At 41.0% G+C, this 144179-nt stretch overlaps 1 protein-coding gene across 8 annotated transcripts; it reads right to left on the bottom strand.

Moving 5' to 3' along the window:
- Positions 1–35290: 35290 nt before the first annotated feature.
- On the bottom strand, positions 35291–127475 carry PCNX1 (pecanex 1). Of its 8 annotated transcripts, none has more exons than XM_056344971.1 (36): positions 127140–127475; positions 118879–119087; positions 113343–113448; positions 110356–110401; positions 109390–109479; positions 106056–107756; positions 94520–94652; positions 89678–89862; positions 82357–82447; positions 80595–80652; positions 78260–78477; positions 76865–77018; positions 76075–76107; positions 74899–75070; positions 71285–71395; positions 70703–70794; positions 69367–69476; positions 67536–67641; positions 65724–65816; positions 63422–63572; positions 61360–61501; positions 59755–59932; positions 59258–59366; positions 58517–58646; positions 57363–57421; positions 56436–56651; positions 55599–55852; positions 54383–54613; positions 52931–53031; positions 51465–51615; positions 49500–49730; positions 48843–49117; positions 46857–47098; positions 45344–45780; positions 43795–43935; positions 35291–40282 (listed from the first exon to the last, which is right to left on the bottom strand). In XM_056344971.1, exons 1-36 carry the CDS (start codon positions 127290–127292, stop codon positions 40142–40144), a joined length of 7050 nt encoding a protein of 2349 aa, XP_056200946.1. In that variant the 5' UTR covers positions 127293–127475; the 3' UTR covers positions 35291–40141. The 8 variants fall into 8 exon arrangements, with proteins under 8 accessions (XP_056200946.1, XP_056200948.1, XP_056200947.1 ...); XM_056344973.1 differs by having other exon boundaries at positions 78260–78462; XM_056344972.1 differs by having other exon boundaries at positions 94520–94649.
- Between the last annotated feature and the right edge of the window lie 16704 nt (positions 127476–144179).

Below are 144179 nucleotides of genomic sequence, written 5' to 3'. Positions count from 1 at the left end.
AGGTGGCTTCTTCAGGTCCAGCCAACATGGACGGGATACAGAAGGATCAAGAATTGGCCAAGCGCTTGCTCCTGTACAGCTCCCTTCACCTTCCACTGTTCCCCTTGCTGCCCAAAGAGATCCGTGCAGGTCATATTTACTAGTAGCTTACTCCTGGGCTGCTTTGGGAATTTCCCCTTTCGCAAAGGAATGATAGCAGGAGGCACATACATCCATTTTCTCTCTTTACCATCCCCTACAATGGGTAGGAACTGATCTTTGTAGTGGTTTATGGCTTTAAAAGCTATTGTGCTTTCAGTTAATTCCTTGATTTTAGCTGCCTGAGTCATTGATGACCTGACTGTTTTGACTTTTGGGGCTTTTATTTTGTATTCCTGGGAATGGCATTGCCCAGTTGTAGACAGCCTACCATCTAAATGGGCTGAATATAAAAGAATTGTTCTATCTTGCAGTCATGGTAGGGAAAGAAGATTTGTTTTATTTTGATGAGTAGTCTAAATATTTTCATATCAGATTTTGGCATTTCAAATGCAGAAAGGGCTGGCTTTGAACTCCACTTAGGTACTGAGACATGGCACTTCTGCTTTATGTCGCCAAGGCATCATCGTCTATAGATTTCTAATAAGGTTTGGATCTGACCTGCTGTGAAATCACAATGTCAGAGCAAGTTGACTGTTTTCAAGTATGTTTCTTATGTAAGTGCTCGCCTTGGTTTAAAAATAATAGCTAACCTGATATTCTAGTAATTTTACATTTCTCTTTGTTAATGAGCTTCTTGTGTTTATAAAAGTCAACTGTAATATAGTAATGGGAACACAATTATACAAAGCTGGTGTAACCAATTATTATTTTTTTAATAAATAAATAATTATACACATGTTCTATTTCTGGAAGCAGCCAAGAATAATAGAAGCTGAAAATTGTCAGCAACTTTAACAATAGAAATAAGAGACTTCAGGAGAGGCATGCAAATAATGAGACTTCTAAAACAAGAGGTTGCTCAGAAAAGAGCTTGATGCCAGTGCTCTTCTCCAGAGCACATGAAGGCTGACCCCACGGGCAGCTCAGGTCTCCTGACAGCCAGCAGCAATCCAGTTTCAAGGTAAGAGTCTTTCTCTTGCACTATGGTCCTTCAAATGGAATTGAGTTTCCTGTAAGCTTTATACTTGATGGAATGAAATAATGTCCTAATTGTTGAAAGATTGGCTATTGGCCACAGTAACTTTAAAAAAAAAAAATTTATATTTTTTATAATTTTTTTTTATTTATAATTTTATAAAATTTTATAATTTATAATTTTATAATCTGAATTATAAAACAAACAGAAAAGCTTATACTCAGGCTGGCTTTAATGCCACCAGACTTTGCGTTAGCTGTGGCTCTGCCTTTAAATATCAGATTGTATCCAGCACCAAAGAAACACCGCTATCAAAGAAACACCCCTCTCAGAGCACCCAGTTCTCCAGCAGGACCACTCTGCTGGGGGAGAAGCTGAAGACCAATGCTGAGGGAGAAACAAAAGGCCAAACTGCTGTGCCTGCACTGCTTCAAAAAGAGAAGTCCCTGCTGAAAGAACACAGGCTGCCTTGGACTGTTTGTACAGCCAATATTATACCAATGGTAGGAGGCAAAGACAAGGTGTAATTCTGCCATCAGCTACTCAGTGTAATAGTTTACAGTGGTGATCACATTACTAAAGAGCCATTTATGCTGTATTCTGGTTTTCCATCAGGATAAATACTTAATTTAGTTCATTTTTGAGAAAATAATTATGTTTATTTGTTAATTGGGTTAATAAATATATGTTGCATACCATGGGTATGCATACTGAATGTTTTATCTCATGAACTCATCGCAAGCCCTTTGAACGTACCCTTATCTCCTCATCCTTTGTGCACAATAAATCTTATGTCTAATGACCATCACTCTTCAGGCAGATGTTAAGTATCAAATGCCTTGGCCACAAGAAAAGGACACAGGCACCCTGAATCCTGCATTTATACCCAGAAAGTCCTGGCTTGTGAAGCCTCAGAAACCAGAGACAGGCTGTTGACAGCCCCTGGGAGATAGCTCACATCAGGCAGCAACTCTGCTTTGCCAGGCTGGCCCAGGATTATGGAGAACTTGGGATGCCCTACCCAGCAAGGCAGCAGCTCACACACACTCGCTCCACCCCTTTTCCAATTGCTGTGCAAATTATCCCACCTCACTGAGGTTTTTCGTGTGTTTTAACAAATGTCTCACAGCTTTGGTTGTCTTTGCACATTAAGAGAGAACTATCTTCACCTGGAAGCATCAAGCCTGGGACCCTAAGCTTTTGGATTTTCTTTCACATTTTCAGGTTCATTTTTCATAGGAAGAGTGAATGACCCCCACACTCACTTTCCCCTTGTTTTTCCCTCAGCTCAGGGTGCCCTTTGACTTGTCTAAGCTAGAAACCGAAACAGTAAACATGCGGGAGCAAGTTCCACCACCATTTCCTTAATCCAATCAAGCAGAGTTTAGTCCTGCTGAGGATTATTCTAGCCAAACTGCTCCAGACCTGTGCCAAAGGCACAGACCGCTCTCAGACAAAGCAGGAGGCCCTCAGTGTCGGCACTGATCGAGTACAATCTGCTGCAGATTTGCATCCTCTGTCTTTTAGCCTTCCCCACAATTTCCCCCATGTCCCATCCATGACCCTTCCTGGTTCTCTCCACACCCTCCCCCTCAGGCCTGCAAGGGCGAGTCTTGGACAGGGCAGGCTGGAGAGGGGTGGCCGTGCCGGTGGCCTTACTGGGAGCTGCTTCCATAGGGACTGGGGCTGAGTTATTGCTGCCCACCTGCCAGCAGCAGGCTCGCAAGCAGGTGTGCGTGTGTCTCTCGTCTACCCAAGTGCCAGTGTCATCAGTTATCCTGCACATCTCTGAGACCTCTGCTCCCTCTCAGATCTGTTTAAAATTAGCATATGGATGCAAAAGCTCTGAGTGCTTGCGTGTGAGGGGCAGGGAGGGTAGGGCTGCAGAGGCGTAGTTGTGTAAGCATAATTCACTTTGGAACATAGGCTAAAAATAATAAAGCTACATCATCACATTCTTTCACAATGCTTCAGAAGAACTGGAGTGGCGCTTACAGCTGCAATGAATCCCTATTACAACCGAGAGGAAGTAGGTGAGGACAGAAAAGCCACCGCTGTGTCCTGCCTGCTCTGCCAGGCAACACTTGACCAGGGTGCTGGGGCTCCTCGCCCCATCCCACTCCGCACAGCCCCACTTACTCACAGGCCGCAGCAAAGTCCTCACCGCTCTGCTCCAGGTGTGTCTCCATGCAGAGACCTCGTCAAGGCTTTGTCTCAGCTGAAGGGCTCCCTTGCCCCCTAAGGGATGAAGCCAGGTGTTGTGTGTTCCCCTGAGCACCCTGACTAACTACGTTCACAGGCTGATTCCCTGGGAGCTCTGATTGCATTTACATGAGGGAGAAGTATGACCATTTGGGAAAGGAAAGACTGTAGGAATAGTAGGACTGTTCAGATCAAAGCTTTGCTAAAGTAGCTGTATACAAAATGGTGTGCATATTCACTCCTGGTTCTGGCTTTTTTAAACATTGTGGCCCTGACCTTTCCCATTATCACTAACTTTTAGTATATTGTGGTTCAGCAGTCTTTGCAGATGGAGGTGGTTGGCAAGTACAAGGAAAGCTGCTGCAAACAGCTGGCACACTGAAGATAAGATAGGAAGAAAAGAAAGGTACAGATAAGAAAGAGACCACGATGAACTGCTGAGACTGTATGTGTCAGTACAGCAGGCAGTGGTCTCAGCACACCAGGAGCTGAATCACTGCAAAACACTGTGTAGTAGGCTGTAGGTATGGGCCGAGCAATGTCTCCTTCAGCAGACCCTGCAGAAAGAGAAGAGAGAGGCCACGGGGACCTGGTACAGCCTTATAGGAGAAAGCGCTTGGCTGAAAATAAACCTAGAGGGCAATGGTCAACAGCACTGCAGGCAGCTCAGGGGTAGGAGTCAGGCTTTCAGTGAGTGATGAGCAGGAAAGAAAGGCCACTTGTTTCTCTGCTCACATTTTCTGCCCCCTCCCCGTGTGTGGAACTGCCCTCAAGTGCCAAAGCGGACGGGAGCAGAGCTGTGTCTGAGCTGCTTCAGCACCAGCCATGGCACTTGTGCTTCGGGACTTTGTTTTCCCTGTTGAACATTTGCTGTACCTGAGATGGGTAGACGATTTTACAGTTAATTTCTTTTTTGAAGCCGTGTTCTTCTGTGGAGAGGCTCAGCTGGTCCCATCCCCTAAGCAGTAAGGGATACAGCTGTAGTGGGGGCACTTATGTCACTCATTTATGTCTCCTGGGGGTGTCTTTACAGCAGGTTGGTTGGTACAAAGGGATCGAGCACCGTGCTGCATGCCTGTGCTACACGGGCACCTGAAGGAGAACAGAGCAGATACTTCCTGGTGAAGAAAGGAATAAAAGGCTGACAATACTCATGGTGCAATGCTGTGAGGGCTGCAATAAAAAAGTAATCAACATTTCTTTTTGAGGAGCCATGTTCCAATGGCTGAGCAGGCTTTATAGTAATGAAAAAGCCACATTTATGCTGCCGTAGAAAATAGTGAGCGTACACTTCTATTATCTCATTAACACTCTCTTCCCTCCTCCCCAGGATCATTTGGCTACAAGTCTGGCAGCAGGGTACAATAATGTTCCCAGCAGAAACAGCTGGTATGGAGACGGGATATTGTTTGAAATGGCCTGAGAGACATCGTCACCAGGTGGCATTTATCAGCTGTATGCAAACGCGGCGCTTGAGTAAGGCAGTCTAAGAAAGGGTATATAGCCAGAAAAATAAAAGCAAAGTACAACTTACCGAAGAGAGGATTTGTAGCTGAAACCTCCTTTTCAGTACGGATGGAAGGGGAGGGAGCAATAAACAGCCCTGTTAAGCTAGTCTGTTGGCTTTAAACCAAGGTAATGAGGCATGCGGGTGCTTTGACAAGGAGCCAGGAACTGCATTTTGCCACCGATTTGACTTCTAACTTTTTTGTCTCTCTTAAGCTGACAGTAAATTCCTCACAGTCCACTGAGCATATCAAAATGGGGCTCAGGCTAGGTCTAATACCTTTTAAAGTACTACTAGGACAATAATTCACTTAATTAAATATTTCCAGTCATCAAAACCACCCTCTAGGCAAATTCTGCCACCTCTTACTCCTCTGCATGCACAAAATGTAGACCAAAATGGACATGCTCATTTTTTTTCCTGCACAGAGTATTTCCCCAACTCTTTCCTTCTCAGCTGTCGTTCCTGGGACTACTTTGACAGGACAGAAGATTACTCTGGTGATTGGGTCAGAGAAGTGGGAAGGTGAGCTCCTGGCTCTGCTGCCCACTTGTTTTGCAGCCCTGGACCAATACCTTAACCCTTCTTTGCAACAGCCTGGAGGCAGGCAGCGTCCTTCCACCCTGTCACTCCGCTGGCTGATAAAGTGTCCACAGAGTGGCTTAGGCTTCCTCCGGTGGACGTCAGACAGATGAGGATTGAGTTTGTTCAGGCCAGAGCCCTGCCAGTCTGTCCCTTGGGTAGGATATTGTCCAGCTCTCAGAACGCTGCCTTTGGGGAGCCATGAGCAGCAGGACCCAGCCCCTGACTGAAGGTGTGTGACCGCACCAGGGAGCCGCTGCTGGCCTGCTCAGCAGAGGCTGTGTCAGAAGGCAGGACACAGGAAACTAGACCCAGACATTTTGTACAAATCCGCCTGACACTTCAGACACTCTCAACATGAAAGAAAATTTGGGTTTTGTACAGAGACAAGCCTCCTGAAAGGAGAGCATCGATTCTTAAACTCTCTTGCAGGAGTATTTTTTTCTCCAGATGCAATACCAGCACAGCCAGACTGAAAATGTCACCGAGCTTCTGGATTCCTTTCATGAGATGAATGCAAAGTTTCTACTGGAGAACAAAGCATGTTAGTGATCTTTTAACAGCTACCTCTAACTAACTTGTGGTACTTGCTCTGCAGTACACAGGCTTCTTATATCCAAAAGGTGCCCTGCAGTGAAAAATGGAATCAAAACCTATCTGTGTCTTTGTGCACAGTGGCTGTTCAGTGCAAAACCCACACCAGATCCCCAAGCAGTTCCTAGTGGCTTTATTTTGTCCAAGGGAATGTCTATGCTACCACTGGTATCTGCTAATGTTTCTTTTTCATGACTGAAAAGATTTCCTCATCTCTGTGCATTTCGCCTGCCTCCTGCTAGGTACTGCCACAAATATTTACAGATGATGTCTTGTAAGTGAGGAAGGCACAGCAAGTCACATATTAGATTTGCTTGTACTGCTCGCAGACTTGTTAACTTGCTTTCCTCTGCAAAACCTTCAAAAGCTGGGAGATGCTACCTCCAGCATCCCCAATCACAGCAGTGCAGGAGGCGGGTAATGGCAGCCCAGCTTCCCAGCTTAGGCTTGGGACATAAAGTGCACAGCACTGCTCCAGGGGCTGCTATGCACATCAGGTTTGAAAGTAGCACCAAAAGCACTTTGGAGCATCCTGAATGGTCAAAGGATGATGTTCCTCAGCCGGCAGGAGATGCTTGCCTTGGAGCTTGCTTGCTCCTCACAGAGAGCTGGCCAGCTGCAACACAGAAACTGCATTTCTTACTGCTTCCTCAAAACCAAGGAAGAAAGGGATTTATTTTTTTTGGCCTGTAATGAAAACAAAGGGGAAGTGGGGAAGCCACATTTATGATCTGGGTAGAAATTTTACTACCCACTCCAACAGGAAGGGTGTTTTCTGACAGGCTCCTCAGGACACCTGCTTTTCACTGCAATGCACCTCCCAGCAGTGCTGGCTCTATTGCTTGCTGGTGTGTTTTGACAAGGAGCTGCATTCCTTCTGGCATTATAAACTCGGGAGAGGCCAGGGTAATCTCCTTGTCTGACCTCCCGCTTCATGCAGGCCACAGAAGTGCCCGAGTTCATTCGTATCTGAATTTATTCAACATGAAAATCAGTCTGGAATAACTACCGCAAAATTTATCTTTTACAGCCCTCAGAGATAAAAAAACCCTCAGAAAGACAATGTTCTGCTGCCTGAGTGTAGCAGTAATTGTTTGATTATATGGGACATTTTAGACCCTTTCATACGCAGCTGTTATGAGTCGTCCTAGCTGTGCCTGTTTCTGAGTGAGTTTTAAGTACATTAATTGATGCCACATGCTGCCTCCATAAGGAACATGTGAGTCATTTGGCAGATCATGTGAAGACCGTTGGTGGGTCTTAGCCCAGGCTGTAGCTGAGAGAAGTCAACATCACAGGGCATCGCCAAGTGTCCATCCCACAGCCTAAATGGCTGGGGACCCCCGACTTTGAAGAAGACCCTTGGTACAGAGGTTTATGTAACACCTGGATTGATGCCTCTGGTCTCTGGACCTGCCAGTGCAATACCTTTCCCTGGCAATGAGCTGGAGCTATTTTTAGGATTTAATGGGGAAACAAACCTTCCAGTGGTCTCATTGCTCTCTGTTGCCTTAAGTACAATGGCTGAAATGGGCTTTGGAGTGTTGCTTACAGAGCTCTGTAATGGTTTCCTGCTTTTTCTTTCTATTTGCAAGCTATTTTAAGTTGTTCTACCTTTCCTGGACCGCCCAAAAGGAGCTGTGTTGTGCACTTTCATCAGCTGATTCTGGGAAATGTCAGTTATGCTGTTCTTCTGTTAGTAATACATTTCTTGAATGATTTAAAAATAGCACAGTATGAAACATTTCCATCTTCTCTCTTCTGGAGGAGAGCTGAGGGGGCATTAACTCTTTTCTGCTTTGCTGGAGCAAGAAGTTGCACAGCGTTCAGGTGCTCTGGGGCTGGAACCGGCTGCTGGTGCCAGCAGAGGCGACATGACAAGGGCACCTGCTGGGAGCCTGAGCTGAAGGAGGCTGTTGCCACTGAGGGAGCTGCCGGCAGCCCTGGCACGCGTGGCAGCCATGTCAGTGCAGGACACAGCAGGTCTGGGCATCTGAATGCTGACCTGCCTCTCTGCTGCTTTTGCAGCCCGCTCAGAGGGCTTCCCAGCCAGCGCCTGTGCAAGCTCCTTCGTGAACTGCTCCAACACAGGCTAGCCCTAGAGTCTAAACCTAAGCTGCGAACTACATCTTCCAAACGTCCACGTCAGTCCTGTAGGACCATTCCATTTGGAGCACCTCATCACTGGCTGTTTGTTCTGTGTTCATTGGTGTCCCCTTCCTCAGCTGTTCAGCTTCTTGGTAACTTCCCCTCCCATTTTGACCTTCCAGCATCTTTTGCCTTTCTTTCTTGGTCCTCCCCCGTGCCCCACTCTGGCTCGTTCTGCTTTCCTTCTCCATCTCTGACAACTCTTCCAGGGGAACCTTCTACACTCCCCATCTGAAGCTTGAAAGAGAGTCATCTACAGTGCTGTCCCATGGAGCTGCTTAGCAGCAGCCTTCTGTGATAAACCTGTATCCACATATGTTAGAGGCAGAGGGAGTAGAAAGATCCTTTTATCACCCGAAGAGCAGAAGCATATATTCATCAGACACCTCTTCCCCTACCCTTTTGCACTTGCCATGCACTTTCCCTCTGGCCTGTGGGCCCTTTGGGACTACTCTGGTAACCACAGGGTTGGGAAATACTGTTCCAACCACAAAATGCAGCTTCCTCTTTCAGATAACAATTAACTTTTCCCTGGTGCCTGTGGACAGCCTAGAAGCATTTAAACAGTTGGTCTTACCCTGCTCGTGTGAGCACCTCCAACATACCCACATGGCGCCTCAGATTTTTTCCGTGGACATTGCCTCCTTCAAACCTCTCCTGCTGAGTGCAGCCCCTTCCAGCTTTCCCTCCCCTCCAGTGTGACCCAGGTTTTCTAGGGTTGCCCTCAGCCAGGGCAGCTGCACAAATGCAGACTGCCAACATCACCTGGAGCTGGAGGAACAGCCGAGGTCAGTAGGACTTTGCTGGCACATGGTGGTGATGGAGGGGTGAAGAGGAGAAACAGTGATGCAGTTAATTACAGGTGGTTTGTCCTGGTTCTGGCTGAGGTTTAGTGCCACCTTTGCCCTGTGACACAGAACAGGCTACAACAGAAGGGTGTTTGCTTTGGAGCCCACCTCGTTAGAACAGATACAAATATCCCCATCAGCCTTATGAGTCTGGGGCTCTGGGGCATCTCTTTTCAGGTAGGTATCTAGAGGCACGTCAGGGCTTCAAACTGCTTCCAGAATGGTGCACTCTCATTTTGTTTTCTTGCTTTTCTCATGGGCAAGTATTACTTGTGGTAGGTCACACTTGCTTTCTCTGCCTGCCTGTAACTGCTTTAAAGCACTGATTAGATGGTTATAAATCACAAGGGATCTATGGTATTTTGAATCACTCTGAACTTTGGCATTATAGCTGAGGTCTTGTATGCACTCTCCTGCAAATCCACTTGATATTGGTTTCTGTTTATTCAGCAGTGATGTCGTATCAAAACTTTCTGGAGCACTCTGATGGAGACTTAAGTTTATTAAAAGAAGGCTGGATAGCAGAGCCAAGTTTAGCTGCAGCCAAGTTATTCAGCAAGACAGCAAGTTGGGTAGCAAAGCAGAAGGATAACTCTCGGCTCTGTGCTGAAGTCTGGCTTGAGAGCCTGCATCTGCTCCATCTGCAAATACCGTGATGTGCAAAGGTCCATCCTGAACAGGAATTATCTGCACTCACAACAACCCAGGGTTTCAACCTTAGTTCTGTGAAGGAGACTCCTGTGTGCTGTATTTGTCTCCACTCGAAAATAACACTGGCCAAGATGCATTTTCCACCAAATAAAGGCCCTACAGACATGGGGAGAAACAGTAGTAAATTTTGCAAGAAAATGTTTTTCAGTGGGAAAATACTAAGTTGCTAATATCTCTCAGAAGCAACTTATTTCCCATCAATTTTCAAACAACATGAAGGAAAGCTTCCAGAGTTACTTGGCAAGAAGCATTGTGTCAGTACCACACATGGATTTTCCTGCAAGTTTTCTTGCTCCTCAGGAGCCCACCAACATTTGCCACATTTCCCCAGCCATTCCCAGAAAGAGATGCAACAGCTAGGAACACAGGGCTTTTACACTCCCTGATGAAAGTGTTTCCTGGGAGATACAGACCCGGGAAGCCCTTGACAACTGCTAACTAAAACTGGCATGGTCCTTGCCATCCCCACCACTCTTTACAGTTGAATATCTGCACTCAAACCTCTCCACTGTAAGGGCAGAGATTGTGTCACATCAAAGCAGCAGCTACCCCAGGTCTGTGAAGCGTATCTCACCAAAGGGCGGGGCGGGGGGGAAGTAGCTAAGTTTGCAATATGAATTTCCCATGATTTCAGTTTCCTGGGAAATTCTGAAAGGAGTAGTTTCATTTAAGCACTGGAACAAACCCAAGAGTGAGGACTTCATACAAACTAAACCCCAAGTTTTGAGCAGCCCTTCGCACGTGCATGTTCCTTGCCACACTTAATGCTCCCTGCACAGCCAGGCCAGGGGGTTTTCTCAACCCAGCTGAAACGCTAGCACTTCTTGAGGGGCGTGGGAGGTATACAGACAGGTAAAAGTGAAATATTGTCAATGGCTTCTTGTAACACACCTAAACCAAAGTTACCAGTACTAGCTGAAGCTACAGCTTTCTACGAGCACAGCTTTGTTTCCCCAGCAGCAGTGAGCTGTGCTGCTCTAGCAGGTTGAAGTATGTCTTAAAGTGCTTCATACTGCTCAACGTCCCCCGGGGAATGCTGCATGCTGGTGGCCTTTCCAAGGGGCCACGAGGGGACCCGTGGCTGCTGCAGGGCCAGGGCACAGCCCCTGTGCCAGGGCCCTTCCTTTGAGGGTTTGCTGCACAGCCCCAGCCAAAGCACTTTGTGCTCCCTGCCAGGCTCCCAGGCAGCATATTAGCAATAGCACAAGCTGCCTCACCCAGGGAAGTTGGGTGAAATCTATAAAGTCCAAGCAGAGCATCCCAGGGCAGTGTAAAATACTACCTTTTGTCCTTTGCTGGCACTCGCGGGAACAGTTACTGTTCAGTTTGGATAGAGCTGATGACTCTGCTGTTGTTCATCGTTTATCATCTCTAGATTATTCTGGTTGCAAATCATTTGGCTGATTTATCTTTTTTTCTGTTTCACAGATGGCAGCACCCGTGAAGCATGACACCCTTGCAGGCAGCCAACTTCTTGCGAGGCAGGAAGCTCGAGGACCTTTGGGGGTAAAATGACCCTCGATATTAATTGCCCTCTAATGCTCATGGAATGATGCACTGTGGTTTGCATGGTCCTCCCCGATACAAACTCCCTCTGCCTGAGTCACAGTGTGAAGACGGCGCTGCTTCCAAGGAGCCTGGGCTGGCAATGGGCTGGCACATATAAGAGTGTAATTTTATTGCTGGGCTGCTTCAGGTTTACGCTTCAGCTCCAGTTCAGCTTCTTCCAGGGTGGAGCTCTAAAGCACTTAAACTGTAGCTAGACTAAGGCAGTGAGGAATAGGCCCACCACTGCCATTTGGGGTGAAAGGAACACGCAGAAGCTGCACTTCCCCCTCTGATGCCCTGTTTTTTTGGGGTGGACAGCTAACAGAGCTGAGCAGCTCCTGCAGCGGCCAAGAGGGTGTTTCCAGCCCCAAGGCACACTGAATCAGTCCCTGTGACGGTTCTCCTCCGCTGCATTATTAGCAGTTAAAACCTAAGAAAACACAGTGTCTTCCCTAAACCTCTGCTTCATTTGCCTTCCTCTCAGCATAGCAACAGCCCCCACCACAGACCAGCCCTCATTACAGCAGCCGGGGGTGGGGGGGAGGGCGGGGGGGAAGCATAGGTCAAATTCTTCTTCCGCAACGAGCTGCAACCCTGTGATCTTTAATGGGATTATGCTGGGGGGAAAGGACAGGACCCAGCCTTGTGATTGCAGAGCAGCTTGTGATTCATGAACATCAGTGTGCTGTCTGGGGACATCCTGGACACCGCCTCCGCCTTCTCCTATTAGGATCTCTTTGTGCAGCAGCACGGCGTTTGTTCAGCTGTCCCCAACCTCTGCCCCTGACCCCACGCAGCCAGCACTGTCCAGCTGCCTGGGGCTGGGACATGTCCAGAGCGAGGACGGAGCAGCCCAGCGAGCAACAGAAGTGACCAGCCATGCTCTCTCTGGGTCTGTGCCTCGGGGTTAACTGGCTTTCTAACTGAATCATAATACAATTCACTCTTACCTCCTCCTACCCCTTATAAAGTACGGCCCTTAAAAAATAAAAAGAGGCTTACAGCTTTCCCCTTGGTGACAACGTGCAGGCTGGCATGTGCTGCAGTGCTGGTGGCTCTTCGAAGCAAACCTGGGAATGATGCCTCCTCTCTCCTGTGCACATTTTTTAGTGAAGCTTACCCTGTATTTTTGCTATTTTTGAGGCCCTCTTAGTCAAATCTGGTTGAAATTGGGTAACAGGCTCAAAGATAAGGGTGGCAAAATGGGTAATTCACGAGATCACATGAAACTTCCTTCCATAGGAAACATGTCTAAGCCCAGGTGAAAGAGTGTGATGTATTAGGAAGAGGGGCAGATTTACAGGACAGAGCCAGAGCATATGCAGAGGCGCATGCCCCTCTCCCAGGGGCATCCTTTCGGACCGCCCTCACAGCCAAACAGCCCATTTCCACCCTCAGTGGAAGCTCTTTCCTCTGCTTACGATGGGCCTGTACCGAAGGATAAAGACCCAGGCATTGCTGAATCACACATTCACCACCTCCCACCGTCACTAATGCACTGCACGCCACTCAGGAACGAGGGTTCATGGTTTCTAGAAATAGAGTGAAATAAAATATCATGTCATCTGCCTGAAGATTCACAGCCCACGTGTTCTCCCACACATGCTGCTGCAAAGGTACCGTGCTGGTGCTTTGGGCAGTCCTTGGGCTGGCCCTTCAGTAGCAGCTTAGATTCAAGCTCTGACTCCAGAGCAGGAGTGTGCTCCACAGACAAGCACCCACAGCAGCAGCATTTGCCAGGGGCAGCAGTCCTCTCTGCACCAGGGTGAGCTTTGCATGAGTTCAGGACAGAGGATTGTCACCAGTAATATCTGTACAGCCTTCGCTTTCCCTTTGCAGGAATGGGATGATCTTACTGTAACCAAGCCTGGATACAAGCCTCTGTCTTCACAATTTAGCCCACCCCTCCACTGCAAAATATAAAAATTGGTAAATAAAATCCCTGAGATATCCTAGTAGGGAGAAGAGTTTCTCCAGAAAGTGTCTATTTATATAATCTCTGCGGCACTCAGATACCATGGAAATCAGTAAAGCATAATATCTCGGCAAGGCTGTTGCATTGCAGCTTTATGCATCATTCACCATTTGTTACCAAGCTTAAACCTCTTTCAGGATTTCTGCCCCCAGGGTTGCCCAACTGAGTAGCCATATTTTGGGATCACATCGCATTTTCCACATATTTCACCATATTATTCCTAGCCATGTTTCCTTTCTCTAAGCCCACAGCTCCTCCCTGTCCATTACTCTCCAGGAACAGCAGCCAGAAAGCTCCTATTCCCTCATCTGGCTCCTGCATGGGGATATTTCTGAATACAGACTGCAGACTATTTAACAGTGTATATCTCAGCACCACCCCACGATTCTCTTGTGCTCTCTACTGATACCTTGCCACCAGCTATCCTTTATTAGCAGCACTTTGGGCAGTTTTAAAAATTGCCAAGTCTTTGTCAGAGCCAAGGTAATTTGAATAATTTTTGAGTAACTCTTTTTAAATGTTTTACTGAAACCCAAATATATTCTGCCTTATCACATGCCCCCTGAATCTATTAAGTCTGCAATTCTAGATGGTAGATTCATTTAAAATTCATTTTGCTGGTGCATATCTACATTTGTTAGACTGCTTATCCCATATTCTGAGGGAACTGCCTTTTAGGCATGCTTCTGTTGCTGGGAAGTCTAAAGACCAAAGTCCAAAAGGGTTTAGTTCACATCCAGCCTCAGCAGTGGTTGATCATTAAAAGAGATTTCATCTCTGTCTGCAAACTTCATGCTGCCTTCTGACGGGTCACAGGCTGGTTAAGAGACTCCAGTCTTCTGCTCATTTGATGTGATCGATCAGCTGCGATCACAAGCTCCAAACCCTGATCCTCCCCTTGCCAGGGTCCAGCAGGAGTATCTGATTCTCCCTGGCCCTGGTGACTGCTGTGGAGCTCATAGCAGCTCAAATCAGGCAGATGGGCAGCGTCCAGAGGACCCACGTTTGGGAATAAAGACTAGGCTACAGCTTTGCATGGATGGTTTACTAATATATTTATCTGATGCCAGAGAGGCCATGTATCCTTCTCTTTAAGCACATGGGACATTAGGAAAAAGCTTCAGACTGTCTGTAAATATGTACAAAATATGAATAATTCAGCATTGCTGAAGATAAGTCTGTTATGCAGGGAGCAGTCCAATTCAAAAAAAGTCTCCATATGTAAGCTATGAAAGAAATACCAGAATAGAGAGGAATAATGTGTGGCTTAGGCTATAAACAGTCACGTCACCAGAACACAAGGGGTCCTAGCCCTGGGCGTGCTAGCCTGCTGGCTGTGGGTACACGGGTGTCAAAGTGGCAGCTGCACACCCTGCAGGGTGAGAGGGATTTGTTTGCCTTGTGCTTCCCACACCTTACAGATTCCCAGGTGACACCACTGCGCTGATCCCAGACCCTTGCAACCTAATTCATGTGCCAGTATCCACATTTACAGATTTTCTTGAGGCAGGTGTCTTGGTACCCAGCAAGCTCATGGTTTGTCAGGCATGCAGGTGCCTTAGCTAGGAAGTGATAGAAAGACCTCTTGCAGAAGGATTGCAGAAGGGAGCACATCTTGTTGGTAGAGAAGAGCAGTTCGCAAAGTATTCAGATTCTGAACACTGTAAGACTGAGCAACTAGTGACAAAAGGAATCCACCACCATGCAGACAGTAATTTTGAGTACCACAATCAATCATGGAAGATTACCTTTTAAATACCCGAAGTCCCCTGTCTGTTCTTTCCCTACAGCAGTTTGGGGATTTCTGCTCAAATAAGCAATCTTGCAGGTGAAGACCAACCCTCCGCCGGTGACTTCAGCCAGCAGTTCATAGGAGAGCTCTGGGCTCTGCACCCCTGGCGCTTCATACCTGCCCCAAGGAGCAAGCCACACTCAGCACTGCAGGGACTTGTCCTTCAGCATATGCCAAATGTATCTCCTGGTGTCCTTCAACATATGCCAAATGTATCTCCTCGAAGTATTTAGAATGATCTATTGTGGCTCCTCAAACAATAAAAATGCAAAAGAAAGCTTTCATGCTGTAGGCAACTGTGAAGGCTGGATCATTTGGGCTATTAACCTTGTGAATACTGCAAACATTTAAAGATCTGCCTGGCTAAGCACCCTTTTCTTCACTCATGTAGCTGAAAGTTAGTGGAGATATATGAACCAACTAAACAGAACACAGTGAATGACTGCAAAGTAAATCTAGGTGGATTGCAAAAATCAAAGTAGCTTTATTTTGCGATTTCTAATAAAATCCTAGAAATTTATAGACACATTGATTAAATATATTATTCCTCTAAAGCAAGCAAATTGCTCTATTCATGCCAACATTATTTTTTCTCCTGGTTTTTCCTTTTTATTTTTTTTTTTATTTACCAGACAGCGAATCAAAGAATAACTTCTACCACACTGCCTGCAAGGCAGGTTTGACGATTTGCACTGTTGCCTCCCAAGCCAATGGCAACATTTAAATTTCTTGCAAACAGAAAAAGACCAAGGCTCAAAGAGTTAATACTTGTAGCACAGTCAAGTGATGACAGGAAAGACCAGAGAGGGTTTAAATACTGTAAAGAGAAGGAGCCAATTAGCAGAATGGACCAGGACAGAATTAGCATTCAAGGGTAAAGATAGGAAAGGAAAATGTAGACTATCAGGAAGGACTTCATGGTGGTGAGATATGCAAAATTATCTCTCAAGAGTAAAGTGTCAGAAGCTCTACTTCTTGGTACATTTAAAATTAAGTTGGACAAAGCGATAGTGGGTGAATGCAAGATTAACAGTTCTGCTTCAGCAGGAAGACAGGCTCAAGCTATTTTCATCTTCAACTCCTCAGAGCTGGCTTTTAGCATGATTGTTTCTGAGCAGGAAACTAAAAGTGTTCGCATGATGGCCAGCAGCAGAGAGCTATGCCTGCACCTACGACTAGCTCTGGCAATATTAAGACATTTTGCCAGACAGATCTATGAAGAACAGAGAAAAACCATGAGGGCTGAGACTGCTTTTGAACTCTCTGTGAGAGAAATTAAGAAGTAGATGGAAAAGGAAGCAATAGGATATAGATACACACATCTAGTGATAGAATTAGTTTACTGCATAACAGGCAGTCATTATAGTATCCAAACCAGAATTTACACCTCTGGACTATTGATGACATACCCCTAGTTTGCCTTGTAAAAGAGATGTGTCACCAGTATTCTCTGGTCCCAGACTACATCAGGCATTTTTTACAGGACATGTTGCAAAAAAGCCTCTTTCTTGTGGCGATGGAAGAGTCAGGGCTGGGCTGTGACGAGTTCTACCGCTGATTTCCTGCACGATCCATAATCACTTCCTCCACCTTCCCCAGGGTAGCCCTGTTAACATGATGGTGGCTGGAACCATTTGCCGAGTGTGCTTCATCTTGCATTTCTTGCTCAAATCCTTCTGAAGACAAAACTCTCCCAGCTGTGACTAAATATTAGTCATGCACAGAAGCAGGGACTTGAGAGGAGTGCAGCTAGCAAAGTGACAGCCTACTATGGTGAGAATTTAATATGAGTATTTAAACTCCCAGAGGTTAAAACAGTTCTCTTGCAAAGCAGCTGAGCCAGGTGCTGAGTTGCAGGCAGGCTTCGCACGGTGGGGAGCCCAGCTGGGTGGGAGGCAGGGGTCGAGGGCAGCTCTCTGCAGCCACCCGCTGCAGCCCCCGATTTGAGGCACGGTGTGATCTTAAGGCTGCGGATCTGGCTCTGCCTGTTCACAAGTTTGGTGAAGGGGCTCTAGGACCTCTGATCCAGCCTTGCAAAAGAGAGAACCAACCCTTAGGAAAAAAGGAAATTGTTGTGGAAAAAGCCTGCTTTACCTCACGAAGGCGGCAGCAGGCGGCTTTGACCTGGCACGGATCCTACATAATAAAAGTGACCTACTCGTTCAATGCATTTTCTTCAACAATAGCTGGGAACTATAAGGCCCAGCTGTGCAGTGCGACACAGCATTGTACACCCAAGTGGATACCTATAGATCTGACTTTAGCAAATTAAGCAATCCATTTACTGCCTATTTCTGCTACTACTGAGACTTGCACACGGGTAGTATATGATAAGAGAGAAAAGACGCAGAGAGTTAGATCTGTGCTGCTGCCAACATCTGTTACCACAGCAGAGAGAAGCATTGTTTATCTACGAGTCTAGGTCTTGAGATCTTGGCTAGAGTCATTTCAAGGCTGCAGGATAACTCCAATCAGCAGCAGCTCCCAGGGACCAGCTAGGCAGACAGCATCCCTGGCTTTACAGGGAATGGGCTGGCCAGATGAAATCAGGCTTCATATATTTTAGGCTTGGCAAACATCACTTATAGCAGTGATTGTGACCTTTTTTCCCCTCTCAACCCACACTTTTAAGTCTCAGGCTCACATTGCGATCTGGTTAATGCTCAGAAGGGAGAGCCAGGCATGCACACACACCCTCCTATGTATTTTTCTGGGAAAAGTCACAAGGTTATAACAGGGAAAATGGGACAAAACCAAAACATTTCTTGGCTACAAGCCCTGGCCAAGCAGGGAGAACTATTAAACTATGGGACAGTTTTCAGGCAGAAAGGACACTGCACAGTCTCATACTTCGTTCAAAACTAGGCTACCAAAGGCATTGGAGAGTACGCTGCAAGCGATGATCTTGCAGGGAGACCAGTGGACGAGCAAACAGAAATTAAAAAGTTGGCTGTAAAAACCCTCCTTTGTCAACTTCCTAAAGCTCCACAAAGCCATGCACAAGGAAAGCTGGCTTTCCTGGTAGAGACAATTTTGCCTGTAGCATATCTGTGCCTGTTGTCCTGGAAGACCAGCTGGAAAAAGCTGGTACTATGTACTCCACTGAGTTGCCATGGCTGAAAGGTTAGAAATACATAGTTGTCACATATATTGACATTCCTATTACCTCTGCCATTAATCTCGTTACCTCTCCTGGCTAAGCTATTGCTTTCTTAAGCAGTGGACGGTACCCAATTAAGGAGTAAGCTGTGCATATCAAGTCACATAGGTCAGACTTTGCTTCCTTCTCTCAGGAAAGGTGATTTTAAACAAAAGTTTCTATTAAATGAGGTTGGAAAGAAATTCATCCTGGCTTTTATCTTAATGGTCTTTTGAATGTCACCTTTCCATTTAGATTGTCTTGTGATAATCAGGGGCTTCCCACTGACACACAAAGGCTTTGGCAGCTCTTTTCATAATGCCTGTCCCTTCAGGCAGCGCTCTAATTCAGGGAGCTTGAGTGTCTACAGAAAGAAAAAGCGGTGCTTATTAAAAAGAGCACACAAACTTCATCCACCCTGAGCCGCATACATTATTCCCCAGTGAAAAGGATTTCCAGTTCCTCTTTATGGAAGTGGAGCCTCATGAATACAGAAAACCCAGTGGATCAGCCTGTTAGTCATGCCATGTCCCCCCAGCTTTCCTCTAGGATAATAGCAAGCCTCAATTAGGAGCAAAAAGAATTAGTAAAATACCTGCATAAATGATCATACATCAGATATCTATGTGAGAGCTGTTAATGAAACACAAAGAATTTTTTTCTCTCCAGAAGGGTGTATGTGTTACAGTTACACAGCATTGCCAGTCCTGTCTGAAATGCCCTCTGGACCTTTATAAACCCTGCACTTAAATCCCTCTTGAAAGTAATTTTCTTCCCATCCCTCCTACAATGAGAAGCCAGCAAGTACTGGGTTGGTTCGTCTAAAGTGTGTGTATTTTAATATGCCTGCTACAAGACCCATTAAAAACTGCACCCTTGCTGACAGTAACAGACTTCTTTCTTTGTCCTGTCCTGACACTCCTCTTTGCCATCACCTCCTCCTGTGACCTCTGACAGACAGCGCGTGAGCAATGGGAGGCAGGCAGCAAATCCTCTCACAGTGCCTGTCCAGCTTTCTGCCATCACAAAGATAAGCTTCCAGGGATGCTTGCTTACCCCAAAGAGTTCACTGGGGCAAAGGGAAAGGCACACATGTTACTCCTTCAAGCAATAATGTGATCATTATGGCTTCCCCCTATTTCTTCTCACAGCCTCACCTGAGAGTGATTGCTTTGATCATTGCTAGTGCTGTGGGCAATTAATCTAACAGTGGCTGCTTTTTGAAGCACTTTGAAGAACGCTGCATTTGCAAGGCCCTTCACCAGCCATAAACGATGTAGCTCAGTTGCAATGTGACAGTCTGGTCTAACACAAATAAAAAAGTAAGCATAGCTGCATGTTGAATGGAAAGATCAAGCTGAATTGCAATGTAATCCTCGTCTAATACTGACATGGAGGCACAGTCCCTGCCTAACAGGGTACAGATGACCAAGAGCACGGAGTTGCTGATTAAACAAAACAGCTCTGATGAGCAGAGAAATGCTGAATGCTTCCATCAGCAGTTCATTTAGGCAAACTCTCAGCTCACAAGTAAACAGATGCCAGATGCCCCCCAGAGCAATGCAATGATATAAAGAAAAAATCAGGTGATGGATGGATATCTAAAGCGTTAAAAAATCTATTCCTTTGCACTGCTTTAAAGCAATAAAGTATATCTGACACAAAAACTGGCCAGCAAGACTGGGAATGCTGCTTTCTTCCTGTTTCAGTTCATCAGCAAGACTTTCATGAAGGTCAACACATTTTAATGTCATCCTAGCCAGAGAACAAACAGCTTCCAATTTTGAGTAATTACTTTGGAAAAACTCAGGCTAGCATCCCTGTCCATTCACAAATTTGTCATTCTGTGGGAGGACCTTAAATGGGGTGGGAGGCTAGAGGATAAGCTTATGATAAAAACTCATTAGACTTGACCCTCAACAAGAACAGAGCATTTTCTGCCACTCCTGTACAAAATAACACATGGGGCGAAGCTGGCCCTGCAGCAGAGTGGCCGTATGCTGCTGTGCTCCCCTGGTGCCCCACAGCTCTTGGGGTGCCTCATTCCAGGCTGTGCTGGTGCAGCTCCGGCTCGTCTCTGCAACTCCAGCGGGCTGGCCACGTGGGGCAAGGAATACATAGGTTTCCGTCTTGCACTTCTCCCTGTACTTTGTGGCATGCATGTTACAACCCCTCTGTATCTACTGTGCCATGTCCTTCCCCAAAAGGTTTATTGCCAAAGGCTTTCCTTTTGATATTAACGTGCTACCAACATCAGTTTCTCAGAAACTGGCAGCAGCATTCAATCCAACCTCGAGCACACAGTTACCATCCTGCCCTTCATGGCAGTGCCCCCCTAAGAGACCTGGACTGAATATTCAGCCTGACAAGTTATTCTTTTGGGGATTTTAAAATATTTTTTTTATGATTCTAGATATAAAACCCACAGGTATGTATGGTTTCATCATTATCTCACCACAAGTGGCATAACTCCTTCAGGTACCAGCGAGAAAAAGCACAATGTCAGGTAGCAAACCCAGGAATTTCACCGGCTGAAATTAATCATTCCTTTTCAACCTCAGCTCTCAGGAGAGAACAGCTGTGAAATGCCACCCTCAGCATTTATCCCCATGGAAGACATTAGCCCAGCTTTCCAAACTAGCTGTCACCTTGGAACAAGGGAAGCAGAAAGCTCTCACACCCAGACGAACAGACATACAGACTTAATCATTAAAGGTATTGATACCTGACATGGCAAAACGGCCTCTGTTTTTCTTACTTGTTGACATTTTGTTTTATTACAAAGCATGACAACAAGGATAAAAGATGTTTATTTTCCCTTGTGCCTTGACCAAAGCCATTTGAATAGGCTTAAATCTCCATCAGGTGAAACAAATGCATGCTTGCCTAAGTCCCATTTACAGCCTAGTTTGAGAGAACAGGACTCCTTATTCTTTTGTTGTACATCTTGCATAATGCTTACACGATGTTTGAGTTAGCCTTAGAAAGCCTAATGATTTCAACTATAAGGTATTAGATACAGTATTTAGTTTAAATTGTTGACAAAATGCACATAAATTATTTACAAAACCCTAATACAACTGCACGATCAAACTCATGCAAATTTACTTTCTCCATTAGCAGAATGGTATGAGTATTCTCAAACACAGGAACAATATTGTTTCCAACCTGCCTTGCAATATAAGCACCTTATGCAATATGTATGCACATGCACCATGTTACGGCGTAGCTGATACAGGTTAGTTAGCAGAGGGTGCATGCATCTGCAAATTGCACAGGGACTAATTGAGTTTTCTGTATTGCCATAATTCTTTCTCCTAGCCTGCGTCTTGTGGACTCTTAATGAAGCAGAGATCTGATGGGGGGGGGGGGGGTGGGGGGAAAGAAGAGTCTCTAAGTGTGTCATTAGAAAGGTGATGTCTCAGTGCACACACAGCTTGCCGAATCCTTTCCTATCAGTTATTCAGCCTGGACTAACACCGTGTGCCTTGTAAGACCAGCTGTGTCACCCAACAGCTAAAAGTGGTTCTTCCTGAGACAAGGAGCTGTTGGAGGATGGTCATGGGAACCATCTTCATCCCTACCTGCCGATACTGGTGGCTGTTAGGATACAGGTGGGTCCCTCGAATTGGCTCGCAGGGGACTGCCGGGCAGGTCTCTGACTGATGAAGTTGCTCATCTTGACACACCTTCTGTTCAGCAACAAGCTTATGGTGGGTTGGGGTTTGAGCTACTGGTGTTCTGCTGGTCCAGGGAGAGGAGAAAGCTTTAACAACTGCATTAGGAAGCACCTGGTTTTCCCTGCCACATGTGCACTACTGGCTTTAGGGAGGATGTTTTCCTACCCCTAGGAAGCGTGTTTCGTTATTAGTTTTGTAGGACACCATCATTTTTCTAAGTTACAAAAAGAAAAGCAGGGGAAAAGTTAACAAATTCAGTCTATCAAAGCGGAGTTGCATGGGGCAGGTGAGGGCTTGTTCATTCTTCCGCAGCACAGCTGGGAGCTTCTCAAAGGGAAAAATCACAGGAAAGGTTTGTACCGAAAGTGAAGGCACCCTGAGCACAGAGGCTGCTATGAGGCTGAACAGCCATCCTCTTATATTCAGCTCTGCTAAAGCTTATTTACAAGTCATCAAATAAAAAAGTGAAAGTATTTTACATCACTACACTAAGGAAATATTTGGCATATTCCAGAAGTGCTAAAAGGTCATGGCAGTGAAGCACGAGGGGTTCAGCAGGTGCAGAGCCATCTAACCCGCTCCTGTGGGAAGGTAAAGAGGATGATGCCTGAGGGATGGGATGGCATCCAGAGGGATCTGGAAAACCTTGAGGAGTGGGCCCATGTGAACCTCATGAGGTTCAACGAGGCCAAGTGCCAGGTCCTGCACCCGGGTTGGGGCAACCCCTGGTATCAACACAGGCTGGGCGTGAAGGGGTTGAGAGCAGCCCTGTGGAGAAAGGCTTGGGCGAACTGGTGGATGAAAGCTGGACATGATGGACAATAGTGTGGCCATCAGGACAAGGGCAGTGATCATCCCCCTGTACATGGCACTGGTGAGGCTGCAGCACGAATACTGTGTTCAGTTTTGGGCCCCTTACTACAAGAAAGACATTGAGGTGCTGGAGCGTGTCCAGAGAAGGGCAACGGAGCTGGTGAAGGGTCTGGAGCACAAGTCTTGTGAGGAGCGGCTGAGGGAACTGGGGTTCTTTAGCCTGGAGAAAAGGAGACTGAGGGGAGGTTGTAGCAAGGTCGGGGTCAGTCTCTTCTCCCAAGTAACAAGCAATAGGACAAAACAGCATCAAGTTGTGCCAGGGAAGGTTTAGAATGGCTATTAGGAAAAATTCCTTCACTGAAAGAGTAGTCAAGCATTGGAACAGGCTGCTCAGGGGAGTGGTTGAGTCACCATCCCTGGAGGTATTTAAAAGACCTGTAGATGTTGCACTCAGGGACATGGTTTAGTGGCACTTGGCAATGCTAGGTTAATGGCTGGACTGGATGATCTTAAAGGTGTTTTCCAACCTACATGTTCTATGGTTCTATGAGCTAGTGATATGTGCTCGCAGCCCAGAAAGCTAACTGTATGCCTGGGCTGCACCAGAAGAAGCATGGCCAGCAGGTCAAGGGAGACGGTTCTTCCCCTCTACTCCACACTGGTGAGACCCCCACCTGGAGTACTGTTTCCAGGTCTGTGGTCCTCAGCACAGGAAAAATATGGGCCTGTTGGAGTGGGTCCAGGGCAGGGCCACAATAATGATCAGAGGGATGGAACAGCTCTCCTATGAGGAAAGCCTGGGAGAGCTGGGGTTGTTCAGCCTGGAGAAGGCTCCAGGGAGACCCAGCTGCAGCCTTTCAGTACTTAAAGGCAGCCTATAAGAAAGATGGAGAGAAACTTTACAGTAGGGCTTGCTGCAATAGGACAAGGGATAATGGTTTTAAACCAAAAGAAGGTAGATTTAGACTAGATATAAGGAATTTTTTACAATGAGGGCAGTGAAACACAGGAGCAGGATGCACAGAGATGTTGTGGATGCCACATCCCTGGAAACATTCAAGATCAGGTTAGACGGGGCTCTGAGGAGCCTGATCTAATTGAAGATGTCCCTGCTTATTGCAGGTGTGTTGGATTAGATGACTTCTAAAGGTCTCTTCCAACCCAAACCACTCTATGGTTCTACAATTCTATGATTTTGTGACTCTGCTCTGTTGTGTCCCTCTGCTGACTGTAGAGGGATTCTGCAGGACTACGGATCACTGCTCGCTGCAGCAATCTAGTGGGTCATGCTGAGTGCTGAGCCTCACTGGGTAACCAGATAACCAGCTACTGCTAACCCGAAAAAAGTTTGGTACCTGCAGTGTGCAGGGGAAGATGGGTTGTTGCATCCCTCTCGTGTGGCTGGGGGAAAGAGGCACAGCCTGCACCATTCAGCGCAGTCACAGGCTTTCCTCCAAAGGTTTGGAGTTTGAAAGCTTTCTGTAGCTGTCCCTTCCTGGTGGAGGGAGGGGGTGTTCAGTGAGAAACCACCCCCTGGTGAGCAGGTTTCTCTGCTCTTTGTCAGTGCCCAGTGTGTGTTCATCCCACTGCACCAGGGCTGTGCACGGAAATCCTGTGGGCGAATGGTTCTCTCATCTAGGATAGGATGTGGTAAGCAGGGAAGTTCATTTTGCAAGGACTCTGTTTTGTACAGCAGTGCATTTGTGTGTTGTACCTTGGGCAGTTATTAAGAACTTAGAGTAGTTTTCCTGGAGCAATGTGCTTGTTGGATAAAGACCTTCCTTAGAGAGGGTGGTTGGTATTATTTATGGCTTGATCTGATCTAACAGCTTGCTGCCAAGGAAAGGAAAAGTCCCACTTCTTTCTCGCTGCATTGACACCAGCCCTGGCAGCCCTCTGAGCTGGCTCTGCTCCCTGCGCTGGCAGAGACAACCTCTCTAAGTCCCAGGGGAACAGAAACCGGGAGCGGGAGGATCCCTTGCTTGGGAGCTCTGACGGAGGGAATGGAGCGGAGCGCTGCAAGGTGTAAATTCCTCTTCAGTGCTGAACAGAAGTGCAATGAAATCTGCTTGCTTGAAACACTTCGATCTGGCTTCTTGGCATATGCAAGTAACAGTAGAAGCTGATTATAGCATTATTTTCCCGCAGGACACCTGCCTCATTCACTAGGCAGGATGAGCTGTCCAGTACTCGCTTCATTCACTGCACAACATCCAGCATGTTACACAAGAAACATGTGCCAAAGACACATAACTAAGTAATGAAGCACCATTCTAACAAATAGGCACTGAATGGCAATGTTAAGGAGGAAAGCACAACTTTATTTGTGTAAACGCCTTGATTTGGAGTGCTTCCGTTGAGAAATATGTCCTTTTACACACAGCTCAGTAATTATTTATGATAAAGAAACTGTATCTAACAGAACAATTCACGAAACCAAAGTAATGCCCAGTTGTGCACAAGCTTATTTGAGAGTGCATCGCTGTGGCCCCCTCTGTGAAAGAAACAGTCGGGTCTTTTAGCTAATTGATCTCGTGCTGCTTGGAGCATTTTAGGGGGAAGGAGCACTGCCGGCATCTCCTGTAGCTCTGGTTAATGGGCCTGAACTTCTTTACATTCATCATCTCAGCATCTTGTCAAAGATCTCAAGGACTGAAACTTTGAACTGAAGCACCTGTAGTGACCAGGAGCATTTCCAGTCTAATCGTGGACCAGATTCCAGCTCCTGTAAGTGCTGAATTAACCTATTTCCACGACCTAGAAGAGAAGCTTTTTCTGCACACACAGCATTGCTGAGTCTCAAGGTTTATTGTGTCTCTGAATATTTGGTATTTTTCTTAAATCTCTTGCCTGTGAGGAATGTGAACATCTTAAATTCCATCAAAAATGAAAAAGTTTTGATTATTCTGGCAGTGAAGAAAAACTCATAGCCCAGGTGCAGTCTGTAGATGCAGCAGCAGAAGACAAACCTTGCCAGAGGGTGCTCGGCTGCAGGCGCCATTCCCAGTGCCTGCTCTACCTCTTCAGTCACTTGCCTCAATTCAAAATAACAAGATGTGGTTTTAACACTTCTGCACACCATTCAGGATTTCACAAGCAGGAGCTCGGATGACAACGTGAAGTACAGATTCACACAGACACACTGCAGCGTGATGGTGTCAGGCAGGAGGTGGGTAGGTGGGTGTTCAGAGGGAATGGCTAGCCAGCAAGCAGTCCAGTGACGTGAACGGGACCCAGAAAGGCACCTGTCCTACACCCACACCCTGAGGACCCGTCCTTCTGACAGGGCCCTGCTGCCCCACCAGCCAGGCGGGACCCCCAGGGGTCGGGTGCGGATGAGCCGGGCACCAAACAGCTGCTACAGGCCCCTGCTGGTGGCAGGGTTTGCCCTTGGGCTGATGCTCCCCACAGCTGCAGGGGGTCTGTAACTGGGGTAGGGTGCAGGGGGGTCTGGGGTGCACTAATGCACAGGCGCACGCCTTCGCCAGGGATGCTGCCGCAGTGGTTGCGAGCGCTGTGTTGGCTCCATCCCACCACCACACACCGCACTGCTGCTAGAAAGTTACTGTGAGTGTGACACTATATAAAAATCTTACAGACATCACCTATAATCTGATGTAGTTTCTATTTAGAAGAGCCGCATAACTGAGGAACAGCGGTTTTGCTTGGGATCCTGCTTTCTTGCTGCAGTGATGCTGTGATTTGGGCCTGGGGGCAGCAGTCAGAGACCCTCTGAGCGCGCTCTGCCTGCACTGCCCTTCTGCCTCTTCCCTGGCTGTGCTGGCTTCCAACCAGCAATGACAACGCACGTCACTAGTTTTTCACACAGATGGAGTATTTATAGTTTAGGGCTTTTGTACTCTCTTCCATAGCTTAATTAGAAATACAGTTTCCTGTAAATCTCCCTGCACTTGTGGGAATGGAGGAGAATGGCAATTACCGTGGAAAGCCAGGGGCAGCAGGGGGGAGAGGAAGACAGACACAGACGTACATACATACATACAGAGCCATTTCTCTGCAAGTGGTGTAACAAGAAGATGGCACTGAGCTAACGCCAGCGGAGGGGACTGTCTGCGACGGGTTTGTAAGGGAGCAATGTCTCATTTCATGTTTGACTTTGGGAAGATTCCCATATTACATAGGAAGAAAGCTCATACATACTGAAATAAACTGGCTTTAGTCTGCAATACCAGCACAGCCTGCATTACCAATACTTTCACATTTGAAGGAAAAGGTTCTAAACAGTATTATAACTGTGTCCAGGAAATCGGAACAACTGCCAATGTCCTAAAATAATCGTGTTATGATAAGTGGTCAAAGGCCATATTGTAGAAGCATAAAGTACCAGAACTGTGCACTGAATCTAACTTATGGCAAAGTACAATAAGGGATATGAAGGGATAAAATGAGAAGCAGTAATATGGGGAAGGAGGTTCTGAGAAAAGAGTTCCTGAGATGCACTGTTCCCATGGTGAAACCAGCCTAAGCATACCCCCTTCCCCTGGGCAGGTATTCCTCACAGAAAAACCTTTTCTAGCCTCCAGCCCTGTCATGGACAACTGGACTTACATTGGCACACAGCGTGTTTGTATCAATCCAGAGGCTTTTCTCCTGGTGCCCATGAAGTGCACTGGCTGCAGAGAAACCCCACCCCAGGAGCTGCGGCTCTGGCTGTGGCAGGGAAAGGGCTACCACGGCAAAATTCAAGGCTGTGAGTTGGGATCTCCAACACCCCTGAGCATGACAGCACTTATGGAGCTAGGCTGCTTTCTCAGCTGGCTTCTGGCTCTGTGTCAAGTGAGTTGATTCAGAAACCCTGCCTCCCCCCCAAAATGACAAAATCAGTGTTATGAAAGCCTTTATAGCATGACATATATATACAGAAATTGCTTCCCGCAACACTTCTCTCCCATGAGGTGGATAAAACTGTTTTCACCTATGAGAAGATAAGAAAAGGGAGGTGGAAAGAATTAAAATGATCCAAAAGTCACCATAGCAGCAGAGTTTTGACTGCAATCCAGGCCCCTGTGCCTGGCTGCTCAGCTTTGACCTCTGCACAGACACCTTCTCCTACAGCATCCTTGGCCCCTGCTACAGCAGCTGCCAGCTGAGTCAGAATCTGTATTTTAAGCAGTTCTCACTCAAGCAATTATGTATTTTACATGACTGGTTTGTAATTATGTGCACAATGGAGGCATAGTTCCTTTCACTGCCACCCTTCACGTCCTCGCAGGTGTCATTTAAAACCGGCAAGGAAAACACTTAGCAAAGAGTTAGGAAAGGTGAGCATCTGCATGTTTGTGAATGGAAGCGTGAGCTGGTAAAGCCATGCTTGTCCCCAGGCACTGTTTATAAATCCTTTGCAGGATGAAAATGGAAATGCAGTTGCGGCTGCAGATGCGAGCACCCCATAGCAAATCCCCGAGCTGGGCTCAGGCAGGAACGCTGAGCTACAGCTACGGTTTTGTCTGAACTTCCAGCTCACATGACTCACATGCTTTCTGCCTAAATCCTTGTGCGATTCTTGCTTTGCTGCAGACATCCCAGGACACGGCTCCGTAAGGCAGCCTTTAATTTCAGAAGCTAGTATGTGTGTGTATATATATATATACACATATATACAAACACACACAGAGAATAACATGTTCTGGGATCTCTTTAGCGAACCAGGGACTGCCCTTGCACTACTCTGAAAGGCCCAGAGATGAGCCACAAGGCGGAATGATTGCTCACACTGCCCCGAAAGCCTTCTATGGCCCGGTGAGCGAAGGCTCTCAGCCTGAACACGCTGCCCAGTTCATGCTTTGCGTAATGCCCGTAAACTCCCCCTCCTACTCCTCCGTCCCCCCACCCCTGACCCTGAAAACACCTTGGGCAGTGACATGCCAGAGCTAGAAGCAGCTTCCCAGGGTGCAGGTGGGGACCGACGCACCTCGGGCATTTGGGTGCATGGGCTCGTAGCTGGCACCTGGGCATCTTTGAGGGGCACTGGGGTGTCTTTAAGCGACAGCACTCAGGCTGCCAGTGCCTTCAGGGGGTGGCCGGGCTGTGAGCAGCCCACACACCTGGAGGAGGGCAGGGGGTGCTGGGGGCGAGCAGTGCGGAGGCGGGCCAGCATTTTCACCTTCCTTCAAGACACTCTTTATATAGCTGGTTACATAAAGCTGTACAATTTGGCTTCTGTTGGGAGAGAAACGCGGGCGTAGGAGTACTGGTACACCAAACCCGACTGTAAAAGTCATCTGTGCAGTTTGGGGTTTTTTTCTGTCGTTCACCACAAATCTCTAGAACAGTTGCTGCAAAATATTTAATAAAACAGAATAACTCAGCAGTAAGTCATGGCATACCTTGAAAACCCGAGCTGGCAGCTGGAGGATGGCCCCTGTACAGTTTTCCAGCTGTGACTGTGCCAAGGCATCCCAGGGCAGCACCGTAGTGTCCACCCCCTTCCCACAGCGGGGGGACCAAGGGCAGTCAGGGGTGAGGGGAGCTCGGGGATGCCCCTCGGGAGCTGCAGTGGCTAGGGGTGAGAGAGGCGAGGGGCTGCTCCTCTCCCGGCATCCCCCTGGTGCTGACAGCAACTTGGCCACCGGGGAGGGTAAGCACGTGTTCTTGGGCTTGGCACGGGAGTAGAAAAAGCACTGCTTCCCCCAGAATGACATTTACTTGTGTTTACGTGGTGCACTTGGTGCCCGAGATGAAGCCCAGCTGCACCGTGCCGCTGCGCAGCACTGCCAGCACTGCTGCCATCTCCTTCGGGGAACGCGTGTTCCGTAATGAAAACCAATTGTGGTGAAAATAGTTCAGGAGCCGTGCAGCGTGACACCATGTACAGATGAACTTGTAACTGCTCGCCATGCTTCCAGCCAATTACTCATTATGCAAGTCACTGCCATTCGTTATTGTCCACGAGGTGGGTTTTACAGCAGAAGGCGAGGGAGGGCAGTGCCTGGTTGCTCACAGCCACCCCCCAGCGCAGGGCAGGGCTCCAAAGGCCTCCAGCGTCTGCTGCAGCAGTGAAGCCAGAGCAGTGGCAAAGCCGAGGCAGAAATGTACGGGGCTTGCACCTAATCACCCCTCAGGGGGGTCCCACTTGGTGGTTTAACATCCATCTTAGTTGTTCAGAAGCTTTGCGGTGGGTAACGCTGTTTCTGCTGTCAGGAGCTCCCAACCTCTCATGCCCAGCAGGTACCTTCCCTTTCAGTATATAAAGGGGGCTTACAAGGAAGAGACGTTTTACCAGGCCCTGTAGTGACAAGAAAAGGGGCTATGGTTTTAAACTGAAAGACGGTGGGTTTAGATGGGACATAAGGAAAACATTTTTTACGATGTGAGCGGTGGTGAGGCACTGGCACAGGCTGCCCAGAGCAGCTGTGGATGCCCCATCCCTGGCGGTGTTCAAGGCCAGGCTGGATGGGGCTGTGAACAACCTGGTCTGGAGGAAGGTGTCCCTGCCTATGGTGGGGGGTGGGGGTGGAACTAGATGATCGTTAAAGTCTCTTCCAACCCAAACCATCCTATGATGCTACCCCATGCAGGTACTCACCCAGGCACAAACACCGAGGTGGCAGCTAATCCCTGCCTAGGCTTGGAGGGTCTGCACAGCAAAGATGACCTCAGGGTGCCCACCTGACTCAGATTCCAAGCAGCAGCAAGTACTTCCATATGATGTTAGGGCTGTCTTTTCTCACAGGTGCTGGCTTCCTCAGTCCTAATGCACTCTGCATCACACTGAACTGAAGGGGGAAAAAAAACAAGAAAAAAAAAAGGTGAAGAAAGCAAATCAGCTCTCAGACCTCAGCGGTGGTTCCCTGTGAGCTGGCAGCAGGCAGACAGGCTGGCAGGCACAGCGGTGGGGTCTGCTGGTGGGCAGCACGACAGAGGGGTCAGCGAGGGAGGCTGACGCAGCATGTGCAGCTGTGGGGTGCGATGGGGGAAGGCTCAGTGCAGACGCTGCCAGGGAATGCACTGGTGTTGCTGCCCTTACCGTGGTTGGGGTCACCCTCTGTGCCCAGCCAGCCCTGCGGCAGCGGCAGGCTGCTGCTCTTTGCCTTGGCAGCGCTCGGTGCCAGCGGGGTGCATTGGCAGAGCCTGGGGAGAGCCGGCTGCAGCTGCAAGGGCACATCCAGGCTCCCTGGGTGGCAGCAAGCAGCCCTGGCTGGCCAGGGGACCCTCACCTAGGTACTTCCCTGGCAGCAACAAGCTAACCTACTTTGAAGTATGAGGCATTTTTCAAAGGCAATTTTTTATTTTTAAATCAGGTAAGGCACCCGTAAAGCAAATCACCCAGGCTACAGCCAGGAGTCATTTTCAGGGATCATTCTCACAGATTCAGTGACAAAAGACAAGACTGCTGCAGGAAGCTACAGCCCAGAAGTTTCCAAGCCTTAGGCAAAAGTAAGTGAAGAGCATTAAAACCAGGGGGCAGGAAAAAGATCCTGAGAAAGCAAGAAATAGAATCTGCTGTCTCTGCCGTGGCCAGGCAAGAGAGCCGGGCAGGGGCCAGGCAACTGGTCGCTGCCAGCCTCGCTGGGCTGACTTCTTTGCAGTCCCAGGGGAGGGAACAGCCCCAGCCTCGCTGTAGATGTACACAATATACATTGATGGAAGAAAATGTTCCATAGCAAGCAACAAGAATGACAAGAAAGGGAGGAGCTGTCGTTTGTAATTGCTCCTGATATAGCAGAGCACTGCTTCTTCTGGAGAGCTGCCATCTTGTAACCTGTAACCTGCAGAAGGGCGAGCTGCTACCAGTTTTGCTTTCAATGCATTCAAGTGACAGGGCTTGCAATTCCACTGGCAAGGAGAGACACTGCTTCCTCTCAGGTGGCTTCCTCTCTCAGCGGGTATCAGGGAACCCTGAGGGCAAATCGCTCAAAGCGCTGGTAAATAGGAAGCGTGCAAGAGAAAAAGTTAGTGTACCACGGCAGTTACAGTGCAGGGGAGTGTGAGCTAGTGTGCTCCAAACCTCCGATGCTCCTACAGTGAGGAAACAGGAGAGCTGGAACGGTTCCTGTTGCTGGGGAACATCGCTACAGCCTCTCCGTCCCCGGCAGCCACTGCTGGGATGTGTAAAACACGCTCCACTGACAAGGTAGGAAATTGTTTTCTACAAAGACAGCATTGACTTACCGGCAACAATCTCCCGCCTGCGTTTTCTGGCACCCGCATCAGATGGAGCAGGTAGGGTTGCAGGAGAGATTCACAATGGCACACATGCCAAGGATTTCTTTCTACAGCAGGAGTGAAAAAGTTACAGAACTCTGTGCAGGTTCACAGCACGCCTCCCCGAGCCATCCTGTGAGACCTGCCATGCCAGCAGAAGGGATGCAGGGTCCAAACCAGCAGCAGGGGCCACCCACATCCACACCAGACTGCATTTTGAGCAACCGCAGTACAGATAGGTGTTTGGGTTGCAGGAGCTGGCCATGCGTTTCCAAGAACTGCTTGTGGAAACAACAGCCATCTTATTCCCAGCATTACAGAGGAGCAGGGGCACTGTGCTCTTAAACCAAGGTTTAATATGCAATTTTGCATGAGAATGATAATGCACCATAACATATACAAAACATCGCAGTGAAGAAAGTGGCCTATTATGACCTTTTTAGTAGTTTCCAAGACTGGTGTTTGCTAAATTAGAAACAAATTAAAAAATAATTTGTGCTTTGAGGAATTAACTTCTGGTTCACTTAAACACAGGGGAATTACTAGAAAGAGGCAGAGAAATTATATCGGAGCTGCCTACTTCATGTTTTCCAGCTTCCAGAAAGATGAAGGTGGTCTTTCTCTTTCCTCACATGTCCTTTCCCCAGTGTATTTGTCTTCCTTTTTCTTGCTGTTTGTTCCTCTCTTTTTCTTACTTCCCTGGCAGTGGGATCATGGAGAGTCAAATGAAATTATTGGTTGGGTGGGTCTTTTCCTTTCTTCTTGGCATACGAAAGGGCCTTACAAAGCAACACCAAAAAATCCAAAATCAAACTCATTCATCCCTGCCCTGGCCCACGGAGGGAAGGACCAGCCGGCAGCAGAGCCGACAGGGGCCAAGGGCTCCTGGAAACTACCTTGAGCTCACAGCAGGGCTGCAGCAGCGGTCGGGCAGACGGGGCTACTGCTCTGGCTGTGCCGGGCCAGCACCGGGCCAGCAGGGCCAGGGCCGGTAGGGCCAGCGCCAGCCGCCTGGGCACAGCGGTGTCGGGGGGCAGCGGCCTGGCGGGTAGGTGCTGCTCCGCTCCCGGCCCACGGAAAGGCAGCGGCTTGCTGGGTGCGGGAGGCTCATCCACATCAGCCGGGTCCCAGGTACCTCTTTCAGGCCGCGGGACCCCTAAACGCAGCGCTGCCCCTGCACCCGCTGTCGCTGTGCCCCTGTTCCCGTCCCCCTTGGCGCCTTGCCGTTGCGGAGCCGCGGGGCTGGGGCCGCGATCCCGCCCGCACGGAGGGGACAGTTTTACGTCCCGTTCACCCGTGCCGCAGAGGGGGCGGCAGCCCCAGCGCGGGGCGCGCAGCAGCGCGAGGCTGGACCCCCGGCCCCGCACGCGGCGTTAGCGGGGCAGCCCGGCACTGCGCCGCTCGGCTTAGCGGGAATAAGCAGCTGGATGCTGCGGGAGGGGCTGGAGCTTAGCACAGCATCCCTAGGGAAAAACCCAAAGCCCGCAGCCAAGCGCCACCGGCTCGCTAGAAGAGACGAGCAAGCAGAAAGGCGGGGGCGGGGTGGGGGGTGTTAAAGACCGGCTTCCCACACTCCGGGGCTTTGTGCCGCGCCGGGGCCGGCGGGCACCGAGAGGGCTGCCCCGGCGCCCCGCCCGCCCGCTCCCACCCGCGGAGCTCCCCCGCCGCCGGGGCAGCGGCGCCTGCCCGGGCTCCTGCCGCCCCCTGCCGGCCGCGGGCTCCCTCCCGCCGGGGCACAGCGCGGCTGCGCCCCCCGCTCCCCGCAGCGGAGCCGCACGGGAGGCCCGGCCCCCTCGGCACGGCCAGCGGGCGGGAGGCGCCCCCAGCCCCCCCGGGCTTCCCCCCAGCAGGGTCGCTGCCGCCGCGGCTCAGCGCCTCGGACGGCCCCGAACAGCCCCAGCGTCCCGTCGTCTGCAGCCCCCGCGGCGGTTGCGCAGCAAAGGGGAGAAGGGCTGAACCGCCAAGAAAAAGGGTCCCGCCGCGGCGGGAGAGGGAGCTCGGCCTCTGCCCCCGGGAACCCCAGCCTTCCTCGGAGGGCACAGCAAAACCCAGTTAACCTCATCGCGCCAAGAGGGAAAATACGCCTAAGAGACGCTCAGAAGTAAAGGTGGCAAGGCGCTGCTGGAACCCGTTACCATCTTTCCACACCGAAATTATTTTTCAGGGAAAAGCCGATTCACAGGATGGTGCTACAAGCACCTGGGGCATTCCGAGGGAGCCAGGTGAGAGGTGGTACGCTAGCACAGACCAGGCGCACTTGCTGAAGCAAAGGTCCTGCTCCCAGTTGCCAGACAGCGGCTGACATGGACACAGTCCTGGAGCAAGGGAACTGGGCTCCTCTCAGGCAACATAAACTGGTAAATAGACCTGAACCACGAACTGGGGGCTCTATACCCCCCCTTTTTACCGGCTGCAATCCTTGGGCTAACACTAACTGCAGTGCAAACCCCTTTTCTTGTTACCCCTGCATCATGCCTGAAGTGTTGCTTGTGGCCTTTTTTGACATTGTCACTATTAAATACAGCTGGAAGAGCAGCTGCTTCCTGTAACTACATCAGCCACAGACCTGCTGCTCTCTTGACAGAGAGGCAGTAGCTTTTTTAAGAAAAAGGACTTGTTTTTCCCTAAGAACACTTGTTATATATTCATAGCCTCCTCTATCATCCATAAAGGCAGGCCTGGAGCAGCTGTTGGGCAACTCACCACATCTAGTACAGGCAAACAGAATCAAGTTACCAGGACATGAAAAACACTGATTTTTTTTTTTTTTAAAAAAAGGAAAGATCCAATCTTTAATCTGAAATACCCAGAGCTGTCCAATGAATAAATCACCATCATTTTTGTAGTTGATGTTCTAACTCAGACAAGATGATGCTGTAATTCTCTGTACTAGCTGAAGAAACTTGAGACAGTATCTAGACAGCAGCTGAGTATTTTAAAATTAATATCAATAATCTTGTATCAATAAGTGCTTCATGTAAGCACAGCATCCATCAGGACTTTACACAGTGCTGCACTTGGCTACCAGATCACAGACAGCAGAAAGTTAAGATTTCTAACTTTTAATCACCAATTAAACCACACTAGGTAAAATATTTCCCTGGGAAGTATGAAGAATGGAAAATTACTGAGCATAAAAACAGTAAAGTAGTGGTCTGTGTTTTGAAAGAGATTCAGAAAGAAGGGAAATTATCATACATACCGAAAATGCTTTCACAGACAAGAGAAAAACAATTTAACGGTAGAAGAGGACACATGGCACTCTTATTTATGTAAGAGTGTGATAACAGGTATAATGCTGGCAGTAAAATAGGAATAACCAAGGCTCATCTTTCTACTACTACAGCTACATAAGAAATGATTTTAAAATAAAAGAATCCTTCATTAAAGGGCGATTTGAGTAAAAAAATAAGTCATTACAGGGAATCTGTGAGAATGACATCTTGAAAGAATACAATAGTGCAATAAATGACAAGTGAAAAAAGTTTTATTTCTCAGTGTTTGTCCACTGTCAATACTGTCCTTTTGCTGCAACATGTTGCAAAAAACCCTCTGCCTTTTCCAATTTAAACAGCTACAATATTTACAGGCTGTTTCCAATAACACACGCAGACACATACACACTCACAGACACGCAGGTACATATATCCCTATCCCTGGCAAGGTATCCATTTGCTGGTAGAGGCAATATATATTTCCATTGTCCATTAAAAACCAAAGCCATCCTCTTGTTTATGCTCTGTTCTCCCTCCATTTCCTAACCAGCAGCTTATTGTCCAGCTCTTGGGGTGTCTGTGTGATGAGTTAACATATCCAGCTACTTGATCGCCATCTTTCAGAATTGTGGACTAGGTGTACTGGGATTATCTATTCAAACTGTACATACCAGAAGTCATTGCTTATATTCAGATGTTTGTGACCGAGTGATGTATGTATATTACCAAAAATCTTTTGGAGCAGCCATCTTAACCACCTTTTTGGAAATATGCACATCATGCTGGGGTGAAACAAGCCACATGCTTTACTTTCCACCAAGGTGTTATGTACCCACATTTTTACTAAGGCACCAATAATTACCAGTATAATTTCTGAAAGACTCCAGCGCCACTGGATGTACTGCATTAGATTATCAAATAGCAAGCCAGACAAGAATAGATGCCTATATAATAGGTATAAAATTCCTTAATAAAATTAAGTACATGAAACCTGTGGTGGTATAACACCAAATCCAATGTAAATTGAGTAATATTTGAGTAGTACTGTCAATGGTAAAAAATGCAATCTACCCTCCTTCATTTTGCAAACGGAGAGTTCTGTAACTGGGAAAGGTCCTTAAAGCAGTGTCATTCTATCTGCACTCCCGGGTGGTGTGGTGGTCTGTGCGTTATCAGAGAAACAATCTAAAGCTGAATCCAATTGTAAGGAATCTCTTCTCCTCCCTCACCCAAGTCCAGACAAAGCTTAACGGCCACTTGCCAAACAGCCAAGGGCATGGACCTGTGCCACAAGTCTTCATCTTTCACCTCACCAGTCATCTAGGCTTCTTGAAGACTTCTTCAGCTCCTAAAGGAACTGTGAACATGGGGGTAAGGAGTGCCTGGTGATGAACTACACAGCTGACCAGAAAACAGAGATCACCACTCAGAAACATGCCAACATCCCAGGTAAAGTGGCTGTAGGACCATTCCACCAACCTGCATGGACTTACCTCTGAAAATCATCGTTACCTCCCCACTTGCTCCGCCAACTCTGAAATCATTTCACAAAAACTGAATCATGAGAGATCCCCAGCACTCATCACAGGTACCACACAGTGCAAGTGGCACAGAAGTCTAGGTGTCATCAGTGGTGTCACATAGATTTTCGGACTTGCTTTGTTTTAATCAGAACATTTTAAAAGATTTTACAGGGAGGTGAAATGGGAAGAGGTTTTAAAAAATAAAGTAGCAGCCATTTTCAGCAATGAACATAAACTGATTAGTGGAGTTTTCAACCATTTTTCTGTAGTAAGAGTATTTATTTCAGGGAGCAGTAAGTCCTTACGTATGTATGCGTAAATACCACCTTTAAAGAAATCTGAGAGAAACAAAATAGATCAGGGTCTATCTGGAAGCTAAAACAACAGGACTTAACTGGAATGTTCTTATGACAAAAGAGTATCACACAATGCAAGTGGACAGAGTTAAAGCACTCATCTATAATGGGTTTTCATGAAAGCTTAGAAAGATTTAAAAAAATCTGCTCTATGCTGAACTCAATCTGGACTGACAGGATTAATTTGAAAATACCCATCTTTTCCATACTCGCAGCAGGAGAAAAAAAAAATATTATGCACCAAGAAAAAGGCCAAAGAAAAGAAAAGATGAAATTATCTCCATTTAGAACAGATGTTTCCGTGGACAGATCCACCCTGTGTGGAGGTAGGAAAACACAAACACAGTTTTATCACTTGCACAGTGGAAACCACGACACAAACTTTGCACAAACTAACATACAATCATATATGAATCTTAAGAGTTCAGAACACAGGAAAACTTTAAACCAATTTTCCAAAGCCTTGTGGAAGAGTGAAATTTGAGCTAGGTGGCTTCTGTGGAGCAGATCTGGAATATATATGGGCACTACATGAATGGCTTCACAACAGGTGTTTGCTGAATATCTGAAAGAAGGTATCATTAACCTGCTAACTGGCCATACTGAAATCCATCTCCTGAAGGCAACCTACAAAAAGCCTTAAGATTAAAAACAAATAGAAAGATCCATCAGTCCTCTTTTCCCCTTAAAATAAGCCTTTCTTCCCCATCTGCTGTTTGTTGATCCAATTCCAGGCAGTAACATATTCTCTAGAATTTTTATGTTAACAAGCTATTAAATCCTATCATGTCTACTACCAGCAACGGACATAGTCATTATCTTGCCCTGAAGAGAGTGAAAGATTATTCAGAGCCAGTGTTACATACTGAAAAGTTGCTTCAGTCAGGTTTAAAAAAACACCCACAAACATAATTCAAAACCTATGTATTTTGTTTTTCAGTTGTTTACCTCAAGAAAAAAACAAACTTGTGTAATTAATATCAAATGGGGGCCTATTTTCAAATTCCTCTTCCTAAAATGAAGCAATATTCCTAGGGATAAAGGAAACCCTGTAATTACCTGAAGGGAAGGACAAAAAATAAAACCTTAACTAAAACATCTTCAATTCAAAACTTACACATTTTCTTTGTTCCCGACAGCAACATTACCAGACTGCTGAGGAAGGTTCGTCTACTGTACCACATTTTCAGATATGCAGGAGATGAATTGAGCTACGCTATTATGTGCGCACATGATAATTTTGCTGTGCCACATAGTTTATTTCAACAGTGGCAGATCCAGAACTGTGCATTTATACCAAGATTAAATGGGACTGCATATACATAAACCAAATAGCAATATGCAACTGTAAGATGCACAGTACTTCCAGTACAAGTTTGCATAGTACACGATGTAAGCAAGGTCCTGGTATAGTTCACCAGGAACGGTATCTAGAATTGACCAGCTACCAGGCACAGACTTACCCTTTCACGGCTAGATGCCATAGTGATTTGAGTCGGAATACCGTATTTCTTAGGTAGCTGTTTCTTCCTTTGTTTTTTTTCCTCATTCCATATAATTTCACTCTTACGCTAGGTACATAATGGACAAGGTTTCTCTGATGTCAGAGAAAAAAATTACAATAACCTCTGTGGTATATCAGAAGTCTCTTCTGGTTACGTTACACAAAGAAGCAGAGGTGACTGGGAAGAAGATGGCTGCTCCCAAAAGCTAGGACTGTGTGCAGTTTCCCCACAGAGTCCTATATAATTACAGGTCAGAAACAGGAAACAATCACAACAGGTACATTTTTTTTCTTACGGATTAAGAGAAGTGAGTCATAGGAACTGCAAGTCAAGAACAAACCAGTTTCCCTCTCACACTCCCATGATAGTTCTGAGTTACTTGTTTCCCTGAATACACACTTTAAAAAAAAATACAATAAAACCTAGGATATGTAACACATGAATAATTCAACTTCACAGTTATAAATACTCAAATTACACTTACATAGAATATATAATCACAGAAAATAAAATTCAAGTCATAGAAAAGAATGAAGACTAAAGGGAAAGAAAAGGCAAGGTGGTAAAGGTGATACAAGTTTAGGGCTGTGCCTTCTACAAAAGCTCTTTAAAAGCTGAAGTCAAGTTTTTGAGTTTTTTTTTGTTTTGTCTTTGGGGGTTTTGTTGTTGCTGTTTTTAGTTTATAAATTGATGGAATAAAAAAAAAACCAACTTGCAAGCATCTACAAAGTAATCATGGACCTGCATCTCCCCCTACAAAACTCAAACAACTGTCTCTGCCAGAGATGAGCCAAAGAAACAACATAGTAGCCAGCTCTGGGTGTAAAGAAGCAAAGTAGCTACCGCTAGCGAAGGGAGGACAGATGAAAGGTAGTAGTAGATCAGGGTCCACTTTAAAGCTAGATGTGTTGTACAGATTTGGGGTACCACTGCCACCACAATAGGCTGATGTAGCACAGGGATACTCAGGTGCTTTTCTATGTATTTGTTATTTTACCGTTTATTGTAAAGAGGATGCAGCAAATGCACTTGTACGAAATACAGAACATAGAACCAAACCCATGGCACAGCCCTTACCATCAACATGTATATGGAGAGGGAGGGGATTAATCCCAAAGGCAATTTAAATAATGGTATTTTATATACTTATATTTATATATATAAATAAATGTTCTCAGCAATCTCAGGGTTGTTTTAGTGCATTGCTGTAAAAAAATTAGTGCAGTTCTCATTAATGTTTAGCTCATTAAGGAATAAGAATCTATACATCTGTTCAGTCTCTTCTTGCCACATCGAAAACCCTTACACTGTTTCACCAAACTGAAGGTTTGTAGTCAATTTCTTTAAAATAAGGTGGATGAATTCCACACACTCTGTGACAAGACATGGTATTTTTTGGCAAAACAATTAGAAAAATATGAGGTGCTCTGATCTTAGAACTGAAAAGTTTGTGATTTAAAGCATTATGCAATGCATAAACAAAATTTATAAACAAAAAGATATGTCTCAACAAATCTATCCTTCATGCAAATGTTTCTTCAGCAGCTAACAACTTAAAAAAATTTCTTACACTTGCTTATTTGGGTAAAGGGACTTGGACAAATCTGTGTTTCAAGTCCTCTCCTGCAACTGGACTGAAGTTTCATGTCCTGGGAGCTGCTTCTTCTGGACCCTTCTCTCTTCTGAACCATTGGAGAAGGGGAAGTTTCAGTCTCAGAGATTTACACTTCAGCCCCAAGTTCAAGGACTCCAGTTTCAACAACAGCAACATATTTATCTTCAATTTGAACCAGCAGGATGGTTTTATCTATATGGGACCGACTACTTGGATCTCTGCTGCAAGGCACCCAGCGGTGAATCACCTGAGGGGAAAAAAAAAAACATTTATAATAAAATGTAAGTTCCATAGGGAAAGCTGCCATATCAAAGTTGTGGCTGATAATTCAAGACCCTTACAGGGCAAAAGGAGCAGTAACATAAGTGCCATACTGACTGAGCTGCTTGGTTTTCTGTGACAGCATACACACAGATCAACTACTCAGTCTTGCTGGAGATCTGCAGCTTACCTGAGAACAGCCAGCCTTTGATTTGATTTCAGCAGGAACAAGTAACTTGACCCAAATCAGAACCAAACAGTTCATGCAAAGTGAGTTAACAATTGAAAAAAGTGTGCATGTACAGATTTGGGATATTTTCATGCTCTAGCTGTAAAAGGCTAAAATACCCATTCTGTGTAACACATAATAGCAAAGAAACGTAGTTTATCAGAAGTTAGGTGTAAGCTGTCTCCAAGTCAAAACCCTTGTCCTATCATTGTTCGCTGCTTGCTGTAAATTCAAGGTTGATCTTTTAAATCAAATTATTCAAAGATAATTTTAAAAGATAAAATATTACAAAGAGGAAGGGTTTCTAGAAACTGCCAAACTACTGTCCCATATTAGTTTAGATCTACAGAATTCATGTACTTCGGTCTGCTGCTTCCAAGGATCCCACCTGATATTGACCATCAGACCTTTTCCCTAGGCCCTTATATGAGTTTGCATACGTCTGCGCAGCTGCCTCCATAAAAATACACCCTTCACTCCTGGGTGCCCCAAAGGAACACAAGGATGCTCTAGTAACATGGTTTTTAAGTATTGCTAGCTCCACAGAAATAGAATTACCTCAAATTTGCCAGTTGTGGGAAAAGAAACCGAAATTCAAGGCAAGGTAAAAAGCAAACAAAATTAATTTTACAAAGTCCAGGACAGTACAGTGTTCAAGAGTTCTAAAGATACAGGTAGGAAGAGAAGGACAGAAAACCACAAGTAATCTACATGTTCCAAAAACACATCCAAGAGACCCCCCTTAATTCTTACTATACCCAGCTGACAGCTGCCAATTTGTCTAACACTGGGTAAAGAAGATTCAGCTTTGCCCACTGCATGAGATCTGCACGGCATCCACGGGGAGAGCATTTCAGCCAGGGAAGCATGAAACCTTCAGTTCCCCTATTTGATACAACAGCACGGTATTTAAGCAGTCTGTTCATGTCATTAGTCTGTCCAAGTAAACTTTTGATGCTGTCAGGCTGGAGTCAGGCCCCAGACACATGAAACATTTCCCAGTAAAGTCCAAGTACTACATCTTGGCTGTCCAACTTCAAACCAGTGCCTTAGAGATAGCTAAAGGCTGACTCCAAAGGCATCAATGTTGTGGCCCCTTAAAAACTGTGTATAAGCAAAAGCTGTACATAGAGCATAACTCTCTGCAACCACCCCCCTCACACTCAAGTTCTACCATCTCTTCTATCATGATTGGCATTTTTTTGATGCCCATGACTAGTAACATGCAAAATTACATCACTAGATAGTCAAGAGGTGGTAAGAATCTCTTGAGGGGGAAAAAGGTTCTTCCGCATGCCAGTGTCAGGTATCACAGAAAGATAATAGAGAATATACCTTAATCTTAAAGTCTGGGAAAAAATGGCTACCATACAAAGAGGATTACTAAATTTCATCTCCGTGGAGAAACCCTATAATGCCTTTGTGTACTATATATACTGTACTGTATATTTAGCAAAATAAAAGTCAAAGTTAGGAAACATGCTTTTTTCTATGTAGTAGAAAAGTTTTAAACAACTGAGTGCTGAACCTCATACCGAGAGCACTGACATAAGGCTTTGGCTGGTAAACTGCTTGATGAGCCGCATCTCAGCGGGTAAGTATCATTTCTGCTTGTCTGCAGAAAGGACAGCAGCTGCAGGATCAGGAAGGGAAGACTAACAGCTTTACTGATACTAGTATATTTAAACCAAAGGCAGCTGAAGCAGGCAGTGGAAACTGTGTCAATTTAAATCCTTTCCTCCTAATCACACCAGATGATCTGGTGCTTTCCCCCTTTCTTCTTGGGTTAAGAGATGTTCTTCTAAGAAAACCTGCCAGTGTACCAAAAATAGATGAGAAGCATTCAGAACAGCAGCTTACTCTGACCTTCAAATCCTCTTGTTTTAATCTTTCTGCAACATCAATCACTGCATGTCAGCATGCTGCAACTTGCAAAACACACTCTCAAACTCCTGAAAAACACCTGTCCATTGATACCAGGCAACAGGACATGTTTTAATATAACCCTTTACTTTCACCATCTTTACAACATGTTTGAATTGCAATATTAACAATGAAATTCCAGATGTGTAACATCTAAACACAACATAACCATGAATGTTTACAACAGCATTCTACTCCTAGGTGTTACCTACAAGGTAACCCCGTTATCTTAAGAATAATATTGTGGGCCATCAACTGTTATATGATTATTTGTGCAAGAAATTTATTTCCAGGGCCCTTCCTTCACATGCATATAACATCAAGGCAGATTTGGCATATGCTGTCTTATCAGCATATTCCCATTTCTTACCTGAAGTTTGCACATACATCCACAGTAGTATGGACTTTCAGACAGCAAAATCCAGCCCCTGAGTCAGATTTATAAATAACACCTCCAATTGAAGTAAGCAGTTAATCAAAGCAAATTCTTATGAACTGTCAGAACTGACATATTCCAAGTGAAAATACAGCTGTATTTGATGAAGCAGTGCAGAGACAATGCCAGTGACTCTTCCTTTTACTATTTATCACCGAAAGAATACTCACTGGAGCATTTTCACAGAGACAAAGGTTTAAAAAACACAATAAAAAATAAAAATTAAAAAATGTATGGCTTGGTAAAAACCAAAAGGCCTCAAAGACACAGCTGGATTTTTTCCTCCTTTTAGAGAGCCTAGATTGGAAAATAAGTTTTCTAATGTAGTTAATTTTTATAAGATGCAGATATAAAGCCCCTGGGGAAAAGGGAGATGGAGTTTTAAGTCATAGGCTTCCACAAGTTTTAGTTAGAGAAGATTTCCTTCTTAAAGGAAACACTCATCACATGCCTGTTACATAACAAAGACGTCTAAAGACAATCTTACTTGGCTCTGTTTTCATCAGAATAATTTAAAAAAGTACTGTTAACCAGTCTATTAAGGACTCATTGGTAGACTGACCTTTCGCTTGTGCTCAAGGATTGACAGTTTAAGGAAAGGAAAATGAAGGCTGGATGAATGAGTGTAATGCCTGAGACCTCATGACAAGAGCTGGAAGAAGGCAAGGAAGGAGAGGTGGTTGACAACATTTGTATCATCTTCCTGCATCTTTTTTTGATTACTGCTTCAGAAATAGCCCTCTGCTTCAAATTAGGATTCCAGACCTAGTCTGCCAGCAACAGTGAATTTGAGGACAGTTGCTGATCCAACTTACTACTACATCTTTGGCCTTGACATCCAGGCAGACTGCCACAGAATCAAGACACTGTCTTTCTTAAAATTAGCTTGTCAACAACAAGCAAAACTTACATGGCCTTCCATGCCTTCCTGAGGACTCCAGTCTTTCCAGCTGTTTCTTCCAGCTTTTAGCCGTATCACCTCATCTGGCCACTGCAGCTCTTTCCTTTTTGACACGTTGATCCCTTCCAGTACTTGACTGGGATCCATTAACTATAAGTAGGAATTGAGTTTTGACTGTTAGTTCAGCCAAAGTTTAAAAGAAACAGATAAACTGTAACCTTTTGCATACTTCCAGAGAACTTAACCCATAGAAACAGATTTCTGACCAACTTCAATATTGGAAACTCAAGCGCCAAGCCAGCAAAAAGCCTGAGCAACACAGAATTTGGAAATTGGGCTGTGGTCTCAGGCACAGCTGGCAATATACCAGTTCACAGCTGTTTCAAGCAGCAGCTCTGGTTCCCTTTCCCACCCCTTCTTTCAGTCACACTGGCTCATGGCAGGGTCTGAGGAGCTGACAACATAAGCACAGGCAGCACCATGGTCCAGTAGCAGGGAAGAGTTAAGTGATAATGAGCTGTTAAAACCAGCTCATCATTTCTTACAAAACATCTGAAGAAACGTGGTCTTGGAGAATTTACTATTGGACTGAAGAACTATTTATCAGTAGATAACTAACGTAGTTAGTTGAGACCCACTTGTGTTTTTAAGTAAACTGGCGTTTCCACAGGGGCAGCAGGAGAAAACTCCTGAAAACTTCTTCCTATTTAAGGACAGAGAGAGCCACGTAATGTCCACTATCCAAGGGCACAGGCCAACTTCGCCTGTATCCTCCTCACACAGAGGAACTAAACAGTTTCATAAGAGGGCCCTTGCCTGCAGACAAAAGCTATTAAGCACAGAACTGCAAAATGGATTTGTTAACTCTTGCCCACTATGATGCAGTTTACTAAGGATTACTCTAAAATGACATATACCAGAAATGAAATCATGTTTGTTATGATCTATCCTATTACATAGATTTCTTGAAGTTTCCCACTAATATACTGCCAAACACATGTAGTGGGGCTAATAAAAGCTAGAAGAGCAAGAACACAAATTTCTGGATTTTGACAAAATGAGTAAGGCTGCCATGATTAAGTTAATCAATGCTGTACTGTTTGCTGCTCAGTAAACCCAGACTTGTGGCAATAACCAAAGAATACATTCATATGAAAATGGATAAATACATATAAAAATGAAAGTGAGTAATTTTTAAACTTACTTTTGTGGAAAGTCTACGTGGTTTAAAAGAAAAAAGCTAGCTGTTTTCTGGCCTGCAAATTAAGCTGTTTAGCTTCACGTGTTGCAATGAACAAAGGCAAAATTAAGTATGAAGTGGAAACGAGTTTAGCTGACATTCTCTAAGCTGCACTACAGCAAAACATAACTAATGTGAACAGGGACATTAAGCACGCAGAAAAGCTGGTTGTCCAGAAACCTTCTCCTCATATTAATTCCCCAAGTGTAACTGCACAATGGTTGTATACTGAGACACAGTGGTTTCAACAACATACAAGGCAACGCTAACAAAAGCATGTGGAAGCATAAGTTGAACTCGTTCTTCTGGACTATTCACCTGGATTCTGTAAATAACGTCATCCTTTTTGGCTTGCATTTGATTTGCAGGGCTTGCATTACCACCTGACTGAGTTTCAGTCGCATTACTCCCTCCTTCTGTCCCTAGAAAGCCCACAAGGGCATGCTGTTTACAGGCTGGGATGCTTTGGCTGGAGCTGCTAGAAGAGGGCAGTCCATGCTGCACGCTGACCCCAGTCTGGCCAGTAGGTTCCATTTGGTTCACCATAGATAGGCGGGATTGGATGGATGATGGGAGGTTACGAAGGGATATCTGACTGGTGGAAGAGCGCCGACAAGGCACAAAGCCTGTTGTGGATGTGCGAAGAGATGAATGACGACTGCCGTAGCAATAAGATGAATGGCTAGCTACTGAGGCACGGGCAGGGGAATGTCTGACAAGGCTTGACTGCACAGAGTGAGAGCTGTGACTTGTGCCTAAAAGTAAAAGATACACAATCAGGAGAGTTCGATAAAGCCTCCCACACACATTAAATTGCCGACACGCAACTGTTTTATCTCTTGGATACAAAACTGATAAGTCTAGTCAACAACATCTGAAACAGCTGTATTGCATAAGATCTGTTGCATTTCATATAGCAGAGCATTCAAAGACATTCCATTCATCTTATCTAGGAATTTCATATTTTGTTCAATCCACAATCCATGCAAGACAAGTAGCTTGAAAAATGCTGTAGCCTTGCTCTTCCCACATTAACAACTTGTCTCTTAATATTAATGCTTCAGTTTCCCATACAGGCATTAAAGCAGGTAGAGATGTCCATGTTCCAAAATGCTAAATATTCTTTCTTAATATACTTGACTGCATGTTCAAAGATTGAATCAGAAAGTTTCTTAGAACAAAAGCTGTTTTTAAACAAGTTCAGAAAAACTTAATAGAAAAACTAATTCCTGTTTTCCACTTTAAGAGTTTATGAGCACTTGTGTCATTGCTTTTCCTGTACTAAGTACTTGCAGGTACCTCTCCACAGCTGATAAACCTAATTATGTTGTGTAAAAAAAGTTCATTCAACTACATACAATTTTATATTCTTTGTGAGTAAAGGCAGTGTTTGGAAAGCTTTTTCTCAGCTTTACTGTTTATCACCTCCTAAGTACAGATCGCTACGGACTCTTGGATAGGATTCAGCCAAAGTACTACGGAAATAGAGAAGCTATTCCACTGTATAAATCTGAAATATCAAGACATTCACAAAAAATGACAAGTTTATCATTTGCAGACAATATGACAGAAACAAGAAGATCCAGTCTTGAGAGATGCATTATAAAAAGTTATTTAACCTATTTTGCCAGCACAACTATAACCTTATTGCTCAAATCCCTGCGAACCTTGCATTGCATAAAACAGCACTGTAGTTTAAGACAAATACAGTAGTTAACACTACATAATCAAGTCACTTTTGTTTGCTTTTCCTTTTAACTTAGGCCTGATCCAAAGTGGCTATAGGATTATACTTGTACAAAATTGTTGCTTTGTTGTATTTTAACTTTACCCAGAGTGGAGGGATGAGTTGGTGGATGAGCTGCAGGAAGAGCTGTCGGATGAGCTGCAACAGGAGGATGCTGTACTGCTCCAGGTCCCTGCCCTGTAGTTGCATTCCCTCCTCCTTGCGACACGCTGCTCTGCGACTCATTGATAGTTGCATTGTTACTTGTGCAAGAAGCTCCACCTCCAACATCTGAATCTTCAATATTTCCACCACTATTGCAGCCAGCTCCGCAGCCTTTCCTTAGTCTGATAACAAAATGCAATTGACACATGAAGTCAGGATTCTAAGAAATGCCTTATGATGACAGCAAAAGGCTTTACTCAGCCCAGTCCACAGCATTCCCTAAAATCAGATAAAACTTGACTTTATTTTCTCAGAATATGCTCTGCAAACACAAATGCTGTTTTCTAAGAGATTGCGCTTTTCTTCATGACACCTATTCAAGTAACATTTATGGTAAGTCAAATGCTCATATAAAACAGTTTTTGAAAAATTATGCCACCTCTAAGTACAATTAAAATGATAAAATTCTAAGTATAAAATGCTGGTAGAACATCCTGGTTATTTTGCAACAATTTAGTAAAATTTATACTCCTTAACACCCCAGTCAAGTGTATTCTTATGCTGCAGAATCTTTATCTATACAGATGACCAGCAAAAGGATGTTTGTTGGGGTTTTTTTGTTTGTTCAGTTTTGGTTTTTTTAATGTATTTTCTTGTTACCTTCAGTAATGTATTCACAGTTGTTTGAAGCACCTATTGCAATTATTTGAATCACATATTCTTGTGTGAATTTTGAATATTCAGACAGTAGGTTTGCCAATATTTTCCAGTGTATGTAACTACATACAGGCTTTTCACCACATTCTTTGCATTAATAAGCTTCAGATAGATACAAAACCCAGAACGCTACTCCTCCCTTCAACTCCGATTTTTTATTATTTTTTCCTTCTGTCACACTCAAATACACTGAGTATTCCTTTCTAATTTCATTTGCCCTCGAAATCCAGAATCCGGAAACATATACAGCTTGGATCCAAATACCGTTCTGTGTCACACCTTCGCCCTTCTTTCCACTTTCACTTCCTCTCCATGTGCTGGACAAGCACATGACAACAGAAGACCAACACCACAGACTACAGTAAGCGTGACATTCTGGGGTGAAGCAGCACTTTCTGCTTTGATGTGCTGTAGATGTCCAAGTGTAAACGTAACCATCAGAACAGCTACAGGACTGTTTCAACTACAGCACCAGCTCCTGTAACTGGCAAGAACTGGGATGCACTTTTTGAAATACCACATACAGCTGCCACTACCGCTTTTGGGGCCACAGTCATAAGGGGCCAGATGTGCAGCAAAAGTTCTCGTGGCCTATAAAATACAGCACAGCCAGAGTTTGTACTGGGTGACCAAGGGGTCACGTGGAAGAGGGAGGATTGTATTATTATTACTCCAGTTACTTGTTCTAGCTCTGACATACAGGGTATTTATAAACACTCACGAAATTCTGAACAGCTAAAGCCTGCGTTATGCTCTGTATGAGCATACCTTAACAACATTAATATCGACACTTGCATGCTAAATATTTGCCAGACAGAATTGCAACCAAATAATCCTGATTCTGTGAAGATGGTATTATAGACTGCAAAAAGTGATGGTACTGAAAAAAAATAATGAAAGACAAGGCAACTTTTGTATTATCAGACACAAAGTAAGAACTAAAGTCATAGTTCTTGCACCTAGACTTTGTTCTGTTTTTTCTGAGCTCTCATTTACATAGGTTTTAGCATATTACTTATATGCCTTGAAGATTAATCCTGTACCAAAGCAGTTGCCATATGCTACAGATGCACCTGAAATAACAATATATGAGCCGTGACTTTCATGTGACTGAATACTATAAATTATGCTGTGTTGGGTATGTATGAGACTAGTTAATGGAATCAGAGCATGAACGCACACTAACGAGAACTCATTTCCTCAGCTCACCTGTGCCATGTAGACACTATGAAGTTTCTGATGTTTCCTAAGCTGATAGCTCCCCCAAGAATCTCCTTCAGCTGTTCATGACTATCTGAGTAGGAAGTAGTCAAAGGTGAGACGTAGATTGGGTATCCAATTGGCTGGTCACAAGAGGAGTTGATCATGTTCCTCAGAGCTTGCTTTGCATTTTGGATACTTCCTCTTTCTGGATTACGATTACGCAGGAAGACAAGCTCTTGCTGTTGTCCTGCCCACAGGCCACGCACACACTCCTTATTCACCTGCAAAGGCCAAGTAGAAAGGCTGCGTCAAACAGTGAGTGTGTGATGACTGCTTTGCTATACCTGGGCCTTCACAAGTGTATGTAATAATTGCACTGCAGAACTGCAAGCATTCTTAGTCACTTCTTCTAAAGGCTGAACTTATGGACACAGGCTGCAACCGTGAGAATAAAGCAAATCTAAGAATGGAATGAGGAGTAAAGTATTTTAAGTAAGGAACCGATGGTCTGATTAAATACTTCCACTATATGAGAAGCAGCAGCCCTAGCAATAACAGATCAGTGACAAAAATATAGTGATTTGAGTTGAAGTAGCAGTTTGGTATAGTTATTAAAATAAACCACAACACACTATCACATTGTGAAATGTGCACAAAGCTTACCTTAATGACCCTGAAACTGAGATACCGCTTATTCAGCATAATGATTTTATATTCATTGGTGCCATCATCCATCACGTGACGCAGAGCAAGGAGGGAGGGAGAATTGGAAAGAACTGCACTCCGCCAAGCAGGGTCCCCTTCATGTGCTATAACTAGATTTTCTTCATGGGTTGTTATGGCTTCGTAAAGGACAGAAGGATCATCATATTCATCCGGAGAAGTGAAGTGATCCTGTGTCCAAGAACACATGGTTCAGTAAGATATGATTAACATTTCTGATTTTTACACACAGTTACGCCTAACATTTCACACTTCAAACTCCTGAAAGGCTCAGCACATTATGCAAAAACTAGACATAAAAAAATATTAGATACAGACTAAAGAATACTGTTAAAGATGACCTCTTTTCAAACAGAATAGTTCTGTTTGCTTGTGTTTGATGCTTCTTTTAACCTAAACAAAAGAATTGGAAAGACCTGCTTATTATTGAGTCAAGTAAATTTCTGGTTGAGTATTACACTAAACTTGTATTTATACTGCCTGCAGAAGCATCTTAGTTTTAGCTTCTTTGCTTATTCACAAGTCTCCAACTGTAGAAAGCACTTAAGTAAAGCACTGATTATTCACTGAGACTGCATCACATAACAAAGCGATAAGAAGAAAGCCAGTAAGGTTTATCTGTATTTCCTATTAAAAAGGTCACATTAATACTCGATAACAGACTATTTCAGCATCAGATAACTATCACACAGCTTACATTACTACCAGTCAAACACAAAATTTGCAAGTTCAATTCAGTATAAGGTCACACTACTTCCTGATTAAAAAAGGGATAGTGGTTAATAGCTAAATTTCTAATGCTGGCTGAAGCCTGGATATGCTACTGCACTGCAAGTGAATATAAATCACCTTTTATAGATTAATATAATCACATTCAGATTTTTTCTGTTGTTAGAGATATTTGTATTTTTCTCATTTTTCATTCTCTGACTTAATTCAAGCCCATTCTGCACAGTATACCCAAATATACTGAGAACACTTGAGAACTGCTGAAGTGGTACTTCTACTGGTTTCAACAATCACTTTGTAATTATTCTACTTCACTACATGTACTCCTAACATACACATTCTGCTAAATCCAGGGAGTTTGTGTTACACAAAAGAGCTGATTCAGTCACTGCTACCTTTGGGGGACTTCTAGATTCTGTAATGAAGGCAAAAAAAGAAACTATTATTAAAAAAGTACAACTAAAGATCTGCCTACTTAATATGATTTTCAAGCAATCTGTTTTTCTAGAGTTCCAACACTTTCCCGCCCTTCACAGAGTGCTTATCACTCAGCACATGCTTTTTCGTACTTGCTGAACTTAGTTAATAAGACACACCAGTCAGAATTTGAGATTGCTCATCTTTACCCTCAAGTTCACTATGAAGACCAACCCCAATTTTAGCTTCTAGAAAATCAACCTTCTCATTCTCACGTGAAACCTTACTGATGGGATCAATGAGCAATGCCAAAGTGTCTGTCATTACAACACTTCAAAGCTAAAACAACAAGAAAAACCGCTCCCATTGGAAAAGAGAGCTGTACAGCTTCAAATGGCATGATAACCTTTTAAGCCAATTACAAACATGTGAGGAGGGGAAAGGAAGGGAAAATATTAAGAGAGGCTGTTCATAAGGGAATTACTTCTAGATGGGTATGAAACAGGGTTCTCTGATCTACAATTGATGTAACTGTCAAGCTCTGAGCATAAACTGCATTCCCTTCTCCTCTACATAACTTTCCATGCAAGTTACAAGAAAATAAAGGATAATACAGGATATTCCCTCATTTTCAGCTGTCCACATCAATCACGTGCCGTTTTGTGCTCTTCCTTTTTCTTTCTCCCAGGCACTTATTTTTAAATAACAAATGCACAGAAATAAGGGGGACTGGACACATCTTCCTGTGTAATCTCGCACCTGATGAAGCTTAAGTGACATCCGTATTCCAGGAACCACTACTTTCCTCAGCAACTCCATGTCAGCAAAGATCCATTCATCTCTAATTGAAGATATACGGAAGTCACCCTTAAATAGGGCATGCAGGCCATACAGGAAGGATTCCAGATTACTGTTGATGGGGGAAAGGCGGGGGGCGGGCGGAGAGGGAAGAGAGAAAAAAAGGAGGGGGGGGGGGGGGGGAGAGCAGGAAAACAGCCCAAATATTAACAGAAATACAAACATATCCACAATTATCATCATCATTGGTATTTTCTGCTTGTCAAGTTGTAGAGAAAGTAACATAATTCTTCTCTATAAAGATAGCTTACAAGATAATACAGGGAGAAAAGAACATATGAGTAAGGACATGTGTGTCAGCAAAGCCTGGACACTAGATGTCTATGTGCACTGCACAGGTAATGAAGAAACCATATGTGCAGCAGACTATTTACACAGACTAAATTAACCAGGAGCATTGTGAGGAATGCCTGACTACATTCTGAAGTTTTTTTAAAGAGAAAATGTTTCAGGCAATGTAACAGCACAACGGACCAGTTAAGGAAGGTACGTAGCTTCAGTTGTGCGGAATAAAAAACTTGACAACTTCCTCATGCTTAAAAGGCATTGTTTCTTTTACTAAGCTAAGGTAAGAGTGAAAAATCAGATATGCTCTGATCACTCTTGCAACTGCACATCTGGCAAGACCTTAAGGGGGCAATTAGCTGGTACTTAGAAGAATTAGTCAGTTTCCCTGAAAGCCAAGTAGGACAGGTTTTACAGTCAGCACCCAGATGACCGATAGCTTCCACATCAAATTAGGCTTCTTTTTATTTATTTATTTTTTTAAAAACCATCACCTTGTGATTTCCTGAAAAAAACCCCAATATTTTACATTGGCTTTCTGAAGTAAGTTGAGGCTGTCAGCCTGCAAGAAAGAAGTTGCCATATGATGACAAGAGTTGAGCTGAAGAAGATCTGTACGCAACTGCTTGCCACAGACTCCATTAGACTGTGAAACCCATCACAGTGGTCTGGCCTAACTTCCATCAAGACGTGTGTGTTCTTCATTTTAAGAATCTGTCCTCTTCTTCCCCCTGTTTCCATATAGGACACATACTTGGAGCAGGAGATGAAGCTTACTTTTAGAACTAAACCAGTTCTTGGGTTTTTTGATCAGTTATAACTGGTCCTTACTCACACCAGAATTCTCACCTTGCATTAGTTCAATAAAACAAAATGCTCAGAATGAAGTTCTCCCTCATTTCCTGTTGTTTGGTTACATTTCCCTAGCTGTTATAATGAAGACAAGTTACATAGCATATCTACATTTAAGGAAAGATGACATTAAATATCTGTTTCTTTTATGAAGAGGCACTCATCTAACACCTAACCTAGGAACCCAGAGAGATTTTGAGGAAGGGAAGCTCATCACAACATCTCATTACCTAGACATATGATGTGAAGCTGTTCCCAACGCTCTCCGCCCCAGAACACACAGTCCGTAACACAATGTCACCAGGGGTGACTCTTTACTTGAATCCAGTGGCTTGTAATAACAAACAAACAAAAAAATAAAAGTCAGGTGAATGGAGCAAAGAAATTGCCACAGAAATCCCATTCTGCCAGAAGGAGTAACAAGACCCAAACATACAAAAGTATGTAAACTCAAGCATGTGTATGTATGTACCACACCAGTTACTTTTTCTCAGACTTTCCATAGGAATTATTTTTAAAAGTTTTGCAAGTACATAGAATACTTGTAGAGGCAGACACATGCATACTATACTTGAAGTAAGACAAACTGTAAGCTAAACAGATGTATGCGATGTTCCTCATCCATACTGTGTATCTTTCATTCAAACAGTTAATTAGCAAAATTATGAGGTTAAAACAAAAATATTTTCAGCAAACAAAGTGGATTCTCACTTCCTGGTTACGAGTATATAATTCTCAGTTAACTGAAAACTTCCCTGGACTATAGCTTTATTCGGGGGTAGGGGGAGGAAATCACCCTCTGCTCACAGCCAGTAGTAGCTGTACAGGATATACAATGCCCTAGATAACAGCATCATTCATTCAAGTGATTAAACCCAATTCTCAATATCTACACAAAATATTTCACAAGATTGTGACTTCGAGAGAAACAATTTTCTTTGGCTGTGTGTCACTTCACTGCAAAATACTTTACATCTTACTCCTGTTAAAATGGTCTTTTAATTGATCTATTACCTCCAAATTGAAACCGAATTCTGAAGTCTCAGAAACTTCATTAAAAACAAATTCCAATTACATTTCTGTCTCTCTGATAGACACATACAGGGCTTTTTTGTACACAGTAAGTCAAGGCTTTCCCCTACAAACATACTAATGTTTCTATTTAAAAAGGTAGAAGGCCTTGGAGAAGGGATGAATGTTTAAATATAGGATGATCTTTTTCCAAGCCAACAATTCCAGTGGTCCAAAGGAATAGAGTAGTATGACCACTAAGAAAGAAGTAGTCAAGGCTTAAAAGCCGACAACAGGTATTTGTTTTGGGTTTTTTTTTTTGATTAAGTTAGGGCTGATTTGTAAGCCCTGGCATCTAAGCACAAAACTTCAATTCTATAAACACACCCTTCTGTATGTAGATACGTATCTGACTAAGATTCTACTGATTCATTTAGGCCAGTAAATGAAAATTGATTACTAAACAGGTTAGATCATACACTACTTACAGAATTTGGTTAAATTCACATCTCAGGAGCAGAAGATCAAAAGCAGTAACTAAAAAATATTTCAGTTACAAATCTATTTTAGAAATCAGTATTAAACCAGCCTGTAAGGCAAACCAACAGGGAGAAAAAAAAAATGAGGCCATCCTAGAATGGTAAACTGCTTTCCTCACATGTCCTCCTTACCTTTTCTCTGCGAGAACAGCAATATTCTATCCAGTTCAAATAGATCATACAGAAACTCTCTCTTGAGATCCCTGCTAGACGATGGTCATAATCCTCATCGATATTGGGGTTAAATGTTGGGTCTACATCAACATAATTGCGGTCTGTGCACAACCGCAGTCCTTCCTGCATCGTCTCATTTGCCAACCATTCCTCTAGCTTGGGGGATGTTGTGACATAATAGATGATTCCCTGAAACAGCAGTAGTTAAAGGTATGAGTCAGTATTGCAACAAGTCAGCAATCTCACTTGTTTGTATTCATTTGCATTATTTTCCTGGTAATGTAGGAAACTGATATACAGTACCATTTATTTAGCTCACAGATGCAAAACATTTGCACAGAACACATACGTGGGTTTGTATACATGCATATTTTTCAAAAACTGTCAAGATTTCTGAAGTATGTACTGCAGGAATAAGGAAAAGAAAAAAGGATAAGACAGAGCTCACTAATTTTTCAAAACCCAAACAAATACATAGAAATTTTTATCTAGTTAACATGGAGGCTTAGATATTGAGTTTCTAAAGAATTAAAATGCTAGATAAAAGACAAGACAGTTTAACACCCCTGTGTTCGGGGGAGCACAACAACTTGCACATGTGTGTGAATAAGTATCTTGAAAGTATTTCAACCTGGAAGTTTTCAGCTGTCTAAAAGAGGGTTATGAAACTTACGAAGCTTATGAAAGATCCCAATTACGAAACTGATGTATCTGAAGGGTTCCAAGGCCTAGAGTCCTCTTACAACTACAGGGGAGGGTTTGAAGGCTTTTTTCTTTATTATTTTATTTAAAAACAAAGATAGGTTTGGACAGCTTTTAAAAGACTGAAGCAGCTTGGCTTTCTCCTAAAGAAACACAGTTTATTTAACTTTTCATTTACAACACAGCTATTGCATCTGGGTAAAAGCTTCCAAACTTCTACTCCAGCTTCAGCAGGAAGGTGTCCCCTCTCTGTTCTCAACTACAGGGTCATTGTCCTGCTCATGCACCAGAGTATCAAGTATCCATCAGTACAGCAAACTGCCCTTTGTTGACAAGGGTGTTCATACATCTATAGTATATACCACATTCTATGATCCTTGCATGAAAGACATTAGAAGTTCAAGGCATTAAGCAGTTCCCAGATGTAATCCAGCCTACCTCCCCCCAAGGACTGTACTGATCTGAATCATACCTTCACATAGTAAGTGGTGAGAATTTTACGGAGATCAAAGACTTGAAGCATGGAAGCTGCACTGTTGTCAGTGATGCTGTAACCCTCCAGAACATACTTTGTCACAAGCACTTCCCAAGCCAGCCAACGCTGCCCAAAGGCAGCATTAAAGGAAAGCATGTGAGGAAGGTGGCCTGGTTCACAGCAACAAAAACCTTCATCTTCCTCTACACCTTCAGTGATGGCCTCTACTTCTCGTTGCTGGCAATAAGTTCCTTAGTAGAAAACGGAGGAAAGAGTTGGACACTTTTTACAATTGCTTTAACGTTATCTTATGTTTAAGTGTTTAGAACCCAACCCATCTTCAATTACATTTCTGTAACACCAAGTGAACAATCTGCCAATGAACACAGAAGATTTGGATAACTTAATTCAGCGGTCCTCAAACTACGGCCCGCGGGCTGGATACAGCCCCCCAGCGTCCTCAATCCGGCCCCTGGTATTTACAGAACCCCCCTGCCGGGGGCTGGGGGGGAAACCAAGCAGCCACAGATGGCTGCCTGCCACTGCATCCACGCGCCGGCCCCCTGGCTTAATTTATTATTGAAGATCACGTTTTAGTTACGTGTCTCTTAAGAATCAATTATGGTAGCCATGTTGCACTAAAATGGGAAGAAAGACTTGGCATGAACCCTGCTAGAGCAAGCTAGTTTTCCTCACAAGTGACATGGGCATAAAGAGGCCCTGTGGCCCATTTTCAAAGCAATTTTCAGGATGGAACTGAAAAAAACCTTAAAAGTTTCTAAAGCAGAAGTCCACTTTTTAGTAGAGACAGTTAAGGAAGTATAACATACTCACCTCTGAATTCAAGCCCTCTCAGCTGGAAGGTGACCAAGCCATTTCCTATCTCTATAAGGTGTACTAGTGCATTGAGGTAGTCAGAGGCTAGGATGAAGCAGTCCCCAGTACTATAGTTTCCCCACCGACCCAAAAGCAAGTCACCACACAGGCTGTGCTGAAGGGAACGGGTTAAATGTTCATAGAAGATTGAATTCAGGTTGTTATCATCTGAACCTGCAGAAGATTGGATTTGGATTATTATCTGAACCCACAGAAAATCATCAAGCTTGAATGTCAATTATCATTTCACATTAAATCCTACAATTTTTTTTAACAGCAACATTGTTTCAAGGTCATGCTCCATGCCCCACACCCTCTTTTTTTTTAAGGGACAACTATTCCAAATGAGTGGTAAGTGACATTTAGTATTTTCAACCAGTTTTTTTTTTCCTTCTTAGTCACTCCTTCATTTTCCAAAATATTCCCTCAGTTCCACTCACACATCTCCAATGAATGTATTCCACGTAATGACGCACAAAACCAAATGAGCACAGAAGCATCTCAGTAATGACTGTTGTACTGATCTCATCACCATGACATTGAGACACCTTCAAAGAGCATTTGGCTTTTTTCAATTACTTAAGAGTAAGAAGCAAAACAGCTTTATGCATACTCTAATTATAAAGTAGTAAAGCAGGCACACACAAAGGTAAGGGGGAAAACAAAAAAGCTTATAGGAGAGACTAAAGAATAAAGCAGGAGATTATGGAGGAGAAAACACTAGACAGAACAACAGGAAGGCCGGAGAAGATCAGAGGGCAAACTGATCATAAATTCTACAAAAATCCTGTGAAAGCCATTTACATTTGAAAAAGAAAGCACTATCTATCCAAACTCTTCCCCTCCAAAAAAAGAAACCATTAAAATCAGACTAAGGAAAGCTACCTGGATTTCGATCCAGCTGCGAAGCCAGTCTTGTATTTGAATGATCCACACGCTTTGTGCTGAAAATAAAATAAAGCATACTTCATACAATGTATTACTGTAAGAAAATTGAAGGGAAGGAACTACTAACAGAATAAACATTGTAAAAAAAAATAATCACAGTGAAATAGTTTCATAAAGTTACTTTAAACTTATTTTATATGCAAATGTGCTGTTCTTCTCATACATAAAAGTATTTCCTGTCTGTAACAGCACTATAATCCAATATCTAATAAAGTTTGTCCATAGAATGACCTTTACCTTTAGATGTAAGCATATACATTTTTGATAGATACCATAAAACTTTGTCACAAGTAAACTTAAAACCAATTACATCAGCACAGCTAACGTTCCAGTAGACTTTACTGAAAGGGCAATTTTCAGAAAAGTATTATTTCATTGGCTAAAGTTACAACTTTAACTCTTTAATGTAAGATTTGGAACATTGTATTTAAACTGTCCAAGTGTTAGAAGGAAAAAACAGCAATCAAGTAGTGAAATGAAAAATTAATTCTCCAGAAATACCAGAACTATCTGTGCTGTTTATCTAACATTTTACTGGTCTGATACTCCATCAGCAACAGCAGACTTCAGACAAATAAATGACAGAAAGGTAGTAAAAGATTTTTCATGTTGGATTATACCGGTCCCACCCTGATAAAAAAAGATTTACTTTAAATATTTTTGTATTGAGGTTAGCCAGTTTTAACTGTGACAGGATATGGAGCAATAATGAACACCGGTCAAATATAGTTATAAACTGCCCCCTCAAAACCTTTCTGTGTATCAATTCACTTTCTGATTAAAATTGCACATTACAATATCATAATTTTTATATTCAAAACAATTACCAGAATGGCATAGCTCTAAGTAGAAATTACTTACAAAGATAAAGCAAATGTTGCTAGTTTAAAAACCAGCTGCTACAGTATTTCAGAAACAAGTTCACTGAAAACTTGCAGTGCTAGTTTTCTCTGGGGAAAAAAATAGCAGCACTTGCAGAAAAAAAAAAACCCAACAACTAAACATACAACAAAAAAACCAAACCAGCACATCTAGCCATAGCTACATTATTAAAAACAAAGGACAAACTTTCAAGGTCTTATTTCACCTACTTGTAATCTCTTTCCCAGAATTTGACAGGCCTGGCATACGAAGTGATGAATATTGCACTTCCCAGAAAAGGATTCAGTGGAGTAGAGAAGAAAGCTGACACAGCTGCTTGGACAAACAACATTGCAGAATCTGTATGATAACTGCATTAAGGAAAACAAAGAAACAACTGCTTTTTCTTCAAGCTTCTGTGATAGTACCCAAAATAGACAGCAACACCAGTTAAGAGCAAAACAAGAGCTCAAAGAATTTTTATGCAAAGTATCTTTACAGTTACCTCCAGCAATAAGGAGATTATTTTTGTTTTTAAAAACAGAAGTGAGTGAAAATTTGGCACTAGACATGGTGGTCATTCGCTTTCTCAAATTTCTACAGAGAATACTAACTCAATGGTCCATTCAAACTAGCCTACAGAAGCTTAAAATGCAAAAACTCAAGAACTAAAATCACAGTGACAGTTGAAAAAAAGGGAATGACTGTCAGAAGAAAAGCTGTGTCATTTTCAGAATTAAGTAACTCCTGCTCTATGATTCTTATGTCAGGATTCTATTCTTACCCTATCTGATACTGTACAATTAATAGCACTGTAGCAAGGCAGAGAGTGTGCAGTTTTTCATAAATACTCACTAGACAAACCTGTTTGTTCAGTAGATTCAGCCCATAATACATAATCCATTATAATGCAACATTCAGAAGTTATAAATACATGACTTCAGGAAAAAGTCTGCATTTTCAAAGGATACGTGGCACAGCAAAGGGCTGGGCAAAAGCATGGAAGGCAGATCCCCATGTGATCTGCCAAGGAGCAATGTAGGTATACACAAACCTCAATTTATAAAAGAGTTCCCAAAGCTACAGGAAGAAAAAGAAGAAAAATTTAGTGATTTGTCAGAATCAACATGTTTTGCAGTACACAAATATCCCGAGGGATTTACTGGTCACCAGAGTTCTTACTGGTCTAACAGAAGCCTTGAGACTTACAAAAAGGATGCAACAATGAAGCAAGTAACATAATATGCATTTCCTTGCTCTGCTAACAGAAACTCAAGATGCTTAGCAAGTTACGTGTGCTTTCTCAAGCAAACATAACTGCTTCGGGAAGGATAAGTCTTAGCTGTCTTATAGCTTATTGATTACAGTACCAATAGGATCGATGATCTGCAAGATTACCTATCAGTCTAGGACTATCTGTTTTCCTTTTTGGATGACCTGAAATACTTAGAAATAGAGTTAAAGTTACCTTGCTGAAGAGTATGGACATGAAGAAGAGATCTAGCAGCATGGTCTCAGTAAAACTTTTGTAATCAAAAGTAAAGAAGAGCACTGTGAAAATAACAGTGACATACTGGCACGTTGGGCTACTGAATGATGAACGCAGTAACTTCAAGCCAGCTATGGTGATCATTAAAGCACCCAACCTGTACAAGAAATTCACACAAAACAGTTACTTATCTGCTGTCCAAAAGGGGTTTAAAGATCACCTAAATTGTTGCTGTCATGCAATGCCAATCTCTTCAAATGTAGGGTTTAGATTTGGATTTGTTTTTAGAGTTGGGCAGGGTGTGTATGTGTTTTTGTTTGGTGGTGGTTATTTTTTTTGTTTGTTTGTTTTTTAAAGACTACTTCAGATTTCAAATTTTTTTAAAGGTTACTATCCAGGTCTTTCCATCAGTATTCTCAAGCCAATCAGTGTTCAAGAATTAGCACTATTTGCAAGAGTCTTGCTAACAAAAATTAAAAAAAATATGAAATATCCTTGTACTCTGAACAGAAGAAACCTGGTTTTTAATTTAGGTTACGAACACTGAGATGCTAGAAGTGCTCTGGATTCATCAGCAAGAGGATGTTAATAAACGTTGCATTATCATTATTTCCTGCATGACTATACTGCTCTAGCTTATACTGGGGGAACCACAACTTCATGATAAACTTACAGTGATATTCTTTTTCAGAAATAATAAGTGACAGATTAAAGGGTTGTAAAAATAACATTAAAGTAGTGTAACAGCAATATTCCTCCCAAAGGTCTTGTAATGACAAGCATAATAAACCCAAAAGCAAGAACTTACTAGATCCAGGGATTATTAAACTTCAAAAAAACCAAACCCATAGCCCAAAAAATCCAAACCACACCCCCAAATAAATATTGAAACAAAATGAAATATGTATTTTCTCTACAGCCCTTCTGCTCTAAATCAACAGAACTTCAAATCACAGAAAGCCACCTAGTCGCTGTTCTTGAAGGCAAAAAATGAAGGGCCTATTGCTGAACTCATTTGCTGAGACAGATACACCGCTCAAAGGATTATAACTAAGGCTGAATTTAAGAGGCAATGTGCAATTCCATCTGGATACAGATTATACTTGGGGGCGGGAAAGCCTAGGGAATTCCTTAATGAGAGCAGAAAGCTGCAGAGGGGTTGCAAGCTGGCACACCAACTCAGGGCATATTACACAAGACTTAAATTTACACCTGACAAAATACCAGAACATACTGTCACTATTTTGACCTTGCAGGCCAGATAATCACATTATAGGCTCTGAAGATCAACAAGGAAATTCTGGTATCACATTACTAGATAATTCTGCAAACTGCAGTCTTTATAATATATGCTATGAATTGAATGATTTATCTCCACGGGGGTTCCTAGTTAACACTGCAATACTCATTCAGTTTAAGTCAAAATGACTTTGTTCTGTAAGAGCTTTCAAATAAGGAAAAAACTTTATTCCTCGCCTTAGTTTTAAGGCAATGGCAATAACTGTCTTCCCAACAAGGCCAGAACTATTTAATTTCCCACTACAGCAGATATACTCGGATTACTTGATAGACTTTTCTACTTACTCAGTATCCAGTTTCTTTGGACTAGCAATATTCTTAGCGCTGCTACTAAGCTCATTGAGGACTATCAGTGGATAGATAACATTCTTCTCTACAAAAAGGAGCCAAATGTGAAGTTTCTCAAACCACATAACATGTGCAGCATCTATCAAGATATGATAAGAAGAAATAATCAGATTGCACTGTCACATCAAATGCAGTTAACAGAATAAGTCTTGATCAAAGTAATGTGTGGAGCCAAATACTAACTGTACTCTCATAATAGACTTTCATGGTTTTATTTAACTGAAATAAAGAGAAGCTCTTTCTAAGCAACTGTTGGTAGCCCCAATAGTTTTTGCACTGATACACATCTATATAAAACATATTACAATACGACAGTTTGCAAGCCATTTGCTTACTGCATGTAGCAGGAAACAAATTGGCTTGCCACCTCATCAGTAATTTCAGCACCGATACTGATGAAGCTGTTTGACATAACACGTTTTACCTCATGCAAAATAATGTTTTCCAACTATATTCAAACTGAAAGATTTCTGGTTTATGACTCTACAATACAGAACAGCATACATAGCCTGTCAACATAAACGTCTGAGACTTAAGAACTTTTCACACTTCTACAATGACGACAAAATACATAATAGGATTGAAGTTTCAAAATAATACAAATGAGAATAATGAGAAAATTTTACAAGGCAGCACAGATACAGCTGGAAGAACCTATCTCAAAGGTTATGTTAAACGTTGCTGCATACATAATGGGTTAGAGGAATATTTGAAAGAGCCTAGAAAAAGGCCCACACCTCTTCATTGCTATGACTGACTGAATGAGCCCCAGCAAAATCTGGAGTTCCTTTTCTACAACAAAAGCCATAAGGACTCTTAGTCATTGACACGGCATGAATTCTCCTTAAGAAGTTACAAGGACCAAACTAGGAGAAACTACAAACTTACATTTAACATTACTGGGTATGACTTTCATCTTTCCTGATAATATTCCTACACATGGAAATGCTGAAGTCGGTAACCACAAAAGGTCACTGACTGTAGCTTCTCTAGTTATGCAGATTAAAAAAAAAAAAAAATCTAAGGCATACAATTGCATTTTTCACTTCTTTCTCCAAATAGTGTTTGGCATCATATTGGAATTACTCATATTTATCCATCAGTATACCCAAACACTGAAAAAAAGCCCACAATGTAGACATCAGTGAAAACACCACACTGCATAACCACTACAAAGGTAGCAAGTTTGCAAATCAATTCTGATAGTTCTATGCTCCTGAAAGCAGCAGAATGCTCACTTCCTTTCCGTTACCGTCTTACCTTGAAAACTGAAGAGACAAAACAAAATAGCTTCAGTTGTTTCCAAGACATTTTTGATAGAAATTTCTTAAGCTTGCTGTTAACAATAAAAATGTTACAATAGTGGAGACCCCACAATCTACTGCTGTATTTATTCATACTGGAAAACTGATCAGCAGTATAACTAACCACATATTTTCTGCAGCCTCCAGGGAAAGATTTCATGGAAATTTAGACTTCAACACAAAGTGCAAGTGAACGTCTATGCAGATCAATTAGCAAAACTGGTTCCTTAGTGTGTTTTTCCATCAGCAGGCTGCTTGCACTGCCTTCTGTTGTTGAAACATGTCAACACTACCATTAAGACTCAAATCCATGCCAAGATGGAATCTCTGACAGTATTCAACATACCTAATCCTCTAATACATTTGAAAACTCCTATCTTGAAGAAATAGCTAGTGAAACACACTCTACCTTCATAAAAAAATTATGATGGCAATCATTTGCAACTTAAGATTTTGAAGACTGTTTTAACGGAACTGCTCTGAGAGAATGTTACCATCACTAGTTAAGAGATACATAACATGTCGTGGAATCAAAGCATGAGGAACCAAAAAACTAAGACTCTTCTAAATTAGATGTCATTAAATACTCCATTTAATAATGAATAATACAGAAAAGAGGTTAAGCATATCAATGGGTAACACAAGTTGGTCAGCAACTACAGCAAATTGAAGAAAGTGCCATGAATTATACTTACTTCGGACTTCAAACTGATAATATTCCTTGGTTTTCAGCAGCGGGTGAGAAAAGCAATGCCAAGGAAGTTGCTTTCGGAGTTGAGGCAGAACATAATGGGTCACAAAGCCTACCGTACCCACCAATGCATAGAGAACATAACTTAAAATAGGCTAAAAAGAAGAGTTGAAGAAATTAAGGTTTGTGTTTTATAAACAAAATAATCACTAATAATGCAATGCCTTTTCCATAATTTAGGCAAGTACTCCTGTAATAGTAAGCTGTCAATTTTTTCACGAGAAGCTTTACTACCAACTTTAAGATCAAACAAGAAATGCCTGTGAGAGAATAAATCATCTATTTCTAATAATTTTTCACTAAGTTGAAAAGTATTTTAAAGTAGAAATAGTACACCAATCTTTCTTCGTAGTCCATTGCTTCTGACCCACCTGTATTTTATAAATTATGAAACTATTATCCTCTAAAGGCCGAGTCTAATTTAGATTTTCATCCCCTGGATAAAAGGGGGTATAAGCATAAGGAAAAACTAATCATTAATCTTATATTCTGTTGAGAAGTAGGTGGATCAGAAGCCTACCACCAAGACCAAGCTCACAGAAGCCACAAAATACTACTAAATTAACATGCCATGAAGACTGGATTTCACAGTAAGACTTTTATACATTGAAAATTTCTCAAAAATTTCTAGGTATGTCATAGCAAAATTAGGATTGTATTACATTGTTATAAGCTCTTGATTCAGAAATTCTGTGAAGCCTAAGCCCATTGAACTATACAGCTGGTGAAGAGCATACTGCCAAGCTTCTCAAACTTGGGAGAAAGCAACATTCGAAAGCAGTGTTGAAGTCCAGCCATACAACAGAAGAGATGTTTTCCTTACGGAAAAAACCCTAGTACATCTGCTTATGTACTGCGCCTGAAAACCTGAAGCTACCTAAATACATAATGCTTTTGAAAATTAGTTTCTTACTTAAACTTCAGGCAGCAGCAGAAAAGCAAAATCCTTCTCAAACACGTGCAAGAAACTTTCATTTGCCTGACATATGGCTATTCACAAGCTAAACAATGGTTCCATTACAGGAATGCAAAACCAAGAAATTCAGTAACTCCAGCTCTTCAGGCAAATGACTTAGATAAATTTAAGCACAGGATCTGGTCCCATGTCATCATCATCAAGCAGGAGCCCTATAAACACATTAAAAGTGTCCAAAGCAGTAATATTAGCTAGACTAGCAATTCAAATAGTGTTTGAGTTTCAAGTGTTTTAAGTCTTGTAATTAACCATTCCAGTAAAGGAGTACTCCTGTATGCTACAGTCTACAGCCACACTAGCATGCAACTGCTGAGTCAAAGACTGAGGGGCTGAACCTTAAGAATCAAACCTGCTTAATTTAAATTTTGTTTCATTTTTTCCTTACTCCCAAATGATCCTAGTTTTGCCTGGGACAAAGTCAGTTTTCTTCTCAGTAGCTGGTACAACGCTGTGTTTTGGAATTAGTATGAGAATGATGCTAATAGCACATGGATGTGTTTACTTGTTGCTAAGTAATGTTTGTACAAAGTCGAGGACTCTCCAGTTGTTTAGGCCCTGCCAGCAGGAAGGCTGCAGGGGCACAAAAAACTGCAGGGGCACACAGCTAGGACAGCTGACACATACCAGCCAAAAGGATATTCCATATCATAGAACATCATGCTGAGTATATAAACTGGGGTGATTGGCCAGGGTCAGGCAATCCCTGCTCAGGGACTGGCTGGGCACTGGTCAGCAGTTGGTGAGCAGCTGTATTGTGCATCACTTGTTTGTATTTTTTCCCCCTTGGGGATTTTATTCCTCTCTCCTTTTCATTACAATTGTTATTATATTTTCCCTTATTTTATTTATTAAGTTGTTCTTATCTCAACCCCAACTGTAACCTTTTTCCCTGTTCTCCACCCCATCCCACTGCAGGGGCACGGCAGGGAAGTAAGCGAATGCTAGTGTGGTGCTTAGCTGCTGGCTGGGGTTAAACCATGACATCCTGACACTATTTAACTGAGATAAATAAAGCAAAAGAGGGTATTTTGTGTCAGAGACCAAACAAGTCCAGAATGTAAGAAGAAACTGGGAAAGAGCAGGGCAAGAAGAGCTTTTGAGCACATAAAACCGGAATATGAAGATACTTGGTCACGTACTTGCCACACTATATATTTAAAAGACCATCTAAAAGTAGTCAGGAGACCCGGTGCACTACCAGAGTAAGCCTTATATAACATTAGAGTATTTGTATATAGAAGACAAATGGGAAACATGATGGAACGCTTACCTGTAAAACTGTAAATACTGTACTGACGTGAATTGCAAAATAGAGTATACCAATGACTATACACACAATCAGGTCAGATTGCAATCGTTCACTCTGGGGAGTCAAAACAAAATAATTTTAGAAAATACCAGATTTTGTTGTCCTCTTCAGATTCTTAATTCCCATCAGCAGTAACACTGAGACTGAGCAAAGATTTTCAAGTTATGCCAGTATTAATTACTTCCATTGAAGCTATCAATTTCAGAAGACAAATCTTACGGCTAAGAGCATTATTTCAAATGAGTTAAGTGCAAAGACACATACCCAAAGTAGGGTAGGAGAAATTAATCTACACAATGTATTCACTCTCTCATTCTGGACTGTGAGTGTTTATAAGGACCCCCGTACAGCACTGATGAAAGAGCATGAAGGGCTAACCAAATTTCCCCTTTAGGATCTAAGAATTGCTTAGACTATGGAGCAATTAATAGAGCTCTGGAAAACAGCTGTCTAGACAGAGCTAACAACCAGGTGGAACAACTAGTCTCTAACCATTTTCCCACCTCCTTTACAGAAGGGTAAAGGATAGCTTTGGAATGACCATGAAGAACAAGTCTGAATTTTCCATTACTCCTAAAAAAAATGAAGCCAAGCTGTCAATAATGGGCAAAAAAATGAAATGAGTAATGCCTGATGTAGTCACAAGGGGGCAATACGTACTTAGGGTCACTACAACTTGGAGTCTCCCAAGTTTACACCTGTTCCCACTCTGTAAATACAGCATTAATATTTTCAACTCTGAAAATCAAAAGATCTTATCCACTCCAAAATCTGCCAAATAATTACACACAGCAGCTATTGCTGCAAGGTCTTTACTTCTTGAGATACAGCTTTTTTAAAAAAAAAAAATAATCAGTAAGTCCTGATTTAAAAAACAGTAAAAGAAAGACTGTATCATAACCCTTAGCTCCCCTCTCCCTTTGGTGACTAACACCACAGTTTGAGAGCTAAAGAGGAACTTGCAGCTCCTACAGTCATTCTCTCCTGTTAAGTGGTAAAAGAACTGCAGTCTCTGCACTAAATATTTACTTGCAGTTTCCATACACTGCACCCTGTTAACACTTGTGGCTGATGTACTAGGAGAAATCCATCTATACTGTTAGTCTCCTACAGCCAAGCCCTACACAAGGTTCAACCTTCTTTTGTACAAGTTAAATATCCTAAGCTGCGTAGTCTTTACTTACTGCTCCACCATGTGAAAAATGTTTAAATATTACTATTTGCATAAATACTTAAGAGTGAATTTGTACTAAAAATTCAAAGTATGTGCTAAAATAAATGGAACCAGTTACATCTGCTCTTTAAAGAAAAAACACCAGACAAACCACAAAAAACCCACAATGCTTTCCACCAGTTTTATCTTCTGCTTCTGAACAGCACGCACAAATCTCTTGCTCACAATTATAGAAATAGAGTTAATCTAATTTTGGTACCATTAACTCTTTCCCACTAACTTTAGTACAAAAGCAAGTATCATATTATCAACAAGCTAAAAGAAAATCCTCCATGATACTTCACTGAATTCACACTTGGGAATTCTAATTCTCACACATGCCTCCTTTTAAATAACTTAAATTGCAATATAAGCATTATACTCAATATAGTACATTGGTTCATCTCCACATTTAAAGGAAACACTCCAGTATCCATTCTAATCAACACCATGATAATCAACAAGTGTTGTGAGTTAAGTAAGATCCAAACTGATGCTATACAAACTAACATAAAGTAAATGCTTAGATTTCATTAAAAAAAATTTAAAAGCCTACTTACCACAGAATTTCTAAGCTTTTCGGGTAAAGGATCTTTTACTTCAGAAAGAGGATCCTCGGGGTTTTTGTCTTCAGAATTAGGAAAAAATTTTGATTGCACTAAAGAGCTTAAAGACAAAAAGGAACCCACTGAAAAGCATGTATTGTTCGATGTGGTTTTAGAAGAATAACAAAATCAAAAGTTCTATTACAAGTTGATTAGAAGAAAAAGTAATCCTGGCTTATCAGTGTTTTCACATGGCTGAGCAAATTTACAAAGATGAGATCTCAACTTTATACAAGAATTAGTTCTCTGGTTGCAGACAATGACCACCTTATTAAAAGGTGAGCAGTCAGATGTTCAAATAGCAGTTTCTCCAGTACCAAGACAAGTAACTGAAAAAAACGTTAATTCAAAGTGGAGTTCTTAGTACCCACGAAACAAAACTTTAGTTCATAAGCAACAGAAATGTAACTTGGTGCAAAGTTTAGTTGTCTATTTGTCAACACCAACTAGAACACCAAGAACTCCTTGGTTTAGTTCAAACCTCAACAGTAACAGAAAAAAAAATCCCAACAAAACCAAAACCAACTACACTACCCTGATTAATTCATGATTTAGTTGTGCTAACCAAACTACTAAAGTCTTAGCAGATCTTTCTGGTACTAAAGGCCAAAAAACTTACACCTAAGCTTTTAGAAGACCATATGCAGCAGTCCTAGCAAAGAGTGTCCTGCAAGCCCTCAATGTGATTTTTCTTACAATACCTTATGTGGTACAGAAATATGTATTATTTGATTTTATCAACAGGAAGCTCGCTACAGAATGAGCCCTAGATCTTCAAAGACAATTACATACTGCAATGCTTAACTGCGCCACATCCGTCTAAATAGGTGAACCTGCACATCAAATATAAGCATCCAGGCTATAGTACTTGGAAAGAACAAAAGAATAGGTATCTAGGGACAAGGACCTCACACTAACTGAGTAAAGTCACCTGAACTAAGAGAAACAGAACAAGGTTTGGTTGTCAACCCAAAGGTAAAAATCTTCCTTCAGTGCGAACAGTCAGGAATCATTAATCTCCCCTGTGGACAGAATAGGCCCCTCATTATCTACCCCACGCTACCACTTATCAAATTCATCCAAAATTATGGTTAGATTTATATTGAGCTTCAAGCTCTAACTCAGGTATATGACTGAGCCTCTATTGGCTACTTTGTGGGAGGTGTTTACCATACTGGAACTATTTTGTTCTACACACATAACTATTAACTGCATCAGAAATACTCTCATCATCAGATCAATACTCCAACTCAGAACAGCAACACGAATACATTTCCCCACACTACACGGGAACACTCACCACCAAAACAGATCCTTATTGTCTTGCATCTGAGATCAAATAATTTGAACAAGTACTTTGAGCATACATTCAAGATAAGAACACAGTAATGAATTAAGTGAGCAGAGCAGTTCAAAAAATCCACACGTGGGCTTCAGCTTAAACTGTGCTTTGAGCACCTCTTTAAATACAGAATGGGTACAGGCTGTTCAGCACAAATGCACCAGCAGAAAGATGGCACCCGAGTGGCATTTTAGAGAACATTGGCAGTTAAATCAATTTCAGCACATAAGAGATTGGTCAGAAGTCACAAAGAAAGGCTGCTGTTAGAGGGGGAACTAGATGCAAAACTTAAGAATTTCTCTTTAAACTACTGAACACATATCATACTATTTTTGATAATGCTGGTGACTACCAGTTGAAACAGTACTAGTGTATAACATTATAAACAATGTTCCCTTGTGACTTGCTTCCTCCTAGGGGAAAGAACACAAATGAATCACTTACAAAAGTACAGAAGGGTCACTACTTTGTCTGCTGAGATGATACGAAATTGCCACTAACAAACCACAAAATATGGAGAAGAGAACTGGAATATGCTGCCCATCCCAAGAATCCTGGAGACAGAAATGAAGCGTTAATAAAAAGGACACAAAGTACGTAACACTTATCTGACGTAAGAATTATGTATACCATAGTAAGAGAATGGAAAAATTAAGATAGAATTCCACATCAAAGAGGACTTTCAGTACAAAAATATTGATCAATTTTACACATCTAACCAGAAATTGGAAACTAACACAGTGTACATCCCTTAAGCCTACAGCATTAATCATTGCAGTCATCAGTTTTCATAACTTATGAATAATCTCCTGCATTCCTTGAGACCACAGGTTCTTGGAGCTGCAATTAGTAACTTCTTAATTTTGAAAGTTACGTATGTTTTTACTATTTTTTTTCCCTCATGTGCTGAATTCCAATTAAAACAGTAGTCCTCTTTCTTTTCATGATCTGTACAGGATCTACAAAGATGCGACACTGATGCTTTGCTAAAGCTTGTTTATCTTGAACAGATGTGTTTACAAAAGGCTAATTAGACAAACATACAAATTCACAGAAAGCTAATTATGTTCTGCAGTCAATGGCATCATAGGAGTATTTCCTCTAGCAACTTTTTACTGTCTGTGGAAGAGTGGAAAAAAGTCAACTCCAAGTTGGAAGGTGCACATGCTACAATTAATGGTGAACTGACAGCATTTGATTATTGACAAACACCTGAAACCAACAAAACCAACCACACTATTTTCAAAGAGAAGGGTGTTTCAAGCAAGAAAAAACTGTTCGTTTGGGGGTTTTTCCCCCTCCCTTTGCCAGCTAACTCCACTTTTTAGATAGGCACACATCTTTACTTTGTCATTATAAACTATTTCCTGGTTTCTTTTCAAATTAGATCTTTATTTGAAAAGACTTTCTGGTTTGCAGCACTGGAAAACACACTCACATGAGCCATTTTGAGAGATTAACAAACCAATACATGAAGACTGTGCTAGAAACAAGCCACATGTAGAATGGAACTGATGGTAAACATCATGTGGTTTTGGCCAATAAAAATTGCCTGTTAGTGGAGGCACAGTGATAAACCTCTTAAATCAAAAAAATTTGCTTTGTTCCTGCACTGCATCTCCGTTACTGACATCATAGCTGAGCATGCATAAAACCCTACCAAACCAGACTAATATTCCATTCTTAATTCACTTTCTGCATATTTAAGTATCTAAGATACAAGGAAGCAGAGAACAAACCCCAAAACATTAATATATGCTGTGTCTAAGATTTTGCTCACCTTCAGGGCACCATAGCACAGTCCATACAACAACGCTACTGCCACAATACTACAGATAAAACTGTAAAGTGCTGCAAGCAGGCTTGTGGTAGCTGAATATCATAGAAAAGAAAGAAGCATTTAGTAGTGTTATATAATTAGGTTAGAATACAATATACTGCAGATTAATAAAGATAATAGCCCCCTAGTTGCAACACTTGATATTAAAAATAATCCAAACCACAGCAACTACCTGTACTTTCCCCTACAAATGATTTTTTTTTAAAAAAAACAATTTCTGTGGCTTTATTTACCTGCTCATTTATTCAACAGCATTACCATGGGAATAGTTAACAACTGCAACACAAACCAGTCAAGGAAGAAAGTATACTTTTTGACAGAGTTACTAGAACAGTAATTCTACTTCTCAATAATCAATCAGAAGACCCTTAGCCTTTCTGAAAATACAGTTAGTATTCTATGCTTATAGGGTAGGAATATAAATAAATAGTAAAATCATTAGATTTTTTTTTTAACTAGCCTACTAATCTGATGGCTGGTCCTAACCATGTTTTTGCCACTGACATAAAAAACACCACTCACCATTGCCACCAAAGACATGAATATCCAGCTGTTCACAGAGATACATCACAAATGTATTCACCTGAGGCAGGAGACCAATGAAGAATACTATAGGGAAACATAGTGTAAACACTACGGAGGAAAAAAAAAAAACAACAGTTGAAAGTGGTGAATATGAAAAACATAGCATGTTAACATACTATTCAGTTTAAGTTCTAGGGTGTCACCCATACCATTTAACTCAACATCTATGAAGTACTTCTACTTTCAATTCTAAGGAAAATAGTCATTATGTAAATCTCTACTTCAGTGATTCAGAACTGACTGAATATACAGGTTACATAGACCAACAGTCAGAAAATATCTTGTACTTCCATTTTAATCGATGTAGAAACGGACACAGGCCAATTCAGGCTTTCCATTTTTATTTAGAAAGATCAGCCAAGAACGTTTACAGACTAGAAGATTTTTAAGTTTCCACTCATTGTAAATGAGGCTTATCTGAACCTAACTGCCTGCCTGGAGTTACAGGAGCAAGCTAACACCAGCCACACTGATGTAAGAGAAGCCAAGCATTTCACCTCCAGGTTTTTTGCCACTAGTAACATCTGACACTTTCACTCATTTTCCTACACCACTCCTGAAGAGTTCTGATCTTAAATGACTTTTTTTTTTATGTGAAAACAGGTAACTGTATGAACCATTAAAACCTCTGCAAATTACACTACTTAGGATGCAAAGATAAACAAATGCCACTTAATTTTAATACAAAGAATGTCCCAACCTGTACCTATCACTTTCCATCTTAAGGAGTAAAAGGTGCAGAAATAACAGCTATTTACACAGCTGCTAAATAGTTCAGATGTAATTTACAAGCAGCAGCATATGACAAGTTCTAGGTTCTGAGTGACAGAAGAATCAAACCATGAAAATAACCCTAGCAGACAAGATCCAGCAGTTTAGGGAGGATTTCCTATAACCTCATTGACTTGTAGCTTCAGGTAGCAAAAGAAGAAACCAATTTTAAAGTATCCTGTACAGTCACAACTCTCAGTTTTATGTTTCTAACTATATCCACAGAATGGTTGAATACTAAAGGGTATCACATCAGAAATGTCTACATGAGATAGCAACTAAGAATCTAGGGTTTTTTCCTACTCCTTGGTAAAGTTAAATAACTAAGTGCTGTTTAAACACATGTAGGTTCAGGGCTGGGGAAAAACAATAAGGTCTGCATCTTTTTACTGATATGAATTCAGAAATACGAGACTAGGAAGCAGCTATTTTTCAGAATTCTCAAGTAAAAACTTCATCTCAAATCATTACTCAAGGAAGCCTACATAGGAGGCTAATGAAGCTGTTTCATGAAGGCTTAGAAGTTGAACTATCTTGGGTCCACTGAAAACAAAATTATAAAATAAATCTGGGTCTACACAAATTATAAAGGGTAGTCCAGCAAAAAGTCAACGTTTCTGATTGCTTTTGACATCTATAACAGAATTGGCCTCTAATGGGGACCACCTAGGCAAAACCAGAAAGCAACTGTTATAAATATGGAGCAGACTGAAAGCAATTGATGAAGTCCAACATGTGGGAGACAAAATAAATACATAAATAAATTTATACCAGTCCTCACTTGTTTGTTGGCAAGGGCACAGCGATTAAGCGATTATGTTATCTAAGCACAAAGTTTGCCTTGCCCTGCACCTGTGTTGCTCTAGTAGCTATGCCCGGGAATGGGAAAAAAGGCAGCTGAGATTTTTACTTTGTGCTAATGAAGTATGTTTGCTAGCAGCCAGCTTGCTTTGCAATACACAGAAAGCTTTTTGAAATAGTGCTTCATCAACATTAAGGGGGGGAGGTTATTTTGGTTTGTTTTTTTTTAAGCAGTGAGAACTGTTCTGGCAATCTGATTTTTTTGTTGATAGAACTGTTAAGAAATATAAACCACATAAGGTGGTGCAAAATACCCAAGAAGAACAGTAAAACACAAGGATCAAAAAGCATTCAGAACTCTTCAACTGAGACATTTCAAAACCTAATTCCAGAATGGACATGGTCTGGTGAAGAAGCCAGCATGTCTTTAAAACTGGAAAACACTCTTAAGAACTTTTTTTTAAAAGTAGGTCACTTTCCCCATGCAACACACCACTTTTATATATATCTATGTACTACCTTATGGGTATACATTATGGCAATGACTCTAGGTGATAGGAATGGGAAGAAAAGACTTTTGAAATTGACAGAGGAAAAGAAGCAAGATGTATGTCTTGAATAAGTCAAAACCGTCTGCTGTCTTAGCTTCTTTTTCCATCACAGATACAGAATGAAGTAGTCCAGTGCATAAACAGATCATAGAATCTGCAGAAAAGCACCTTTGTAAATTCCTGGACAACCCTCTGTTCATAAATAAGCGGCTTTGACCTTTTCCCTCTGGATATTTAAATACAGACTTAGCAGCAGAAAGTTGAAGGGGGAAATAGTACTAGGTATGAAATTCAGGATATTCCCAAAATAAACAAAAACTAAAATACCTGACTAATTTTTATTAATAAAGTAAACAAAAAAATACAAATTAAGACTCAAGTTTTCATTTTACTTAGAAGACTGTCCAAAAACTGGAGGCATGTAGTCGTAACACTTAACTGCTGCAGTCTTTCATGCACAGATATTTTGGTACAACTGAAGAGAAAGTGTGTTCAATTTAGATGAATCCTTACAGATTTTCTTCCCCCTCCAAAGAGGTAATCCAGAGAGTATCACCCAAATAGCTCTGCTCCATTTAAGAATATGCACAAAGTTTCTATGATCAGATGGTCTTCAGATGTTTACGTTCTCTCTCCTTTCTATAGGCTTTGCCTGAGATTACACAGCTGTTACTACTTTCTATAATTTTTTTAAGTAAAAGAAAGTTTTGTTGGGTTTTTGTGTATGTGGGTTTTGGCTTTTTTTTTTTTTTTTTTTTTGAGGTGGTGGGTTTAGGTTGGTTTTTTTGGGGGTGGAGTGAGTGTTAAAATATAAGAACTATTGTGAACACACTGTGCTGCTCAGAATACAATGGAAGTATCTCATACAGCCCAAAATTACATTTTTGGTATTGCGGATAGGTCTGTTATGAGAAGAGACACACTAAATAAGATTTAATCTGTCTACAGTGTTTTTAAAAATTGTGTCTCTATTGTTCAACCTGATCACTAAACACAAACAACGTGATTTAAGAGAACTCCTACTCATTTGCCACAAGCCCCTCTAGAGAGTACAAGAGCGTCTGAATCAAAACGTTTAACTCCTGAGCAGCTAGGTCCAAGCCAGGGTGGCATATCCGGGTCCAAGTTAAGAAGAAAGAACAGAAGGTCCAGGGATGAGGACTAAGATACTAGATAATTAAAAAGCTAAAAGTATTTTCTTTCTACAACACCGTATTAGTTTATTATCTGCAGTTTGTTACAGCAGAGCGATAGGAGGGAGAAATTTTACCCATAGACTTCAAAGCTAAAACTACTCTTTCCAAAGGAAACTAAGCGAACTCCATTTAGAAGGTGATGATGCAAACAGTGTCATAAAAAGATGTGGGGGCAGGCATGGGGAAATTTCTCCTGTGGTGAAACAAACAAATCCATGAAGAAGCCACTCACCTATAACTAAGTCCCTGGCTGACAGCAGCAGCAATGGGTTGGTGAAAGCCATTCCATACAACCTGAATCTTGTTGTAGATATGTTTCTGCTGCCATAATCCAACAGCCAAATAAGACCACAACATAAACAGAAATACACAGGCCTACTATAGGCTATGATACGATTATGACCCTGTTTAAAAAACAACACAGAAAAAGTAATTGTTACTTTTCTGTTACAGATAATTTCAGAACCAACATTAATCACTAGTCATCAAATAATGTAATCATCTTAGCACATTTTTTTTTCATAAACCCCTTAATGCATCACCTTGCATTAAGTAAGTCTTTTTTGTGTGTGTGGCTTTGATATGATGAGGACACAACAGATTAAGTTAGACTAAGATACAGTTACCCTTATTCTCCACTAAGTTTTCAAGTATGGCCCTTACAATACTAAATGCCAGAGAAACTGACTAGGCTTCATAAGCAAGATAGAGTATCCTTATTATGAAAAAGAAGCAATTAAAGTTGTTTAAAATGACTCGGATACTGCTCCTGCTGGGGAAAAAAAAAAAGGAAGTATCTGTATTTGTGTGTTCGTTAAAACACACAACTTATTACCTGAAGTAATACGAATTACTTGCTGCAGAGGAATAATGCTTTTTCATACCTTATTTAGGACATAAATATTTTGTCTTGGCAATCTAGCAGATGCACACATTGTGCAACACTAGCACATTAACATTTCCATGCTCAAATGTTAATGCTCACTAGAGCACTGCATACTCAGAGTGAAAAAATAAGACTGTGTGCATGCTAGGACAACTGAATGACCTACAAGACCAGAATAGAAGATCAAAGCCGTGTCGGTTCATACCAGTATAGCAAGTTACAACATTAAGAATACTTCTCAGTATAATTGCTTGAATATTAAAGTTTCATACAAAAACCTATCAGGATATGGCTCTAAAGCAAAAGGCCATAGAGGCTTAAAGCAAGGCGGACAGGATTTACTAAATACAAAGTAGGGGAGATAATGTCAGTTCCCTTCTCACACACTGACGACAACCTAAGCCTATCCTGCCTTATGAAGGCAAATAAGAGAAACGCTAAAAGATCCAACTAAACAGATCAGTTCTCTGTGGAAGTTCTACAAGCCCAAGCTTAGTATACTGGCACATGCTCATGACTTACATGTCGAGGGGAAGAAGAATCTGGCTGAACACTCTGAAACCGAAACAGAAAGAGCAGAGTTACCCAATCTACAGGTAAGTGTGTTTACCTCCTCCTACACACACCCCCCTTCTTGATTGAAGTTCTTTTCATAATATCTACAATTAATTCTACAGTTGTCAAGCCACTCTATATCCTTTAAATAACACAAAGTATTAAACTATAAAATATGTTCAGAGAGTATGTCTATAGCCAAGGTTTTCTAAAAATTACTGTTTTCAAACTTTTACCTTTAACACAAATTGTGTTATGCACTTCAATTTTAAATCTGATTTCCAACCCGACAGTCTAATCCTAAGGAAATAAACAATTATTCTTAAATGACAAAAACAGCATTAACAGCTGTCTGATAAAATCTAGGATTCTGTATGCTTAGATATAATTGCTTAATATGAATGCATTGAGGTGTATCCACCTTAAAAATGAAAATAACCCCCCCAAAACTCCAGCCAAACAATAAAACTCCAGGTTTAGTTTGTTGGCTGTTTTCAGCCAGTAAGAATGTGCTTTTTTGGGAAAACAAGAAGTGTGTGAGAACAACAAATAAAAGGTTGTTTAACAAACATACACAGAACCATTCTAGTGAAGTGACCTTGTATGACCATCTATGAAACTTTCCACGAAGCTGAAGTTCACTCCTTTCTTCGTAAATGATAATATGCGTGTTTTTCCTTAAAGTTTAACCAACCTGCAACGCCCAACTAAAGTTATTTCTATTTTTTACAAAAAGGAAAGATAAAAATTAAAATACCTTCAACAGCGAGTACTGACAGCTGGCTATTACCAGGCAGAACTGGAAGACCCAAATATCCTTGAAAAAGCCCTCTATAAGAAGTACAGAGCCCAGAAACGCAACTAGAATAGCTAGGATGACAGCTAACACGTTTTCAAGGATCTCACGATTCCTGTAGTAGAAGAGGGGGGAAAAAAAAAAAAAAAGGACAGAATTAAAAGCTAACTATGTCTAGAAAAAGCTGCAAGGGAACAGTTATGGTCAGAAGTTAACAAGAGTTGTAGCAAAGTAGTTAAAAATAGATTTGAACTTGCACTGACTATACTAGCACACTGTCTTTTAGCAAAGCTAGGAGCTAGCAGGATTTCAGTAATAGCTCAATAGCTATTAGTATCTTATGGAATTTTACTTTAAACAGCAGAAGATAACTTCAGAAATAATTCAAATGCTCATCCAAAAGCATGATCCATAATATAAATCTATACCAAGACCCACACATGATGGTTACAAGCCTGTGAGGAAATATATGCATGAAGCTTATCAGTATATAATCTGTCATTGATGATTTTGTATTGAAGAAACTAAACATACTCTCACTTGGCTAAGACATGCCAAGTGGAATAAAGAGAGTTCCATGTGATACGGGCAGTGCTTAGGAACAGAATTAATAGTATTTTCGCCTGGACAGAATCACTAGTATATTGTTTATCTCAAGGAAGTTCACTACTAAAATTTAAATAACTCCAAAAGCTGGTAACCATGGAGTCACCTTAGTTATATTCCACTAGGTAAATGCAGCAGCGACAACAGGTTACAGCAGGGGTCCTCAAACTACGGCCCGCGGGCTGGATACGGCCCCCCAGGGTCCTCAATCCGGCCCCCGGTATTTACAGAACCCCACACACACCCCCCCGGGGGGTTGGGGGGGAACCAAGCAGCCGCAGATGACTGCCTGCCACTTCATCCGCGCACCGGCCCCCTGCTTAAAAAGTTTGAGGATCCCTGGTTACAGTATTAGATGACCCTCTGGAACAATGCTTTGAAACAGCTGGTAAATTCTCTCGATTTGCTGAAATAATGTATGCACCAGGTTCTAAACCCTTTCAGTTTTTTGGAGAAGGTTATTGTCTAACTTTAAATACTGGCAACAAATTTCTCTTGACTAAATACACTGTCATGCCACTCATGAAGAGTGAAGGTAGGGTTGTTTGGGTTTTTTCCTTTTTGGCACTGCCAGAGAAAAAGGGAAAGTAGCCTTTATTATTTTAGAAAAAACTGTTTTGTATTACCCTTTCATCTTTCAGAGTATAAATAAGTACAATTCTGTAAGGATAAGTATCTCTATTACTCACAGTTTAGTTACCATTTTTTAAATCTTTACTTTCTGATGTTTGTCATGTATGAGGATCTCACCTATCAAATAAAGCCAGGAGAGTTAATCTATCAAAATTGATGCTAATCCAAAGCTTAGGCAGGATCCAAAAGCGATAGTACTGCTTGACTTTTTGAGCTGCTTCCTCTTGAGGTTGCATGTGGTCCTGAAGGTCAGGGCTCAGGTCAATATCTTGCTGCTCCAGCAGATCTGTATCCATGGTTAGCAGCCTGTTCAACCTGATCTGAGGAAGAGAAAGCTAAAAGAAAGTCAGTATTAACAGAAGCTCATTTTTATTATAACACCATATTCCACTGAAAAGTGCTTTGGAGAAAACTGCTAGAATTACTCTGTTTCACTTTACAGAGGTTAAATGTTAAACACTGTCAGTTCTCAGGCTTCTGCTTACTCTTCCTGTCCTTAGCATGGCAAATGAATATCACCAGCTGCAAGAATAGCTTGCATACAACACAACCGTTTGGCATTTTAGCATATGTCTTATTTCAAATGAATTATGAATGTGTCTTCCAAGCACATTATCCCATTTACTCTGAAAACTTCAAATTTGAAGACAAGTAAACTGATGTGTGAACAGAAATAACATACACTACAAGAATAATCCAATTCTGAGTTTTAAGAAATGTGTTGTCATTTGTTTAAAGTTAGCTAATCTGCATGCATACCCATGCTGAATGATTGGTTTTGCATGACAAAGCAACATACACATGCATCAGTGGTCAAATTCAAACTCACTGGATTCAGAATATACTCAAATTTAAAAAAACTCTGCCCTAACTAGTCAAGTACTATTTATGACTGACTGTATTTCTCACTTATTTTATAGCTTGCTACTCCAGCATTCTCTTGAAATCACACTAATACCAACGACCATGAAGGAGGGTACTCACAAGGTTGACAAATTACTACAGTATGTGTCATCTAATCCACTTTATAGATTTCATTAACAGGCCAAGAAACATCTTAATGCACTGCCCTTCAGTCTTAAAAAGTATTACCATTAAATGACCATTTAATGAAAGATCTTCGCAATCTTTATAAGGCAAAGATTAAAATTTAAATACGTATGTCACCTTTAGGTGTCAAAATTATAGGGTTTTCACAATTACCTTAAACATTTAGTTTTTTGGTTTTGATTTTTTTTTCCTGACTCCTTAAAGCATCAGTGTACTGTAACTATGTTCAGTCATCTTTTCCTTCCTAGAAAAATACTAATAAAAACAAGCAAAACCACTCCCTTTCTAAAGGCATTTCAAAAATATAAAACATACTTAGACAAGCTGTGTCAGAATAGGTGCTTTTTTGACAGTTTAAAAAGCTTTGTGTCTTAAAAGGCACAATAACATTCATTGCACTAATAATAAATTTCAGTGGAAGTTTCTATGTAGCCACATGGGCTAAGTTTTTTATAAATATGAGTTTGCCTTAAACAGAATCACTTCCTCCAGTGGTACCACACTGACAAACCAACCGCACATAACGGGTAATGCAGCCTCTTTTCTGAAGGCTATGTTTTTGAGGGGGGTGGTGGAAAGGAAATTAAGTTCCTCTAGCAGATGCTGGGTTTGAAAAGCACATTCTTGATCAAAACCGTGGTCAGGCAAATTGAGGTCTGCTCCTCTGCCAAATGCTGAATCCGTGTTTCATTTTCCCCCTTGATTAGGTCATTAGGTACTTTATTAAGCTAGGAAATCAAAGCATATTGATCACGACCATTTGCACTGTTTTCATGACACAGCAGCATAAGACTTCAGAATTAAGAGTACAGGTACGTCTGGACTTGACAACAATATAAAAAGGTTTGAGATCACAAAGCTAAGGAATTCTAAAGCTATTTACAGCACAACACATTGCAAGCCTCTGCCTTCCCCCCCCCCCCCCCCCGGTTGTTCCTTGTGTATGAATTAAAATTTTGTACAGCATATTCCAATGATAGATTGTTAAATTCCTTTCAGGGAAATTACTGAAGTTTCTCTTGGTCAGAACACAGAATTTATTCTTTGCTGCCTGCTAATCTTAGTAACGTACAGAAGGAAAACTGTCCAAGTTGTCCAGTCATCTCTGGAAAGCCATTACAAGGTATCTCAGAACATCCAATTTCCATGTGATACAGGAAATCACTATGCTTTAGATCAGAGAAAACCATTTACATTTAAAGCGCTATGCAGAAAGATGAGCTTTTATGCATATATGAAGACATTGCAACAATAAATAAATACTTTATCTTCATTTAAACCCGGGCAAAAAAGCCTTCTTAAAAACAAAGAACTAACACATAGGATGATTAATCAGCACTATACAATTGGAAAGTCTTCTGATTTTTTTTGCATGCTTTAAAAATAAGCAAGAAGGACTTACTAGATCATGTGGATAAAAGCGAACTGAGGTAGAACTCGATACGTGAGAGTCCGTGTCACTACAAGAACAGGGGAAAGACTTCAGATTATAAAACTACATTTTATTTCAACAGGCCACTCTTAGTTTTCTAGTGTCCCAAATTAACTCTTGACTCCTCGCAAATTTTGTCCAAAAATCCTTCTGTAAGTTTTTCCTTCAATCACATATTTTAAACACAAGTATCCACTTAGTCTTGTGTTTTGCAATAAATTCTGTAGCTATAGTAAATCAGGACACTCTTTACCCTTACTCTTCGTATAACTTCTCAACACTTAGTCCTTAAGATGTCTAACACCAATCATCACAATAGCAATTATTTCACTTCCAAAAAAAAAAATGTTTATAATCTGAGGTGTAAACACGCATTGCATCTCTAGATGAGTGCAGAGTCTGCTATGTTTTCACATATAGTTCTATACTGTTTTTGCCAAGGTCCCAAAACTGCCAAAAATAACACATACTTTAACACAAGCATACTGAGTTACTTAATCTTAAATTGCTTTTGAAAAATTTAAATAAAATTAAACTTCTGGTAAGAAAAGCAAAATTACTTTGCAATTTCCATTCATTAGAGATGAGGAGAAATTTCTCTTACTGTATGAGAGTCCATATCCAACCATTGCTTTTTTCCCCAAATTTTGGATAGCTTTTGATGTTTGTTTTCCATGTAAATCACATGGCTGTAAGACTTGTACCAAATTTATGCAACTTTCCTTCAGTTCCTTGCCTTAAGATAAAAACATTCTTTGTTATCAATTTTACTTCACTGAAACTCCAGCATTCCCTGAAGCTAAGATCTGATTATTTGGGCATGGCCAGTTTGTTCCTTCCATTAGCACATATAACTTCATAATAGCAGCCATCAGCAAAGCCACTGCATCTTGAACATGCAAGCAGTACAGGCAGGCATTGGCAGCTTTGTGCAAGGAATGCAGAACTTTTTGCCAAAGTTCAACTCTACAAAAGGCACTTGCACACTATCACAAGAAAGATTTTAATATGGGAGCCTTTATATTCCTTACTCCATAATTCCAACAGCTATTCCACTCACACTGGGAATTTCGTAACATTCAGCATGACGCAATAGCTCCAGAGCAGCTCTATGTGGTGAAGTGGACTGGGGTGAGGGGAGGGAAGGATGTTTTGGGATGTTTTTCTTTCTTCTGCCTCCTGTCCCTTCAGAGAAAGAGCGGGCATCTTTCCAGCAGCAGATGAATTTTCTAGTACGTAGCTGGCTATTTCAATGGTAAGTTAAATTGTAACCTCAGGCATGTTAACACTTCCATGTATTGTTTCATGCCATCTATGAACTTGAGAACGAATTTATCAGTTTACATTTGCTTCACAATTGGAAGTTCATTTGTAAGTAAGTTAATAGTCATTATGGTCAACAGCCACCTACTTTCCCAGAAACCAGGTTAAATCCTTTAAGAAAGGCTTTCTATAAGCCAATCAAAAAAAAAAGCATTTGTCAAGTTCTCAGTTTAGACGTTCACTGCTCAAGCTAACAGTAGTCTCCATTTTCTGGATTTATTTAAGCCAAGAAGATTATTTATGCTGTTAGTGTCATCTTCTAGTACAAATCACTTAGGTTTCAAAAGTATAGAGTAATATTTTATGTTCATTTTCTATAGTCCATACTAAATAACCTTTTAAAATGAAAATCAAAGATCTGGTTGTAGTAAGACAAGAATCATCACTTTTGACTGGCCTTCACACACACCAGATGTTGGATGCTCTTCTTGCAGCTGGCTCAAAGTTCACAAGCGACATGTCGCAGCCCCCTGTCTCGTAGAGCGTAGAACTGAACTTACCTATTAAAGAAAAAGGTCAAGAGCAGGTCAAAATCTAATGTTTCATCCCACTGGTACTAGTTTCTATTTATTAACTTACTACTGAGATCAATACAAACCGCTAGATTTACATCAGTGTCAGAATACAGAATGTGATTATGCATTAATGTGTCAGCAACGTAGACAAGACATTAGCTATTCAGTCCTCTTTCATACCTTTTTACATGACATGTACAGTAAACTGCAATACTGAATTTTAAGGTTTTTTACAAGATGTCACCATTAACACACAGAAGCAAAATGTGAACCTCTTTGTCCCTCACTTAGAAAATAACCTGGTGAACAACTTGCAATGACCTGTTTTTCAGTTCCTCCCCACCCCCAGTAGAACAATCAGTACATCATGCACTATCAGTATTTTAAAACCATGGCATTTAGCCAAGGCAGATTCGAGTGTCCTGAATAAATTTATTTTGGAGGCAAGAAACACAAAGAGTAAAAGAAGTGGCCAGAGTAAGTTGTACTTCTAGAAAAACTGAAAAAGGAATGGCAGGCAGAGATCTATTCTACAAGCCAGCACCAAACAGTTCAGTGTAAGAACAGAAGACTGCAAACTAACATCTCAGATAAACCATTTGGAGTTCCTGGAACTCCATTAACCATCATTTCCTAAAGTTGTTATTAAAAACTTTTTGAATAAACACTATCAAGGTATCTCTAAATATATAATTAACAAAAAAGTGCCCAGAGATTATAACTCAAAAGATAAATTACCTTACTCACAATATGATGTTTTTACAGTGCCCTTCTTCCACAATAGTCTAATCAGAGACATAGGCATTGTAATTTCCCCTGAAGGCCAGGTTCAATATATTTCAGCTCTGAATGCAGGAAGCAGATTTTGAAATTGATCTCATATGAAGCATTCTGCCAACTACTCCATCTCTTCTAGCTCAAACCCCTTCTTAAGCCATGCATGCTTTGCATCAATATTTTAAGATCTGCTTATACAAAACAAGAAAATCCCACTATAGAGCATGTGAAGCAAAAACTCCATGCACCTCTCAGCTGCATGACTAGCAGCTTGCTCGTCTGTTGATACAGGCTAACAAGCAGTCCCAGGAGAAACACCTAACGGGATCAGATTCTGTGAGAACACAGCCTGCTTCTAACAGAATGGAGTTTGCTTTTTTTTTTTTATACCCCCCCCCCCCCCCATGGACTCTCCAACTTCTCTTCAGACCCACAGACAAAGTTCAATGTAAAAAAGTCTGAAAGAGGTTAAAACACCTCCAAATGGATTATTAAAATTGCAACGAAGGAAAAATACTGATATATTGAAAATACTTCATAAAGCTTCTACTCTCAGAGGAGGCACTTCAGATCAACTAGACACATACCACAGCTGTGCCAAGCCCAACCATTCTGACAGGACAGTCAGCTACTTGGCTCAGGATTCAAACACAGCATGCATCAGAGCTTGGTAATGCAACAGCACTCTCAATTACTTACATCAGCTATAAGAATTTGTAAGGAAATATAAATAGCAAGTTCACTTGCCACGATATCTTCCCAAATAGTCAAGATTTTAATCAAGCACTTCAGTCAAGTATCCTTTGGTTTTTAAAGCACAGTGTAGTGAACAGTGGTTACTCAAGTTTAAATTTTCAACTAGTGCAAGGCATTAGGCATCTTCCTCCCTACAGCTAATAAATAGCCTTAGCTACACAGGCCTGTTTATTAACTGCATGAGTTAAATTTCAGCAGCAAATATCAAGATATTGGATAATACACTCCAGGTTCTTGTCATGACAAAATTATGCTTAACTTAGCACAGAAAAATCTTCTGAGCAACCAGTCCTTAAATGAGACAGGGAAGTTTGGGTTAAATTATTCATGTTTTTGCACTACTGAATTGAGAGCCTGGAAATTGTACTTTCTGATTTTTACATTGATGAAATTCTAGTCACAGAAATTAGAACATACTACTTACAAGAAACAACTTCCCATTCTTCTCCTGGGCTCAGATAATACATCAGTATCTGTTACACAAGAAGTTTACTGAACTGTTGTTACATTCATGTGAAAAGTCTGAAAAGGGCCTCAAACTGGAAAAAATTTAGCATAAAACCACTTCACCTTAGAAAATATCTACAGTTCCCACACACTTAACTCATCTTGGAATCTATCACAAAGTACTGCATTTGTACTGCTGCCGTAAGTACTGCGTGGCTGCGGTGAGATAAAATAGATCTCGTTACTAGAAAGATAGCACACAGAACACTTAATTCCAGTTGTTTACACACAAACTACAAAACAGACTCAGGTTTTGCCATACTTGCAATTATCCCTCTACTTATATAGACTTCATATTTAAAGTTGGCTCTCTGTCAAGAAAAGAATGGCTTGTCAATAAAACAAAGCTGTCTGCCCCTTTTTTTGTTTTTCTTTTGGATTTCCTTTTGTTGGGGGCTTTTTTGTTTGTTTTAAATCAAAAGGCTCTCCAGAAAAGCCTCAACTCAAAGTAAAAAAGATGACAGGACTTTTCACTGCTGTTGAGGACACAAACCCTAAGGTCTGACTGGAGATCCTACAGCTGAGCTTCAAAATCCTGTGAATTAAGTGATTTTTAAACTGTGTGAGAACAGCAGCTTCCTCACAGCACACTCAAACTCTAATGAAGGATCCCAACGCTCACAAGATTCAATACGCATGGATATACCTAGCATTTTTAGTTACTCAAATTTTTCTCTCTCCCATTCCTAGCTCTCCCACAGCATTCTCTGAAATACTTGTAATAGCATCACATCTTTAAGGACTGTAATTTAGTAAGTGTCAACAAATGGCACTCACAAATTTGTTTTACAAATCAAGAAATACAGCCAGTAGCATGTTTGTCAACTAAACAGAAATACTTGTAACTTCTCCCTTTCCTACCACAAAGGGAGGGCTGTGAGTTCTTCGCAAACTAGTCACCCAAACAATATTCTATTTGGATCAGGTCACAAAAAATAACAACGCCAAGTCACTGATACTCAGGCACACAAAATCAAAATACATCTTTGTGGACATGAAGAGAGGAAAAGATGAATGTACTTCTTTTGAAACAAGTTTCCTTGTTTAAAAAGACAAAAGTATCTCATGACCAAACCCAGAAACAACCACGTAACAATTCACAGCATACAAAATGGTGTTCCCACAGTTATAGGAATGAATGAAAGCAACAAGCTGATGAGCTTACACAGATGAAACCTGGAAGACTTAATTGGCTCAAGATCCAACTAAAATGGTGCTCTGATGGTTTCTTCAGCCAAATTATTTTCAGCACATTCCTCAGTTCTCCATCTAATAAATACTACTGTTTCAGACCTCTCAAACTATTTCTGAATGTTGTTAGCACTTTTTGGCATGTTGAAGTCTACATCATCATTGGATCCAGATATATTAATCTACTACTTGTGACTGTATTTTTAAATCCTAGTCAGCCAAACCAAAGTAATCAGATTTTGACTACTGTAGCGTGCAGGGAGCTATTGTTTCCAAAGGTTAAAATATTTCTTTCAGCTGCAGTATGAAGACTTCTTCATTTAGAATACTTCAAAGCAGTTATTTTTTTATTTCCATATGAAGTTTGTCAAAAGAGTAATTTGCCCATTATGTAGAATTCCAAAGACTACAAAATAGGAACAACGGAAAGTAAATATTTATTTCCTACCTGTACTTTTGAAAAATACCCCCCCATCTATCCCCCAAAAAATTACGCCTACTTAATAAAAAGATAGTAAGGAACTGATTCTGAATTCTTTTTAATCAATTAAGTAATCAGTGCATATGTTTATCTTTAGAGAAAGTTTTGATCTTCAAGGCCATCAAACTACCTTCACAAATTAAAATACTTCAATAAAACTGAAAGCTTATCATTTGCATATAGGCAATAAACTGTAAATCCAACATAGCAATGTAATTGTATTGTAAAGCTCCAGATGACCGGTTTTCTTTAGTCACAAAAGTGATATTCCTAAATTTAAAAAAAATAACAAAAAAATTATCTAGCCAAGGATAAGGGGCTGTAATTTCACCCTACTTTTAGAAACTGGGCATCTTTTCTAGTAACTCAGTACTTGGATCCCTAACTACTTCACAAATAGTAACACCTACAACCTTTGCTGCAAGGACTGAAAAATCCCAATCATCACCTACATGTCTCCAGAATCAGGTATTAGCAAGAATAAAAGGCATTAGTACTGCTACACTGTGCTCTGAAGGACTGTCATTCACTTAAGTCATGGTATGTGTTTTGTTGCTGTCTGCACTCATAATACATTAATCCTTCCCATAATCATGGCATTTGGTCTCCCACCTTTCCTTTCTGTCCTACATTCCCCTTACCATTGACTTCATGCTTACTGTTCCACATCAAGCTCCTTTTCCAGCCCTTCTAGTTTCTTCCCTATCATGAAACAACATAATTGACAAAAATCCTTCTACTTTGAACTGGGTAATTCCTCAAGTATCTCTTGCCTCACTAGTAGGACAATACCCGGTTAAAGATGCCTGTATCACCAGACTGGATGTAGGCTAGGTATAATAGAATAAGGTTCATCCTTCATAAAATAAGCCAGAGTTAACAGACATGATTTTTTACAGCAAACAAAAAAAAATTCAACCGTGTGTCTTGTTTAGAGCTACAGCTTGACATCAACACCTAAACAGAAAAAAATGTAGAAGCAGATACTGTACTAGTGCACAAACACAGGAGTCTTAAATATGGGGCTTTTAACGTTAACACATGCCCTGTTTTGTCTTCCAGATGAGCTGGAATATGCTAGTAGAATTTCAGTAAGAACATTAACTCTTATATGCACTGCACAGAGATATATAACCCCATCTACTATATGTCACTTATATTTCCAGTTGCTGTAAATCAGCTTTTGTTTCTTCATCTTTCTCCCAGCCTCTATTTTCAGCAGTTTTTCTGCCCTGGGCAGACACAGGGACTTCCACAACAACAAAGAATTGGTCATATCGCCTGCATTGCTTTTATCAGCATCAGAATAAAAGTTAAAGAAAAACACCAAAATACTACCCCCACACCCGTACACAATCTGAAGTAAAATGGTCACCTTCCACTGTAAGGTATCTTGGGACAAGAAAGCAAAAGCAACAGCCTTAGACTTAACGGGAACAGAGCAGTGGTGTTACTTCATCCCTAACTGGGGACTAAAACCAAAACAGAACCAAAAAAACCACCAAATAAACCATATACCAGGTACAAGGAAAGATACTCTCCCTTCTTGTCAGGCCTGATAAAGGAATCATGCATGCAAAAGCCTGTGCCATTTTGCCAACTATATTACTTTCACAGAAGACAGTACCTGTCACACAAAGCCAGTTACACAAACTAGAAAATTTGTTTTTCCTAAAATAACGAAAACAGATCTTGCCTACAATAGCTGCTTTTGCTCATGAAGGTTTCTAGAGAGCTTCAAACATGGAATAAATCCCTACTATACATTAGATTTTTAACTGAGCAGATCCTGGAAGTTTTGTGCCTCGCAAAGGCAATGTGCTGCCCATGAAACTGTAAGCACAGTACAGACAAAATTTCAGAAGAATAAAGCTGTATAAATATCTGAAGACTAATACACACCAAGACAATGAATATGCCTTTTTAAGAGAGCCTGAACACAACACTGAGTTTCTTAAATGATCCCCTTGGATTTCTACAACATAGTAACACAAGTTCCTAAGTAACTCGGACTTACCTAGGCTGCATATTACATCTTGAATTCTATAAAACTCAATTGTATTATTTTGAGTAAGATTAACCAAATCCTTCAAATACAGTAATGGCAGCTTAAAGAATAAATCCCAACATTAACCTTGGACAAGTATAACCAGTGTCCCTGAATTTCAGTGGTATATTCCAATACTTTTTCAAATGAGAAATGAGTAAATAAAAATTCAGTAAATCTGTAGCTTTACGTGATACGCTCTCATCGTTCAGAGACACATACAAGTGTTGAAATAGTAGTTTTGATTTTTCTATCTAGAACCTAGTAGAGCCACAAAATCTTAACGAAAAATTATCAGGCAAGTAGATTGTGTGTATTTAGCACATCTGTAGTCAAATTTTATAGAGCATCTCAGAGAACATCAGGATTGTTTTCAGGTTTGCTTATATACAGTTTTTCATTATATTGCAGCTAGATGACGCAAAAGAATGACAATTTGTTAGCCAAACTGGTATTTAAAGGGATACCACTGCCTAGCAACTCTTGACATCTTCTCTACTAGTGAAGTAAGATGACAACTCACTTATCTTTTAGTACTGAGTTACAGTAAGGTCTGAAACAAGTGCTTTGTCCATGTTTTGGGCTAACCTGTACTTTTGGGTTATTACAGCTGACAGCTGCTCAAAATACGGTCGCTACTATTTGTCAGTTCTAAAGATGCCCACTTTAATAATTAGAGGGAAAATTCCACATTAATACTAAAGTCCTAAAGTAATTCAGGCCACGTACAGATAGCTGCCAAGATCCCTGCCAGGAATTTTTCTGTATCTGCCCTGCAATACTGTGTTGCAGGAAATGAGTCACTTATTATGACCATCTTAACTTCCTTCTTCCTGGCAATTTTATTAGCTGCATAGCTATTAATAAATAGTTAAGAACTCTTCATGGTTCATTTTATGTAGTACTAAGGGGCACTGTAAGGCTCCATGAAATGATGACATTTGATAAAAGAGTCCAGATTTTCTTCCCAACTCAAGCTCCTAAATCAAGGTGTACATGAAAAGCACTCTAATTTACATGAGTATATCTTTTCTGAACAGCAGCTAAGCAAGACTCATCTAATAAAAGATGAAGAACTCCTAAGGACCATAACAAGTATTCTTTGAAAGAACCAGAAGATCCTCAAAGTTGGTCTCAATCTCTGCTTAGCTACCTGTGACAATGCAAGAGAACTGGTGCATTACACATCATGTTGCTCAAGTCATGAAAGCTCTCACACCACCACTACTTGTATCTATGCATCCTCAGAGTGTTTCTCATCCTGCATTTGTTACAGAAAGTGCCTGGAAAGACGATTGTGAAAGGCAAGGAATTTATGAGCAATATGGCCTTCTAAGAAACGCACCTACAAGATTCAGAAATAAAACTAAGGTTAGCTGATTTTCACCGCATTATTACCCATACATCTGCTGTATTAAAAGTTCCATGTCACCAAGGTTACATAAGGCCTGCATACCAAGTTCATCGTGCAAACTGCTACCGCCTACAGCAGATGCAGTGGCATGTGATGCTTCTAAGTGGACACTCCCGTTTCTCACCAGCAAGGAGGCGCTAGCGCCGAGCACAGCGGCCTGGGAAGGGGGGCGGGACTGCACTTTGACCTGGGAGGAGAACTGCTGGCCTTGCTGACCATCTTGAAGGCTACGAGAAAACATGGATTGGGGACACATTACCAGGAAGAAAAGAAAAATAGCTAGAAGTGAAGCAAAACAAGAATTTTGAGTTTAAAGAGGAAAACTTAACAAGTATAGCATTGCAACGGCACTTACTAGGGTTAACATAACCCATAGTTCCATGTAACAGAACACCTGGACACCAGTTACATCAGTAGTCTAGAAATACAGTTCCTGTTCTACTTTTTGAAGTAGTATTGCTTTCTAACATCTCCCCAAGTCCCCCTCAGGTAGATCCTTGTAAGTCTTTAATTTGTGGGCGCAAAAGCAAATCACTGGTGATTAGTCTAATTGTAGACCAACTCGAAGTATCACCTACATACAGTACTGACTATTCCAGTCTTCTCATGATAGTTAGGGTCCTTTCTGCTCATTGAGGTATGACTTTATCAACTGTTTAGTTGGCCATTTGGGGTATTAACATCACCTTTCTTGCTATTGATCTGCACTGTAACAAGAACACATCTTTAAGCTTTGTTAATAGCCATACACTACCACAGACCTTGCAGATAATTGTAGTTAAACATTTGGATTCAGATTTTTTTGAACATATTAAGAATGCTTAAAACTTTTCCCAGTTAATAGTTTGTTATAAATCCATTTTAAAGTTATTCCGACAGTAGAGCAAAAACTTTATATTACTCAGTATTACTACTGCGAAGAAGTTCTTCTATACCCAGACACATACTTGCACCAAAAATCAGCTTTGAAAAGTCAACTTAGGCTTTGAAGAAACTTCTAAGTTTACAGTCATATGAGTAGACAATGTTTGAAAACATTCACTCTCCTCTCCACAGCTTTCTCATTGCAAAACTATTTCACGAAGTTTATAAAGTTTATTAAAGTTAAATATTTAATACTTGTTTACTATTAAACTTGGCAAAATGTCAGTATACATGATGTTTACACTTCTATATCACATTCACGTTGCAAGATTAGTGCTTTCATTATCGTTTATTTTGTGCGTTTAAAGAAGTTACATGTCACAGTCATTAGCTGTGGGACATGATGAAATTACAAATTTTTCACACCAGTAAAATAATTTGTATTTTAATGACCATAGAAAATATCTTAAACACTCTTTGAAAAACAATCACCTGTTGCTTTTAACATTTCACTGTTTACAGTGTGATGCTACAGTGGGCAATTGAGGCAACTGAAAAAGCAAGATCTTACTAAGAGTTGAGGGGTTACAGCTGATGTACTTGCTTTTAACAGTATTTTCTAGAACACTTATTTTCAGTTCTTTTGTTAGAGCACCACTGGAAAACAAAATATGGATATAAGAATAGGTGTCAAGAAAAGCTCATGCAAAATAAAGCAGACATGCATACAGCTCATGAGTTTAAAAAATTGCAACTCACAATTTACTGTACTCTTAATACAATCTGAAACGTAAATTTGGTTTTGCTGCTGTATACCAGGCTTTCAGTGAGCTACATGGCAACAAAGGCTCTAAGGAAGCTCACAGATGTGCCAGCCTTCACTGTCTCCCTTAAGTATTATCAGCAACACCAAAACAATGCTAAACAACACTCCTTTCTCCCTTAATTAGTAGCTATGTATCAAGAGACATATATAAAATTGCCCTTTCAGTGGTTACCCAGATCTGTCACAATAAAAAAAACCTCAAGACATTGACATTAACAGATTGCACAGATACGCAAGAGATGCATTTATTCTCTGCCTAATTATAAAAATAAAATTCTGCTTCACACAGCCACTTATGTTCTCATATCAGACACACATGCACACACCACTGACTACATAGGATGTCAACTGATACTTATGCTTTAAAGTGCCCAAAACACTGTTAACATTTGTTAGGGCAAAAGCAAGAGTGGGTGGTTGTTTTATGAGGAGTTTTGGGCTTTGTTTTTCATGTTACCAGGCAAAGTACTCTTGTGTTTAAATTAGCATCAAACCAGCAGCATTTACTAGACCAGGTTTTCTTAAGCATCTACCATTGCCAAACACACACATATACAACACTATTGTCTTTTACTGAACATTCCACAGAGGAAAATTGCAGTAACAGATAGGATATTAAAAAAAATAAATCACATTGAACTCAACAAGTTCTAAAGGGAACATGCCCACAACATCCAATTTTATGCCAGAGTTAGAAGATTAGGAGATTAAAGTTGTGCTGGCAAGAGTAAGAAAGAATTAACATCAGGGCAACTAAAGATTAGTAAACCTAACACTGTTAGAAGTTTAAAATCTGAAGTCATATGGATTAGCAGTATCAGGAACTAGACAGGCAGCTCACCACTAGCATAGACAAGTAACACCAGTATGATTGCAGTGGTATTTTGAAGCAATATTGTCAGTAACTGGCTAAAAAAATAAATATATATATATGTATTTCTTCACATTTCTTCCTTACACATGTTGTTTGGGGTTTTTTTATCTTTCTTAAAGGTTTCTTATTCCAGCAGCGCATAGCATTTACACTAAAATTAAGCTACCCCTATAAAGGAAAGTTTTTTCATAATATTAATCTAGACATCAGGACGGTAATAAATACAGTTTTTCACATACATCCCACAGTTGGTAGTTCAAATGGAATGTATGTCAAAACAAATCTGAAAGCACTGTGGTGTTTGGTTGGATGAAGGCAATTAACTACACTCCAAGGGACCGTCACTTAGCATCACAAACAATGCTTTGAGCAAAAGTAACTTCAACAAGTATTTAATTCTAAAGATATGCTCTTCAAAAATACTTTTATTATAATGCATGTAATGTCAGAGAAAGTACAGTTTTGGTTACTTTTTTTTTATTTAGAAAGGCACAAATTTAGATAACCTGAAGATGCACAGCAGAAATAGAAAGCTAGAATATTTGGTCTACTTTTTCATCCTTGAACATCTTGTCTGATTAACAAGTTACTTCCACCAACTTTAGTTTTCTCATGATCTCTCACTGAAGTCCAGCTTAAGCCATGAGAACCTTAATCACTGCAGTAGCATGTGAAAATGAGGCAGATGTCAGACTGTTTAAACAGAGCCCTTTATTTGCCATACTTTCTACCTGTCTTAAGACAAAGAAACCTCTGCTTTTTGACTAATGCCCAGTTAAGGAGCTCTGTTTTGTATAGCCTCTTATGAAATGATACACAAAACTATACTACCTTCCTTTAAAAAAAGCAAAAAAAAGGAGAAGCACAAAAGTATCAGAAGCAAGTGAATGCAATGGAGAATAGAATAGAAACGATTTAAGAAAATGCAAAGTTTTAGCATCCCTCACTAGGAAGTAAGTCACTAAGCTAAAGTTGAACAAGCAACATTTAGGAAGACCAGAAGCTTAACACAAAAAACCCCACACCTATCTGAAATGATGTGATTACTGCTACACACTGCAGTAGCCACTAAAAACTCATCTGGCTAGTTTCAATCTTTGATGCGGCATCAATCCTTCATTTGTTAATTTCAGTTACCATTCTTGCAATCCTCCTGCCTGAGGAGAATGTACAAATTTGGTCCTTGATTATTTCAGTGGTGCCACAAAGATGGCAAGATTCCTCCCGCATCCTCTATTGTTAAGTATTTTTTTTTATTTGCTCAGTTTCTACAGCTTTTTCCAGTTAAAAAAGTTATACGAGTATTCCTGAAACACAAAAGCAGATTGCTCCTATTATTAAAAGATAGCTTAGCATGTGAAGGAAGATCATTAAGAATACACAACATATACAATTATTCCTGCATATTTATAATGTAACTGGAAGAAGAATTACTTCAATATGTATGAGGGAGCATTTCTTCCTCTACAGATAATGTTCTGCTCAACAGATTCTCCAACACCACAGGCAATCACAGGACCGAATATTTAAAAGGCAAGTCTAAAAACTTAATGTGGTTGCTGCTTCTATTGTTCAAGCTGACAGACTAAACAGAGTCGGTGTATGTAATGTAGCATTAGGCTCAGTATTGTTAACAAACAGGACAGTGAAGGTTGGGGACTCCTAGGATACGTGGATATAGTACATTTTAAACACCACCAAGGCATGCAAAGTGCCACGTGATCAGATTTAACACTGAGCAATACTGCGCATTCAAAGGCATCACTATTATTTCATTATTTCTCTTTTGCTGTAAAAGGCTGCAGCGTGTTCATGCCTGTATTTCAGATTTGGAACCCGTGCACGTACAATTTAGCTTTTTATAACATTCTGCTGTTTTGTTGTCATACCTATCTCTCACTATCTAGACCCAAAAAGTGCTTCTTTACTAGTCCCTAATGCTTACTTTCTTGAAGGAAAGAAAACTAAGATAAGGAGTGGTGAATAGTTATTTTCTTGGGTTTCTCTCCTTGCTTGAAAGTGAAAGTTCCTAAAGCTTTTGATAAGAAACACTGACTCTTCTGTTAGCATTAGTTCTTTTTGTTATCGATGTGAAATCAGCTATAACATGTTATAGAGACTGGCTATCCTGATCATTTTGAAAATAGTGCCACATACACATGCACAATTCAACAAGCCCACAGTGACATGCAGTGACAGCTCAAGGAGGTTATGGTGGGGAAGGAAGTAAAAAGTGCTTTTCTGGCAACACTGGTGGGTGTGGGGAAGAAGTGGTCTGCTGCATGCATGCTAAATACGGTGGAACATTTAGATACCCTACCTGAGGGGTGATCCGATGAGCAATGTAGGAGGGGTAGGGTTACTCCCTGCATTGTGCCGGCGTCGTACTGCCTGACGCCTAAATGTGCTGCGTTCACGACGAAATGTGACAGTCTCCTCGCTGGCTTGTGCTGCTGCATCAAGACAGACTTTAGGTCAAAGAAGAACCCATCCTAGTTACGTACAAAGTAACTTAAGACTCCTTTCTTCCCCCTGACCCTCCCCAAGTTAATGAACTTGACTTGCAACAACAACAGCAGCTTATGCACTGACTGTTCAAATAATCTGTCTCAAGACAGGATAGGATCACAACACAATTATTAGTAAAAATTTGGGGGTTTGGGGGCTGGGGTACACGTGTTGTTGAATATACAGGTTTGGGGTTTTTTTACCCCCAGATCCAAATAAACAGGTTGCAAAGAACGTTGGCTATCCAAAATCTCTTCCATTTACATGGGGCAGGAAGAAACAAAACTGATCTCACGCTTTGTCTCATTTAATAGACAATTAAAGGAGAAGCCTAAAGGACAACCTAGGAAGGTTGTCTACCACTCCTCACTACAATACTCTCTTCTCAATTTTATAATTTCTGCTGAACGGGTAGGGTTGATGTTAACACCTCACCTCCTCAAGGGACAAAACTGAGGTGCTTTTCTTCTTCTTCCTCATAAGCACCAAAGCACCAAGGTATACATGTTGCTTGTTTTAGACTATTAACACTATGATTTAGAGAAGCAGGGGGTTGACATTAAATGAGGGAATAACTTCTTTGTAAGGACTGGTGGTTTTGTTATTTCAACTCCCCAAACAAAAAACAAACAACAAAGGTTCAGTCCACTTACAGAGCACAACTGTAAAAAACAGGTTTTATGTACTCAAGGGAGTCTAAGATTTTTTCCACACATTGGCCCCCAGAAGCCACCTGTGCTCCCTAAGCTTCACAGTCTGAACAACTTTGGATTTGGACCGCTTCATAGTGTGTCCACAATCTCAAGAGTCCTCCTCCTGAACCAACGAAGCTAACAGCCAGTTTGAACGCAGAACACTAGAGAGCTCAAATGAATGGGTCACTGAGAAAATAGGTTTTGGCAGGCAAGTGAAGGAGAAGGAAGAAAAAAAAAAAACCCAACAGAACTTGACATTAAGTCAATGCAAGAGGAGAATCACAATCTTGAAGAGAAAAATCACAACTTGGTAGCCAAGAAGCCTGTTACTAGAGTGAGAAAACAAAGGAATGTCAAGCCAAAATAAAATTTAAAAAACCCAAAACACTAAGGGAGCAATGTTTTTTTTTATGCCAGAAAGATCACAGGCAGAGTAATCCATGTTCACTTTAGCACATTTCAAGTTAGAACATTCCTGTCATTAAGCTTTCAAAACTTACCAGCAAAGGCACTAACGCTGGTCTACAGGCAATAGCAACCTACTACTGCTGCTGTGTATTACTGCCAGAGCTCAAGCAATAAAGGCTGCAAGGAACAGGAGACTAATTCCACCCATGAACCACAGGTTATCAAGTGAGTAATGTATGTGAAACTTTAATCTGTAGTTTACTTTAAAAGCTAAGAAGCTACATGAAGAGATATACTTTAAGAACAACACTAAAGTTACAAGCATTTCATTACCAAAATATCAGGAGATCCTTAATTAAGTCCTTTCCTGTATTTTCAGGAAAACTGTGGGATTGCTCACTTTCTCCACACTCCTCCACAACCATTTTTGTTACTGTAAGCATGAATAGATGATACTTCCTTTTCCTTGTATTTCAGCAATAATTCAATACATTTTTCTTGTGGTTTAATAGGCAGTTATGCTTTGTTATAATACACAGCCTAATTTCTTCAAGGATTTATTTATAGCTCTCAATATCTGAATTACTGGGAAAGTGAAACACACTAAACAAGATAGTATGAATCCTGACTTTTTTCTGGTGGATTAAGTTCACATACAAGAGGTCAAAACTGTCCACTTATTTTGGGTGCCAATTTGTAAAACTATTTTTCTAGTGTATACATCAGCATATAAAAACCTCATATTCAATACAGCTTCCAGTAACTTCAGATGCAAAAGCAATTCCATACATTTCTGCTAATCAGGCCATAGTTAAGCACCATGGAAGAAAGAACAGTGACTAGTCTTAGCTGAAATGTAAACATCTTAATTACCATTAAGATGGTAAACATCAGCATTACATCTTAATTACCATTTGTAACTACTCAGCAAAAGCAGCATTCAGTACAATTCTTTAAGACAGCACACTTAACACTAACAATATCCATTTTTCTTTTCATAACCTTCAGTCAGTAAACATCACCTTCTGCAATAACTGAAGCCCAAATAATAGAGACACTAGAGGCCCTTCCTACACAGCTTCAGTTTATCACTAAAGCAAGCTTACCTCAATTGCTGACTGAGGCAGCATCCTGTGAAGAAAACTGATATAAATATGTTTGAAGATTAAAAATTTAAAATCAAAACTCATATGTGCTTGGGGATTAAATTCAAAGCTGCACAGGCAAATAGTTCTGCCATTTTCTAACTTTTTATTATTTCACTTAAACCTTTAAAAATCCAAAGTAGATTTTGGTGTAGCTTTCTACCTAGTCTACAAAGGGATTTTTGATTCATCTTGGAAGTTCTGTTCAGTGCACATCTTCTATATACTTCTATATTCTTCCTGATTGCAGATGGTGACACCAAGGATCACTAAGGAGTTTGTGAGTTCTTTTGAAAAGACTGCAACGCATTTCAGCCCAGCAAGCTCTGAGTCTGCTAATATTATGCAACATCTCAAGAAGCTACATGTTGAAACCATGATTAAGTTAAAAAAACCAAACTAGTTGAGCAGATTATGGTTTGTTTGAAGTATGGGAAGCCATACTGAGCAAAATTTGGTTTTGTCTCTGGTTGGGGTTCTTTATTTAACAAAACCAAGCATGTAGTCATGTTAAAGAGCACAAAGGATTAAAAATATATATATACACACCAGTATGGAAAGCTAGTTACATTAATACATATTACTGTGTTTTTATTATTATAAAGACACTTGTCTTTAATAAGGAGCAGTACAGCCAGCTGCTCCTGAGTTCACCAATGGGATGTAATATAAAGCTCCTAAATTACCCTGTCATGCTCAGAGCGGTTTAATAAGGAGGTAAATGGTTTAAACATAAGTAAGTTTCCCTTAATATTTACAAAGTAACATCATGTTTTGAAGTTTAAAACCAAAACACACACACACAAGTATCCCTGTAGGAAAGTTTTTTTAAAAAAAAAAATAAAAAATTCAGACCATTGCTTGTGCTTCTCCAATACTGCTACTTACAGCCATTTACTCTAGACTCCAGAAAGTTAAGGTCCAACATCTACACTCACACACGAAATCTAGAGCTAACAGGGAGAGATAACATAGGTTAGACTCTGACAGTTTCTGCTTACTTGAAGTAAATCCATAAAGGAACAAGCCTTTCAGTTTACGATGTTTGTTGTTGAAGTCTGTTCTATTTTTGTTTTATTCTAAACTTTAATGAAGTGTATTGTTTCAACATAGATGTCAAGAAATTCAAATATAGATTTCTTCTGCATGTTGTCACATTAATTTGAGCCCCCAACCTTACTGGTTCTCAAAAACTAAAAACCCAACCACATCAGGTCTGAAGTTAAAGGTGCACAAGTTAAAAATACACACCTACACCTCAGAAACCAAAAAAAAAAAAAAAAAAGGTGGAGACCTAATGAAAACTTTGTAGCAATCTTAACCCCCAAACACCTATTCCCAACTATAATACATCTAATTTCAAAGAGAAAATAATTTGGCTTTTGTATTGGTTACTGCAGCTAGTCATACAAACACATACTTAATTTTTTTCTTTCATTACACTAACTGGAAAAAAAGCCAAATTAGGCCACACTTCAGGTCACAAGGGTATCATTTCATCATTACACATTTGGAGTGACACCTTCCCCAATGTAAGTACTGAAATTTATCGTAGAGAATATTCCTGAGTAACCAATAATTCACAATTTGCCAAACACCTGGGAATATGTGAACATAGCTTGAACTATCCTGCCTGAGGGTTATTCCTTTCCAAAATTTCTTTCTAGAATACACAAGTGTTTTTTGATGTAAACCCCTGTAGTCCTCAAATTTTTAAACAGAACTGAAGACTCACAAGTTTTACACTAAAACTATACAGTAGTTGCAAAATAAAACTAGCTTTACCAAACATAAAATGCAAATATTTTCTTTCTAACAGGAATATTTACACAAACCAGCCAAAACATTTACAACATCACCCTGCACATATGCACCACTGCTTCTAATCCAAACATAGGAGACTGAAACTGAAGAAGCGTAAGATAAAAAAGCAGAATTTCCAAATTTTATTGCATCCACAAGTCTTATTTTATTTTTGCTAGGCAAAAATGCTAAACACAGTGCCTAATATTCTGAAATATGGGTAAATTCTTCCTGAGTAAGAAGATTCCTGGAAGGGTAAGGTACTGAGGTAATACAGGGTAAACTATCCATGTGAAAAATGAGAGTTCACGGGATAAAAATTGCAAACTTCAGTCTGACGGGAAAAAAAACCAACCAACTCAAAACCACAACACACAGTGTCCCTCACTCTTCTCAGGAAAGAAAACCACATCCACTACCACCCCCAAACAAAAACACCCCTCACCCCAAATGTAATGCAGTTTGTTGAAGTCTAGATGGTTTTGAAAATTACTCAGGTTAAATATGCGCATGGAATCTGAGTGATGCTCGGACATGCAATTTCTCTCCCCATCAAGTGGAAAATTGTGACCTACCTATTTTCAACCACTTGTAATGACTAGCCCCTACAAATTCTCAGCAAGAGCTTAAATAAATAGTTTATGGCTCATGCATTCACGTAAAGCAATGAAATCTAACACTAACAGTACTAATAATAACCAAATAGCTGAAAGTTTGCTCTTCTGTATCAAGCATCTGTATCTCATTTGTGTTCAAAACCCAAGAAAAGCCATACTTCACATGCATTTATGAGTTATCACCACCACTCTCCTCATAGTCAAGGCATTTGTAGTTTGTTCTCATGTGCCCTAACACCATTTTCAAAACCATACTTTTAAGACTCCCAGGTACAAAGGAACACATTCAGTCCACATCTACACTATACAGCTATTAATTACCATGAATTGTGCATTATTGGAAGATCTACAGTGGCAGGGATTTCTTTTTATACTTCTCTGATGAAAAAGCAAAATATTGGCTTATAGAATGTCCACAGTAAGCTATAATACAACTAAAAAAAATCATTAATGCCAATTTTTTAAGAATAGATGTGTGGACAGCAAAGAAGAAAATGAACAGAGGGGCATCTCAAAAATACAAAACTTTTGCTAGAAAATAGGGCAGAAGAAAATGCTACACCACTTCAGAAGGAAAGACAGTCACAAAAGAAAAAAGAGACAATTGAAAGAAAGAAGGGAAGCAAAGCCCAAGGCATCAGTGTTGTTAGTTGAAGATACAAAAAACGAAGTTTTGAGCTGGTGTCACAGACAAATTTCTGTATTAACACCAAAGATAACACCAAGAGTCTCAGTTATTGTACTTCACTGTACTTCCCACTTGAATTATTCCACTTTTAAAAACATGCAGTGTTACTCACACAGGACTTCTTTAATATAAATGTTGATGGACTTGGGGTCAAAGAGCTACAGCTATGACCTAAAGCTGATCCCCTGCCCAATATAGTCACTATATCCAGGGATTTCTGTATCAATACCCAATAGTATGTTCATGATCTACATTAATCTTCATGAAACTTGATTCTGGTTTTGTATTTGGATTTTTTCACCTTAAGGAAAAGATGCTTTGAATCTTTATAACACACAGCCTTTCCAGCATAAGTGGTATCCTATCTTAGTGTATCATACACAGAAAGCCATGTTTACTTCGATAATTTGGTTTCTGTTAACTAACACCAGATGTTAATTAGTAGCCAACTTTGACATATTGTGGAATTACATCTCATAGCTACATTTGGCAGCCATGGGAACAATTCCATTACAGTTCAGAGAGCTCCCAGAGCTTTCTCAGCTGTATATGTAACAATAAATCCAGGTACAACTACAGAGAAGCATAAAAAGAAAGTGGCTTATAAACTTGTTAGTAGATGCAGCTTCATTTATACTGTGTCAAAAGTTCTTATTCAACTCCTGTTTAAATTAATACTTGGCAAAGTTATGAACATGCTACCTGTCAACAAAAATCAAATGATTCTTTCCAAATCAAGTAAAAATTACTGCAATAAGTAGCTGCAGAAACTACCAAATTAAGACATATAAAGAACTCGTTCCCACAACAATACAATGTTTTAGAAGAACTACTACTTCTAGTTTTGAGAGAATTTAACCAGGGTCGAATTTTATAAGTAATATTCCTAGAGGAAAAAAAAAAAGAAACAAGAAATTGCATGAAGTGTATTTGGCTTTATTTTTAACTTTTGGTATATGCTGTGGCATGCATTTCTCATCAAGTATCCTGAATTTCCCTTATGCAGCTCTGCAGAACTTTTAGGTAGAGTACCTAGTGCTCTGTAGTTGACACACTAAAGGAGCATGTTTCTAGCAAGTGACAGGAACTCCCTTACCAGTAGTACTCAAGGCTTTTACCAAGCAATTACACACATTCCTGGCTCTCAATGGCCACCACTGAGTTGGACAAAACCTGAGATTTTGGTTCTTTGTTCCCCATCACCGCCTTCATAGAACAAATTACGAGGAAGATGATAGTTATTTTGGTCACAAGTCATCTAATAGAAGTCACTGTATTATCCATAAATAGCAGAAAAGGGACAAAACAGGCAGAACGGAGTCTCCACACAACATACTAAAACTGCATTTTGCTTTAGTAGGTAGTGATTAACAATAAGTAGATGCAAGATTCATTCCAAGTGTTATTTTGTAGTTAAATTCCACAACTGCAGAGTTCCATTTCAGTCTTACATATCACTCCTAATGCTGTTTACATCTTTAATGACTGAACAGCAACATCTCACACCTCTACTGAGATGACAACGTATCCAAAAACAGAGATAATTCTGTAAAACTCAACCTTTACACACAAGAGATTAGAACAGCATTATGCTATTCTACCACAAGTCAGACATTGGGAAGGGCTAACATGAAAATTTCTATGTCATGCTTGAACCAAACACTGCATACATTATGGCACTACTAGCTGTCATCTAAAAATCAAGTAATGGAATACAGCCTTCTCGTTCCAACGAAGAACCTCATATGGAAGAGAGCCCTTTCTACTGGCTAATCTACTTAATCTGACCCAGTTACAGGAGGGGTCCTGCTGAGCACGTGACTAGAGACAGCTAATATACAAACAACCAGATTACAGCAACTTTACACATTTTTCATTTTCTAATATTTCTAAACTCTGATTCAGAGTTTGATTTCTCATGCAAAACTGTCTGGTTTAGCAGTTTCAGTGTGAACTGACAGACTCCCAGGAAGGAGGCCTCATCTTCTGTAACTGTAGTAATTTTACCTGCAGAAAACAAAACTTTTAGCCATTAGAAGCATGGAACAGCTCTACAACACAAGCAAAAAAAAAAAGTAATTACTGTAGACCATATGCAACATAAGCATAGTAGGAGAATAGTGATATACGTAATAGCTGACATGATCATTGGTTGCACAGCAGAGAACTGAATTGTACTTTTAACTTTGGAAAGGATACTGTCTAATGACTACAGGCAGATACACTAAGCATATACATATATACACACAAATACATGCTGACTGTAAAGATTAACAGGTTTCCATATGCCACATGGAACTCAAGATTCTAATCCAAGCTCAAAGTCCTACTTTGCCTGCTTGTAGACATGTACTTGTAGACCACAAAAACCAGAAGAACAGCATGAGCTGTTACTTCAGTACCGCTATGCAATGCACGGAAGGAAAAATGCATTACATTACATGTAGTTTTATTTAGAGAAGGGTATGTAACTGAAGAACTTTAAATAGATCAACCAACCTTAAATTATAGCAAGCTGTAGAAGAAAATAGCAACTTAAAGAGTCCATCTTTGACAGTTAATATAGAATTGGGGGAGAAGACTTGACTTCTCAGGTCAGCTCAGCTCAAGTTTTAGAAAACATCACTGGCATATACGGCATTATGTTGGTTCTTTAATATAAACAGCAATCCAGAAATAGCACACATCTAACAAACCAGGCACAGGAGAATATTATCAAGTGGTATTTCCAAAATATTACTAAACATCTAGGGAAACTTTTAGACATCTAAACAACTTCATCTAACCCATAATCCATCAGTTTCACTAGCTACTTTAGAAGCTGAGTAGTTAAACATGGAAAACAACTGTTCTAAGACATCTTCCACATTTTCTTTTAATACATCTACCATAGGTATTTAATTAAAGAATTTTCAATTGCTTTTTGTCTGCATTTTAATGAACTGCAATTTCTATTCAAATGCACAGAAGTTATAAAGTGAGTCATTCACCACTTCCTGGCGTAAGACAGAAATGAAACCAAGTTATTTCTGCTGAAGTATAATATGTACAAGTTTGTATAGCACCCTGCTTAGTAAAATACGAAGCCATATCCATTGCAAAATACATTTTAGCAGTTAACACAAGTAAGGATGTACTGTTTAGTTTATTCCCAAAAGACTTAAATCAGTAATTAGAATTTCACTTTAAGTCATATTTGAAAAATAGAAACTGAAAGCTTCACTCAAAAGGAGGATGTGGTATTAAGATCAGTATTTTGGTTATCCAGCATGCATCTTAATTATTTGTTTCAGAAATTTATCACAAGCAATCACAGAAATTAAAAAATATTTATATAAAGCTATAAAATAAACCTTTCAGCAGGAAGTTGGACCAGACAATTTCTGAAAGTCACATCCAACCAATATCCTCTGATCTTATGAAAATCTGAACCAGATTTATTCTGTAATTCATCTGCTACATGTAAATAAAATAACTTCTTTATTGTCTCAATTTCTACACACGATGTGTATTTATATTACACATGTATGCCTTTACAAACACTCCCAAAAAGTAAGGACAACTCAATATTGGGAAATACTGAATATACCGCAACTCTGATTCTAAAAAGTTAAAACATTTTCTCTAATTACTATTAGTCACAGGTAAGCCCAAAGAAAAAAGCCACAATTAAAGATACAGCTGTTGCAAAGCTTGTAATATAATTTGCAAACCAAAAAAAACCCCACCAGACACACAAAAGAAAGAACAGTATAAACTTACGATAACATGAAAGAATTATTCAGATTGATCAAACAGATCAAATCAAACCAATTACTAGTTTCATCCTAGGCATGACTGCATAAATATTTCAGTAATGCTAAGAAAAATAAATATTTTTGTTCTACATTCAAAAAAAGCAATATGACATTCTTTACTTACAATCAAAGGAAATAATTCCTATTCTATGGGTAGTAAGAAACATGAGATACAGCAAATGTTATTTGATGTCACCAAATCTGGGGAACCTGAATCCAGTTTGCTTCTTAAAGTCAGCCTGAAACCCACAGGGCAAGTAATACTTGGGTGCCTGCCACTTATTAAAAATACTAACAACTTCAAAATGACCATTATGTAAACAAAGTGTAAAGGGGAAACTGAGTAGTCTGACAAGAATGACATCAAACTTTCCCTGCTTAAGCTGCTACAGATTTCTGTCTAAGACTGCTTTTAAATGCGTTAGGGTTGGTCTTCCCCACCATTTCACTCTTTAAAAGAGCAGTCAAAATACTTGGCAACAGCATCAGTCATGCACTGATTCTTTCAGACTACTGATGACTGGTGAGCACATATGAAGTTTGTTCTTTAAGGTAGGGTATATTAATCCTCCTTTGCATACAAAGAGAGAACCGTAAGTTTTAAGCTGTAATAATAAAAACCAAAATGAAATGAAATCTTGTGCTAAGGAGAACATAGGATCAAAACAGTAAATACGTAAAGGAAACCTTTTATTAGTCAAATTATTCTCAGTAGAACAAAGAGCTGCTGTTACTTTAATAAGGCATAGTAAGAATGTGTGTTAAGTGTTTAACTTGCAGCTTGTACTAAAAGAGCAACCTGGGCCCTTTCATTAACACTACTGCACAAGTCTTACCAGGAGTAACAAAGAAAGTACCAATATACACAGAGTTCTATTTAAGTGAAGGGATCTATATAGGTCTGAATTAATTGTAAACTAGACTTAATTAGACTAAAAAGTCAAACCAATAATCAATACACAACTGAACTTCAGTGTAGCACACCTTTTCACCACATCGCACCCCCAGAAATTAACTGTACTCATTTTTAGAATTTGTCCTTATGTCAGGTCAGGGACACATACGAGTCACTATACTTTGCTTAGACAGTCTAAACAACAAGGCCAGTAAACTTGCTACAATTTCTTGAAAATATCTATGTTGGTATTAAAAACATTTTATGAAGCATTTGTGTGCTTAGCTAACAAGATCCAGATTATTTGGTAGGTACTCCCCTCAAGCAATCCGAAAAGTCAAACTGAGGTAATTAGCAATTCCATACTGCTCTGAAAATGTACTTTAAACCCACTTATCTTCCATGACACAGAAAGCCTTTTGGTTAAGCCAGTCAATATGGCTAACTAAGAAAAGAGACTGAAACGTCACAAGTTATAAACTAAAAAATATTAAGGGCTCCAAAAATATTTTAGAAATGCTCCTATTAATCTGCACTAATAGCTACAACACATAACCTTAGCATTCACATTGCACCAAGCAAAGCAGTAGTTACAGCAAGTAAGAGGAAACTACATTAGTCTCCAGCACAGGAAGGTTATTGTGTTCTCTTAATAGCAAGAAAAAAAAAAAACCTGAAATACACACAAAGACAATCCACAACCCCAAAGTAAACACTGTCTAGCCAACAATGGCAAGGCTAAGCAAAATCAAATCCCTAGAATTCCACTCTAGTAACTAGACCATCATAAGAATGCACAATTCAAGGCAGCATGGAAAGGTTTTGGGTTTGTTGGTTGTTTTTTTGGATGCCACCTCAACCCATACCAGAGAGTTCATCTAAGAGTCACCAGCAACTCAATCACTTCCATGATCCCATTTGTCTAAACTGCAGAGTCTTTCAAACAAGAGTCTCTTTTTTTATTGTTAACTTCTGAAACAGTACACATGATTTGAAGTTGGGGTAATACAATGAAGCAGGTCTGATTTTATCACAAATAATTTTGAGACACAGCTCTGGTTAACAAAGACTGCCAGTTATAAATCCATAACACCTCTACCTATAGGTTTCATACATTTGTTTGAATCCAACTCCCGCTTCTGTAGATCTTCCAAGATATTATAAAGGAAATGCTCTGTCAGTTCTACTAGGCAAGAATGAAGAAACAGGAAGACACTTAAGTATAGTAGCAACTTAAGTCATAGATACCAGACTCATTAACAAAATAGGGCAAGGTACTTCTGGTAGGTCATTGACTTACCTCCACTTGCTGATTCTTGCTCTTCCCCTTCAGGAAACGTAGCCTGGCTCGGTAAGCTATTCCTAGAACGAGTGACTGACTCTAAGTGTGAAGCCCTTCCCAACAGAGATAGCTCATCTAGCACCTCTCCTTCTTTGGCTTCCAAATCGGATTTTGAAGTGGTTAACTGTTTTATGTTACCTGGTGCCATTAAACTATTTGGGTCATTTAAACAAGCTACAGTACCACTGTCCAGGCTTAATACTCTGGCACGATTCTTGGCACTGTTTGTGCTAGAAGTCCGACGTGTAGATCGTTTTTTGCTAATTCCTTCAGAGCTTACATGGGTTTTGTGAGCATTTTCAGGGTCTGTGCCCCCACGTTCTTTAGAAACATATTTGGTCTTTATAGCACTGTACTTTCCCTCAGGAGACTGGCATGAATGGGAGGTGGTGCTGGAAGAGCTATCACTGCTGAACTGGTGAGCTGACTGCATACTTGATGTCCTGCTCAAGTCACTTTGATCACTAGAGTCCTCATCGTGACAAAACACAGCACTATGAGGTTTAGTACCAGATACACCTCTGAAGGAAACATATTCCCTGTGCCGACTTGAGTCAAAACTACTAGCCCGCTTTTTTCCTGTCCTTCTCCGGCTGGACTTGTGGGTAGAGGCTGTTCGATGTATTAGACTGGAAGATTTTGGTCGAACATCTCCTTCTTTTTGTTTTCCACTTGTTTCTTTAGAAGCTCTTGAATCTATTAACACAGCTACTTTCTCACTCTGCTCATCTCTTTGTTCAGCAGCCTTCCCAGGTGGCCTGTCAGCTTGTGTAGTCAATTCATTGGCATGTGGGTTCTTATTGGCCTCCTCCGAAGCAGAAGCACCAAGACCTTTCTGACTGTGCATCTCATCAGGTGCATTAGAACCCTTTACCTCTTGAACACCACTATTAGTGCTCACTTCCACAGCAGTCCTTTCGCTACTAGTCCTTTTGTCAGTAGTAGAACTACTGTCATCCTCTGAGTCAACACCACAGTCCTTTTCCTTACCATCCTTTTTCTCTTCTCTAGGAGACTCCTCCTCATGCTCCGACAACACACTTTCTATATGTGTTGAGCTAGTATGTTCACTTTTATAGCTACTAATGGTACTGTTAGTGTCACGATCAGTCCCACTGCAGTAGCTTTCCGTTGAACCACTGCTTCTAGTACTCAGGCTTCTCAGACTGTCCACGCTTTTGTCTGCTTTCAAGGATTTGCTCCTCCCACTCTTCACCAATGGTTGAGGGCTGCTACTTTTCAGAATGTCATCTAATTGAAAGACTCCTGAAATGCAAGAGTTCTCAGCCAAGGACTCTCTGGATCCAGAAGGAGGCTTTGAAGCTTCTAACTCACTTACGGGATCTAGTCCTCGTTTTTGCTGATAGAGAGGGAAGTCATTTAGTGCAGCATCTGGAAAAGCAACAGCAGAGCTAGAAGTCCTTGGTACACCTCGTGGTCTATGATCCTTCCTATAGGAGTGAGAATGTAGAGTTACAAGCGAAGCTACTTCTGTGTCACATGCACTGGTTTTAGACTGGTCCACAAGCTGGTTGTTCGAGAGGCACACTTTGTCGCTGTTGTCTCTTGGCAAATCCTGTCCAGAGGATAACGAAGGTTGGATGGAGACAAACGAGTCATTGGACACCAGACGAAAAAGCTTCCGATCAGTTGCCAAATCTGTTTAAGTACATATTTAAAAATATTCATGTAGAACATTCATGAAAGTTATATACAATCTGCTTTACAATTGCTTGTTTATATCAAATAAGTAAACTGACAAATCCATTTGCAAGTACTATGCATCACATTACCATTTAAAATATTTCCTAGCATCTGGGCAAATGTGACAGAGCCTTGTTTTTTAATATAAAAAAAGAAACCATCAACACCAGCTTGATCTAAGCACCTAATAAGACAACACAATTCTGACAAGTCCCCAGCCTCCTCTACTGCTTGTGTGTCTCAGACAATATTTTGATATATGCCGAAGCTTCTTAACTTTGAAAGGGTACCCTGCCTCTTATTTCCTACAAGCAGTAAACTGTATCACAGTTTAAAATTATCAAAGAAAACTGAGTAAAACCTATTAGTTTGAAGGCACAAAAAAACCCAACAAAAATCACCTTTCCTACTAGATACCAGGTAAGTTCACAGCTGGCAAGGACGCAGGCACTGGCACAGCTCTGTTGATACTATAATGAAACTCCCTACAATGTTACTGAGTTTTACTACCTCTAACACTGGTGCTGTTAAAGCAAGTCATGAAGATTTGCTGTTAGCTTTCAGTCAGAACAATTATTTGTTATCCATTACAGGCAGTCTCCCATAAAAGCGTCCACCTGCAGGCAGCATTGAAAGGCTACTTTCCCTTTTTGTACTGTCATTAAAAATACAAGATCTGGAGGCCAAGTTAAATTACTACAACTGCTAAATTTTTGTACAATGTATTTCCACATGTGTGATTTAAGAAGCTTCACAAACAGTTCCATTACTCAGCTGAAAACAGTAGAACCCTGCTGCCTATTACAACAGCACAGTCACCTGTAATCCTCTATGTTAAACACACTTTCTGCACTGAATCACATGGTAACAACTGAAAGAAACCCATCAGTCCCATTAGGTTGGCCAAAATGAACTATAGTATTGGCAGAGTTAACTTCCCGCTAACCACCAGGTACTTTAAAATTAGCAAACAAAAGGTTTACAGTTTTATGCTCTGTTTCAGTCTCAGACTTCTTCCTCGCAATGAAGCTAAACAAAAAGTGAGATCTGAAACAAGATTGGACAACTGAAGAATACAAGCTAGCAATTTCCTTACTAGGAAAGAAACAATTACAGGACTCTGATTGCTTCCAATATGCAAGCTGTCTATAGCTCCAGAAACACAGAACTCTGTGCAGGATTGTTTACTTTACAGAAAGACATGCCTGATTTAAAAAAAAAAATCATTTGTACTGTAAAGTGAAGCAAAGCAAATTAGTCTACAATGAAGTCCACAAATCCCAGGCCAACTTCAGTATGAAACAGATCCTCTAGAGACACGTAAGCTAGCTATCTTTCAGCAGTAAGGAGAGAGAAAATATTTACTGCCTGCTAGAATATGCCAGAACAAGAAACATGCAGTCAAAGAATAAAGTTAAAAGTATTCAAGCTACACACCTGAGGAACTAAGAGTAATTGAGAAATGAAACAGAGCTCCAAGATACCCTTTCTTTGAGTTTATCAACAAACTGCATAAATTTATTTAGCATGTTAAGCAAACTGTCTTTGGTAACAAAATACCATGTTTAATATGCAGAAGAAATTTTACCTTGTTCTTCACTCCCTTCTTTACATAGGCTAGAACTCTGGCCAAGACTTAAACTGATATCATCAGAGGTTTTGGCAGTGTCAGTATCTCCTGTGAATTTTAAGAAAGAAGAGTAGTAGTGCTCAAAGTATTAGCACATACAACTATACACACTGCAGATTTCTCACCTGTCATGAAAGACCATTGGTTTTGTTTCTTAATTTGGAGGTTAATAACAATTATTACAAGTAACACAAGATTTCTTTTATGTTTTAGTAGTATTGCCTATCCTATTTCTTTTATGTTTTATATAAGATAGTTTTCATTCCACTACAGAGATCTTCTATGAAGTGCTGGAAAAGTATCTTACACAATGCAATGGAAAGTAACTTTTTTTTAAACGATGTATCTGTTTGATAATTCCTTTTTGCATGGTTGCCAATAAAAGAGGGGTAAGATTATAACAAAATACTTGTAAACATAAAGGTAAGGAAAAAATCAGGAAGGTAACAAAAACTTGTATCTCATTTTCTTTTGTCTTATTATTGGCTTAAATTACAAGATAGCCACTTTGCATATTACAAATAATTTATCTTTTCATCTCAGAGGAGTTGACAAGGGCTGTCCTGGACAATACTTTTGCTAGATGCCAAACAACTAGAAATAATAAAGTCATTGAAATACAAAATTCTGGTTGCTCAGAATTCAAAATAGTAAGCAGAAGTCCACTAAAACCAACCCCTTGGCTTTGTATTGACAAGCAAAAGTAAAACCTGTTATTACATTGAAAACAAGAGCATGGATTCAAGGTTATTATCTCCTAGCGTTTTAGACACATAACTTGCAACTCCAAGAAAGATTTTTTCTGTTTAGTAAACTTTGTACTTCACATTAACAAGGTAGACCATATTTGGAAAAAACATAGTAAGCAATAGTGATTTGAAGTGCTACTGCAAGGTAATTTTAAGTAGCAGCCAAAAATCTCACCTTTGATGGTTGCTGCTGTTCCTAGACGAGATAACCCAGATCCAACCTAGAAACAGGGAATTACGTAAAAAGCTGTAAACTTTCAGGAATTACCCAACTACTGTTTCCTATAACTGCAATACATGCATTTGCCTATACACTTAGGAGAGATTTATCCAAGGCACAAAAGCATCCAAAAGCACAATGCTGTAAAAACCTTTCTGACTCTGAATGTTTCCACTGCAAACAAAGATGACAAGGAATCTAATTATGCATCCAACTATATCACCACATTATTCTGTTTTATAGGAAGTGTACTTGGGAGATTTTGCTGTGCTGATTTTAAAAGCAGTTTCAAGAAAAAGTCCTAGATTAGAAAGTATTTCATGTGGTAACAAAATGGTATACTAATAACTGCTGTTGTAAAACTGCATGTTTAATGCAGTGATCACAGTTGCCTAAAATGCTTAAGGAAAACACCACATTAATATAAAACTTACCTGTTAAACATAGTAAACATCAAGCTAAACTCAGAAACTGCTCCCATTGGAAAAGATACATATTTTTACCAGGGTGAATTTTCAGGTTTCTCAAGAATTGGTCCAGTGACCAGGTAACCACAAGAACCTAAGTGTTGGTACGTGGAAAGCAACAGCAAGCAGCATAAGCAGGATATATGACAGGATGATCCCTACTGGCAGCTGAACACACTTAAATCAATTGAACCTAAATATTTTACTGTATTTTATTCCTCCCTCTCATTCCTGCAAACGCAGTTTTTCTTTTGAAGACAGCTTCCAAGTACACAGATTACAGTTACCTCAAAGCAAGTAAACTGGTTAGTGGAAGACTGCAGTATTCCTTATCTATTCTTGGATATCAGTTACAATCGCATTTCAAATTTATGGTGTCTGCTTTACAGCCGTGTTCTATGGCCAACCAGCAGGTACGTACCCCCTCATATGAAAACTAGCTAGCTGTTTAGGTTTTCAGTCTGCCTCTCTACCTATGTCCTGTAATCTGTAGCACATTATTCTGCAGAGGTGCTAAACAGAATTTAGTCTTTCCTTCAATAATATTTCCAATACCATCTCTCTCAAAGAACTCTGAAGAGCACACAAAAGTGTGCCTGTCAAATAATTAAACTACTCTGAAATAAGATAGAAGAACGCTTAAAAGCAAAATCTGAACCCAAGATACAGTAAAATATTGGCAATTTGACTTTACACTTTTGGGGATGATTTTTTTTCAAAACATCTCTAGTTCAAATGATTCTGGGGAAGAGAGCGTAGTTCTACTAACTCTTCTCTGTAAACACAGCAAATTTATGGTAATCTGAAGATGTATGCAGATTTTGTTCAGCCATACTAACAACAGCTTTACTACATGTAATGCAAAAACACAGTCAAGAGTTTAATGCATTTTCTTTACTACACTGTCACACACACTTTTAGCCATTTTGCCACATCTCAACTTTTCTTCCTTCAGGAACACACCTTGCTGAATGCAAGTGTATCAGCATGGGAAAACTATTTTGCACAAAAAACCAAACAAAACTCAGATGCTTACTGTTCACATACCCTTTTGATGCTGTGAATTCAATCACACAGGGGAGTAGTGAACACTAGTTTTATCAGCATAAACACATTTTAAACACTGTACTTCCTTTCACATTAGCTTTAACTGTGTTGTAGTGTCAGCATTAAAGCACACAGGAAAGAACACAACTTCTTCACATGCTTTAACATTAGAACTGTTTGAGTATGTTTGGAAATTTTTTTCTAAAGACCAGTGAAAGAAACATGACCCCTAGCATAGTTCTGTCTTCCTACATGGACCATCACTTCCTATTCCTTTGAATACTACCACGTATCTGCTCTCTTCAAAGGACAAAATCTCCTAGAGTATCTATGCTGCATAACAGATAAAACACCAACATTAGCATAACACTGCACTGTATTATATACTGCTTGCTCAGAGAGCTAATTAGGGCTTAACACTGTAATACCACACCAAGGATTTCCACATCATTCAAAAATAGCTTCTGTATTTTTAACATGGCACTGCATTGCTCATTGTCAATGTAACCATACAGTCTGGCCAGTCAATCTACTTGTCCTCATGAAGAGTGGTGAAAGAAAGATGCCACAACTGGCTAAACGTCACAAGTCAAACAGAAGCACATGCAGTGCTATAGAAGTTGAATACATAAATCTAGCACACATAAGGGAACAGAACAACTTCCCAAGTGCAATTACAAGGCAACTAGAGCATAATGAAGCTGCATTAAAATCTAATAAAGCCAAGTTCTTCAGCACTTTCATCTGGTGCACAGCAGCACCTATTTATTGCTTTCCTCCCAACCCTGTTAAGTATCAAAATACTTAACTTTCACAGAGGTCATCCAAAAATAGTTTTAGTTTTTCCATTTCTACCAGTTTATCTTGCTTTGTACTTCAACATACTAACATTTTTGACTGCAGAGTCTGACCTGTCAGCAGTAACAACTTTCAGAAAGCCACCTGGCATTGCAAGAGATAAGCATCTAAATGATAGATCAAACAAACATAAGGGAGGAAAACAAAGTTAGAACATACGGATGAAGTTACAGCTTGAGCTATCTAACAGCTCACTGACACGAAAAGAAAGAAGGAAGCCGTACACAGTGGGTCTCAGTACTCATCTGACCACACTCTGAGCCAGTTTTTGTTTACTAAATCAGAAGAAAGCTAACTGAGCTTAAGTGGATACTTTCTGATGGGACAGTAGGTTGCCATATAAAAATCCAGATATTCCTAAAATGAACCCAAGACGGGATGAGTAAGAGCTATGCAGCTGGAAGAGTGCAATGCCACCCTAATGAGCAGTTAAGAAATACAGAAAGGCAAGTTGTTTATCCTAATAAAAAAAATTAAGTAAAATAATAGGAAAAAAATCAGCAAAGATTACTCTACAGATTGCAAAGCCAGTGGTACTAAAGCAACAACTGCAGCGGCTTTAATTCTTACCTGGTTGTTTGGATCTACCCCAGCGTAAGAATTGCGTGAACTACAGCCAACAGGGGGAGTTGCTTCTCGTATGAACTCTGACATCTCTATCCCTCCACCGGGGTCACTGAGGGAGACATAAGAGAAAGAAAAATGAAAACAAAACAGAACAAAAACCCACAAATATTAACCTAGCAGTTAAACAGAAGTTTGTCTGTCTATGCTATGTGTATGTTCAAAACAATTTTTCCTTTTTCAAATCAGGGGGTCAAATACATCCCAGTATTTCAGAGGAATACTGCCGATTTGACACAGGAAGCTCAGTCAGAGCTGGAGCACCCTATATATACATATACTGTCACAGAAGGTGCTGCCTGTCACCAGCCAACACAAACTGTAGAAGACTTAAGAACTACAAGGCATTCTGAAATGCCAACACACAAACTTTCAGACCACCTGTTCAACTATAATACCAAGAAAAAAAATCAATAGAAAAAGTACTAAAAAACTCTTTCAAAGAGCAGGGAAAGCACTCCAGATCTTTTCCTTATACTGATCTATGAACAAAGGGACAGGTTAACCAAGAAAGCCACACACCGTTTTGTTGTAAAAGTTATCAGAAAGGCAGAGACATACAGGGCCATGGCATCTCTCCAACTGATGCAAACCACTTTCTACCAGAAAATAACTTCCCTTCCTCTAATTTACAGGCCCTACCAATAAATATTTTGAGGTACTATATACTTTTTTTTATTATGTCCTAGTGACTTCACCCTTTCAGGATTAGTAAGTATTGATTTGAAAGTATTTTCTAGATCAACATCACCAAACTGTAATTCAGCATGTCAAAGGCTTTAATTATAAAACAAAAGCAAGTTGGACCCGTCCATTAGTACAACAGGGTGGGAAACGAGTTGGGGACCACAGTTCAGGGATCCAACCTAACATTGTTTATTAACTGCAAAGAGGGAGAACCTCAGGCATCCTTTTTCTTCTCCCAGTACAGTTTTCTTCAGCCATCTTGATCCAGGAGACTTCAGAACAGAAGTAACTGCAGTGTCATTTGACACAGACCCTCTCTGCTCCTTCCCAAAGATAAACTGCCTTACAACACTCAATGCTTCAGAGCTGTGGCAAGCTCACTCCAACATTCTACTGGAGAAAACATATGCACAACCTTTCTCTATCTGGACTGAAGAAACTGAAGATGAAGCTCCTCTAGAGAAGGGGACAGAAGTGAACAGAAACGCTGCAGGACTTACTTTAATTGACAGCTAGTCTCACAGAAATATCTCATGCAGTAAGACCAACATCTAACAATTTCCATAATGTATGGAAATCAATCTAAGATGTTATAAACAAACTGTCTGTAGACTAAAGGACCTGAAATACCATTTAACCTACAGCATGACATTTCAAGTTGTTTTCATCTCAGAGAGGCATAAAGGTACGACCTTGGGAACCATTCTAGAGCATACAAAAGGCCCCTGAACCTTCCTATGCCAAAGAGATGAAAAAAGGTTTGAAGTTAGGAACTTACTACCTCAGTAAAAATAAGAGACAACAAGCCTGGAATTAGCAGAACAACTGCTAAGTGGTCCAACTCCAGCAAACTGAGGAAAGAAGTGAAAAGCCATCATTTTGGTACAGCTCAGCAGCAAGACATAAGCATGCTTTTATTGATGTCTGTTTACAGAGCCCTCTCTGACCTGGTATTTACCAATCATGCTAAGGCAAAACCAGGTAAGGAAAAAACCACACATAACCATGAACAGAATTCAGCTTCAATAATTTCCACCAGCTTTAGACAAACAAAGTATTCATTACTTAAGCACTTTAAGAACATGTAGGGACATAACTTGAAGTTAAAGACTAAACTGAAAAATTCTCACTGAGATTTAAGTTCAGCATACATTATGATGACAACTGAAGATATAACAAAGAAACCTTTCACAAAAACATTAAATTCCTTTCCTCTGAGTAATTCATTGAGAAACACTGCATATGATTAAAGTATGTCCTGTGAAGTAGAAAAATAAGTCAATGTGAATAAACTCTCATGCATAGAATGGGGTAGCTAGCCTGGGTGGGAGAAGGAGGCAATTTTGTGTATAACTGAACCAACAGGTATCAGCATAACCAATAATATAACCCAGCACCACCACTCTACTCACAGCTGCTATATCATGTGTGCTGTCACAGAAATTAATGTATTAACAAAAGCTAGTAGCAAACAAAAACAAATAAAAGTCTCCAGGAACAAGCAGAATAATTCTTGAAATCTGTATTTTCATCATATGCATAACATTCTGGACTACAATGGCACACAGAAACCTTTAGGAGCAATCTTCTGCTACTGTTGTGGCCATTCCTTTTTGCTTTTAAGTTCTACAGTCAGTTTCTTACAGTTGACTGAATTTGTACCTTACAGCAAGTGCTACGCTTCTCAGTTTCCAAGTAAAAAACACTGAAGTGTAGTTACTGCACAGATTGAGAAGACTGAACTGGGCAAGAGTTGTAGAGGGTTTTGTTTGGTTTTTTTATTTTTATTTCTCTTGCCTGTTTAAAGTAGACTGTAACTCAAAGATGCAACATTCTCTAGCTGTCTGGTTTTTTTGCAGAAGTACATGTGAAAATCATGTAGCATTATGATTACAGGTCCTCCATGACAATGGAGACAGGGGACAGCAGTGTCACCAGGTTAATGCTTTATCATACTCTGAACCATAACAGTCACTGACACAAGAAAGAAACCATGTTCATATCCCCAAAAGCAAGACTGACTCCAGCGTTTTATCTATGTGGGTCTGCTGATATCCCAAAGACTACAACTGCACTGTTCCTTCTACCTTTTACATGAGATTAGGAGCCTGTATCCCCACTACTTGTTTCCATAAAATCTCACAGAAGCATTACTAACACCACCCCCTTAAGTACAAAAGCAGCAACTGCACTAGAAACTACAGAAGAAAACTCACATTCGTATCTCTAAACGAAGACTTCTCTCAAAAATTCACTAGATAAATGCCTTGTTGTTTTCTCATCCTCTTTATAAAGCTGAAATTCTTAGAAACAGTAAGTTGTTCTTCACTTAAGCATGCCCAAGTTATTTGGAAAGATTAAAAACTCAGGTGTTTGATCCCATTCACAAACCAATGTGAATTGAAGACAAATCAGTAGTTCATGTAAACCTACAAATGACAGCATATCATTTTTGTCAGATACCCAAAAGCACCATTTTGCAGATAAATATCTCCAGAAGTAAAGAACAGCATTTCTTAGAAGCTAAACAGAATCCTAAATATAAACCAAACTATTGCATAATCTTTCAAAAATATTGATATTCACATCTGAAGAGGTCTCAGGGAGGGTGTATGTGGTAAAAAATCTAGGACAGCCTTGTATACTGTACTATATGTATTTATTTGGTATCACAGGCTGTAGCCTAAGTTATCAAAACTAATATTCTGATTATGCAAATATTTAAGGTAGTATGTCTGCTTACATCTCCCCTATATCCACCTTATGCTAGGGGAGCCGAGTTTAAAAAAAGAAAACCCTACATACACAATTCCTTTTAAGACAGCTTTCTTATAAGCATTCCAACTTAACTTACTAAGAAGGTGACCGACTGCTTTATATTAAACACTCACTCTACATCCCCTCTACTGGTTTGAACGTTATCCCAGAGTTCTTGTAAGCTTCCAGGCAAAGGTTAGTATATACTGTACATCCCACTTACCAAAAAGTAACTCCGTAATTTCTGCATTGACCTTGTTCCCAGTTCTAGTTAAGAGACCTGAAAGTGGGAACAAGGATCATATAAAAGTTAATGAAACTTTAGTTGGCAAGCAGGACACACAGCAAACTAACCTCTACTTCTGAGTTCACAAATGCTTATAATGTAGTAACTTGTCCCATGTCAACTGCTCCTTAGACAAAACAGAAATTCTGAAATATCCAGAAGTAACTCACAATACTAATAGAAAGAAGTCCCTTGCCAACTCTTGGCTACTGTTTTGGAAGCAAAAGCTACATGGCTTAAACACCAAACAAGCAAACCAACATATCTAAAGATGACAGCTTAACCATGCATTAGCAAGGCTGCATTGAAACAGAACAGAACACTAGTTTACTTTCATGAATTTTATTAAGCAGAATATGCATTACTATACATTTCAGCAAGCGTTCTGCCAAAAAAGCTCAATACAGTTTTAGTAAGGTATATGGTGATCCAAATGAAGACACAATTAAAATCAGCAGGTTCAGTTACCAAACACAAGATGGAAAAAGGGTCAGGTTATAAAAGATTGATACAAGATGTTACTGTATGTCAACGTTAAAAGGAATCTAAGACACTGTTTTTGCTAACAATACCTGAGCCGAGAGCAGATTCAGAAGAACTTAAAACCCATCTCATGAGAAGCTACTCCACATACATAGTGAAGTCCTTTCACTTTTATGCTGAGCATTTTAAAGCGCATCACTAAACGCTTCCTTTCTTTAAGCATCCTGGTAAACAGACTTAAAGAGGCTTCTTGCAACTACATTTCCTTATAGCATATGTCTCCATATAGAAGTTTCAGGTTTCCAGGTTGGTTTTGTTGTGTTTTTTTCCCCAATACGACACACACAACCTTTTAAGAGTCAGGACAGCATACTCATTGCCTTACTCTGAAAACTATGGCTACTAGTACCAGAAACTCACAGACAAAAGAAAGGTCTTTAAAAGCTAACAATTCAAAGTCAATTTATTTCATGCAGTATAACTCTTTAAGATTGCCTCAATTATCTGGAGCCAGGCAGAGGCTTTGATAATAGAGCTTGTAACACATCCACTGCCTGATCAGACTGGTTAGGCTGGCCCTGTTGATGAGTCATCTTTTGCTCTTCTTTATCCAAATAGTTTGGTAAGAGAAGGAAAACCTCTGGGTTTGGTTTTTGTTTTGTTTTTTTTCATGCTGGCAACAGAAAAGAAAATTTGTGGAAAGGAATCACCTCCTATTGACAGTACTTCAGAATCATTATCTTCATTACTGAGCTGAGCAATTCCAGAATTTCCAAATTCACAGGACAGCATTCTTCTGAAGTCTATGACCAGAATCAAGCACTGTATGTGACTCCCGCTTTTGCAAAGCAGCAAACTGAAACCCAGTCAAGCATTCCTTTTAGTGATAAAAGACTTAGCACATAGTATGTGGTCTTTGACAGCTAGATTTTTAAAACTAAGTCTACTGCTGAAAGAAGATTACTTGTACTGGTTGTGTTCATTAAGTATTTAGTGACCTCATCAGCACACATTTTCCATGCTATTGTTTAAGTGCTTCCAGCATTCTCAATATTGTTCTGGAACTCCTCTGGGGGAGGAACCAGGAAATTAACAAGAATCCATTATTTCAAACCTAATACGTAAATAAGTCTGCTTTTAAAGTCTTTCAGAACTACAAAGGTCTGCATCTATATTCCTCAGTGTTTTTTTCAACCACCATTCCAGTTAGAAATCTGATGAAGACAGGACTCCTTATCATTTGAAGCAGTGTACAGACAGACACCTTACCTGGGCCCATTGCTGTCTTTCCTCTTGGCTGAAACACTGCTTTGTTCTGTTTTTGCACCTCTGTCCATACGTTCACTGGCATTCCTCTCCACAATTTCTCCCTCATCCAGTGCCCTGTGCAAACGGTAATTCACCATCTTCAAAACGATAAAGAGAGCTGCTATCACCGGGCAGTAGACAGCTACTATCATCATGGAAGAAGGAAGAGCCTTTCAAAAGAGAGTAAGAAAGAGTTAGTGAACACAGTGATAAGTGTCCCTAAGCATACATAAGGCTACCTAGAGTTCAACAGTTTCTTCTACACAGAAAATACCGATCATACTTAAAAACAAAGGTTGAGACACACACCCCCTACATTTAAACTCTGTGTGGAGATTGTTAGGAGTCTAGCAACATAGAAAAAAGGAGCAGCTGGACTACAAGATACCAAAGCACCACAGGAACATGCTTAGTAGACCTATCACTGGACCCATCACGGGAGGTTGAACGAAATGCAACTCCTATTCTCTTTTTCGAGGCTATGGAATGCAAGACCTGGACTAAGAAACATAGAGCTAGCATGATTTTTTAGGTCACACCCAATACTTTTGATTAGTTCTTATGAATAAAAAAAATGGGAAGATTTTAAGCAACTTGAAAACTCAACCAGGCACAGGATATGACCTTATTTCAGGGCTAGGACACAGCACCAAGACCATTTCAGAAAAACAGGAGTCTGACAGCATGGTGGATAGGAGAAAACCTGCTCAACTACCAAACACAGATGTTTTGACTTAACTTAGTTTTTGTCAGCTTCGAACAGCTACTCTTGCATGACAAGATACTGATCAGTCACAAAAGCCAAAGTTTTCCCTGTCTGCATACAAAAAAAAAAAAAAAAAAAAAAAAAGCTGTTTACATCTGTGGCTCACACATTTGAGAAGTAGTCTACAATAATCTGCAGCATGTGGTCTTGCAGGTTATTTGTGCTAGACCATTACATGCCTGTGGAAAGGCAGCCAATGCAGATGTTCTGAAGAGAATTTTTCAGATATGTCAAAGGCGGCCGGAACCCACATGGAAAACCTCAGTCCTGAATTGTGCTTTTGAGATTTCACTCAGTTAAGACTTCTCATGCAACTTTTTCTGAAGTCCACAAGGTTTTTATAGATCAATCACTTCAGCAACAGATATTAAGTGAGGGCTAATAGCATTTTAAAAAAAGCACTAAGAGTACTAGTTAAAGTTCAGATTTTACTTCAAAGCTTTCCCCCTTCTAATTCACCTTTTATTCATATTTATAGTTTTGTCATTTCCCTAAGCAGTCACTAAACAAAATGAGATATTAACTCTTAGTCTTCATCCACAAATAGGTGACCTTCCTTACAAAAGCAAGAAGAGTCTGTGTTCTCAAATATTTTGCAGCATCACCACCCTTTAACCCACTAATGGAGTGGTACGGTTTGATATCAAGTTCTAACAGCCACAAATATATATATATATACACACAGAGACATATGACAATCAGAACAGCATTTGTCACCCAGCACAAACGTTAGTTTAGTAAATGAGAAGACATGTACTGTCTTTTTAGACCTCCTAGCCCAAAGAGAATTCCAGCTTGTTTCATACACCTAGTCTCCCTCCCTGTACAGACCATTGCAAGTGAACAGTCTGTATGGTGACCAAAGCCCCACACACATCTTGCAGAACCAGCAAGGGAACACGACTGGAGAAGACAGAGCACCCTCCCTATTCTGCACATAGAACTAGTTTTAGTCATTTAAGAGATCACAGTATTAATATTTCTACATATTCAAGAGCTTACTAGTCCTAGAAGACCTGGCAGTGCTCATCACACAATTTAAACCACGAGTTTAGGAAAAACACTGTTTGAATCTCCAAATACAAAATACTGTACTAATAAAGGGGATACAAGAATAAACATTTCTGAATGTTGTACTGACTGTTGACTTCAGAACAAAACAAATCCTTAGTCTGGCTGCTCACTTTCTGACAGTAAGCAAGAACAAATAATCAATATAACATTTCTAAAGCAAAACAAGTATAAATAATTGAACCCAGAATCAATCAGGAAGCAGGTTACCTATTAGGATTCTTTTCTTAAAGAGATCAAGTTTAACCTACCTTATCCTCCAAAACAAGTTAAGTCAACACCTAATATAACATCTGAAGTGGGACAGGAAAACTAAGCCAAGGTATGCCAAAGATTTTGTATGCAGAGCTGGACAAGGCCCTAATGGATAGGGAGAGACTCACTTACCAAGCACCACCTCAGAAGGAGAAAGAGGAAACAAAGCTATTTAAAAACAGCATCAGTAAGCAACCAGGAGCCACAACAATGCTAATAGCATCCATACAACCCCTGAAGCAACGCTACAAGGGTTTCCTCAAGAAATGCAGTGCTTCCCATTTGAATAACTTCAGAGGCAGCTAGCTCCCTGCAGGCAAGGGCAAGCCCGTTAAGTCTTGCTAAAGTTATGAGGTTCCTGTGACTGGATAGCAGGCTGTCTGGCAGGTACAAGAACTGCACCTACCCTCTCCTTAACAAGTACCTAGCGTTCAGAAGCCATTATCAGAAGGGTCAGTTTAACCCAGGCAGCAAAAGCTAGTTAGTCTATAAAAAACATGCCTATGGTTTTCTGTCTGGAGAGCTCTTCAATTTCTCCCCTCCACTTAGTCAGCAGGGAGGTCACACAGTGTATCCAGTTTATCTTGTGGAATGCAAAGTCTATCTGTTCCACAAAGCAAAGCTTTGAGAACAAGTGAGGGGAGAAGGCAAAACACTTCATGTAACTTGCAGCAAGCCCACTAAAGAATTAAAGTGCTTTTTCCTCACATCCTGTTTCCACTGGACTGCAGAAAGCTAAAAAATAAAGTTAACTCACTACTTCCGTTGTTCATATTCATTTGTACTTACTCCTTTCTGGATAGGGCACATACTTTGGGAATAGGAGACATTTTAGCATGTCCAGCATATTCTGCTGTCTGATCACAACTTAAGTATCATGCTGTGGTACAGCAGCACTTACCCACGGTACCAGCAACTCATCTGCATTCCAGCCTTGAGAGGGAGTAACTGCAACCTAACCTAAGCCACTAGTGCCTTCTCTATTCTTCTTGGCCAAACTTGGAAACATTCAACTTCCACTTGAGGTCTTCCCTCCACAGGGCAAGTTAAAGTAAGATTAGTATTTAAAACTAAGGTTGACACTTTACCACATTTGAGGAGAGACAGGCCTCCCGCCAGCATAACTGAACATCCTACATAGTATCATCTTTAAGGTTGGAAAACAAATCGAAGTCCTACAAATTCACAGCTAGATCTCATTTTGGTTCTTTTCATAAGTACTAAAGCATTTTTTATTGGGCACAACAGACTAAAAACCTCAGGTTACAGCTTGTTAGCAGGCACCAGCTGGCTACAAGTCTGTAGCTGCAACAGCATTTCACAGAACATCCCATTTCACTGCATTTCTCTAGTCACTTCCATTAGCACCAAAAGAAAACATGCACTGAACAACAGTAGTCACAACTGAAGCTCCTGTAGGAGAGAAAAAAAGAGCTAGACAAGACCATACAGAAACCGCCTGGTTTAATTACATTCTGTTGAAAACTTCCGTCATCTAGTTGCCGAATAAACCCAACCGTTAGATAAACTCCTAGCTGAAAATATTTCCCTAAATCTTAAAGGGAAGCTAAGTAGAACTCTCAGAGATTGAGGGGGAGGGAAAGGACACTGACTTTTTACCACCTTTCCCTCAGGAGTTACCTTCCAAAACAACCTATGAAATCCATACTGTACAAGTGGACAAAGGTAAGATGCGGGAATGCACAGCTGAAAAGTGGGACTGTCCCTTCTGGAAACTGCTGGCTGTTATGTCAGCTCAGTTGTACCACAACACATCTTTCATGAAAGAGTAGGCAGAAAAAGCTTTAAGCAATCCTAGATTCCAATGATCAATCTACAAAAAAAAGAAGCCTCAGACCACTAGTTACAGGGCTAAAATATTCCCACTTGAACTACAAAGGTCACTGTATCTTGATTCAACATTTCAAATACGTAAATGCCAGGAACCAGAGGGAATTTCATTGATCACAGACTACACTACATACTTAAAGAAACAAAGACTATATAGATCTTACCCTAATCACATCTAGTTTTAGCTAGCCACTACAGATGCAATGAAACTTCCAGATTCTTTTTGAGAAGAGATATATAGGTGTTGAAAACGTTCATAGGTAAGGCTCCTAACCCAAATCAGATTGCCAGTCCCTACGTAAAACTTATATCAAACATTCATTATGCAGTAACAGTTGTCTTGTAAAATGCTTTCAAGTTCAAGCATTCTGAGGCCAGTATTTTGTAGAAATATTCATAATGAAGAGGAGGAAAGATCAAGAAATAGCAGATGTAGTTTTGTCACCAATTTTCGTTTATGAACAGCCAGAGCCCTTAAGAACTGCTGTTACCAGGAAGCATGTTCAGTTACAAGTTACCTAGTTTTTGACTGAAACCTCAAGGTATACAAATGAAATTTTGCTCTAAGCTGCATCTAGTTGCTTGGCTACTAATGTGGGATACTAAGAATTCTCATCATACATCCAGCTTCAAGTACTTAAACTCTTAGTTTAAGAAACAGCACCTATTTCAGAAACTTCACTGGAAAAAAGAGCTTTCACATGAAGCTATGTTTATGTGACCTACTTCTCTAACTATGCACACAAGTCAGGAAATCAAGTGCCTATTAAGTGAACTGTTGTCTAAATGAGCTTGACTTTGACAGACAAGTTCTGTAGGTACATACAAGCCCATCACCCCAAGCAAGGTACAGTCCTGGCTCCTCTTCAGACACTGGCAAAGTTCCATGAGTGCCAGAGCCAAGACCTCACCCCCTCCTGCACACGTGGTGGGGCTGAAACAGCATTCCGACAAGGGGAAGTGCTTTGGCAACCTCCTCTCTTCCCTTCCCCCTTGCAACACTGATGCATAACATCGGCCTCTGCATTTAGGGTATTTTTTCCCAGCTCTATCACTGTAGTTTACAACCCAGGTGTACAGTTTCCCCATATTGTAGCATATTTTTTTCCTCCCAACTTGAGTTTTGGATTAGAGTAAAAACAGCGATCACCTCTTATGACAGATATGCAGATCAACAAGTACAGCTGAGTGTTACTGAATGCAAATATTCAAACAAGATAGATTTAACTAGTCTAGAAAGCAGTATTTTTGTACGCATGCTGCCAAGCCACAGATCCAAGAGTACAGAACTCAAGCAGACATTTATATTCCTCTACACCCCAATTCCTTCAATATCTAGTTTTCTTTTTGCCGCACTTCCAACAAGGACAGGTTAAGCATATGAATACATGAGAAAATTAAAAGTATCCGGATCTGTAATATACACATCCATGGATACATCTGTCTTTTCCTTCACACAGGGTACAGACCTCACTTTCACGTGCTTAAGCTTAGAAAGCAGATGAGAGACCAAGAAAGGCTACCTGACTTCCACTGCCAATTTCTTCAGTTGGTTTGTACTGTGCATTAAACCCATCAATCCTAACAGCACTGGCATACACGTGCAAAAAAACAGAGTTAACCTGCTGACCACAAGCATTACCAGAATCAATAGAAGGAATACACAGATGAAAGATTAGCAACAAAAAATGCAAGAAACTAGGACTTTAAGCAGTGAGTGCATCTAAATTAACATATCTAGTAGAGATTAAGTGTTCCATTCCTGTTGGGGGTTAAATAACGTTGGAAAAAGTGTGATTAGCTTAGTGTAAAATGCATTCAGCCTTGACAGCCAGCTACAAGGAAAGTTCTTAGGGGATCCTTTTGCCTTTGTTGCTACAAAACAGCTTAGGAATAACTACAGTTATGGCTGCCCCAACACATCTAAGCAACACTATGATCTTGGAATTCCTTATATGAGGAAGTTTTAGAAGCAATATAAAGCCTGCCAGCATTGTAAGTCTTTCTATATACCTTGTTTTTTAAACGCACAGGGTTGTCTTCCAGCAACAAGTCATTTGAAGCTAGCTTTGAAACTCCCTCCTACACATCAGTGAGCCATGCTCAGAATTCATCTTGCAATTACCTAAGACTTTTTAAGCAAGTTTTGCTTATTTATGTATGTCCTACAGCAATACAACATTTACTGCTTTTTATTCTGAAAGAGCTGAAGAGATGCTAAAGAGCAAAGAGGACCATCACAGTTCCCCCTGTTTAGTTTATGTCTAGACAACACTTAAACTGCAGAGAGTGGAAAGAGGGAAAACCGCCAAACATGATTCAATCTGCTTTAACTTGTGACTAATCTCCCTACTCATTCTCGGGGAAGTTGGCACTTGTTGCATCTTTAACTTGTCCAGAGCTACGAAGCAAGAGAATTTCTCTGACCTCAACAAAACCCACAGCAGCTTGCTTTGGCCTGTCTTTTCCCTTTTTTACAGGAAAAGAAAAAATATTTAAGCAACACTGAAGTTTACCCCATAGTACGGGCAACTGAACCTTAACTGCTGCTCTAAGAGCGTCAGGAGACTCAAATACTAGTCCAGATTTACCAGTTGTCAAAAGACCTATGTACAATATAAATCAGCTCCACTTGAGAAGTCTCCTTGCACATGCAGGATAGAGCTCAACACACCCTTAAGAACAGCTTTTTCAGCAAGGCAGTACTAACTAAATAGACTACTCCTGTCAAAGCAGAAGAGCAGGACTTCTAGAAAAACAAAAAAAAAGTTACATTTGAGATCAAAAGGACTCTCCCTCTTTCCATATTCAGTGGAATTCCAAATAGATACAGATTCACAGAGAGGATCTACTTAAGTTGCAAGTTTTATCTAGTTGTTGTCACATTAACTTTGGTTTTAAAAGCAGTTTGTCTCAGTCTGCAGTTTCCTTGCCAGCAGTCTCAAGTTTTCAAACAAAAAGCCTTGGAGCTACCTTTTCCAAGACATAGTAATATGAATTAAAAACTAAATATACAGGGCTGCAACTACCTCCTCCACATTAGCTATTTCTTAGTGTGAAGTGTCTCATACTGCAATCTTACAAATTGCTCTTTAACAAAGCAAATGCCTGACCCCAGAGCTCCTAATCTCTGCAATTGCACTCACATGTAACAGTTTTTCCTCCAAGGCTTCATTCACTAACTCACTTTTTTTTTTTCCCACAAGGCAGTTTCTACTTTTAAGTTGCCACAGCATCTGGACCTGGCCGACTTGCAAATTACATTCTACCTCATATGCTCAAGACTGGTGACAACACACCTGGTATGATCACACTTTTCTACTGAGAAATCTGAAGTATTAGTATTCCATAAATACACACAAGTTATACAGAAAGAAAAGCACTGGCTAAAAGGAAACTGCCCCCTTCTCTCTTAACTGATCATACCTTTCCTGTATTTGTTTCTATATCCACACGTCAATACAGTTTCTAGATTTAAAGGTTAGTATTTTAGACAACTTTGATTGAAGTATCAGATACAAGGGCACATTCAACAGGAATTTTCCCAACCCAAGAATGCTGAATTCTGGACACAAGCAAAAAAACCACAGTAATTTCTTATCAGTAACACAGAGTTCAGACACATTGCCAGTCAGCACACAGTACACTACCCTACGGCTAAATAAGCTTCCAGCTTTTGGACCCTGAAGCACATCCCTCCCCCAGTCTCAAAAGTCAGACGAGGATACCAGCCAGAAACACCGGCTGGCTCAGCCAGCTTCTACAGAAACTGTGCTTTGTCCTGGACTACCAGTGGACTTCCACTACCAGTGGAAGCTAGTGCAGCTTGGCCAATTCTGAAGGCAAGTAAATAGAACACCCAAGGCAAGGTGCCAGCGCCCGAAGCCATGCCGCGCCCGATGCGCCCCGCTAGCACCCCACACACACACCCCTTCCCGGTAACAGCTCCGTGCCTCCCAAACGCCGCGGCCTCAGAGGTACTCCGGGCCGCTCGATGGCGGCTGCCGGGCCCGCCGTGAGCCACCGCGCACAGCGGCGGGCAGAGCCGCGGGCGGCGGGGCCCCTTCCCGGGGCAGCCGGGCAGCGGCAGCGCGCAGGCCCCGCCGCGGGCAGGGGGCGCACGTGCGACGGCCCCGCGGCCCTTCCCGCCCCCCCCCCCCCCCCCCGCCACGGGCCTCCCCGCCGCCGCCGCCGAGGCGGGCGGCCCCCCGCGAGGCCCGCCCGCCCCGAGGCCAAGGCCGACACCGTCCCCCCGGGCTCGGCGACGGGCCGCGCTCACCATGTAGAGGGTGAAGGGGAAGCCGAGCAAGAAGAGCCACAGGTAGAGGTGCAGCGCGTTGACCCCAGCGCCCTGGTGCGGGTCCTGGTACCAGCCGCCGCTCAGCGCCGCCCACACGCCCTGGCGCAGGATCTGCAGCACCTGGGAGCCCATGGCGGCCCCGCTCCGCCGAGCCGGCCCCGCTCTATCCGCCCTGCGAGCCCGGGCAGAGCCGCGCGCCGCCCGCGCTCCGCGACAGCCCGCACGGCCGCAACCGCCGCCGCCGCCTCCCCAGCAACGCCGCCGCCATCTTATGTCCGGGCCTCGGGCCGGCCGCCCGCCCCCGCGCCGCCGATAGACCGGCAGCCCTTGCGGCAGGGGACGCCCGCCCCGCGCTCTGCCGCCGGGTACGGACGACGCCGTGGGGGCGGGCGCGCCCGCTACTGCGCCTGCGCGCGGCCTGCGCGCTGCCCCCGCCTCCGCCGCGCGGGGCACGACGGCTGCTGGCGCCCCCTGGCGGCGTTGGCCGCGGGGCGGGTGGCCCACTGCCGCCGTACCCGGCACGCTTCCAGGGCCCAAATCCCTGCCCCGAGGCGGCGGCGGGCCGTGGCCCCCGGAGCACCGGGTCCGCCGATCACTGAGGCACGCTAGTGCCAGCGGCCCGGCCGGGGTGGCTCTCGGCCTGGCGCGGTGGCAGGATTTGCCTAGAAAATGGAGGGAGACACGACCGCAGCTGAGGGCTCGCCCTTCCCCTCGCGCAGGGCCTTGCTCCTGGCAAAGCACAGCAGCCTCTTCTTGCGGCAGGACGTTTTTTAAAATTAGAGCAAGATAACAACCTCACCATTTTTTGAGGCCTTCTGTCTACTGACAGTATCTGATTTGACCAAAACGCTTGCATGCCGGGCCCCACCAAAGGGTTTGTGGTGGTGTTGCTTTCACCACACACAAAGCCAGAATTGCTGCGGTTTGTCGGAAAGGTGAACTCAACAGAGCAGGCCATAGTTACACCCCGCGTTTCTCATATACTTGTCTCAACTTCCACCTTCAGCTATTTTTGGAGAAGGTCACTAATTCTCACCAAGCCCTAGCATTCAAGCTTTCCCCTTAGACAAGCACATCCCAAAAGTCACACGTTAGAGAGGGAGAGATGAGGGAAGGAGTTTACAGAGTGCTGTCAAGCAGGGGAAAGGGGAGGTCTCCTCCTTCAAACTCAAATGAGTAATGCTGAGGATCCCTCTCTAAATTACCTGACTCTCCAGCCATACTCGGGGGAAAAAGTAACTTTGAGGACACACAATGATCCTGTCGCTGTGGCAGCAGGAGGATCCCATATAGGTTCTATCCTGAAACTAGGACACTGCCCTTCTCCAGCAGATACGGGACTGGGCAACAGCACCTTTGGGTCTGCTGCAGAGGAATTGCAGGAATGAAAAAACCTGAGCGTGCACTCAGTCATGACTCATGATGAGCATGCATTTGGGCTGGTGTTTTCAAGACGCTGCGTTAATGCCACAGTCTCCACAGTGTTTTTCTCCCTGACAGTGGACCAATGGCAGCATTTGGCTATTCTTGGAAAACCAGAAGAGAGAAGTGACTGACTCAAAGCAGATGTAGATGATCTATTTTTTGTTTTCCCAGTGGAAAAGTAGGGAGAAGGGACGGATACAAAACCCCAACCATGATGGCAGTCTTTCCCCAGTATAAACAAATAAACCATTTTTAACTTTATTGTTTCATATAATGTGTTTTCAAACACAAGACTGCTAGCAGTATTTTGCAAAGAAGATTTTTTTTTTCCCCACTATCAAACAGGATTGAGATATGAAAGGAAAAAAGGGGGGGGGGGGGGGGGGGAGACCAGGAGGATGGGGGATGGACACAGCCAACAGGGAAAACCTACGGAGGATTATCATGGATGGGGAGGGAGAGTTCCCTTTATCCTTTTGGGATAAAGCCAAGCATGACAAGCCTCACCAGTTACAGTAGAAAAAATAAAGCTACGAAGCCTGTTTCAACTACATCGTTTGCCAAAATACCATTAAAAACTAACATTACAAATACAGCTGTTGAAAGATGACATTTTTAGGATGTGTAACCCATAAAAATGATATTGTAATGATCAGGATTATGAAGCATTAGTTCTTCCAGCAGCTGTTTTATGAATGTTACATAAAAGCTGTTCACCTTCTTCCCAAAAAGGAAGCAAGAGGGATAACATTCAATAGTAACGTGTCTGAAAGCTGCAATAAATGCTTTAAAAATGTTTATGCTTCTGTTTAGGAGCCATTGATTGAGTCTGGACAGATGAGCCTCAGCCTCATCATAATGATTCATGTTAAACAGCGTCCCTGTGTGAGAGGCTGGATGCTGTGGAAGGTTATGGCTGCTTCCCCAGCCCTGCTCCTAAAAGTCATTGGACCAGCCATGAAGTGATGGAGGCCTGGGGGTATGGGGAGGGGGTGTTAAAGCAAAACACAAACAGTGGAAAGAAAGCAGGAATATTACAGGCTCAGCCCTGGTCCATAACAGTGTAACCTAATTTAGCACAGATAACCCTGTTCAAGAACATTTCATCATGGGATGATCTAGTCTGTGTCCAGTAAAATAAGTGAGAGAATATCACATGCTTGAGAGGACAATTACATTTTGTTGCTTAGCTGTTTAAATGCAGACAGGCTGAAAACATTTGGACACAAGATGAGGAAATAATATTATTGGAATCCATCCACACCCAAAGGTAAAAATGATAACAAGCCCCGTTGCAGACAACAAAGAAAAAAAAAATCATTATTAGCTTTTAAGGGAAACAAACAAACAATCCACATCTGGATAGAAAGTAACAGCAGTAGACTCATGCAATCCAACAAAAAACTAGCTTATCTTCTGCACTCTAGCCTTACAATGGGTATTACTCTGTACAGGAAAAGAGCATGCTCTAGGAAAAATAGTGCATGACATCAGTGAAAAGCAACAATTTATTAGATAAAATATTTAAGAGAGGAGGCATCAAATCAAATGATTGGAGATCAACCTATTTTTCTCCAACATTTCTCTTGTAATTTAGCATGCCAAGACTCAGGCAAAGAAGTCATGTGCCACATAAGCCAACATTACACAGGAAGAGACCAATTTAAACTTTAACTTTTATTTCAGCCAAACAATAGTTCAATCCCATTTTTCCTCACGTTTTTTATGTATGTACACAGTCAAGTGCCCTCCTTACAACTACAGGATATTGGTGAAACTTCTGTAGCAAACTAGTATTATTGGCTCTCTTCATTATGGCATCATATTAAAGATAGAGCTGTTTTGACTTGGAATTGGCCAAAAAAGAATGATCTTGTAATCGTTCACAGCAACATTTTTGTTTACTTCATGCCACACTCTGGTGGGTTGAAATGGCATTTGCAAAATCAGGGCAACGCTGTATGTGGTACACAGTAGAACATGTTTTACCAAATACTGAAATGGATAAACTAATCACCATTTGTTGACCAGCCTTATAAGCACACTTTTTCCAATGCATGATATTGATATTACAAGAACAGGAAGTTAATCAAACAGTAACAAAACACTAAAACCTGCAACAATAGTGCTTCAGCATGTTGCCATTTCTAAGAATAATATTGCAGCATGCTTTGCACCATTAGTAGTACTTTAGTCTCTCTTATCTTCTCATTCAAAGGAATGAGGTTCTACACTTTCCCTCCAGACATCTTTTGTGGGATAACTAATTTAAAAAATATAATTTTTGGGTATCAAGAGCATGCCTAAGTTTTATGAGAACATAACTTAGATAATTAGGACAAGAGGTGAAACAGAAAGTTAAAAAGAATGTTTTGCCTAAATTAGGTGCAATTTATTATGTCCAGAAACAAGCTTATGATTGGCAATTCCTTGTAATTTTTCATTTCAGTAATCACAGTATGATACCAAGCTGTAAGTAGCTAATAAAATAAGCAGCAGAAAATAAGAAAAACACTGATTTACTCACTTTACAATTATGAGGGTTAGTAATTCTCTCTCCGTGCTGGACAGGGCATTAGCTTTCCAATGAAGATTGACAAGCTAGGCCTTGGTGGCTCACTACCAACTTTTATTTACTTCTTCCTATTGATTCCTTGTCTCAGGACCTATAGTTAGACAGCAGCATTTCAACCTTGATTTTTGGATCCTGCTGACACATACTACTTACTGCGGATTGGATATAGTATCCAAAACAAACAGCAACTTTGGTTCCAAAAAGAAAGAAATAAAAAGACAAAAATAAATTTTCTATATAAACCATTACAATCAATCAGCCAAGAAGAAAACTGCACCCATCTTTTGACTTTCCTGCTGAAGCAATAGTTAAAATATATACTTGCTACTTGGACATTAATAAGAGTCTTTGTATAATGTTAAGTCTTGACTTTTTTCCCCTGTCATTCCCCTGTAGTTGAAACCTGGTTAAAAAAAATGGTTTATCTGAATTCAGAACATTGTTATAGAATGGTGATAGATATATTTTATTCTCTCATATGAAACTAAGAAGCAGGCTTACCTGCAAGGGTGATAGAAACCAGGAAGTCATTCTACAATAATATTTGTTAGCCTGGTGCCACTGTAAGACAGCTAATTTTCTTATAAAACCTGTCAGGAAGTTGTTCTAGATTTGCCTTTAATTACAGTAGAGTGGTTTTTGACAACTGCAGGACTCTACTGAACATGTTGCCATCATGTTAACATCTGATGGCAGCTTATCTGCTATTTGCAGTTTTTAAACAAACTTCTAAGCAAGAGCCAGATCCTTTCACAGACCATGCTTCTTTTCTAGCAGGGAGGCCACACCAGATTCAACTTCACAAGCTAAGAAGTCGCTATGAAATTACTCTGTGAAATTCAGTCCTGTATATTACCCCCACTCCCAACTGGAATACAGCCTTTAGAAACAACAAGAAAAATGATGCCTATTCTCTAGCATTTCAGCACAGACCAAACGTAGATTTACCAACAGGAAGGTTACACGGCAGGAGACCTCCTCTCCCTGCCGCGCTGGCAGGTTCACTGCTCACAGCACACAATAGAGCCCCAGCTGCGTGCCAGGCTGCCGCCTGCACCCACCTTTTTCACAGCTGCAGCACCAAACACGCTCCCAGACCCACCTGCCCTTCCAGCATACACCCTGCCTAGCAGCTTGTGGGGCAGGCCAAACCATCCCCTCTCTCTCAGCATGCAAGAACACAAATCATGAAAAGGGAAGAAAGATTTGGGGGTTGTTTTGGGTTTTTTCTTTTTTTCAACTATACCTATGACTAACATAGTTCTCCATAGTACTCCACAGCGCTACTTAGGGAGAGATCAATTCTCTGGGTGGAGGATGCTAATTACTGATCTGCAAACAGCTGAACTATGAAGCTCACAGTCCCATTAATCCTGCCCCCGCAGTTTGTCTCAGTTGCTTGCTGCACCTTTTGAGTACGTAAGCTTTTTTCATATGCTCTCTGAGCCCTGTGGTTTTCTCAAGGCAAAATAAGCAGACCAAACGAGATTCTCCCTGAAGAAGGGCACTTACATAAGTTTCTTATTATCAGGGAGTACTGAAAGGACAAAACCATTTAAAATAGATCCACAAAGACAAAGAAGTCCTGTCACAGCTAAGAAAAAAGAATTCTTACCAACTTGTTGATAACAACCTTCTGTAAGTTGCCACTAAAACAACAGCATCTTCAATTCCACTCCTTTGTTGTCTAGAAACTGTCTCTCTGCAGCTTTTGGCTATACATTTTTAGCAGCTACATGGCCCCAGTCTCACTATCTTAACCTCTTGCAGCTGCTTCAGCATGGCTGAAAAATCAATTGAAATAGCTTAACGGTCCCGTTGCTAGAGACAGAGTGCAGTTTTGCAATGAATTTTCCTCCTAAAGATACTCTGATAGTGTTTCTTACAAGAAAATCACAACAGCATCATCCATTTTCACATTACAGGACCTAATTTTGTGAACATGTCCATACAGAAATCACACAGAGAAGTGTCATCAGTGTCCCAGTGACCACAAGGTCTCTCTGAAAAAGAGGAATTTGCTAGCATTGCTGGTACAATAATTGCCTAAAAACACCATGGAGATGAAACATAATAAACAAGGCTAAAATTAGAATATCCAAACACCCAGCTGACAGTATTTTAGCAGCATTTATACCACATTCTTTAAAGTACAGCACAGTGGTGCCTCACTGTAAGAAATGTCTACCAAACAATGATTCATGATGCCACTGGGATAAATTCCTATTTAAGAGATTTGTTCACAGTTAAAACTCTCTGTCTGAAGTACAAATGTCCCAGAGCATGTGAATGAGTCCCTAAGACCATCTTCTCAATTTTAAAAGATTTCCTCTCTCTTATTGTTCTTTTTAGCCATTTTTCTAAGAAAATTAAGCCTTTTGATTTGGTCAGTCCCTGCCTAGGAAGAGTTTTCAGTTTAAAGTACATTGTCAGAAGCAGAATTATGAAAAATATTAAATGCCTAGAAATTTCAGGGCAATGAAAAGAGACCAAAATTAGGAACCCTAGGAGAAAATGTAGGCAGAATTTGGATAATAGTCTTAAGACATCTGGCTTATCAACAGGGAACTGTGGAATAAGTAGTAGCATTGCAAGGTGACAGTGTTGTAGGAGATATAAGCCCCAATTTCATGTGATTGGATTTTATACAAGTACAAGGGTCCGCTTGGGCAGATTAATTGAGAGGCCCTGCAGGCCTTGGCAGTTTCCCTACATCTTTCTTGGATTTTGGCTTCATTCTGAATAAACAGAAGACTATACTTCTGTCTGATCTCAACTCCTTTGCTAACTGTGTATGTAAGACTTCTCACTGAATACAGCCTTGTCTGAAGTGGAATATAGCAGTGACTGTGTGCTTTAGTAGGAGGTGTGAAGAATAATTTTGACATTCAAGACTATTGGAAACAGTATGTAATTCATTGCCTTGAGATGGAATGTGGCCATAGTTAACAACCTGAATTTGAGAAAAGAACTGCAAAATCTCAGTTTTAAATCCCTTTTGGAAGGTAGCATCTCTAGTCACACTCTGCTTCAGCACCAATATAGGTCGGTCGCAGCAGAAGCAGTGCTATTTTTTAAACAACCAAGGCTTAAATTCCCAGAGATGTTGTATGATCTACACTGGCAAGAATCTCAGCTGCCTCACAAGATCTGTCCCCTCCTGTATTCTGTTCTCTGGAGGTCTCCCAGATAACTATTGAGCAGGTCAGACCTGCTTAGTGTAGAAGATCTGATGAAATCATGCCCTGAGGTGTTGTGACTACTATTTTTGTATTTGCTTAAATTGGCAGTGCCTCAAGGTACAGTTGACAGATTTCAGAATTTGAAAATGATTGATCTGGGGGGAGTACCCTGAAACACTGCCACTTTATGGCAGGTCTACAGTAACTTGGATTCCAGCAACCCTTTAAAGAGCTATTTAAAAAGAAAACCCATATGAGCTACGCAGTGAGTAAAATTCCAGGAATCACAGAGGCACAGACCCAGGCTGTCCCAGACAATCTTTCCTTTTTCCCTGGGCCATGTTTTCTCTGTGGACTAGCTTAAAGAAGCCATCATCCTATAGCTGTGCTGCTGCATGAACCAAATGAAATCAGGCATAAGTACAGCAGAATGAGGGAAGCCTGAAGGAGGTGTGATGAGAGCTTTATTAGAGAGGACATATGGCTTTTAAAGAAAAGGATCCTTGGCAGCCAGCTGGAGGTGGCATAACAATTTGTCAGAAAAACAACAGCAGCTACAAAGACCTTCTCCCTCCCCTGCTGGCCGAATACATTTGTTGCAGCCATTCAATGGGCAACTGGTTTTAACCTATCCTACATAAACAGCTTTTCATGTTAAGCTGATTTAGGAGGAAACTCTTACTGTAAAAGAAACCCATAGGTATACAGAAACACATACATTCAACTCGGCCTCTCCTTGCAGCTCCTGCTTTCATCTGCCTCTCTGCTATAAACCAGTAAGGCAGTCCCTACGAACTGCAAAGCACACATATGCGTGTATATAGACCCATGTGTTTGTGCACATATATAGATACCACAGGTTCTAAAACAGCATATTTTTTCACGCAAATATTCTTTCAGCTGCATTAGCTGATAGTCTTCAGTCTGTCTTAACATCAGACGGTGTTTCACTTCTTACATCTATCCTTGTGTCCATGAGGTGGGCTGTCAGAATTCTTTGCCCTTATCCATAAAGGTGAGGCCTGATGATCCTCATCAACAGCAGGGGCCTGGTGGTACCGTATTGAGTGGAGAACTATATGCAGCCAACAAAAGTGGACTTAAAAATCGATTCACTTTTTGCAGCTCCATGTTATCTGTTAAGTGGCACTGATAGTAATTCATGTGTTGGATATAGTTTTTTTATATGTGGATGAAATCAACTTGCAAAGGAGGTATCCTGAATTCCCTTGTACAGCAATTCAAGTGATTTACTCTAGCTCACAACATAAACCATCAACAAAGCCAGCACCCGGATCTCCCAGGTCTTGATCCATTAAACAGAGTGAATTTTAACACAAAGAGCACCTGTACAAACTACAGCTTCTGCAGAGCCAGTACTAGACAAGTGAGCTTTTTCTTGGTTCAGAGACAAGGCAGTGGGATGAAACTAAGGCAATTCATTCCTCTGTTTATCACATGACATTGTTCCCCACTTCATATCAAAAGCAGATACTGAACAGCACAGTAGTGGTGGAGTTCACAGAAGGGAACTGCAGGCAGATTAGTTCCAACTCTCAGCCAGACTAAAGGTATTTCTATAAATGCTGCTTCTTGGTCCATCCTTTCTGTGCAAAAACCCACAGGAGACACTCTGAGAGGGTGGATCCATGAGCAACCCTTTGCAGAGTCTCCTCCTGATCTTTTGCTCAGGAATGAGGAATTTTGACCACTGTGGAGCAGCCTGCAAAACCCTCACGGCAGATTCCTAGGGATATCCAGGTATCCAGAGGCATCTGTTTTCCAAGGCCACTTCTGTGGATGCCTTGTGCACCTGCTAGGTTCTTGGCTCCAGAGCACTGTCCATATTAATAACATTAGTCTGTTTATTTCATTGGTGCATCCTTTACCAGTCCTCAGCATGAAAAGATATATTCAGCCCCTTGGGAAATCTTTGCTAGATTAAGCAGCGAAAATGAACAGGGAGAAAACTGTTAGAGAGCAAAGGAGTTAGATATAGGTGTATGATGATGATGACAGTCATATATTTCTGACCACATCTGACCATATATGAAGAAACATATAACCTTCACCTTTTCATATGCCTTCCCAGAACAGTGATGACTGCAAAATGGCCTGGAAACACTTCTCTGGAGGTAAACAATGGAAATGATCTAACACTGAAAATAACCCTAAAGGCAAAAAAATCAGAAACTAATTTGAAACAAAGGAAGGGTGGAGTAAGCACCCTTTTGGAGGGATTTATACTCTGCTTCATGCTGCTTGTAGAACCCAGAAATACCAGTGAAGGTTGGATCAGAAATCTTTGAGGTATATGCCTATAGCTGTTATATACAGTGCTCCAAAGATTATAGATATTAGTGAACGTATTACAAAATTTTCAGCAGTTAAATTTAGATTTGGAATGATTTATCTTTTTGCCAGTTTCAGCATGTGACATGACATGGAAAGAAGAGGTTTTGTTGCAAACAGTATTTTAACCACAAAGAGCTATTTTGCAGTAGAAAATGTACTTCCAAGATTTAATTCAATACTGAGTGTTACACAAATCATATGAAAAACAGTCTCACTGTGGTAACAGCAGAATTAAGTACAGGTGGCCAAAATATTCTGACTCTTGGACTGAATTTTGAATTTCTTGTACATACAGCTGCTTCGCAGTTATGTTGGTAGCAATGCAACTAAATGCTTTCTCGTAAATCTTTAAATTGCATATGATGGAAAACAAGCAAAACTTTTTTTTTAAAAAAAGAGATATAAGTCAAAGGTTCAGACATAATTTTTCAAGCTATATATTGATATGCATCTTTATTCACAACTATTACTTCTACTGGCATCAGGAAAACTGCACATAACGATTATTTTTTTAACACAGAAAGTCTGTAGGATCTGAGTCTTAGAAGTGAACAGTTCAGCACTTAAAGTAATCCAACTTTTCACTAGCCTCCCTTCTGCCTTACTTCTTACAACAGATCTAAACAACACATACTTCCTCAAAAAGATTTCTACATGGTTGGCAAGCCCAGTCAGAGCTTTTGTCTGATGCTATTCTCTCTAGCTAATTGCATCTCCTGGTTTTATAAGTCTCATCATCTCATAAACTTTGAGACAAGTGCTTAAATTGTCAGATTTGCTCACAAATACAACAGAGAAATTATGAGGGTCTGAGTTTAATGGAGTGATAGAAGAACATCAGCTCCAGGCTAGAAGTATTTACTAGGAGTGAGACTGATGTCTCCAGAAAAATCCATCAAATTCAGTTAGCTAGAGTGACGTTCAGGGAAATCAGTAGGAGGTGGCTGCACAGGCAGCATGTGTGGCCTTGTGTAGTCTATAGGAAAAAGAGAGATTTCATTACTGAAAGCTTATCCTTACAATAACACCTCCTCTTCCTCCCAACGGTGAGATAGCAACAGGCATTGTCTTTATGATCCATCTGTCTTTCTGTAGAGGAATGACAGCAGGTTAATTAACATTGATAATATACAGCTGTGGGCTGGCTTCAGGGATGGAGGGTTGGTTGATGGGGATAATGTGCAGCTGTGGCTGGTTCCTGCTAAGTAGTTAAATAGCTCTAAGGACTATATGAAGAGGAGTACTAGAAAAAGAGAGACTTGTGAGGAATTGGTGGCCATGCTGGGACAAGGTGCAGGAACTACTTATTGAAGTTAACCTGGTATGGGATGATAAAAGCCTTATTGCAGCTGGTTAGTTTTGCTAGTGCAGTGGCATCTTTGTAATACTCTCTGTCCAAAATAAGGATAGAAGTGTACTGAGAGTTAGTCTCAGTGGGTACAAACCTGGAAACTGTCATGTTCTCTGAATCTGTCGGTAGCTAAACTGAGAAAAAAGCCAGGAGTCCTAGCTGTCCATGTACAGTTACATTTGAATTCAGACTAATTTCTGACTTTAAGTGAAAACTCATGAACCTGCTTCACCCCACTGGCACAGTTTATAAGAAAAAGAAACAAGATTACATCCAGAAAGCATGTGTTTCTTTTCTTTCGTAGTCTATAGCACCCTTGGGATTTGTAATGGCACATGTAATAAAAGATTAAGAAGGGTAAACCGGAGGGCAAACAGGAAAGAACTGCAATTGGTTTCAGAGGATAAAAGGAGTTTCTGAGGGGGAAGCTGGAGGAAGAGTATGGTGGGAGTAGTATGAAGCATGGGCTGTGAGAAGGGGTATTCCGAGGAGGAGCTGGGTGTTCAGAGCAGCCTGTGGACCTGTCTCCCAAACCTCCTGGCAGACCAGGATGAGGCCTAGATTCAGTGGTGGTGTTCCATAAAATGCAGGTAAAGAGGGGTTACACTTCTGCTGAGGGCAGCTGTGAGATCATTTCTCACACATGCTAGGAGGTGACTCGATGGAGCTGTTTTGAGCGCTGTACCCCTGGCTGGGCGTGCTGGCTGTGGGGTGTACACGGGCCTGGCAGATTCCCTGCTGGATGGGTGAGAGCCCTCAGACGAAGTGCTCATGAGCCAGATGACTCATGCTACCTCATTCCTGCACTATTACAGAACTGGCTTTTTTTCCGGAGTAAGGTTTTCTTCCACATTCTTTCTGTGGTATTTTTTTTTCTTTTTTGTTTTCACCAAAAGCGCCTGCCTTTGTCACAATTTCACCCCGAAACGGGTAGGGAATTCAATAACGCAGCCTGGCAGGGTATCAAAGGTCCATTTTCTCAAGGGGATCAGGAAAAGGTAATAATGGTTTGAGGAACTGGAAAACAACTATGTCCTATATAGACGACAATTGTTTCATCTAAGTGAATAACACAATGCGCTCGGCGCCCTGAGGAAACAGCGCGCGGCTCCAGCAGGGCCAGAAATAGCCCGAGCGAGAATTTCCGCGTTGCGGGCCGCAGAGCGATCCCGGGCCGCCATGCCGGGTTCGGGCGGGGCGCGGGCTGGCGGCGCCCCCCGGCGGCGCGGCGGGAAACGGCGTCACACACCACCGCCTGAGCGGGCGGGGTTTGCCCCGGCCTAGGGCTTCACCCTGCTGCTGCGTTAATTGAGAGCAGCGGCGCGGCTCCCGCGGGTGCGGTGGCGTCCCCTCTCCTGCACCGGTGGGAATGACGGAGGACAAGCGCCGGAAGGATGCGGCAGATGTCACGTTGTGGCTTGTGTCGGCGGGGGCGGCCTGAGGAAAGGCGGCTCTGCCCAGGACTGCGGCTGCAGCTCCCTCGTGGGTGGCGTTCCCATGGCGGGACCTGCCTCGGTAGGGGTCCTGCCCCCGGCACCTCGGCGGCTCGTTCGCCTTTCCTTTGTCACCCACACAAAGACACCCTAGCACAGGGCTGACAGCTGAGGGATGGACACCTTCTACTAGAGTGAAGCAGGCGAAACAGTTCGTACACTACAACTGCATAGAAAGGAAGCGTATTTCTTTGCTGGTGGTGAAGCAGCTATGCTGTACTGGAAAGGATGAGGTAACTGTGAAGATGGGGAGCTGAACTTTTTGTAGCCATCAAAACTGCAACATATTTTACATATGCATTCAAAATAATACAGGCAAACGCCATGCTAGGTTACCTGAAGCTTATTAGAAAACAGGGTGTTCTGTGCAATGCTTCAACCCCACCAGGTACCCTCTGCTGTCCCGGGGAAGCGCTTGCTGGTGGGATAGGCTTCGCTCCCTTTAGACTCCCGCAGGAGCATCATGGAGTCTAATGAGTAGGTCTGTTGTGAAGTATTGGAGAGGCTCTGCTGGCATGAATTTGAGGTGAATACTTAATGAGCATTAAAGCTGTGAGCAAATTATCTAGCTCATTCTGTTGAGTGCTGGTTCATTGTTACCCTGATCCTTTTTAGCTTGACACCAGTTACACAAAAATAGTATTTAAAAAAAACCCTGAGAACTGCAAAACCTTTATGGTGACTCTTTTTCAAATCCCCTTTTCTTATAAAGCCAAGCGCTTTCCTTGTTTTGAATACAAGGGCCAAAGCTGACTTCAAGAAAGATCTGATTGTTATTTGTCTGTCCATAAACATTGTAGGAAGCCTCTTACCTGACAACTTTTGGGATCGAAGCTGAGACACACCACTTACCAGTGATACAAAATTTCAGATTCCACCACCAGTGGAGCAGGAAGACTTAGGCTTAAGCAGTATCTATGTGCATAAAGCTTGTCATTCACACACTAACAAATCTTACTCTTACAGGCCTTTTCCGTGGCATAATTCGGAGGGAAAATACCACACCATGAGAAAGGAGGCACGTATCCTTCAGAAGTTAATTATGTTTAACGTTATCTTTTGAAAACTACTCTGGTACCAATTAGAGTCAAAGATACTCAACTGTCTGTAGTCTGGGACTGATCTGTGTAGGCTCACTCCATGAACCATGCTTCCAGCATTCTACAGAAGCTTCAGCTGTATGGTGAACTGTACAGTGCCTTGATGGTGTGCAGGACCAGAGCCCACCAATTAAGACTGCTGACTTGGTAAAGAAAAAAAAAGTAAATAGATAATGCAAATTAATTCTGGAGTGTAAAGGTAGACTCCTTGATACAGTTGCAAGTGTAATGGGTTGATGTCTCTGGCTGTCTATGGATCTGGTGCTGCCGATGCAAGGGGTGGCATCACAGTAAAACCATGTGTCTTTCTGCCCACACTTAACTAAAAGATCAAAACAGAATTAGGTCCCTTTCCATGTAAGTACAAGAAAATCCCGTTCCAGTTGCCTTATGAAATATTGAATGAATAAAGTATCATATCTGAGCTTAGACACGGCCATAGAGTAGACGCTATATGTGAAAATCAAGACAACATTTTGCAGTACAGAGTCATACATTTTTTGAAGGAGGCTTGTCTAACAAATTCTGCTAAGGATTTAAACTGTGATTGCAAATAAAAGGAGACAGCAGGCAAATGTTGCCTGTTCTCTCAAGACAACGTGGAAAAAACAATTCTACAGCAGTGACCTAGTTGATCTTATTTTAGATTGAGGTTTATTATTCTGAATAGTAAGTTAACTTACTAAATACAAATTAGAGAAAAAAACCATCAGCCTCAGTCTAAAAAAGGATTATTTTACTCCAAATGAAAAGGCTATTTATTTTATGTCTATAACTTTTAATGACAGATTTAGAAGAGTTATGATTTGGGTATAAAGCTATGACTTGGATATGAATGCTGGTATCTAATGGACATTGTATGTCTCTGTATGTTGTAGTTTGCATCCGTCTCCTATAGTTTGAGTTCAGATGCAGGATTCTTCATTTTTGTGCTGTGTTTCTGAAGCTACTCAAGGAGCAACCTGAAAACTGGCCCAATGGCTTTGTTTGACAAACTTAAAACCTAAACAAAACCACAGGCTAGTTAATATCTTGTTTTCCATCTCATTTTTGTTATTTCCAGAAAAAAACTCATTGCCCTCATAAACAAGGGAGGCTTGGTCATTCCTTGTGCAGAAGGCCTCAAATGGGAGCCGAGGTGCCACAAGCAGCGCAGAACAGTCTGAGCTAGTGCTGCACCCTGTGCTGACTGTGAGACTGAAGGTACTGCGCCGCTGCTTCATTTTTCATACAAAGCATAAAAAGGAAAATTGAGGCCACCATCACCTATGGAGATTTCAAAAGCCTAAAAGGTTTACTGTAGTGTCTTTGCGGATCTCCAGTGGGAGCATCTGCATTGCACTAATCTCATTTCCTCTATTCAAATTAAATTTTGGTTCCACACAATGTTGCCAATGCAGCAGTGTGGTTCTCGTGTTCCTCTATAGGAGCAGCAACTCAACCAATGACAAATTAAACAAGAGCTATAAATGTTGTTTGGATTGAGATAATACACAGTATGCAAATGGTAGTCATTATTAAACATTATTTCTGTTAGTGTGTATCTTTTAGTGTAGGCAGAAATCTCATTTGAAAAACTTCCTGTTTTGGTTTTTTTTTTTCTTACAGGGATGTTGATAAATGTATGAATGCTTCGTGTTACGTGTGAAATTATACTGCGGCTTGTAATAATAGTCAAGTAATCACTGCTATATTTAATTATCAATACAAATTCAAACTAAATTTAAAAGCCAAGTCTGTCTTTAATCTACTGGAAGCTCCCAGATTTTGGCCACAGAATTTCCCACTCTCCAGTGTTTTTAGTCTTCTTTTATTTTCCAGGTCATCTGTTCTATGGAGAAAGAAGATATAGCCATCTGGGAGATTAGCATATATATTTTATGAAGTAGAGTGGAGTGCTCTCTTTTACTGACTCAGATGCTAAAGACCCAGATTCGCAGCCTGCCTTCTAGCTAGCACAGCACAGTTCATCAAGCTTCTGTTGCCAGTGGCTTACCTCTCTCACTTGCATGAAGAGCAAATCTACACTAAAGTGAAGCTGGCAAAGCAGTACTGTTCTAAAGTGGGGAAAAACCCCACAGTCTGGCTTTACAGCCATGCAGAGAGTCAATCTATAATGATAGAAGAGTCCATTTGACAGTAAAGCTTACATTGTTTGAGGAGAGATTATCAGCAACTGATCAAACAAATCTGTCTACTGGCATAAGATGCATCTCCATGGTGGTGTATATGGTTATATCTGTGGGTATAACCACGGAACACAGCTAAGATATATCCTCTGAAATACATAAAAGTCAAATGAGAGTATTAGTGCTGCATTAATTTAAGATGCAATATAAATTACCATGGGATGTAAAAGGAATGAGCTGCACTAAGCAGATATGCCAAGGAGCATCTCCTTAATCTTTTATACTTTAATACTGTGCTGGTAGAGATGCGCTTTCATCATGGCTCTAGTTGCAAGTACATTGGTTTTCCAGTACTGCAGCATAGTTGGACTGTGCTGCAACTTCTTCTTCTTTCTGGACATTCCTCTTCCTTGTTTTTGCAGCATTCTGGTTTTTTCCCTCCACAGAGACTAGGAGCCTGGAGCGCCAACATTTTGATATCCAGTGTGGATTTATAACTATGGACTGGCACAGTGGTAACATGTTATAGAGCTGCTAAGTCCAGTGAAGAGAGACAAAGGGCATCCACTGAAAGAGAGTACTCATGTAGTAGTCTGCACAAACATAGAAAAGACAGGGCAAAAGCTGACATGATCATCCTAAATTTGTATGGGTAATGGAATTCAATAAGCAGAGTACTTCCCATAGCTTCTTAAAGCAAGAGGTGGGGATAGACTGGCCTTTTAGTTTATCTTCTAGTAATTTGTTGGGGTTTTAAAACATAGATGCAAAAATGAGCCCAAATTAAAATCCTTGGGGAAGTTTGAACTATGTACAGAGTATTATTTTGCAGAGTAGACTCTCCTGTTTAAACATATCAAAACAATATCTTTATCCAAACTTTGAGAAGCACTGAGTGTGTATTCAGATACAGACTTTGAGAACTGGATCTGTTCTATCTAGAACCTAATTTCCATTATTCAGATCTGCTGAATAATAATGAGACCATATACACCCTTATCAGAAAACGTGCAAGAAAAAAACCCCAGTGTAGCATTTAGGTTGTATGTTCACTGGAAAGGCATGCACCATTTCAAAAGTCTTTCTGTATCTGCAAATACTAAAATGTCATCTCTCACAGACTGCATGCAGGCAGTCTTTAATGTTCTTTTCTTCTGCCTTTTGCCGGTTACTGAAATATGAACTTAACATTTACTGACACTTTTATTTACCTTGATCCTAAGAACAGCCTTCCCAGTCTGGCCAAATCTTTTCATTCAGAAACCAGTCTCTGACATGGCTGGTAAAAGATGCCAAGAGAAGTCTGTAATAATGGGAAAATCCTATTATGGCTCTTCAGAGCATTTCCCTGGGCAGTTTCCGAGCTCCAGGCACTGGCCGTTCTGGGCTTCCTGAGCTAGTCACACTGT

The sequence above is a fragment of the Falco biarmicus genome, chromosome 7 (genome assembly GCF_023638135.1).
Source record: "Falco biarmicus isolate bFalBia1 chromosome 7, bFalBia1.pri, whole genome shotgun sequence".
NCBI lineage: Eukaryota > Metazoa > Chordata > Aves > Falconiformes > Falconidae > Falco > Falco biarmicus.
This window is presented reverse-complemented; position numbering and strand designations above follow the sequence as displayed.

What these genes read in the sequence shown, in the direction of transcription:
- PCNX1 (XM_056344971.1), bottom strand. Translation starts at nt 127,292, where the DNA reads ATGGGCTCCCAGGTGCTGCAGATCCTGCGCCAGGGCGTGTGGGCGGCG. An exon ending in AGCCAGGGACTTAGTTATAG is followed by an intron (nt 71,396 to 74,898) that starts GTGAGTGGCTTC and finishes TTTCCTCCGTAG; the next exon opens with TGTTTACACTATGTTTCCCT. An exon ending in GAGAGGGCTTGAATTCAGAG is followed by an intron (nt 55,853 to 56,435) that starts GTGAGTATGTTA and finishes TTTTCTACTAAG; the next exon opens with GAACTTATTGCCAGCAACGA.